Consider the following 144,179-nt stretch of genomic DNA (forward strand, 5'->3'; position numbering starts at 1 on the left):
CCAATTTCAACGGCAACATAAAGAACCAATTTGGAACTGCAAGTTTTTTTTTGTGGGGTTTCGAACTCGGTTCTTCTCGACTATATATAAAGTTTTGAAAAAAAGAAACTTCTGCAACATATATTTTTATAACACATGAATGAACAAAAAAAACATGTGATCCAATATGAAATTTACGAGTTCTAACGGGTCTTAAAAAAATGGTTCTTCAAAATAAAGGTCCCCTATATTTTATTATAAATCTCTAAGAGAATTGTTATTTTACTAATTCAATATAATCTAGTCATATTATTTTTACTACAACATTTTATTTTTTGAATGTTTTTGAAAAATATAGCCAATGGGGTTGGTGGCCCATTGAAAAATATAGCCAATGGAGTTGGTGGCCCATTGATAAGGTTTTTAACCTTGAGGGATCTACCTGAGTTCGAATCCTACTTTCCACATTTATGAGAGTGGATTAATAGGAATTTTTTGAGAGTTTTGGGTTCATCCCAGACATGTGTGTAATTTAGGACTAGACGTAGATTATAATGTTGTTCTAAAAAAAATAAAAAGAAACTAAAAAAAACACTGTATTATAAAAAAAATTAAAATTAAAAGCAAATAATAATCAATAAATGTCAAATACTGATGACTAATGTTTCACTAATGGGCCCATAAAGATGCTATTGAGCTATTGGGCCTTTTACCGCATAATGGTCATTTACTAGTTTATAAAAACCCAGATAAGACCATGGTCCATGACTCCATGGCACCATGTCAACTTCAAAACTAAATTTGTGTTGCACATTTCGTTAAACCAATTCAACAACTTCGAATTGGAATACTAAATTAGTGAAAGGATAAATGATAAATCAACCTAAGAAATTTTTAATACGCATTTTGATTTTTGTTACGCATATATATGGTTGTTGTGTATGATTTAATGAAAAAATGTGGCTATTTTACCTATTGATACTTCGTTAATTAAGAACGTTGATCATCATTATTTGGTTCTTATTGTTCAATTAGTACTTGAGTTGTTGTTAAGGTTCTTTACACAACAAGCATATATATGCGTAAACAAAAATCAAAATGCGTATTAAAAATTTCTTTATACACACACGTAATTATCAAATATGCAACATCTAATTGTAGCCTTGAAGATTATCTTATTCTCAACACCTTCATTGGTTTCAACTTTTCTATATAAAAAACCCCGACAATTTTCATTTTCTAAATCTGCCAATCAAATCATTGAGATGAAACACACATGGGTGTGTTCCTTGCAATTGCAAGATACAATGGAGTACTTGGGTTTTGATGCTCTTTGCTAAAATTATTGAACTCAAGTAGGCATGAATCTATACACAGTAACATAGCCCCATGTACCTACATATATAGATATATAGATGCCAAAATAGTCTAGTATCGTATCATTCAATTTGTGGGTTGGAATGGAACCAATGAGTGACAATTATGGAGCAACTTATAAAGACAAACCCAATTGGATATGACTTGGATCTCCACCCATTTAAACCCCACAACATCAAGGTCAATCCTATAATATATTGTCAAAGTGGAGACATAATCTTACACATCTTCATAAGGTCTCACTTCAACATATACCACATTTTTAGTTAATCAATATAAGTTTAAAACCTATATTCAACGTTTAAAGTTTAAGAATCTTAACAACTCAAATTTGAACATAACTACTAGTAAAAGTTACGAATATAATCTACTTTCTTAGTAATATAAGTCTTCAAATGCTGACTTTTTTTTTTAAAAAAAAGTCTTTTAACACCGTTGAACTATTCAAAAAGCTAACAACTTAATTAGGGCTATAGAGAGTTTGATTAAGAAGTCCCCTCCCTGGGAATCGGATGCTACTTGAATTTTTCTTTTTCTAATATGTGAATTCCTCAGGAATGGTGGGAGCATACACTGTCCTAATAGAGTCCGCGTTAGAAAGCACTTACAGAATAGCTACTCAATTTAAATCTCTCAGAAACCCTAATTATTAAGAGATCTAGAGGAAAAACTCACTCAATTCCACCATAGGTGAACTCAAGTACATGTGGTCATCAACCCTTAATATGCTTATGATAGGAATAACACCTGAAACCTGTGAGAACACATGCGTCGATGTGAAGAAGGACATTATAGTGAATATTAATTCGATGTGAAGAAGGACATCATAGTGAATGTTTTGTGTGTAGAATAAACATATTAATTGAACACAAAAATAGTTCAACGAACATGTTTTTGTACTTACATAAACCTTACAAAAGTTAAATCCAAATTGAAAATTTTTGTGAAAAAATAAAGTAAGAAAGAAACAAGAAGAGTGTCTTATATAATTTGTATGACCCACATAAGTGCTTAACCCTAATGAATCCTAGCCAATATATATGATGGTACATTGGTGCCAAGTGTCATACTAACTAATAAATCCTAGTTTACCATTCAATATGTTCCACCATTTGAGCTCGATAGCTACATGAAGCAAAATTCAAGGGGAAATTGATCGAGGAGGGAAAATAGTTAGATAGCACACCAAGTTACAACAATGACATTTTAATCGAAATACAGTCGCTTAGTGATTTTAATTCAATATATAATGTGCAGTGTTACCATAAGAATTAGATATTATAACAAGTCTATCTAGTTAGAGGGAACATGGATCGGGGTCAAGGTCTTTATCTTGAATATCAATATGGGTATTCGATTGCTAACATCGGTTAATTTTAAAAAAACACTCTATATAGAAAAGTACTCCGTATGATAGATAGAAGTAGAAGAAGAAAGAAACACTCCAACTATACACTACCGTTTGTAAATAATTAATAGTATGTATGTACAAAAATATAAAGCTAAAGCATGTATAAACAAAAATATTGTATCACCAGAAGATTAAAGCTAGCTAGCTAGCTAGCTTGCTATATTACACTTGTCACTCGGCCCATGACATGAGATAGCTAGATTGATACGTAAAAAGCAACCAAATCGATTGGTAGCTTTTATCCATTTTGTTTTTCTCTTTCAAATATAATGCAAATCTAAGATACGACCACTTTTGGGACCATTATATTATATTGAAGAAGACCGATGACACTAAAACGACAAGGATTCACTGTAAATGTTTGATTTAATTTGTGATTACATATATAGATCATATACTTTACATATACTACAATACAAGAGAAAACCCATGGGCGTTGAGGGGACACTCACAAACTCACTAGTCAATTTTTAGCTTTTTCATTGGTTTTGTTTTATTTCTATTGTAATGTAATGGTCCTTAATTTCATCTTTAAATCAGAACATAAATTGTAAAGAGTAACGATATGTTTTCTATATTTCATGATAGGTGTTAATCAGGCATGGTCATCTCGTCATTTCAATTTTTTGTCTTATGTTAGAATCACATGAAAATGAGGATATGTAGACACCAATTGTAGGATTAAACAATATATAAAGGTTGATTTATATGTCAAAATAATATATATGATAAATTGTATGATATAGGGTATTGAAAGATTTTTATTCATAGAATCGAATTTATTGTGATAAATTTAGAACAATTATGAAATATCTACAACCAATGTATTATTTACTTGTATATTGTATAACTGTAATAAATATTTATTGTTATGTATGAATATATGAATAGCTAAAATTATGCTATTACATATTTATACGTCACTATCCACAAATATATGAATCAATAAAAGCAAAAGCTTATGAATCTACTCTACTTTTTGTTCCATTATGAAAACATGGTTTTTGATATACATTTATCGAAAGGCCGCTAGGGAGAAGAAGGGTTGATTGTTTTGGTGCTGAATCCCACGGATTTTTTTACTTTGAAAAAGAATGTGCAACAAAATAAGAAGTAATTAAAATAATACTAAACTATCAATAAATGAATAGGTATTTGTAGAAATTTAATTGTTCATTTAGTTCATAAAATGTTTTTGTAAGAAATTAAATATGTCAAATGATTTAGATTTTGAAAAAATAAAATTTGATGAAATGTTTTTTGTCTTTTAAAAATTCTAGAGAGAAGAAATGAAATTTCATCCAACAACTCCAAGAAATGAAGATTATTCTATCAAATAACAAATGATGTATACATTCCAATAGATTGAAATTACATCATTTTTTTTGACATTACATCATTTTTTTTGACAATCACGTCCTGCGAAATGAAATTAAATTTTAATTATATCATATTTCATCAAAATTTGTGAACCAAATACGACCAAAGACTTTTAAAATTTTGGGTTTTAAATGCAAGGGTGAGCGAAATACTCACCGGGTCGGAGACATGTGTTTTATGGAAATTACAAACTTCTATCTGGAATTGGAATAGATACATGAATAGACAATATTGTTAGGCTAGAAACTTACCGTTAAAAAAGAGATAATGATCCACAACTGACAACATAATGGGAAATTTATATATAATTCCATGAAATATAACATATCGATTTTATGACTATATATTTAGAGATGGGTTTTATAAGTTTGACATATCGTATCTATTGTCTTCTATATATTTGTTATGCATGTCTAACTTTTATAAATGCATCTGGCATAAAGATAAATTAATGCCTAATCCAGCGAACAAATGAACAATGTTGATATGTGTCAGATTCATTTATATGGTGTCCGAACCTTTCAAATGCATTTGGGCAAAATTTAGATAGTTTGGTGTAAACCTGAATTTGATAAATATCATAAAAACCATCTATCATTGTGTGATGTGCCGATATGATTGTAATACTAGTAAACAATAATTGATTGATTTTATGCCCCCGCCATATTTTACCACAAATATATTTTCAAACTTTTTCATCCATTTGTTTCCCTTTCTCTTTTTAAAAGAAGTAAAGAAGCAAAGGAGGAGATGCTTTCAAGCTCTTCTTTTATATGTTTTTTATGTATACTTTAAAAAACTAATAGTACTGTTTTCTTTTTCCTTTTCCTTTTAGATTAAAACTTATTCATGCATTTAAGAATGTTGACAAAAAAACATAAACACTTCCTAATATCTAATGTGAAGATAATGAGATGAACAAGAAGTATATATATTTGTTTTTTATAAATCACTTAGACATAAGAGACATGTTGCATAATGAATATTGAGCTTGTAGTTAACAATAGAAGCAAAACAACTCGTGTTTTACCATGAAACTTAAAGGCCACCCACCTTCAAGGAACTACGGAAGATGTTTAAAACAATTGGTACAAATTTTTTTCATTTACACATTCATATATCCTTAGAAGACGTCTTATAAAGTTATTCCATTAAAAAACCTTTTAGTACACTAAGAGATGTCATGATACAAATTCGTATTACAAACATATATATATATATATTGAAAAGTTATATATATATATACTAGTTCTAATACATTAAATATATATATATATATTTATATTATAAAATAAATATTCTTATATGAAAAAACAATTAGACGAATAACATAAATTAATCGAATTAGATGTAAATAACATAAATTACATATCATTCAATTAAAATTTGCTTTATTGTTAATAGTCATTAGTTAACATCTAATATATATAATATGGATATGAATTACATTGAATATATATATATTTATATTATAAAATAAATATTCTTATATGAAAAAACAATTAGACGAATAACATAAATTAATCGAATTAGATGTAAATAACATAAATTACATATCATTCAATTAAAATTTGCTTTATTGTTAATAGTCATTAGTTAACATCTAATATAAATAATATGGATATGAATTTGAATAATTAGTTAATAGTTTATATAAAAAAAAGTTAATCGTTGTTATATATTGTATTGATTAATTATTATTTGCTCTATTATACTCGTATTATTAAAATGGTCATTAATTGAAAACCTATGAATTCACATATCCTAAAACAAAAGTAACGAAAGTTATGTTATGTAATTATGATAAGTGTTATATTTGGATTATATAACTATAATATTATACGAGCATGGTACCCGCGCGTTGCGGCGGATACCATTGATAGGGCATCCAATGTCGTGATTACCGAAAATGGTATAAATGGGCAATCAATAAAGTACGGCCAAACAATGCAGAAATAAATGTATTTTAACACGTTAAACAAAAATTACTATCTGTACAAATAAATGCAGAAGCTTATCAAACCAATGTTGATGCATCAACAAATTATTAACACTAAAACCACAAAATGATGAGGAATAAATCTGAAAATAGTTTTTGAAATTAAAATCTTGAAGATCTGATGATAGATTTAAATTTGAAAGCATAAGAAATGGAAATCATTTCAATTTTGAAGAGTGAGCAGGAGGTCGTGTTTACCCCAAGAAATATTTATTAGGAGATGAAAGATATTGGATAATATTTATTATTAATGGGTAATTATTTATTGGGAGATTAGAGATTCAGATTGTTGGAGAAAGAGATGGAGATTAGAGACAAAGAGAAGGAGTGAAGCAAGAGCAAAAAAGTAATATCGCATGTCTCAAATAGTGTAAACTTTCAACAAAGAGTAAGATAATTTTTAATAGGGAGTATAGATGGTATGATCTAACTAATAATAATAATAATACTTTAATAACTTATATGGTAACTATAAATAAATTAAGAATTCCAATTTTCTTAAATCAAGAATGACACATGTCTTTTAAATATCACGACACATGTCGATAAAGAAATATCACAAGTCTGTTTTATTATATTGGTAGATATATAGTCGAATTATGATTTTAATTTGTAAACAAGATAACACAATTCAAAAAAAAAAATATCCGGTGTTACTACACAAAAATGCATCAACAACACTATCATCTAGTAATTTTTTTATGTAATTTAATTCTCTTTATACCTTTTCATAATCTAGATGTAGCAAAAAATTCTTTCATCTTCTTCAACACCATCAAATCAAATCAAATCAAATCAAATCAAAGCATATATATATATATAATTAATGTTCTCTAATTATCTTAATAAAATTGTCTCCGTTCAGAAAATTGGGAAATTAGATATTTTGAAGTACAAATTCAACTCGGGGTTTGCCTTAGAGTAAAGCATGATAGAGTTTTACTCAGTCTTGACAAGGCAATTCGTTCTTTCTAAAGCGTTAAAATAGGACACTACTCGTTGGCGTTGTTTTGTACGTAGTACGAACACGGTTAAAAAATATTGTATTTAATCTCTCTACATTGTTACCTTTAAAAAAAATATATATTCTAAAGTCAGAAAATTTATGAAAGATATGAAATGAATGAAATGAAATGTTGTTGGAGATGCTTTGACTTTGGAAGTAGAATGAAGCCCATTAATTATGTAGGTACGTTGTTTACTATCTGGACATAAATATGGGACGAAGCCAGCGACAGTGACCCTTCAAAAGGGACCCCTCCCCACACCCCTGAAACATGAATAGGGACACCTCTAATCCCAAGATGCATAATCACTCCTCTTACCCCACACCCACCCATCGGTAGCTTCTTAATTAATTCAATTAAGCCTCATTTTGCAAAAGATTAATGTTAGTTCCCTAGCTAACGATAATCCCATACTTTTATTATCGTGAAAATGAAAATGATTAATAAACCTAATAACATTGTGATAACATTTGACATAATTAAAGGGAAAGATTTTGAAAAAAGAATAAATAAATTATAAATGTTAAATGATAAAGCTATTTAGGCTGATTTTTAGGTTGATTATTAACCCTCTTTCTTTTCTTATCGTGAAAAAAGCTATATACTCTTTCATTATATACTTCTTTTAGACATATGGAATAAGATGCCAAATACATAAAACTATTTTATGTATTAAAAAGTGAAGTGTAGTGTAGTGGTTTTTTTTTTTTTTTTAACATCAAGTGAAGTGTGCATGAAAGCGTAGACAAGACAGATCATACAATGAAAGCAAGAAAATAAAGAAGAGTTTGGAGGTTCAAATCAATACAAGAGCACGCTTTTCCATGCATGGCTTTTACGAAGTTCTCTTTTCTCATAGTCATGGGCTTCTACCCTACAATTAAAATTCCTGCTTTTCTCAAAATCGTATTTTCTACTTCTTTTTAAACTTATTTCATGGTATTCACTATAAGGTTCTTTTTTTTTTTCTAAACTTTTTTATTTTTAAAAGAGCTTGTTAATCCATGATTATGAGGTCCTAATATAACTTAACCTTTATTGCTTACATAGGACTATAGGAGTGGTCCAAGTTTTCAGTTAATGATCACATCCGATCAATCATTCCTTAAACTATATGCCTATATATCATTCATTTGACAGCTCTAGTGAGTCAAATACATAATGTGTTCTATAAGAAAAACTTCCTTGCAAAATTCTTCAAAAGTATAAATGTTAAATCTTGTAAACTTTGAGTGATTAATTATGTGTATTTTATTTCAATTTCACATAAACTAATTATTGTACAAACACTATTTGATTATTTTTTTAAAAAGTATAAAAGATAACTGGCTAATAGCTTAACACCCTTTATTTTGGTGTGATCACCTCAAGTTCGATTCCTTGATGGCTACATCCTATAAAGTTTGTTCTACTAAAGTTTGTTCTCCCAGTCTTAGTAGGTATAACGTAACTAATGCCTCTTACCAAATTTGCATGTTGTGATAGAATTCAAACTCTCATTCCCAAAAAAAAAAAAAAACACTAATTAATAATTAGTAAAAAACTTTATGACCACCGGACTATTAATTACTAATATAGAAACTGATTAAATGATACTGTAATTAATAAGATTTGTATAATAAGCATAAATACAAGAGCACTCTTTTCCATGTGAAAAAGAGTGGATGGGAGGTTTTCTTTTCCTTTTTCTTTTAGTAAGTGGAAGATGAAATCTTTCTTTTGCTTTTCAGTCCTCTCTTTTAGACTATTCCATCATCTTCCAAATAAACAACGTACACCCTTGGTCCCGTCCACAGCCACACTCACACTCTCACCAATGTGTGTATGTTTTCACTCAAAGAGGAAGACATATATGGATAGAGAAAGAAAGAAAAAGAAAGAGGAAAGGGTTGCTTGATTCCATGCAGTTGATCTTTTGCAGAGCATGAAATGAAGGTGGAAAAAAAACATTGTAATGATAAATGAATTATAATCATCTTTTTTCACTTCTTACACACACTTCCACTGTCACCACATCATTCCAAGCCCCAACAATCTTTCTTTTCTACAATCGTATAAAATTACTACATACAAATAACTTTAAACAATATAATATATAGTATATGTACGTTTTCTTTTTCCAAATGGCTAACAATATACTAGATTATTGCATCGATTTCAATTTCCTTGGAAAGATCGATATGGTGATTTATTAATACTTGTAGTTACGAATATGGATGTATGATGTATTTGCATGTCAAATTAATTCATGAAAAAAAAAAATAACAAACGTTAAGTTACAAATAAATCAAGATGTGAGAAAAATGTTGTTGATATATATGCTTGCGAATTTTACAAGAGCGGCATTGTGAATTGAAGTATTAAACTGAGTCGCGTTTGATAAAGAGTCTCGTTTCACTTACACCCCTAAGTTTATCGATCACCATATGTTGTGATAGTACTTAATCAGTCAAATTTTACATTGTTTAAAAGAAGAAAGATATAAGGCTTAGTTAAAGATATTAACGCAATTTTTCTTTTTATCTATCCGTAAATGGCCTACATGTTATAGTGACTTAACCAATACAAAATAAAAAAATGTTAAATGAACCCCTTAATTAAGCTTCAGTTAACACGTATAAAAAGTTATATATTTTCAAATTAAAAGTCGATACTTAAATTTTATAATAAATATTTAACTATTTAATGCATTTTAATGAAGGTGTCTAATGCTTATTTTAGCACAACATTTTAAAATAATTATGCCGTAACTGATTTTTATAAAAATATAGATTTCAGAAAAGATTACCAAATCTATTTAAAAAGTAACACCCATTAATATATTCAGGTTCTTCTATACATTAAAAAAACTATCACATATAAATTCCCAAATTTCTGTCTCTATAGCCAATTAATTAGTTGGGTTACATGTGCAATGTATAAACAAACATCAAAACATGCTTCGAGGTTGTACTTTGCTTTTTTAGGCCATGCAACAATTCTTTAGGACTAAATGTATATATAAACTTTTATTTCTATGATCGTACTTCAAAATTTATTTGGGACAGGCGGAATATATATACTTAAAAGAAAATGGAATATCATTGTCGTTCATAATTAGTTAGGGCTCACACAAAGGTACATCAAGAAAATGGAAAAGAGATCGCCCTTCATAATTGCTCGAGGACTCGAATACTCGATAAAGATACTTAAATAAGTTTGGAATAACGTCGTTTTAATGATTAGTTGAGCGCTAAAGAGAAAGATGCGTTGACAAAAATAAAGAGTAAGATCGTTTTTAATAATTAAAAGGATCTTAAAAAGATACGTTGCGCACTTTGCGTAATATGACAATATCATAATCGTTTAAAAGATACTATGGTATCTAATGCAACCGATTCAAGGTTCTCTGGCCATATGATCTACTCGACTATGTGACTAAAGTTTATAAATAAAACATCTGAATTGTTTATTCAGAAGTATTTATCTGCATAAAAATAAAGAAATTTATATATATCAATATATGTTTATTTATTAAAATCAAGTGTTTATTATGTTTAACATACCTAAAAAAAACATTTCACACAAAGTATCCTAATACCCTTAAAAAAAATACAAATGTCTAATCTTATCAAAGCTAACCTTATAGCTTAAACTTTATATTATAGTGTATCTATATAAAAAAGCTTTAGAATAAAAAAACTATAGGGATTTGAACAAGCCTAGCTAAGAAGACATCAGTGATGCTAAATCTTAATATTATTGTAACAAAAAGTTGTTTAATTTAGGAACTAGTATGTTGAAATGATTAGTTGAGACAAACATGGCCAAATGACACATATTTCATACGAGCCATCATCATTGGTGATCAAACCTTGAAATACACTTTTACATTATGTATATTATCTATGTGAGTCACTAGATATGAATACATGATCATCATCATCAATCATGACATAAAAAGTGATTATTCATCCATTCTACATGACACAAAGTGCATGTTTCATCACCTCTTCTCTAGCCTACTCTCATTCAAAGTAAAGATGGGTACCATTTGATTAAAGCTAAAGGGTATTTTTGTCACTTTAAAGTGTAAAGATATAGTGAACCAACTTTATCTTTTCTCCTAATCTCAAAATCTCATATCTCTCTAGTGCCAAACCTACCAAAATCCAAACAAGTGTACAACTTTTGATACATCATATACTACTAATATAGAATAATGTACTAGTTGTATATGGATATTATATATATGCTCTTGGATAAACAAGTTAGAATTACCTCTAAAATCACTTTAGATTTCTGTTATTCAACGGTTGTTTTATTTCCCTTTCCTCTCTCTTAATTCACCTTTGTCTAAAGAAGGTAGTGATAGACACAGGAATTACCAATTCCATTCCTTTATTTTTCATTTCTCACCACTTTTGGCTAGAAAAGAAATAAAGAGAGAAAAAGCAAGGGTTTAGCTTCTTCCTTGAATTTCAAGACTCTCTTTGAAGATGTTTGATTCTTTGAGTCCTCAAGTTTTTCAGATTCCTTTCACTTTTCCAATCTTTTTCAAGAATCCCATTTCTACTCCAACTCATAAATCCTTTTGTTTCTTCTACAAATCCATCCAAACTGATTCCCCTTAAAAAAATCAAACCAACAAAAAACAAAAACCAACCAAAAATGTTGTCTTTGTTTGTCATAATCACAACACTATGTTTCTCAATTCCTTCCTCTATTTCCACTGATTTTCATGCCTTAGTCACTCTCAAACAAGGCTTTGATTCCATTCCTTTTGCTTTAAACACTTGGAATTCTTCAAACCCTACTTCTGTTTGTTCATGGGCTGGAATTAAATGCTTTCAAAACCGAGTTATTTCACTAAACTTGTCAAATATGAGAATCCATGGCTCTGTTTCCCCTGTTTTTTCGTCTCTAGACCGTCTCACCGAGCTGTCCCTAGACGGAAACAACTTCACAGGAGAATTCAGTCTCTCCAACTTAACATCTCTCCGGTTTTTAAACATATCAAATAACGCATTTAGTGGTGGGCTAGATTGGCATTACTTAACCTTGCCAAATTTAGAAGTTCTTGATGTTTACAACAATAATTTTTCATTTCCCCTGCCTATGGGAATCACAAGCCTCAAGAAACTCAAATACTTGGATTTGGGTGGGAATTACTTTTATGGTAAAATCCCGGAAAGCTATGGAAAAATGGTAACATTGGAATACTTGTCACTTGCTGGAAATGATCTACATGGAAGGATTCCGGCGGAATTGGGTAATCTAACAAATTTGAAAGAGATTTACATGGGCTATTACAATGTGTTTGAAGGTGGGATTCCAAAAGAGTTCGGAAAACTGGTCAATCTAGTTCACATGGATCTTTCTTCATGTGAGCTAGATGGGCCAATTCCTCCGGAACTCGGAAACTTACATTCCATTGACACTATATATCTTCATATCAATCTCCTTTCAGGACCAATTCCAAAACAACTTGGGAATCTAACAAGCTTAATATACCTAGACCTCTCTGCCAATGCACTTTCGGGCCAAATCCCAAATGAGATAGAAAATCTTAAAAGTCTTAAACTTTTGAATCTTTTCATGAACAGGTTACATGGGTCGATTCCGGATTTTGTTGCCGAGTTTCCGGATTTGGAAACTCTTGGTCTTTGGAGTAACAACTTCACTGGTGTGATTCCAGAGAATCTTGGTAGGAATAAGAATCTTCGTGAGCTCGATTTGTCGTCTAATAAGCTCACTGGTACGATTCCTAGTGATCTTTGTGCTTCTAATCAGTTAAGAATCTTGATTCTTTTGAAAAACTTTTTGTTTGGGTCTATTCCAGAAGATTTGGGTTCGTGTTCGAGTCTTGTTAGAGTGAGATTAGGGGAGAATTACTTAAATGGTAGCATTCCTGATGGAATGATCTACATGCCCGAATTGAATTTACTCGAGCTGCAAAACAACTATCTTTCGGGTAACATTTCTGATAATAGAAATCCTTCTTCAAGACCGGTCAAGTTAACTCAGCTTAACTTATCAAATAATCAGCTTTCGGGTTCTTTACCCTCATCCATTTCAAACTTTTCTTCCCTCCAAATACTTTTAGTCGCCGGAAATAGATTTTCTGGTCCAATTCCGACAACTATTGGTGAGCTTCACGAAGTATTAAAGCTCGACTTAAGTGGGAATTCCCTGTCTGGGGAAATCCCACCTGATATTGGAAACTGTGTCCATCTCACCTACCTTGACTTGAGCCAGAATAATCTTTCTGGCTCAATCCCTCTTGAAATTTCAGATGCACGAATTTTAAACTACTTGAATGTTTCAAGAAATCATTTAAACAATTCCATCCCTAAGTCCATCGGAACCATGAAGAGTCTCACAATTGCTGATTTTTCGTTCAATGATCTCTCGGGTAAACTACCCGAATCTGGTCAATTTTCGTTCTTTAACGCGTCTTCCTTTGCGGGTAACCCTCAACTTTGTGGCCAAATACTGAACAATCCATGTAATGTTAGCAATATCATTGATTCTGCTAACAAAAAGCCAGCAAAGTTTAAGTTACTATTCGCTTTGGGCCTTCTAATTTGTTCTCTAGTATTCGCGGCTGCAGCTATGTTTAAGGCCAAGACATTTAGGAAATCTAGTTCAGATAGATGGAAGATGACATCTTTTCAAAAGCTCGATTTTACAATATCCGACGTTCTTGAATGCATCAAAGACGGTAACGTGATAGGACGAGGTGGAGCTGGAATTGTTTACCATGGTAAAATGCCAAATGGGACCGAAATTGCAGTTAAAAAGCTACTTGGTTTTGGCAACACAAGCCATGACCATGGATTTAGAGCCGAAATCAGAACACTAGGAAACATTCGACACAGAAACATCGTTAGACTTTTAGCATTTTGCTCAAACAAAGACACGAACCTTCTCGTGTACGAGTACATGAGAAATGGTAGCTTAGGAGAGGCCTTACACGCGAAACTTAAAAGCGGAATCCTTGGATGGAATTTAAGGTACAAAATATCGATAGAGGCTGCTCGCGGCTTATGTTACCTTCATCATGATTGTTCACCTTTAATAGTCCATCGAGACGTAAAATCTAACAACATTTTACTTAACTCGAGCTACGAAGCGCACGTAGCAGATTTCGGGCTCGCAAAGTACCTAATGGATGGTGGTGCATCCGAATGCATGTCCGCAATCGCGGGCTCATATGGTTACATTGCTCCTGGTACGTTACATATTTCATTTCTTAACTAGTACACTTATATACTTTGAATCAATTAATTAGTCTTTGAAATTACATTTTCAATGAATTATCTGATTATCGTGTATGCATACAAGAAAAGAAAAGAAAAAAATTTCTATGTTTAACTAGAGAAAAAACGGGTAATTTTGAAAAAGCTGGTGTTTTTACAAGACCCATGTTTAAAAGAAAGTAGAATCTGATTTTTAAATGTAATTTCAAACACTAAATGATTTAAGTACATTTTATATTTGTATAGAAGAGTTTTAAGGTTGTAGTGATTGTATAGGACATACTTGTCTGAAAAATGAAAATGATGTGTCATATGATAAACAACACCCGTGATTTAAGCTACAGAAATGAAAGAAAGAAAGAAAGAAATAGAGAGACGTAGGATTATTTGTAGCTAGGTAGTACATGGGAAGAGAATTTTATGGGTAACCACACCGAAGCACGCACTGGCAGAGAGTAAAAAAAAATAAAAATGGACGGTGGGATCCCACCGTGGTCAAAATCTGACACAGACCGCAACTCAACACAACAAAATCTGATAACAGATCCATGTTTCTATTCATATATAGTTTCGTTTGTTGTGAAAGCTGACTTATATCCACATCATATTCCACGTATTTTACATGTTTTTTTGGTCTTTTTATATGTTGTGTTACTACTTTGATATATGCTTTTGCAACTTTTTTTTTGTATCTATTGGTTTGTCATTTTTAACATATGTGTTTGGTAAGTTTTGGTATTTATCAATTTTTGTGGATGGTTTTGCAGAATATGCTTATACGTTACGAGTGGACGAAAAGAGTGACGTGTACAGCTTTGGAGTCGTGCTTCTTGAGTTGATAACGGGGAGACGTCCAGTGGGTGGATTTGGTGATGGTGTAGATATTGTACAGTGGGCTAGGGCGTCGACTAGGTGTCGTAAAGAGGAAGTGAGTTGCATTATCGACCCAAGGCTCGTTAATGTTCCTCAAGATGAAGCGACACATTTGTTGTTCATTGCTATGTTGTGTATTCAAGAAAATAGCGTTGAAAGACCGACGATGAGAGAGGTTGTTCAAATGCTTTCAGAGTTCCCACGAGAGTTGCCAGAGAATCAAACGTAGTCGTCTAATGTTGTTTTTCTTCAGCCGAAAAAACTTGAAAAAGATATAACTTACCCAAAGCTTGGACAAGATCTTTTGGTTTAGTAAGTTGCAGTTTTGTTGGTTTTTGTTTTTAACTTTCCAAAATTGGCTTGGGTTTTTTGTTTAAAAAACATGATATGTGCACAAAGTCATCAAGTTTCTCTGATGTGCTCCTTCATGAATTAGAACATAAAAGTTGAGGGTAATTTAGTAAATGTAGTTGGTTATAGAGGGTGTACTTTGGGTAGATATAAGAGAAAACCTTGCAATCTTGATGTGTATTCTTTTTGTTTATATGCATGCCAATGTATTTATTCCTAATTTATATGCTTTAAATGAGACTAATGCACAATTGCACATCAGTACTAGTAGTATGTTCTATTATAATAGATGTTATAAAAACAGTTATTGTGATTGATATATTGTAAGAGATTGGAATTAGTTGACCACTTGAATTGTTAAGTTTTTTTACCTACCATTATATACACTACAGGGGTGTCATATGGGTCATGGTCTTGGCCTACACAGTCAAAGGCCAAACAAATACAATGCAAATAATATATAGATTAGTGTCTACTGTGTTTGGCGCGGGAGGTCTCAGTATCTCCTCCAGTCAATCACCTATCAGCCTCGCCCCTCATGATTAGCTGAAAACTTTGGGGATGGTCTAGGAAATGTTTATGGCTTTCAGGCCTGATGTGTCGGGCCAGTCATTTATTACTCGACTAAGTGTGAAAGTATTTTCATGAAATACTTTTGGCATGGTTTGGGATGAAAATTTACATGGTAGTGCCTCTTATTTGGTGGACATGTTATTTTGCTCGGTTAGTTTCTTGTAATCATATATAGCTTGCCTTTTACATATTAGCTAGATTTTAGACCCGTGTACAACACTGAACACGGGTTTACGATATTATTAATATTAGATCTTCATACATTTAAGTTATTAAATCTTATAATTTTGAAAATATACGGTTCTAAGTGTTATACTTTGCAAGTTGTAGTACAATAATCACAGGTTCGACACTGTCATAATTAGCTGAGACATATTAATGAAATTGTTTGTCGTAGTCATTCCACAAGACACATGCTATAATAATTTCTCTTCAATAGAATTTTTTGAAACCAGTTGTACTCGTAATGTGATATTATTATGAAAGATAGTTAAGAATTAAAATATAAACATACTTGTGATCTTGTACTTGACATTCAAGTATATTTACTTGATCATGATGCGAACCCATAACACGCATATGTTTATTTTTAATCACTTGTCCTATGATAATTAGATAACAATTATGATTGTTTTCATATTCTTTGATAACAGGTAGGACTCTTGATTTGAATGACAATTGTAACTTCAAACATTAATACGCAAAACTAATATATAAAAAAGGAGAAAAATATGTATCTTTTTGATTGAGAGATAGAATGAATCTTGAATGGAGTTCATATTGATTTGGATTTAGTATTCAGGTAACCTTCTGTTGTAAATTGTGATTTCTTCTGTGATCGTCCCATGTTCAGTGATTCCTATTGTGTTTAGGATAAGGATGTTGTATATCGTCATCTGTTATTATGTTTGAGATATGTATCTAGAGTTCAAATTGTGTTTAGATTAAATATTAAAGTAGATATTAATATTTATAATTTATAAAAATCTAATCAAATATTTGTTAATAAGTCATTAGGTTTGAAAATTTTTTTGTAAACAATATTTCAGGGTTAAAAATAAATATAAATTAATGAGACTTTTTCTACAACTTAATATAAATATAAATTAAGTATTCAGAGTTAAAAAGTGTAAATTATTGATGGAAAACAAAAAAAATGTAAATTAATGAGACTTTTTCTACAACTTAATATAAATACTAATATATATATATATATAAGCGAGAGTCAATTTGATGAAATTGAGCAATTAGATTAGTTAATAAGTTATTAGTTCAACTATCTTATAGTATATAACTATATATATAATATATATCTATAACTCTTATAAAAAAGTAGTTAACCAAGCTTTTTAAAGCTCTCTTGAAATCTAAAACTATATTGAAAAAATGCCACATAGGATTTTATCCTATGTGTCAACTCCATATTTTTTTCAAAAATAAACTATATATTTTTAAAAAAAAATGAACTTATATATATATATATACTTATTAAAACAGTAGGAATCCGAATGATCCTAGAGGTCCTACAACTCAAACCTATTTTATAATATCGACACATAAGCCTTAATCCTATGTGGCATTTTTATAATTTTTTGCCAATAATTTAATTATGTAAAAAAATGAAATAAAACTAAAAATCCAAGATATTATTTAACGTGAGATATTTGTTTTCTTTGGCAAATATTTTGTTTCCCTCCTCTAATTATTTTAGTATTAATCTAATATTAATCATATATCTATGAATGTGATATTAGCTACTCAAAGAAACACACTTTTGAAGTTTCGTATGAAATATGCAAATTCCGTTTTTATTTATTTTTGATTCTTTTTCTATACCTTATTCATCATCCTCATCATCATCTAAGTTGGTTTTTTCTCCTATCAACATCTGTATGATTTTTTTATTTCTCATTTCAGCTTTGTAATAACGCTTCTATTTGTGAACTCGAGTTTTACCTTTCTAGATGTCATGTATTTGGTTATTTTTATCTCAATATGAACAATTTCTTTTTTAGATAAATGTTGTTGTGTTAGCATTCTGATTTAATCTTGATTGACATAAACTTTCTATACCCATGTCACCATTTTTATACTATTTGCTTTTGCAAGTGATTTTGAGTTTTAAATTACTATAAGGTGATTTTACTTTTTTGAAAAAATAAACATAAAGACATTTTGAATTTAACCTAAATTTGAATAATAGATTTGTTTTTTATAATCTAATTGTAATTTTAATTTGGTTTGTCTTTAAAGCTTTTCATCTTTTACGAATTTCATTATTTGATGACTTAAATTCTACTAAAGTATTTTATTTTGAATGAATGTGATAAAATTCTAATGGATTACATATCAGTTTGCAAAAATAATACGAGTAGTTGTTATGGTCTTACCTTACATTACACTTAATTTAATTTAATGTTTATTAACATTGCATGAAGTATAATATGTGGTATTAAATATGAATATTTGATGATAACACATTAGTGTCCTAAAAGGCTGGTATAACTTATAATCGACCAATTAATAGTTAAATAATAACAGTTATATTTTGGATTTATATATTTCATTATATATAAATATTTCCATTACCGATAAATATAGATTTGTATATGCCTGCTTAAAATACAAGTTATAATTGTTACAAATTGTTATTTATACTCATATAACTAAAGAACATGAACAACTTTTTTAAACAGCCGCACATCGTGCGGGTAAAAGACCTAGTGTGTGTATATATATATATAAGATTGTGAAAATTTTGAGGATTTAAGATATGTGATTCTAAAGACATCGATAGATGTTGATATATGGGGAAGTTTGAGACTGAGAATAATTGGGTTCATATTAGCAAAAATACTTTTAGAAATTTCCTATAAAATTATGAAAAGACTCCTGTTAAGCTCAAATGTGCCGTTAATAAAACGCAAAAAACATTCACACTTCACACTTATTATAAGCTTCATAAACAATGGACCATAACTAATATGGTCCAAGATCTCTATTAATCTTAAACTTGGCCCATTATTTCACTAGTCCAACCCTTTCACATAATACGGGTACACCAAATTAAATCATAAGTTTGTCAAAAGTTGTAAATTTTTTCTTTTTTAGCACCACTTTCAACTTTGTTTTTTTCTTTTTTGCATTATCAGCTAACTAGACGTTATAATGAGCTCTATAACTCTTTTTATGATGGATTTGATATATTTTAATGTTTGATGTGATTCATACAGGGTTATAAAAAAGGGGTGATATTAATTTATAAAACACAATTTGTCGATAAATACCAACGGAAGTATCTAAATGATGGGTATGGTTTTTAAGACATCTTTTGCAACATCGAAAGGCCATAATAATGTAGTAAAACTACATAACATACATTAAATTGTTGCCAAACGGATAATGCCATTTGTTGATAGTTAATGAACAATTGATGATTTGACAAACGGATGTTTGATGATGTGTTTGTCTCCAACTTCAATCATGCTCATTTGTATAGTAAATGGATGAACAAGGTTATTTTTAAGTTAAACTAGACGAGTATCCGCAATATTTAATGAGGGTGGTGGCGGGTGACGGCGATGAAAGTGACAGAAAAATTAATTGATGTAAATGAGGGTAGTGTAGTATTTTTAAGGACCGATATATATATATATATATATATATATATGTTGCAAAGAATTTTATAAAAGGTATTTTAGGTATATCAAGTATAAATATTTAATTAGTGAAAAAATAAAGACTGAAAGTTGAAAAAAAAAAGAAAAGGAGAGATAGTTTGTTACATAATTCAAGATAAGAATTGTGAATTTGTGATTATCTTATTTATAAATAGTCAAATAAAATATTATCTTAAGCTATTAAAAGAAAATTAAAAGAAGCAAAGATAACTTGTCAAATAGGATCAAAAAATATTAGCCCATAAATATGGTCTAGTAAAGTCCGGGGACCTCTCTTAGCCCATTTTTTCTCATATTAAAACTTTTTCATTCAACCCCTTCCATTCGTATCCTTTTTATCCTCCTCCACAAAATATACAAAAAAAATAAAAAGAAATAGTAGAAAAATTAAAAAAAAAAAACTAAAAATCAAATTCATTGTTTCGCCTTCAGAATTCAAATTCAAAAACAGATATAAGTTTAACGTCACTTACCCGCTCACACTCTTCTCACAGGTGATATTTTCTTCCAGTTAGCTGTCTAATTGTTTATATCTGTTTCTAGGGTTTCTGTTTTTCTTGATTTTGGTTGTGTTTTATTATATGATTTGTTTTAAAGTTTTGATCTTTTTATAAAATCTTGAAGACCCATTTTGGGTTTTTTGTGTTTTTGATATTAGAATTATTTAGACTGCAACAACAATACCTAATCCGAGGGTGGAGAGACCGATTCGGGCTGAAATTTGTTTATAATATGATTTAAACATGATACATGTATAAAATTGTGTATGTATATGTATATATTTATATACATGATGATATTAATAAATTGGTTGGTTCGATTTTTGGGAAGTTTTAGTATGTCAAATGGATAATTGGGTTGTATTGTTATACTTTGATTAATCGGTTTTGTTGGGGTTCAGTGAACTGATTGTCCAAACTCGGAAGCCATGTTTTTTATGCTCGTATCGCATAAAGGTTCCGCCTTTTATGTGTAGAAATGGGTTATAGTGTTTTATTTTATGATAATGACCTTTTTTACACCCAGAAAAGCATATGATTCAGTACTGTGGCCAATACCCGAATAGAAAAATACATGCTTTTACCGTGATGAAGTAAGTACTTAAGGCAATATGAGCACCGTAGTGTTGATATATTGAGCATATATGTAGAGATAATTGGTTGGTTTAAAGTTTTGGAAAGTTTTGATTCTGTTTAGTGTTTAACAAGGTTGTAAATATCGCTTTTCGATATCGTCTCGGTCGACCACCGATAAGCGATATATCGGGGATATATCGGCCGAGATAACTGAGATTTACAACCATGGTGTTTAATGAAGAACATTATTGGGAAGAAGAGCAAGAATCTTTATGTGATGTAGGAATGAAAGTATGACCAATTGGTGATTCACTTGTTTTGTTTTACCTTTCGTTAATCGGTTTTGTTGCGGTTGTATGACACTGATTATCCAAAGCGGATTATTTTAGGCCGATATCACATAATGATTCTTGCTTTTAAGCTGAAAATGGGTATTGGAGAAAATTCTTTTGTTTTGTTTTGTTTTGGCTGTATTGAATGTCAAAAACCATCCAGAAAGCCCATTGATTTATGTTTCGCCCTCTTTCAAAAACATACTATGAACTATGAAGAATAAAGTACTAATTAAAGAATAGAAGTGTAAAAGAATATGGATGTCTTATGTATGGTCATCATATGCATCATATGTTCCTGACATAAGCTACACTACCTGTCATGGGAAATCTGTAAAATATTACCCAAGCTAAGAAAGGAAACCAGTAACAATAAGCAGTATATATTTATAAACTAATCGGTATTATCCTCCATGAATTGCTATTTTGATTTAAGGCAACCCAATGGTCTTGGATTTTTAACTTCAAAGGAAGTCATATTAAGTATTAGCTAACATTTTATTAAAAAAAGAGACTTACTTTATATAACATTTTGTGGTATCCTATGTAACAGTTCAACACTTATTGAGTACTCAGTTTTAGAAGCAGTAAACATGAAGCGTAAACGTGGAAGGAAGGGAAAATCTCAAAATACCTCTAACGTGGGAATATCAGATGCCGATCCAAGCATTGATAATATAAGTGACGATGATGTATCCAGTGAAGGTGATGTTGAGAAAGATGAGAATGTGACAAACTCGAAAATGAGTATCGAAACCCCATCAACAGAAACTGCTCAACCTGAAAAACCTGCAGCTGTCACTTCAACTGAGGTTACCATTAAGCCTTTAGGAAAAGTTTACAATAGGCTTAAAGTCAAGATCAAATCTTCAAAACCAGTAGAACCTCAGGTCACTTCATCAGATGCAATTACACATAGTGATGCTGATAAAAGTAGCCAACATATTAGTCAAGAGAAACAAGTAGCTGTTGCGAAAGTAGAAGATATTGCCAACTCGGTACCGGTTGGCAACGAAGGTGCTTCAACAACACAACCGAAAAAGACTGGAAGCATAAAAATCAAATCATCGAAGGGTTTTGGTTCAACCTTGAGTCCTTGTAATAATGTTGGGGTGCCTCCGGTTGAGGAAACCCATCAGAAAGAGCCCGAGTCACTTTCTCGAGATTCTGTATACAACAAGCAAGAACTTAATGCTTCTCTTGAGGTACTTTTATATAGATATCTTCAATTACCTGTTTGCAGTATACACGGATGTAATTTCTCACTATGGTATCGTAATGTTCATGTTGTAGGTGATTACAAGGATCATGAAAACGGATGCAGCGGAGCCTTTTAATAATCCAGTGAACCCTGTCGCTCTTGGCATCCCGGTCTGTATTGACTTTTCCGTTGATGTATTTAGATACTGAAATTTTCATTAGTAGATTGAAATTCATATTCTCCTTTTTGGCACAGGATTATTTTGATGTCATTAAAACACCTATGGATTTTGGGACCATTCGTAGTAACCTTGAAAGTGGTGTTAAGTATAAGAATTCAGAGGATGTGTATAAAGATGTGCAGTATATATGGGATAATTGCTACAAGTACAATAATAAAGGTGATTACATTCTTGAGCTTATGAAACGTGTGAAGAAGAATTTTATGAAAAACTGGGCTGCTGCAGGACTGTATACACAGCAAGGTAACATTTTGTATGGGTTGTTTTACTTTCACTTTTATGATGTGTTATCTCGAGATTAGTTTGTAACTTTTATCACATTGACACGGGGTTCCTCCAAATCATGTAATTTGTCAACCACATATAGACCTTCAATAAGTAATCATTGGTGTTCGGTTTCTTTTGTGGCAGGTGACTTGAAGGATGTATCTAGTCAAGGGAAATCGTCCAGCAAGAGTGGGCATCTAAAACACAAGTCGAAGAAACGTCATGGGTATACTTCGCTTTTGCGAAAATTATGTTTGGTTGTGATTTGCGTCTGTATCTCAACGGTTATTAACCTAGTAAAGCTTTGTTCACTTGTAAGTATATGATGCATATATATAAAACAAAATCAATGATCTTCTTTCTTAATTTTCCACAGATTCAAGCGCCACAAGGATGATTGTTTATGTGCTATATGTATCATGGTGCGGCGCAGGCAGGAGCGAGAGAAAATTATGAATCCTGCTGATGACCGGACTGAAACAAGTGATGGTCTGGGCCAAGAGGTCAAGTTTGAGGTAATCAAGTTAGTTACTGAACAAGTGAACAGTTAAGGTTATAGACATGGTAATATGCGAAATGCACTTCTATTACATTAGTAGTGTACTCTATTCTAACTTTAAAAAGTGATTTAGGAGATTTATGCCTTATGAAGACGCTTTAGGCGACTTTTGATACAGATGACTGCTTTTCTTGTTTGGAAAATTCTTTACCTGCTTGACTCATTAGAGTTAAAATATTACTAGATTTTAGTCTGTGTATGGCCGGGTAAGAGGATTATTAATCAACTATTAAAGAACTACTTATTGGATCCGCCCTTTAATGCTATCTGTATTTTAGTGTTGATGTCAGGATAAGTTTTTTTGGTGTGAGTAAATAACTGAAGTTGAAGGTTCTTAGTCTCATGGTTTTGAATTTCTATTAGGGAACATCAGCGGCGGAAAGTCCTAACGGTGATGATACATCATCCAGTTCAGACAATTCACGAAATGAAGATGCAGATACTGAAATGGAAGATAAGCGAGAGGAAGTGAAGCTGGAAAAGGAGCTACAAAGCACTTCACAAAGTAAGCAACAAGAAACAGAGAAACCATTTGAGACCAACAAAGAAAATTCTATAGCTGAACAGTCTCAGATAGATGATAAATCTGGGACAGAGAAAAACAAAGACATACAGATGATGGAAGCAGGCAATGCAACCAAAAACGATGTGAATAATGGCGGTGAAAAGATTCAGCGCGAAAATATAATTGCCATAGTTGAAAATCAGAAGCCCAAGGTAATTGTTTTTCTTAGGGCAGTTATATTGGGCACTTGGTTCACACTCTTTATATGAATAGCTTGGGTGCTTTAAAATAGTTTTCTAGAATAACCTGGTGGTGGCAGCCTATATATGCTCCTTGCCCTTGTTTTCCCTTTTGATCTAGACAGGAGTGTTTATTCTAGAGGTGGATAAATGAGTGACTTGGGCAATGGATTTGGGTTAGAGAATTTGATTTTTTTTTTTTGTTAACCTAGGTATCTGACCCACTTTTTTTTTTTTGCGACGAGAGTAATATTTTTTTGCTCCTAGGATTCGAATTTGGGACCTCTAGGTATTTTCACTCTTAGAAACTACACCATTACCAGGCAATCACCCTTGTGGTTTAAGTGGGAATTTCTCTCAATATGAGTTGAAAGCGGTTGGGTCAGATTGACCTGCCAAGAGGCCAAGACTATTATTAACAGTTAGTGTGTTTAGTTGGAAAAAAACATGTCATTAAGATACTAATTTGATATTGTAGACTAATTCGATATAAATTCAGTTCCGACCACGCCCACCCATTTGATCCATATAAACTATTACAAAATTTATGGAGTTCATAGAGTGAATACGTCAACCCATTTTACCTTTTTGTAAATCTGTTAAATTGCCGTCACTAGAGTTTTCCTTATCTTGAAGGACAAAGGCACAGTGGAGAGTGGTTCATTACATAGTGTGTTTTTGGTGAATTTCTTGCCGGCTTCTCAAACTAAGAAATTTGAAATTTATACAATTGATGATATGTTCATGTTAGCTAACAACTATTTGTGTTGTGTATACAGGAGCTGTTAGATGCAGGTGCGAAAGCCAAATTGTTGAAAACCCTCCATGAGCGTTATGATAACCCAATTGTTATGGATTTATGCGCCTCTTTATTTCCAGAGAATCCAAAGTCGTTATGGAACAGGCCTCATTCATTGGCTCACCATCATGATTCTTCTCGCAAGAGCTCCATCGGTGCTGCTATCGCAACATTCCTCAAGTATTAGACTGAATCACTTAATCCGGTGATTCAGAGGAAGTCAAATTCTTATCATCTGTCAAATATTCTTGACAGCAATTGATTGCAGATTCATGATAGTACGAGAACGAACTATAGATTTGGCTTCTGAAGTAGCAAGTTTCAATTTTTAGATGAATGTTTGAAATCCTAAAAATATGTGAACTCGGAAAATATGTTTGTAAAATGATGTAGTTTAGCAAGGGAGATTACGCTTTAAGGTGTGTAACAGAAACTATTTTTAAAATATAACTAGTTTTAAACAAAAAAAATTAGGAAATGTATAATTTTCACTCGGATATATTTATTTTACAATTTACATACTAATTTAAGTAGTTGAAGCAATTATCTTGTATGATTGATGATAGAAAATTGGCATTATTTTTGTCACCAATTGAAACAAGCTAAGCATCTAACTACTAGGGAAAAAAAACATGTTTTCGAGTTTTTTGTTTAAAAATTCTAGGAAATGATAGAAAATTGGCATTTTTTCTGCTTCAAGATGATCTAATTCGTTGCGTTTGGTTGTAAAAGATGCTTTCTTTTTTTTATTTTTTTTATTTTTTTTTTTATGTAACGCTGGGACTAGTTCTTCTACACGCATAAGGTATAGTGTTTTGCATTAGCTTCATTCTTTTGGTTGTAGTGTTTAATAATGACAACAGAGCAAACACTAACTCAATGCATTACAATTTGTATATTGGTGCAGTGTTGAGAATTGAATTCAAGAGGTGATTTTTAAATAATACGAGTAATGTATTAATTTTTAAACATATAATTCAATATATAAATAAAAAGTCACTTATAATTTGCAGTAGTACAAAACATTAGGATATTTCAAATATTGTAAGCAGCGTAATCATATATTATATGTGATTCATCAAATTTGATTTAAATTAAACAAAACAATATATAGTCTTTTTTATATCCATCAAACTAGGTTTTCAAAGTATAATACTGAATTGATGTCTTTAAGCTCAATCACAAAGAATAACAGACCTACAAATATAATGAAAAACAAAATTGGAAATAGAAAATAATATAAAACCTCCATATATCTAAACAATCTGCAAAATAAAAAACGTACACCCAACTTACTTGTATCTTAAGAAGTTTTCTTTGTGTTTTTATGGCTTGGGTTCTCATCTACCTTTTGCTACTGACATTGTAATGGGTTCCTTTCAATAAAGCACTCAAGTGATCATACATGCTCTATATGCCCACTAAGACTAAGAAGAGTGGTGTCGGGGGAAGGAGGGGGCGACTTGTGCCATGTGGCATGTGGGATAAAAAGAGTTGTCCCTCAAAAAAGGTGAAAATGAGTGGGTTTTTAAGGGGTGGACGACTTATGCCATGTGGCATGTGGGGTAGGGGGTGTTGTATGTAAAAAAGGTAAAAATAAGTGGATTTAGGAGAAGTCGGGCAAGGGGGGTGGTGTGGGGGGCAACTTTGGCTGACTTTGGAGCACAAAGGGGCGAGCTTTGTGCGTCGGGCAAAAGGGAAGTCGGCGAAGGGGGGTGGTGTGGGGGGCGACGTCGGGCGAGAGAGGGCGAGGGTCGGCCAATTTTTGGTCCACTCCCTTTAGTCTAATAATGCGTGTTGTGATATATATTTTCACTATTATATATCATTCTTATACAGATGTTGTGTCGTTTCGATCATGACCCAAGTTTTATTCCATATGATGCAATGACACCATAGAGATGGCACCATGTATACGTAGTAGCTTGTAATCATCATCAGAGACTTTGTACAACCCTAGTGATATTTATGTATTAAATGATCATGATGTCGGTATATATAGAGTTTTATAATTCTCTAATTGAGCAGCTAATTAATTAGATAATTCTCTTGCCCTTGTTTATAATTCTCAAATTCGAGTTTTATCCTCAATTTGATCGCTGGTAAAATATGAAAGTATAAACTTTCAGCAGCTAGCTAATTAATTAGTTTATCATGTCCAACGTAATACGAGTAGAATTTTTTCAAATTATATATCGTCTGTATCACTACCTAGCAACTCATATTTAGTTATAGTGGTTAATTTAAAGACCACATCGATCGATCATGTACGTGTAAATGTAACAAAATTTTCACAAATAAAAGACCATATGTAACAATAAAACTATTTATAGCTATAGAAATCTCTCCAAATTAAATGGTAGAGTTGCCGAGCCTCTTGGAACAGCTAATTTGATCAGCTAATTAAATGTAATAAAGAAATGTACAACCCAAGGCACTTGGTACTTTCACCTTGTTTATATATATGCTCAATTGAGTATAATAGATCGATCATGTGTAGTGTGTAGTTTAATGATTAGATTAGGCATGAGCACGGGCATAAGACCGGACCAGACTGAACCGGACCGGCTTGACCCGAAGACCGACATGGCAAGAAAAGCTGAACCGAAGATCGGCCCGAAACCCTCTCGGGCGGTTCGGTTCGGTCCCGGGTTAGACCGACATGGCAAGAAAAGCTGAACCCAGGAAGGTGAGTGCAATCATCCCCCCTTTCACCGCATGAGTCCTTTTGAACACACTGAAGATATTGCCAAAGCCCAATAGTAGCACAGCCACCCAATGCAGAAGATGCATCCGTGTTTTACTAGTTGTTTTAAATTCTCATATAAAAAACGCATATTATCATCCATCATTACAACTTCTGTCGACCTGACTACTTCTTCTTCACTACTTATCCCCCTTACTATCTCCAAAATGTTGACATCCTCATTAGAAGTAGTCCTCCTTGTGGTCAATTCAACTTCATGTGATCTTCTTTGTGTTATCGGCAATAGGGGCTGCTGAGGTGCTAAATTCATTATAACAGAAAGTATAAAACAATATTAATGATAAGGAAAGCATGCTTTAATAATGTTTAGTTTGTAACTTAAATACAAACCTTTCTCTAAGACGTTCTCCAAGAAACGGCTAATCCCGTTGATCAATGGATCGGGTTTTATCTCTTTAAGATGAAAAAACTTCCAAGTGGTTATGCCACCAGTTATCATGCTAGAGACCGGGATAGTCACCCCATAAAATATTTCAGTGTTTTTGGTCTTCATGATAACACTTCAAAAGTATCAAAAACTTAGACCACGTTCCCCAAAACAAGCAGCACTGAAATAGAATCCCTCTCATTAACACCTTAGCAAGAAACACAAATACATAGCCACTAGTGGCATAAAATGCCACGAGTCTAAATCTGCCTTGTTTCCAGTCAACCTCTTTCATTTTTGGATCAGCCCCTTTTGGAGTAATGTCATTGTTTGCTGTCGCATAAAGATCCTTAACCTCTGGAACCCCCGCCCATATTCCCATTATAATGGGCACCATAATGACTAGAAAACAATAATTGGATGCAACTCTTTTCAATTGGAGAACACTAACATTGTGTTCGATTCTAATAGACTGTATTCAATAATAGAAAGCGAAATTTCACTATTTTTAACAAAAGTATTATTCGGATTGAATAAGCAAAATGGTGGCTTGAAACAAAACTCACATTTTGTCTAGAGAAGCTCCTCCCAGATACGCCCGGCTCTGGCGTAGTCTTCCTCTCAGCAATCTGTCTCTTGGTTGACTTATAATAAACTCCATAGAGGAACAACTGGGCATTAAACTGTTCCAAGCCCATTTGGTACCTGAAAGGCGAAGGGAGGGAAGTTCGGAAAAGCCTAAAATTTGATCATCTGATCATTAAACTACACACTACACATGATAAAAAAAAATGTAATACGATTCAATAGGTACCAAATGGCATCGATTAAATAGATAATTATCCCCTTGTTTCCTTATCATGTTTCCCTCTTTTCGTATTTCTTTTTTTTTTCTTTTCAGTGAATGAGACATCGATTCAAATGCAATATTTTACCAGAAAAACCAAGATAAAAAAATGATTGTAACAAATTTATATCTCTATCTCTACTACATTGATTTTATCTAAATTTTTTCAACTTTTCAAATTTTCAACTCTTTCTTAAAATCTCTATCACTTATTTTTTTTTCTCTTATCCATAAATATTTTATTCCTCTAATTTATTCAAAATATTTTATCTCGAAAACCATACATCGATAAACTATAAGAATTATATGGATGTTTTTAAAATTTCATGCTCTTTCATTAGAGTGGTTATTCGATATACTTTCGACAAATTTTTAAACCCGAGGACGGAAAACGTACGGCTAAGATCTTTGGCTATCACTAGTAAAGGCTAGCAAATCGTGTCTTAACAGGTTCAATGCGCTCAAAATTCTCAGCTCTAAAACTTAAAAACGACTCATTTAACATTTGCCTTTAATGATTTGATCTTGACAGTTATTCGTTTTATGTATTAAAAAAGTTAAACGTTGAACTTTAAAAATATTGAAAATTTATTTTAAAAAATAGAAAAAGTTGGATCGATAATATATTTTTTGCTTAACAATTACTTTAACAGGTACCCAATTACAACTTTTCTTATGACCTATCACCCTATTATCTCATCGCCGCTACAGGAACTTTTTCTCGTCGTTTTAAAACAAGTTTGATGAATCTCAGATAAATATGATTATGTTGCTTTCAATATGTTGATTTTTACTAACATTAGTACTGCTGCAAATTATCATGGATGTTTTATCTATATATTTTGGATATGCTTGGAAAAAAAAAAACTTTGAGTAAAGATTGTCTGGCCAGAGCTTGAAAATAGCCTAAGGCTGGGGGAGTGTCTCGCCACTCCTCCCCTCCCCTCCCTGGTTTTTTAATAGGTACCTGTCCGCTCCCTATTGCAAAGAATACCTCGCCACCCTTCGCTTCCCCACCTCTCCCCACCCTTTTCTATTATATTTAAACATATAAAAAATAAAAAAATAAAAAAGAAAGAAAAAAAAAAGAAAAGACAAAAGAAGCAAAAAGAAAAGACAAAAGACAATAGGTAGGGAAATCGGCACCACACTCCACAAAACCCTCCCCACCCTACCAGTACCGGTTAGACGGGACGGTGTTCAAACCGACTCGCTGCCTATGCGCTCCGTCCAGCCTAAGAGTTGGGCTTCAATTTAACCATATGCACAAGCTTTCATTTTAAAATCTTTTCGGGCTTTTAGGAATTTTTTGTGTTGAGAATTTTGATCTCAAATATTACATATTTTAAACAACGTTATCATTTTAAAAGACTTAATTATAAAATCTTGGGACTTTTAACTCCTAAAAGTCTACAAAATCACCTTACCAAACAATTCTTATTAGTAAAATACAATAATACACTACAGAAAAGAGAAGCTACTTTGTCGCCATGGTTTTGGGTTTTGTGATTAAATACTTGAACCATATCCTAGTAAAAATTTATTATTGCAAGAAAATTAAAAAAAAAACAACTTTATAATAATAATAATAATAATAATAATAATAATAATAATAATAATAATAATAATAATAATAATAAAAGTTGTTTTTAATTTAAAAAATAATAATAATAATAATAATAATAATAATAATAATAATAATAATAATAATAATAATAAAAATATTTCAATTATCAGTTAAATTTAGCAGAATCAATCCCATAATCATAATTACAAACCGATTGATAAATAATTATGTACATATGTGGGTGTTAATAATGGTTTAGAAACCGAATTAAAATTAATATCACAATATGGGTTATACAGCTTAAACAAAAATACTCGTAAAAGAAGATTGACGAGGAGATCTAAATATTGATAGAGAAATAGTCGGCTACAAATCTACAATGTTACAATACCCTAAGACATGTTAGTATGTACTATATATAGGCATATGAGTAGTTGCCCTACTATCTGAGGCAAATGGACCCTCCAAAGTCCATATTCTAAGAGATAAGTTTAGCCCAAGTCCATCCATCTTGCAAGCCCATTATCAATCAATTCAAGTGTACCTGAGAACCTGAAAACAAAGATTACAATAATACATTATGTCAACCCAAGAAACCAAAACTTAAACCCTTAATTATGATTCATCTTCAAGCGTTATAACTTAAAAGCACAAGTCTAAATCACAAGTAACCTACATAGCAATGTATCCGATAAACCTATCTAGAAAATGGCTCGCTACTAATTGTCAATTTCATAATCCACTTAATAATCATAGAAAAAGATACTCAGCCAAAATTTTTGCTTTCTATACACCATTTAATATTCATGACAATAAACGTATAAATGAATTTAATTAACTTAATTAAATAAACTATATGCCTAAGTACATATATTTGTTAGGTACATACAAGACTACAAGTCCCACACGTACACTATGAATATTAGTAGCAACCTTAATTTTTAGACTATATATATATATATGCTTCTCTAGCTAGACCACCTTCATATAGTCAATTAATCGTTTCTTATGCCGTCAAATGAAGGTAACATGTCTTTAACAGCTAAACAACCGGGAACTACCACGAACAACGACGACAACACCACTACCGAACCAATACTGCCCAGCCCACAACAACTGCCATCCAAGCTCTCCAAGACACTAACGAGCTCAGACAATGTAGCCAAACTCCTCCCAACAGGCACCCTCATGCTCTTCCAACTCCTTACACCCATCTTCACTAATAAAGGTTCATGTAACTCCACAAATACTTCATTAACCGCCATCCTTCTTGTCCTTTTGGTGGTCTCATGCTTTCTTATTTGCTTTACCGACAGTTTTAAGTCTAACGATGGTCGGATTTACTATGGATTTGCAACTTTCGAAGGGATGTGGATCTTTGAAGACTATGATCCAAAAAACACGTACATGCCTGATTTGAGAAAGTACCGGTTAAAGTTTATTGATTGGGCGCACGCGGTGCTTTCTGTTTTTGTATTTGGAGCAGTGGCATTGAGGGATAGAAATGTGGTGAGTTGTTTTTACCCGGCCCCGGGGCGTGAAACTCATGAGCTTTTGGATATTGTTCCTATTGGTGTCGGTCTCATTTCAAGTGCCCTATTTGTTGTTTTTCCGACTAGAAGACATGGTATTAGCCATCCTATTACACAGGATGATTCCAATATATATTAACGTTAAGTATTAATTCTCCTATATGGATATGGATGATTACTTACTTCCATGTAAAAGATTATTGTAAATATATGTATGTTAATTAGGAAATAATATGGATGAATGGTCCATACAAAAGCATACTACTCATGTTGTAACTTTTTCACATAGAATGTAATAATCATGTTCTGTTCATGAGCACTTTCTCTTAAATGAGTTGTCCATGACGGATCCTCACGCACATTAGTTACCTGTGCTTATCGTTGTTGCACGTATAAATCTATTTAGAGACTCACCGTCGCCACTACTGCCTCTACTCGATCAGATCATCTTTTCTTTATTGTTGTGTCATGTTCCCTAGCTAACATTAGCTATTTGTTTTCATCCTTTAAATTGAATTGCATTAAGAATAAACCTATATATCAGAAAGTTGCCCAAACCTCTCTGTTCTTACCCTTTGTTCTTGTGGAAATTAACCATCTCAAAACGGTCTTAATAATTGGTGCTTTAAGTAGTTGAAGCAATTATCTTGTGTGATTGATGAAAGAAATTTGGCATTATTTTTGTCACCTAGTGAAACAATCAACTCCGTCGTTAATAAAAAACAAATTAAATAAGTGGATGGTTGATCACTAGATTTCCAGTACCACAAGAGGCTTTATGGATAACTGGCTTGGTTCCCAGTTCAATGGCTGCTGAGCTGTTGCTAGATGGAACCCAACCTTCTTAAAATCCCTTAATAATTCATATCCACAAAATTGTAAAGTGAAATTTAAACCCAAATAAGTATAATAAGGTTAAAAACCTTACTAATGAGTTAATGATATTGACTATTCTAACTATACTATAAATTTTAACGTGTGCAAAATATGTTTTTGTTTTTCTAGTCAATAACGTATCACTTAGATATTTAGTCGTTATATTTGCTTTATGGAACACGTTTTTTATATAACAAAAGTTTCAATACAAAAAATATATAACAATATTAGTATAATACAAATACATTTATTTAAAATTTTCGCACCCAAATTTTAAGAAAACGCAACAAAACAGTAATAGAACTAAAAATAACGTATAAAAACAATACGTTGTATATGATGTATAAATGCATTGAACAAAACCAATAACTATATTAATGCAATAATGATAATTTGATGACGGTGATGTTATTTATTATGCTTTAAATATTATATGAATGTAAAATGTAACGATGATGAAATTATTATATATTAGAAAACATTTTATATAGCGAACTTGATAAAAATAATGAAAAGCAAATGTTTAAAGATAAACATGTAAACGTATGAAATTTGTTTAATAGAAACATTAAAACCCAAAAGTTTAGTGTCAAAAAACTAAAAACGAAAACTTTGATAAAGGACAGTAGTTAAAAGATATAAAATCAAAGGTAAAAATGAATAAAGGCAAAAGTCAAAAGGTGTTGTACTTCATGCACATACAATTATATTATGATGAGAGTAAAAGTTATAAAAATAAAAAATTTAGGAGGTAAAGAAAAAACTAACAAAAGATTTTGTTGTATTTTATGCATGAGTAACTTGTACACTTTATATTGTTTTTATGCATAACTAACTTGTACCTTTTTATGCATAGTTTACTTGTAATATATTGTTGTGCATAAATAACTTGTACTATATACATTTCTTTTTGGTATATATATAATATAATTAATTTGTTCATAACTGTTTATATTCAAATAACCTATATATTTTAAGGATTATGATTTTTGTGACATTCACAACCAAACCTACCAACACTATTCATAAAAAATAATTGTTCTCTCTAATACCAATTTTTACAATTCCATTAACAACCCACTCAAACTATTTTTTTAATATATAATAATGCTTTAATACTTAACATTCATTTTACTTTAGATATCTAATAAAAATTGAAATACATTTTACACAACAATAAGTTAAGTCATTTATCTAAAAATGTAAACAAATAAAAGAATAAAAAAAATAGGGTAAATTGTTTCTCAATATGTCTATGTCGATACTTAACATATAAAAAACTATCAGAACAATAATGTAAATTGTTTCTTAATATGTAGTGTATTAAAATATAAATGTGTTAAATGTAAAATAATGTTATTACATAAAGTTAACATGTTAATAGTTATATAAATTTACTCGCGTATTATGCAGGAAAATAATCTAGTTTCTTCATAAAACTAAAAAAAAAAAAAAAAACAGCCATCATTTGCCGCATTTCTTAATAATTGCTTTTATTACATCATTTATTCATTAAAAAAAACGTATAATACATTAGTTGAGTATATGCACTTTTATTAGTTAGGTACATACAAGTCCCACACGCCAATATAATCTATCGATCCCCTTGACAACCAACTTTATAAAACTTCTCTATATATATTTGCATTTCCACCATCTTATATATAGCGTATTATATCATATATGTATTTTCACCATTTTAGACATGTCTTTAAGAGCTAGACAACCCGCTACGAGCATCGTCACTGACACGACCACCCCCGAAGAACCAACGTCTCGACCACAACCATCGTCATCGGCCCTTTCCCAAACGCTAGCAAGCACTGCAAACCTAGCCAAACTCCTCCCAACAGGAACCCTTTTAGCCTTCCAAGTCCTCACACCAATTTTCACAAATAACGGTTCGTGTGACTCCACTACTCGTTCATTAACAGCCATTCTTCTTGTCCTCTTAGCAATCTCGTGTTTTCTTGCTTGTTTTACCGATAGTTTCAAAACAAACGATGGCCAGATTTTCTATGGCTTTGCAACTTCTCAAGGGATGTGGATTTTAGACTATTGTGAACAAAAGAATTTGCCCGATTTGAGAAAGTACCGGTTGAGGGTTATTGATTGGGTGCACGCTCTTCTTTCGGTTTTGGTATTTGGGGCAGTGGCATTACGCGATAGGAATGTGGTAAATTGCTTTTATCCAACCCCAGGGCATGAAGCTCAAGAGGTTTTGGATATCGTTCCTATTGGTGTTGGTCTCATTTCAAGTGCATTGTTTGTTGTTTTTCCGACTAGAAGACATGGCATTGGTTATCCTGTTACCCATGATAATGCTGAATGATCGATATCGAAATTATACACATGTATATGTTACGTTTATAGCATTATATTGTATGGAGTTTTTTTGTATTATTGCTTTGTACAAACTAATGTTATGTACATACAAGCACGAAAAATCGTTATGAAAAGGCATTAAAGATTAATTGAAAAGAAAACTGTTACAAGGAATTGAGGGCAGTAGTAGAGTGTAAGAAAGCAGAACTCAATACTTTGAAGCAAAGTAAAATACCAAATTAACACAAGTTTCATATGCTTTGTCACACTCTAGCTATTGTATGACATTTAAAACATATCTTTGATATATAGTATAGAACTAGTCATTTGTATCCGCACGTCGCTGCAGAACACACTTTTTAAACGATACATTTTTGGATATGAACGTGATAAAGTCATTGACAAACATTTATTTGTAATTGTTTCTATAAGTCTAACTTTCAAGGAAGAGAAAATTAGTTTTAACAAATACAACAGATTTGTATATCTATAACTATATAATGACACTTTTACAACGTACAGTGATAAAATATATAATTTTTGGGGTGAGAAACAAAAGCAAACAAAATTTAAAAAGTAGTCATAAAACTATAAATATGTGAAAGTTTTTACACGAACGTAAGACCTAACAGTGATAAAAATTACGTATATTCAAAGGAAGAGTTGAGAATAATAAAACAGAATCTTAAAGTAATAAAGTTCGAAGCCTAAAAAAACAAACAAACTAATAAAAGTTTTCAGGAACCATAAATATATTAAAATTTTGTGGTAAAAAACATAAGATTAGAAAGTTTGTTGTTAATGGAAAAAAGAACTTGAGTGAGGTTAAAAGTCAAATGGTAAAAACTTTAGGGGTAAATCAGAAAGGAAAAAAAAAGAAGAAATTTGTACAAGATATATAACATTGTAGCTAAGTTGTATTTTATGCAAGTTCACTTGTAAAATCTAAGTTGGTTTTTAGAATATAGTTAAACTACCCGGGTTAACTAATAAATGCTTTGCAAATAAACCGAATGATACCCGGTAGTTTTAAAATATGTTGTCATATTAAAATTTTTAATAACCGCATTAATTAAATAAGTTAAAAAGTTGTGATAAATTATTATTTTAAAAACGAAACTAAACAGAAACAAAAGTTATGTAGTTGTGGACACACGTTAAAACACATTTGGTGGGGAAAAAAAAAGGTTACTGGAAAAAAAACACCATAGGTTTCGGCCTATTATAACTAAAAAATAAGGTGCTTAAAATCTTACATAATAATATGGACATTTAAAAAAAAATCTTTATTAATTATACATATTTAAAAAAAATATTTTGAATTTTAAAGAGAAAAGTATAATGATGTCATAATTAAGTTAAAAGGATTTGTGGTAATATAAATTTTAAAAATTCTTATGTAATCACAATTTTTCTTTATTAATACTAGCACGTTATCTACGCGATGCGGCGGTGTTCGTGACGGCGACAGTGAGGTGGTAGGGAACGACTGTTTGTGGTATAGGCGGCATCGATTGGTGTAGATAATTGATGTAAAGATTTATTAGAGATATTTTAAAAGATAAAGTTTTGATTAAATAATATTATATAATCGTTAATGGCATTTTGGACATAATCTTTCATATAACTTTCAACATGAGATTATTTTTTTTATAATATAGTATAGAAATATGGATAATAGATATATAGCAGAAGTGGTTTATGTAATAACATGAACTTTTTTTTATTCTAACCTCTTTTGATACGAATTTCCTTGCTTCATACATCAAAACTCTTCGTATCGTTATTGTGTTAATAATGCTTTATTGATGGTGCACTTTGATGTTAAAAAGTAAATATATTGGTATAAAAGATTGCAAAAAGATTTTTATTTTTTTTCCTTTTTCTTTTGAGTCCTTGATGAAATTGCACGAAAAAAGAACTCTATATTTTCTTAACATTATTTATCCCATTTCATAGTGACAAAGAATTATATTTTTTCACATGATATTTCAAATTTGAATTTTGGTCCAGGTAAATACCTTGTCAGGAAATAGTTGACAACCGGTCACAAGCATTAAAAAACGCATTTAGCTAGGTTGCTACGTTTAAGTTAAAATAGCCCGTTATTCCTAGATAATCCGATATAATATATCCAGATAATGGTTAATTGTTTTCTATGCATGAGAGAAAACAGTAGAATCTTAAAAGGATCTTAATTGTCGAGTCCTTTTTTGTGCTAAGGTTCGAATCTGTTATTGCTTGCATGTGCAACGTCAGGAACACATGACTACACGATTTTGCCACGTTCGATTAGTCCCACTTTTGGTATAATTTTCTCTTCCTAGTAAACCATGTGTATTAAAGTTTAATTTGCTTTAACTTTATACGATTTTTAATCAACTCAATTACGAGTATTAATTTATCACCTGATGATTAACAAACGACTTTTTGATGTAGGCAAATTTAAAATCCTAAAGATATGGTATGGCCGAACTACATGGGTAGTAACGAAGAGGGAATTGGCCCAAAAATTGGATCGATAGTTTTTTGTTATTCAGTTATCTTAAGTTATCAGCTTTACTTATCGTCTCTTTAAAAAGGAAATGATATTAAGACTATTAGGAGTGAAGCTCTTTTGGGGAGTCCCACTTAGGGCGACTTCCGCCATGTTGCGCGGGGCTCTCCCTAAGAGATGTCCCTCTTTTTTTTTGGAGTGAGACATCTCTTTGTGGGAGCCCTTTTTAATTATTTTTGTTAATTTGTTTTTGATTTTATTAATATAAGATATATATATATATATATTATAATAAAAGACATACATATATTATACTAATTTATATATAAAAAAATACAGCTTTTATTCAAAACATCACACGACACAACACAACTAAGAATTATTCCAAACATTATAAACGGTTGAACATCATATTCCAAACAATTATTCATTTAATTTTTAGTTTTTTTAAACTTCGGATTCCTTCATATTAATTCTCACTTCTCCACGTGATGAAAACTGTTTTGAGATTCCTTCCTGTACTCAGCCATAGTTCTTTAAACCAATGCACCGTGTTCATCGTCGTGACCTTGGTTCAAACGGTTGAACATCATATCAAATACGTGAATGTTTGTTCTCATGCGGTGCCATTTAGCGACCATTGCCTCTGAATTTCGATAGGTCGATGGTTAGTTTTTATAAGTGAGGAAAAGATGGGTCACTTTCGACCAAAATGTATGTTCCCTTTTGTAGTTACCGCATAACGGGTCGTCTGACACCTCGACTCAAGCTTGTCAAACTAATTTCTTCGGACCAAATCCAAGCCATTTGATTATATAGATGAAAATTGAAAGAATTTGTAAAATATAGAGAGAAAAGATGGAAGACATAGTATAATAATGAGAAAGTAGTGAAGAGTATGTATAAGGAGGTAAATTAAAAAAAAAAAATATATATATATATATATATAATAGAAAACTAGCCGTTTGCTAGTGGTAACGGTCTTCTTTTTTGAGAAACAACAAACAATGTGGGCGACGAATTACTTCCGCTACGGTCTTTTCTTCACGCTTGCCGCCCCTCGGGGCATGGGGCGGCGTCAGACTTAAAAGAGTTTACTTCGATCAGTTTAATAATCCTTCTAAACATCTTAAAATATGAAGTACAATTCAATCATTTCTCTTTTTTATCATTTGATTATACCAAAGTCACTGTTAGAAAGTTTTTTACAAAGATTATTTAAAAAGATATGTCATTTTTTTTTTTTTAAATTGTAAAAAAGCTAAAAAGATTACAATCTCTGATTCGGGGATAAAACCCCACTAACTAATTTCCATGTCACATGTGTGTCCGAAACACAAAAAAAACACACCCAAATAACTGACAGATACTCACAGATTCATTCCAGTAATAATTAACACAAAAAACCATGTCAACCCAAACCAGCAAACTTGACCCACCACCATCACCTGCTGACATTCCACCACCATCCACCACTGAACGCCGTCCACTTTTAAAAAAGTCAAGAACCATCTCCACCGATCCCACAACTCACTTCCCCGGTCCACTCTTCCCCACCGTCCGCCACCGCCTCTCCGATGACTTCCCACCACTACCACCTATCACACTTCCATCTCCTTCGTCATCATCATTCACTTGGTCTCCCCGTCGATCATTTGACTCATCTGACACCTCTAGCACAACAACAACCAATAGTGACACTTTCCCAGGTCAAACATTTGGGTTTGCTGACCGTGATTATGTTTATCCATCTTTTTTGGGTCCGAATACTACTAGGAACCGGGTCACTGTTGTTAAAAGTAGTTCTGTTGCTAAGTCTTTGAGAAAACAACCGCCTGTTTCGGATACGGGTCTGGTTCGGGTGAGTAAAAATGATCTTGGTTCGGTTAGTGGAAGTCAAACGGGGAAAGATTCAGGTCGTTTGGATTCGGGTAATGTGAATAGTTCATTGGTAGCTGAATCGGAGAGACTAGTTAATAAAGCTCCAGCTCAAGTTCAAGTTTCTTCAACAACGCCTATTCGGAAAATGGCTAAGATCAAGAACTCAGTGATGTTTAACATGGTAAATATTTTTAATCCAGTACAATATATAATATATAATGTTTCCGCGAAAAAAAAAAAAAAAAAGTTCTTGAAATAAAGAAAGTCTCTCTCTCTCTCTCTCTCTCTATATATATATATATATATACAATTAATCTACATTGTCTAATAGTTAATGTTTTGATAAATGTAGGTGGTGGTTATATGTGTAGTAGTAGTGTCTTATGCAATTGCATTGCGGAATGAAGTTACAAAGCTTCAGGTATTATGTTCTTGATTACATTGATAATATAGGTGTCGAAAATGTGATTATTAATTAGGGAAATGTTATAGAATAGCTAGATAACGAGTAGTACTCGGTGCACCTCATCATCCAAGGGTGAGGCTCTGGGTACATCCATCTCAAGAGAGACAGGATGAGGCCAAGAAAAATCTCCTGAGGCATGTCAGTTCAGAGAGTCGAACATTTCACCATGGGAGATATGACATCGTTGAACTAGATTATATATATCTGAGCTTTTAGTTACTTGATGATGAGACACATGATAGATGATATTTCTAGTTTATTTCTTTTCTATATATAGAAAGTTTCAGAATATGATCACACATATGATCTGTAGTTCAAAAGAAAAAGAGAGGGACAAAATAAAAGTAATTAAAATTTTATATACCAAATTAAGCAATTCCATAAATTATACCAAAATTTTTAAAAGATAAATTTGGTTTACAAATTACAACAATTTGCTTCCATTTGAAAGTGAAATGTTCTTTTTTGACATTTGGCTATGATTCAAATTCTTCTATTACCAAGTGTTAACATGATGGTTTTGTTAATTAGAGACTTCTTAATGATGTGGGTTACCTTAATTGCAGGAAGAGAATAACAATCTTCATAGAATTTGTAAGAATAAGGACATTCTTGATGGTGAAAGTATTGACATGAATAATGAGAATGAAGATTCCTTTGTGTATATTGCCAATACTGACAGTCGAACAATTGCCCTTTACGCTGTTTTGGTCACCCTTGTTACACCTTTTGTAATGTATAAATATCTCGATGATCTGCCTCGGATTAAGAATATATCAAAACGGACTAAGAACAACGTAGAAGAGGTTCCACTAAAGAAGAGAATTGCATATATGGTGGATGTGTGCTTTTCTATCTATCCTTATGCAAAGTTGCTTGCACTTTTATTTGCAACTATATTTCTCATAGCATTTGGTGGTTTGGCTCTATATGCTGTCAATGATGGTAGCCTAGCCGAAGCCCTTTGGCTTTCGTGGACATTTGTGGCAGATTCAGGAAACCATGCAGATAGCGTTGGAACTGGACCAAGAATTGTGTCGGTGTCTATAAGTGCAGGAGGTATGCTGATATTTGCAATGATGCTAGGACTTGTTTCAGATGCTATTTCAGAGAAGGTAGATTCATTGCGGAAAGGGAAAAGTGAAGTGATTGAAAGCAACCATATACTCGTTCTTGGATGGAGTGACAAATTGGTACGTCTTAGTTACTTTGGGCATTTCATGCTCTTTCTGATTACTAGTTTAGATTTTAACCCTGTTAGGATATATGTTTCGAAAGTGGTCGATTAAGTGACATTGAACAGTTAGAATGATAACCAGTTGTCATAAAACAGGCTATAGACGATATTGTTTGGATGTGTGTCAACTAAGTGGTGACTGGGCGGTTCTTTGATTGCAGGGTTCACTTTTAAAGCAACTGGCAATAGCAAATAAGAGCATTGGTGGCGGGGTGGTTGTTGTTTTGGCAGAAAGAGATAAAGAGGAAATGGAGATGGATATAGCAAAGCTTGAATTCAGCTTCATGGGCACTTCAGTTATATGCCGAAGTGGCAGTCCTCTTATACTTGCAGACTTGAAAAAGGTTTCGGTTTCAAAGGCACGTGCTATTATTGTACTGGCAGCAGATGAAAATGCAGATCAGGTATGTCTTACTTAATGGTCACATTCTTTTTTTTTTAGAACGTCAAATGGTCACATTCTATTTGTGCTTCTCATGCTTTAAACATCAGAAAGGTTTCTTATTTCTATACTTGTTGAAATTATCAGAGTGATGCACGTGCCTTGCGGGTTGTTCTTAGTCTTACTGGAGTAAAAGAGGGGCTGAGGGGTCATGTTGTTGTGGAGATGAGTGATCTTGACAACGAGCCTTTAGTGAAGCTTGTCGGTGGAGAGCTAATCGAGACAGTGGTTGCACATGATGTGATTGGACGGTTGATGATCCAGTGTGCTCTGCAGCCTGGCCTTGCACAGGTAGTTGAATTAACTTGTTTTCTTTTAGAGTTTTTAACCAAAATAGTGTATTTGATAAACATATTTACCAAAATGGTGTATTTTAAAAACTATTTACTAAGTTGGTGTATTTATGTATTTAGTTCTTTATAAAACCTTTTCATTTACCATCATAATCAACTCTTTCATTAGGAAATTAGATTGACCTGCTTCAATACTTCTTGGCACTTTAATGCATGATAAACAAAACCCAGTTGTTTTTATAACCAAAAGGTTCGAAATTTCACATGATAAACAAAAGAGTATTGTGATTTTACTTGTTCCTTTGCAAACCTTTGTAGATAATGAACAAATTCAAGATTTTCTATCACCACTTTTATAAAGTAAAAAAACTAATGAAAGATCATAAATTTTATAGCTAGGACTTGAGATATGGGCTAAAAAAGAGAGAGCCTTATAGATAAAAATAAATATAAAATATATATGATAACGAAATGTTGAGTAGGAACTTCATAAAATTTTAAAGACAAATGTGAGATTTCAAGTTTTCTTGAAACTTAAAGATTAAAATTTTAGAGAAGATGATGTAATGATTTTTTTAATGATTTACTCTCTATTAAAAATGAATGATGATTTAATAAACTTTCACCATATGGATCGATATTGATAAAAGAGAAGAAAAAGACGGGTGTTTAATGTTTTCAATGAATTACCTTCATAAAAATGATGATTAAATAAAAATGATCAAATGAAGTAATTTTTACATGAAAGGTAATAAAATATGTTATTTGAGGTAACAATTCAGATTGCTGGAGAGTAAGTGTATGCGAAACTAGTTGATTATGATGGTAAATGAAGAGTTTTTCTAAATTTGTTTATAAAATAATTGGGTGTATTGATGTTAGTAAATGATATAAAAACAATTAATGAAAAGAATCGAAAAACATAAACACACTATTTTAGTAAATATTTTTTAGAATACACCATTTTGGTTATAAACTCTCTGGGTTGTCTAGAATTTCGAGTAAATGATAGCTCTGTAAACTATGAAATTGTTATATTGCAGATATGGGAAGATATCTTGGGGTTTGAAAATGCAGAGTTCTATATTAAAAGGTGGCCACAATTGGATGGATTGAAATTTGAAGACATACTCGTTTCCTTTCCTGACGCAATTCCTTGCGGAGTAAAGGTTGCTTCAGATGGAGGAAAGATAAATATAAATCCTAATGATGACTATTTATTGAAAGAAGGCGATGAAATTCTTGTCATAGCTGAGGATGATGACACATATTCCCCTGGCCCTTTACCAGAGGTCAGTATAACCCTGTCAAAATTTTTGGAGGCATCGTCTGAAATTTAATTGCTCAAACGTTAAGACAGTTAAAAACTGAACTTTTATATATATCAGCTAACTTTATGCCGGTCTTCTATATAAGATGTACAAGTGTTGCAGTTTCTTAGGTGTTCACTTACTTTTTTTTACTTGGTCTTGTAGTTGGTCCATATAAGTTTTATAATGTTAAATAACGGATTGGATTGTCCTCTTTGCTATTCCGTCATTTGCAGGTACGCAGGGGTCTCTTCCCCAAAAAGGTAGACCCTCCTAAATTTCCAGAAAAGATACTATTTTGTGGTTGGCGACGTGATATTGATGATATGATTATGGTAATTCACTAGTATCTATCAATCCTTTGTAATTTGGTTTTTCTTACTTACAAGTTTTTCTTACGATTTCTCCTGTTTGTCATCTACCAGGTTTTGGAGGCATTCTTGGCACCTGGTTCAGAGTTATGGATGTTTAATGAGGTGGTGGAAAAGGAAAGAGAAAGAAAGTTAGTGGATGGAGGGCTTGATATTTCAGGTCTGGTTAACATTAAGCTTGTCCACCGTGTTGGGAATGCAGTCATCAAAAAACATTTGGAGACTTTACCTTTGGAGACATTTGATTCTGTAAGTTCCATTGTCACTACATCAAAATAGCAAACCGTTTCACCAAAATCAGTTCAGTCGCATGTTAATCTAATAAATTGGGTTGGAAAATTGGAATTCACTCAAGTAACAGTATGTATGGGCAGGTGGGTTATATTAACCAAACGACTAACTCTGAAAAGACAGATTCTAATTCTTGCAGATGAATCTGTAGAAGACTCAATTGTGCATTCTGACTCGAGATCTCTAGCCACCCTCCTCCTTATCCGAGACATTCAGGTGACTTCTGTTCTTTTGAAAGTGAATACAACTAAATATTTGAAGATACTAATAAAGTTTCTACTCCACACTTTTGCAGTCAAAACGTCTGCCGTCTAAAGACACAAGCTCAACACCTCTTCGTGTTTCTGGTTTCTCTCATAGCTCTTGGATTCGTGAGATGCAGCAGGCTTCCAACAAATCAATCATAATAAGTGAAATTTTGGATTCTAGGACTAGGAACCTTGTTTCAGTAACCAAGATAAGTGATTACGTGCTATCAAATGAGCTTGTGAGCATGGCTTTAGCGATGGTAGCTGAAGATAAACAGATAAATCGTGTTCTTGAAGAACTTTTTGCAGAAGAGGTACCCTTTATTATTCAGTAGTAAACTTGAGGTGTCAAATTAGATGCATTAACTTATGAGAATGTGTCGATTTTGTTATGTTCCATCTATGAACGGTCAAAATGTGATATAAAAAATATAAGTAGCTACAAAGAAAACGGGTGAAAGACAAGCGGAATATGACTTTTAGCATTATTTGAACCAAAATGCAACACACTTCACCTATTTTCGGATGTATGTCAAGTACTTTTATTTTTACCAATTAAAATAACATGATCACACGTCGTTACCACTTACCAGTTATGTATGTAAGATAGGGTGGAAGTATATTGAGTTTTGGTACATTTATGTTACATACAGTGGTAACAAAATGTAAAACATTTACACTAACACACATGAATAGGTGAAAGTAAGTTATATTTTGGTTCATTTCCCAGGTAAATTTTTCAACAGTACTTGACTTTTGACTCGTCACTATTTGCAGGGAAACGAGATGTGTATTAAACCTGCAGAATTTTATCTTTATGATCAAGAAGAACTCTGCTTTTATGATATTATGGTCAGGGGTCGAGAAAGGAATGAAATTGTCATAGGGTATAGGTTGGCAACTGCAGAGCGTGCTATAATCAATCCTGTAGACAAGAGTAAGCTTGTTAAGTGGTCTCTTGATGACGTTTTTGTTGTCATTGCATTGGGTGAATGAGAACTCGCATCAACTAATGTGATTCACATAGCATAGTAAATACTCATCAGAAAGACAGAAAGCATCAGAAAATGACAATACTTTATGCGATTAGCCATGTTTTGAGTTGCTAATTCAAGTAATTACTAATGTGCAATTGACTTGGCATCAGAAAGTGCCACAATCACTCAAAACGAATTGTTAGCAGTTAAAAGGAGCAGATGTAAATTTGAGCAAATTCATATGCTACTAATGTGGTGTATGTTGTACAGATGTGAGTGTTCATTGCAGGTGAAGAAATAGTACATTCAAATGTTTATTATTTTGTTTTTCATAGTATGGTGTTGTTCAAATGTTGTCCAACATGAGCTACAAATTGGTCTTGTATAGAGCTAATGTAACATTCTCAAACTAGTTTCGTGTCGCTGGTATTAATCGAGTCTCTTGATACTTCTGGTGGTTTTATCTCATACTATAAAGGCGTGTGTATATGTTATAGGGTTGAGCCATAACATTTCAACTTGTTCTTTGGTAAATATTCACGGATGTGATGAGAAATACACCACATGGTTAACACTAACGCGGAAACGGCCTTAGTTTGCAACACTTTCCCTAATCTGTATGAACAACAAAATCAGGTATACCAAACACAATCCACACAGGATTAGGATTCTCTAAAGTAACTTCAACTTCATAGGTGAAGTTACTCCAACTTCACCTATCAAGTTGGAGTAACTTTAGAGATCTCAATCCATCAACACAGGAACGAAACAGTGAAGTGACAAGATTAGCATAACAAGCTAGAAAAATACAACAATCATCATACACTTGATTTAAAACCTCTAAGACGTATGAAATCAAACTAAAGACAAAAGAAAGAAATACATCACTAAAATTTGGACATCCAAAATGTTGGTCTAAATGCTGTGAAACTACTATCCAAACATGAGGATGATCCGGCGGTTCAATTTCCGGGGATCAATATCTCTCTATTATTGCTGCACTTAACTGTTAACATGGTACTGAACTACTTTTGGATTTGGGCCAAAAAAGGTTTCTGCTAATGGGCTAAGGAAAACAAAATTCAACAAGATGCACATGTACTAGATTTATTTCGCAGAAACTTGCCACACTTTCAAAATGATGTTCCAATTCATATGCACCACTTACTTTTCAGTTTTCATGTACACAATACTCTGAAGGTAACTTCAACATCTTCTGCTCATTTTCAAATTGACATACAAAGTAGCAACCACATCATCGAACTTTTTTACATAATTATGGAACACCTAAATAAGTTCATGTCCAATTTACATACATTCTGTAAAATTAAGTAACTAAACATTCCATTTAACTCCGTCTCAATTCTCATCATGGCCGGTCCATGAGATATATCTACCAATAAACTAAAACAAGATTGTAGCTTATTTTAATCGACATGTGACATAATATTAAAACGACAAGTGTCTTTTGAATTTTACACATTAAAAAATCTGTTTAATATATTCATTATTTAATCAAATTCGTATTCAAACTAAGATATTACATCTATTAGTTTCCTAATTGTTAATGCATCTACAAATATTTAAACTAGGATCCGTATGATAATTTGATCTATCAGTTTCCTAAGGTTTTAAATATTTTTTTTTATTTTCTTTTTAGAACGACATCAAGGTTTTAACTTCTACAAATTCAATGATATATATAAATACAAGGTTTTTTTACCCGCACGATGTGCGACTATTTAAAATATCAATTAATAAAGTTTTGACTAATATTCTTTATCTACCAATAAACTAATACATTATTAAGATGTTCTTGAAACGGCATGTGCCGTAATCCTTGATCGATACGTATCCTTTTAATTTATTTATTTTATTATATTAGAATTTTTAATTGTATATAGATTCAATTTACTTATTAGACATAGAGTTAATATCTAACTCTTTGACTTATATATACAAAACACATTATAACCTTATTTGATTAATTATTTTATTGATAAAATTGGTTCCGTTTTTTTTTCAATTCTTCAACTCCTATTACTTATATTACTAATAATAAGTTATTAACATGAAGACTTCAAAATTTTGAGTTTACAAGCCGAAATAACATGGCTATTTGCCATCATCCACTATGCTTACAAGTTCCGGTGATGTGATTGTAATTTTTCAGGTAAATCCAAAACTTTAACTAAACATATATTATATTGATCATTACTATTTATTATAACTTAGTTTTATCATCAGTTTACTTTAACTATAAATTATTATATTCTCACAAATCATATATGAGGTATATTCAAATTTCTTTATGATACAATTTATATAGCTACAGTACGGTATTAAAACTAGTTATATATATTTAATTGTGCGTGATGCACGTTTTGGCTAAAATAAATTTTTTTATATTCTATTCATGTTGCTTGTTGATTCACTTTAACAAAGTTTCAGTGTAAACTATTAAACTAATCACATCGTCTTTGGTCTTATCTAGTTATCTTGGCAAATCGGGACATTGATTGTGATATATTTGTTTCATAACCTCACACTAAAATATACCACGTACAATTAAAATATGTCTCGGTTGGGTCAAGCTGGATGACCCTTTTATTTTTATTTTTTGTCTTTGTAGACTCGAGGAAAATCATTGAATACAATTGTAAAAGTTATTTTGTAAAGACAATTTTAATGACTTTCGACATGTTTGACAGGTTTAAGTTTACGCTTAAGATCCGATTTATATTACTTGCTCTATTATTACTCTTTATATTAAAAGTTTTAGGACTCAAAATTAAGTACAATATCTCAAAATTTCAACTATGATTGTAAAGTTCAGGTGATACACGAATAACCCGCTAAGTCGTACCAAATAATTGTCCTATACAGGGAGTGTTCTCCGGAATCGGAGTATTAAGATTGGAATCGGAGTATAGATTTTAAGCCCGTGTCAAATACTGAAATACACGGGCTTACAATTTTATCAATATTAGATATTAGTTTATTATGATTTAAAATTTAGTTTACAATTTTTAGTAATAAAAAATTAATCTATATTATAAAACTTTGAGTTTTATAGGTAAATATATTTTATAATTATGATATATAATAGTTATTATTCTATTGAATATATATTATATATTATTCTATTGGATATGTATTAGCTATTATACTATACCTATTATATTGGAATTAATGTTTAAAAAATGTATATATTATATTGGAATTAATGTTTAAAAAGTGTATATTTGTAATTGAAAACAACAAAGTGTAAATTAAAGTTAAAATTGAAAACAAAAGTCAACTTTAAGGAATAGAGAGTTGAGATTGGTGAATAAGCTTTTAGAACAACTGTCTTTTAGTATATTAAAAGAAAAGATTTTATGGAAGAAAAAAAATTAGAAACAAAATGTTGAATTACAAGTTGTAATAATTATTAACTAAGTATTTAGTGAGGGTAAAAAATATAAATTATTGATGAAAAACAAAAAAGTGTAAATTAGTGAAATTTTTTCAACAAATATTGTTATAAAATATAATATATTATAATATTTGTATAATGATTATTATAAATTTTGATTTATTATCAAATTAATAATGACATCATTAGTTTTGAATTTGATTTATTGACATTGATTAATAAACTATTAGTTCAGCTGTTTTTTATTATATATAAAGATTATATATGACATGCTAATGGAATTGATGACCTATTGTTAAGATCTTTGACTTTGGGAAGATCCACTCGGGCTCGAGTCTCACTTCTCACATTTGTGATGGTGGATTAATAAGGGGTTTTCGAGGTCCTAGTTTTCAAGCATATGTATAATTTAGGAGTAAAAATAGAATAGAATGCCGTCCAAAAAAAAAATACTATATATGACATGTTCTATTTAGAAATATTGAAACAATTCTCCAAATATGTCAACCCAATTTTAGACTGGATTAAATGGTTAACATTGAGATTAAGTCGAGTTTTTGCCGAGTTTGAATGAGTCATAAAAATAATGAATATTTTATATGATTAGGCGGTACTCGAGCGGACACTTTTGTAATGAGTACGAGATAACGGAATGCTTATTAATGTCAAGTGATTAATATAAAAAGATGTAATATAGTTATTTTAAAAATTGGGGAATGTAATAGGTGATGAATCCGGCTTGGCCGTGTGGGTCCAAAAAATTAACCGGGAGGTGAACGGCTTGTAAAGAGCACGTGAGCATTGTTAGATGGTGATGTACCAACTCGACAATAGATAGTCGATAGCTTAATCTAGATCTAGTGGCGGATCCAAACTTTTTAACTAGTAACAGCTAATTATTTTTTTTAACTTTGAGGTTTTTTTCCTCTTTTAAGGTATGAGTTCTTTCTTTAATTTTAGTCAAGAACAAGTATAAAATATATATCCAAATTCAATTACCAGACTATAAGTTGGTGCGGTCGGTCTCCTCTGCATCTAGTGCATTGGATCCGTCAATGCCCGGGTCACGTTACCACGAGCAAAGCAACAATGCGAAAAGTAAAACACCACAACCTCCTCTTCCCCACACAACTTACTAGTAAATTTACACTTTGACATCATTCGAACTTCTACCTTACAGGAAAAACTCGAGTACCTAACCACCGTCTGCATTTATAAATTGTGCACTGGTTTAAAAACTTTAGATTTTGATAATGAATACAATTCTACAAACATTTTATAGTACTCTAATAATGAAAGGTCCTCAAAAGTTGGGACCCGTAAAACTCAGTGGCTAAGTGATCGTTATCATTGCATATGTCCAAATCTTCCATGATGATTATTTTACTTATTTCATGTACAACACGCATAATTTATACATTATTTTCAATAAAAGATCGCAAATGCAATGAGTTTGTGTTTAAAGGATTATTAGTTTTAGTTTCAAAAGTAAAAGATCCCACCAGTGATTTAGATAAAACCACAAGGGCGACAACAAAAACTTGTTACAAACATATAGACTATCTTCAATAGGGTGCTTTGGGTGCCTTAGGCAGTTAGGTGTCTTTAGTTATCCATGAATATCTTTTGCTATTGAAATTTGTCCAAAACTAAAGATTTTTTTGATATATGTATTTACCTAAAGGTTCAATGCTATTTTTTGTTTGTATATAGATGTAAAGATGTTTGTATGGTTGGAAGTAAAACTAAATGATTTCAAGGATGTATAAACTATAAAGATTTGTAAGGATATAATATGACAGCTCAAACACACTTAAGAACGTCCTTAGCATTGCTTAAAATTAAAGATTTTTTTGATGTATGTACTTATCTAAGGGTATGCCTTTAGGCTATCTCCAATATATATATATATACATATATATATATATATATATATTTGTATATAGATTTAAGGATATGTAAGGATGTTTGTATGGTTAGACTATTCGTAACCGTTCACCTTTTCACCTACACTTTTCCCTGCCATAAGTATCATCTTCTCATTTCTTTCACCTTCTACTTTTCTCCTTAACCATTCACCTTCAAATTACTACCCCACTATACTCATAATCTAACCAATCAAAATAAAGTGAAGCTAAATAATAAGATAAAGACAATTATTAGGGACCACAAAACCATAGATGAACATAATCACTTTTTTCTCATCACCTACCAATTTAACCTATACCCCTTAACCATTAACCTACTTCACCTTTTTATTTCACCTTCCTTCTTCACTCACCTTTAAGAATGGTCTTAGAGGTAAAACTAAAAGATTTTAAATATGTGTAATGATTTTAATGATTTGTAAAAATATGATGGGACAGCTCAAAGACGTCTAAAAATAAAAAATTATTATATTTTAATTTTATAAATAGATATTTGTAAACTGTATATAAATGCATCATTCTTCAGATGACATATATTAGGCCTTCTTTTCACACAAAAATAAAACAATCTTTCATTATGATTACTATAAATCTATACTATATATTATAATAATTATCATTTTCTCTCTTATAAAATTATTAAATACAAAATTACCATTTTACTCTTAATAAATTAATTTACATCATCAAACTCTTATCTTCTAAAATATCTCCACTACCCTTTCATATCAATTACATTAAATCAATTACTTACACCGACCACCAATAACAGTTCGTCACCACCACGACCACCGTCACCAACACCAGTCGTCGGCACCACTAAGCCGCCACCACATCGCGCGGATACAATGCTAGTAAAGTTAGTAACTCAACATAAATCAAGTAAATTAGAAAACGGTAAGTTTCCAAACACTTAAAAACACATATGTTGTTTGATAATAAAAGAAAGATATGCAATTTCTATTACACTTCGGAATTTTTTTTGTTGGACAATTATTAATTCTACGTAATGATGATCTACTTCCCCGATAAACTTATCCACTTCGATAGATACATTTTCGATCTTGTTTAATATGAAAACTACATATGAAAAGTAAGGAATTGATATTGCCGACAACTTTTGCATCCAAAGGGAATACGACGAAGACAACTTCACATTCTTCATTAATTGGAAGCTAACCCCTCATCAACAAAACTTAAATTTAAATATATTGTGTGTCAATATCAATAAAGTCATAACATATAAATTAACATGATCAACGGAACTCGAAAATAATGTGTTGATATTTATATATTAGGGGGAGAGGTGTAGTCGGCTAGTTTTATCGGCAAAAACTATCGGCAAGCATCAGCTAATCGGCTATACTATAGCATCTCCATCGGCTTGTATCGGCAAGTTTAATCGGTTACTATTAGCTATATATATCGGCTAGTTTTGGCCGATCCTTGTGAACGTTGGGAGCGTGTACTTTGTGACCGTTTTTTTTTTGGGTTCTTGTGCTCGCCGGAAACCTAAAATTTTTTTTGGGGGTTTTCGATTTTGAGGCTCGATTTATGTTTTTCTTGGCTTCTATTGCCGGAATACATGCCGATAAAACTTGCCGATGCTCCTAACGTGATATATCACCCCTCCGGTGAGATCCGAAACCCCCTTTTTGGGGTTTCCGGTCGTCGCCAGCCAAAAACGTTCACTTTTACGGTCAAAACTTTGTTTGGCTTTGACAAGGGTGTAGTTGGCTATGTTACTACTTGTTCATTCGGTTTTCCGACGATCCCTTTTTGGGGTTTCTGGTTTGCCGATGTGCTTCCTGTTGCTTCTTCCTGTGGTCTTGCATGTTGCATCGGTTCTCCAGCAAGCCCTTTCTTGGGTTTTTCCGGTGAGCCCTTTGCTGTTGCTGCTGTTGCTACGGCGGCTTGTGGTTTTCCGGCGATCCCTTTCTGGGTTCTTGGTTAACTGTTGCTGCTCTACTACGGTGGGATGTTTTCCGGCGACCCCTTTTTGGGTTTCCGATTAGACTTCCTGCTTATATATGTATATTTATGTATATTTATATATTTACATTGCCAGATTTTTCCTTGGTAGTGTTACGGTAGCGATGCCGGATTTTCCCTTGGCGGCGTTGTCGGATTTAGTTCCATGAAAGCAATAGGTAGCCGGAAAAAGTAGCTCGTAGCCGATGATGATATCGTTGAACAGTTTTTTAGGTTGCCGGAAAAAATGGGCGATGATGATACAAATGTTCGTAAAAATGAGACTCGGATGATCCGGGGCGTATCTTGGCGTGGTAAACCCTTCAGGTTAGCAGCCATGGCGTCTCCGACTTCCAAAATTCCCGACCCCCAAATTCTGAGCCCAAGTTTTATTTTTTACAAAAAACGGTCACTTTTTTTAGTTTTCCGGCAACTATTTCCGGTTACATTTATTTAGTTTTGAAATTGGCAAATTGGTTACTTTTCGTATACTATACCGCATGTTTTGGCTAGTTTTTGGCAACGACACGTGGCGATATATGATTCGCCGATAGCTTGCCAAACTTGCTAATTAGCCAATTTAGTGGCACTACACCTCTCCCCCTTACAAGAAAAAAAAATCAATAAAGCTTTAAAAATTAAATAAGTATTAATTTTGAAAGATATATTAAATAAAACTATATTATTTTCTCGCGTAATACGCGAGATAAACATATTAAATTTTATAAATATAATCAGAAGTTATAGATAAGATATTAAATATTAGTGTTCGAAAAATATTTTATATCAAAAATGGTTATAAGTATAAAATATATACAAGTTATGTCTAACTATGAGCCTTATGATTTGAGAATCTGGGTGGTTGGTGCTTTTCATCGTGTCATACTCATACGGGAAGTTGTTACACATAACTACGTCAGTTTGGTGGTGGTATATTTAGAAGCACAATAATCAAGTGACGTTTAGTGATAACAACTTGGATATTTTTACATATTTTGTATTAACCTTTGAGTTTCACATCGATGTAAATAAGTATGCATTTTTCTTTTGCCGAGTTGCTTTTGGCTTTTCTAGGTGTTTATAAACACAAGAATTGCTAAATCATGAAATACTAAAAGTTTACAAAGTTGTATTTTTTTCCCTAATAGAATAAAAACAAAAAGATTTTGACAGACTAAAAATAAAGATAAAACTTTTTCAGTTGTTTTGATTGCATAAGGTTTTTATTATTGGCGGACATGTACATAGTTAAGAAGGATATATTTTTAAGATTGAGTTGATAAGCCTTTTTTATATATCAAACAACCCTTGAAAATTTGATTTATGACCATTATATCAAAGCTTTCATTTATGCATATTCAAAAGTGTTGTTTTAACATTTATGTTATTTTAAAACTTATAAATAACTAACTATCACAGTAGCACGTATCATTATGTATTTCGCAACCACTATAAAGAGTTATAATAACGTATTCCATATTTAATTTATAAAAAATAAATAAATATATCTTTTCTATTTATATAGCAACATAACTCTTGTGTATTTAATTGTTTTGAAAGACGTGAATTCGGTAGGTTTGACATATGCTATCTAAATTGCATGCTTAATTATCTTAATTAGATAGAAAAAGTACACTACTATAATTATCAAAGTTATATATAGTTATTAATATGAATATAAATTAATAAACGTTAACAAATAAACCTAGAATATTAGAAGTAAACTTTTCATAAATTACGTCCCAATATTGTTATGAAATAATACATGCATCCGAACGTGAGTACATCTTTTATGAATTATTTTTTAAGTTTATACCTATCCATTTAAGAACCAATATAAATCTGAAATAAAATAACTATGAACTAAATCCGTATTTATATCAAAAATAAAACATTGAAATAGAATTTAACATATATCAAACCATAAATAAAAAGTAGCGCAGTATATTTTGTTCAGGAAAACATGAGGAAAAAAAAATATAAGTTAACCAACTATTAATGAAAAATGAAAATATAAAAATTAAAATGAATTAATATATACTCAAATTATGTAAAATTTGAAAACTGATCAACTAAAACAAACAAACAAAACATAAAAAACTCTGAAATATCAAATATAGTTTATCATAAATTTAAAAAGTGATAATAATAAGTCTTAAGAAAGAAATAAAAATAAAAAAGACGTATATATTCTTATAAGTCCACATTTGCTATTTATGTTTGATTGAGAATAGATAATAGTATTAAATTACTTAATCACTTAAAGTATAATTGATTAATTATAATATGATGATTTAGTAGTATAGTAAAAATTTAAAAAAGGAAGATGTGGTAAGAAAACAATCCAAAGGTTACAATTAAATTTTGTTTTTCATCCAAAGGTTGTGGATTTTTTTAAAAAGAGTTTAGGGGGCTCTTTTATAGAGATGGTGAAGATATGTTAGTTAGGAAATCAAATAAACTTTTATATACGCATGAAAAATTGTCATTATTAGTTGTTTGAAAACAAAACGTTAATGTATTTTTTTTATTATTATTTTTTTTTGATATTAGGAAGGCTTAATCGATTAAAATGGTTTTTCTTTTTTAAAAAAGAAACTTTTATACATACAAACATGTGTGTTCCTTTTTTCTTTATTTTGTTAAAAACGGTTGAAAAAAATTAATCGTAAAGTGTACAATTACATAATTAGAAGTTTTTCTCACCGAATAAACTTCTTCTTATTTAGCTAAATTAGTTGAAAAAGGTTAGAATTTTTTTTTTTTGAAAAAATGCTAAAGGAAGCTTTTAGGTCTTCATTTAAATTCCATAACTTTTTTTAACTTCTCATCAAAAAATTTACCTTGAATTATGATAAGTCTACAACTATTTACTGCATCTTAACAATCATTTATCAAAGCTCTTTTTTCTCATGTCTTGTTAATTTATATACTCCGTACATAAAATATCTTAAGATATCAAGAGTATAAGTTTTTTCTTTGAACAAGGTGATTGGACTCAGCGACATGCCTTTTCATCGTCCGATAGAAATCGACCACGTCACTAGCACAGTCAATCCGAGGGCATGATTGCCGGTGGAAGTCTCACTATCGTTCTGGAGGAAACTAGCTAAATACTAGAAAAAACCCCAATGCTCCACCTCATTGGCAAAGACTTCCTTATATGTCTTTCAAAAAGTTTTGAACCCGTAACTAACATTTGACTGAAAGACATAAAGGACATTAAATGTCCTGTTAAAAGAACTTCTAAGCGCTAGGTGAATAATGTCCTGTTAAAAGGACTTCTAAGCGCTAGGTGAATAAATGATGTTACATAACAAATAAATTATAAACTATAAAGTTAGATAAAATGTATTGGTATTGGTAAAGGTGGGTTAGGTGATATACTGATATTATGATACATTGCACCTAATGAAGTCACTTTTCTTTGTTTTCTTTTTTTTTTTATGTGGGAAACCAAAGGATTAGGGGGAAGCATGAAAATGATATCTCTTCAACTTTAACGTATATTGTGTATATAATTAAACATTAAATAAATAGTATAAAGGAAAATATAAAATACTATTAACGTTATTCCTGAACCTCTCACAAACACCTCCCTCTGAATTTCCCACATGATACATAAATAATCATCCTCCTGAATGTGAGGATAACAACAGCCAACTAAATGCTGTTAACAGCATATTAGTTAACCTCATATTATAATATCCAAATAATCGGAGAATGATTAATGGAGAAAGTAAAAAAAAAATGAAAGATATGAGAATGTGATTTTGATATGACAGAAAAGAATAAAATTGAAAAAAACAGATAAAGATTGTCTAAAACAAAAGTCACCACAAGTCTACAATGTCCTACAAAATAAAATAAAAATCCATAAAAAAAAAAAAAAGTTGAAGCTTTATTTTTTCTCGGAACAATGAATTGGCTCAACCATTACACTGATAATTTGTGTCTACAATTTGTAGTATGATAAAGCAATCAAATTTTACAGAAGGGTTCTTATCTTTCACATATTATACAAATAGATACACAAGGTTCCTCTCCATTAAAAAGAATTAAACACTATGAAAATTCACTCGAGCCATAGCAGGGCTAAAGAAGCACCAATTTAACTCACTACATTTTACTCTTAGAAGGATATACCCATCATATCTATCACCAAATTCTCCATCATTAACACCTCATCTTCTCCACAAAAGTAATTCTTGGAACTTATCTTATCTGCATTTTCAATAACATTAACAAAATTTAAGCATTTTCTTATCACATTAATTAATACATAATATGTTAAATAGTATTTTTGTGGTGACAAACATACCATAAAAGGAGGATTCTTCTTGTTCATTAATTTGTTGAGTCAATGTGTGTTTCTTGAGGGGGCATGAGACAATAGGAAGGACAGGGAGAACATGACAATTGCAGATTTCGATCATGTAGCCATCTGGATCATGGAAAAAGAGTTGGTTCACCTCCACACCGCCTTCTGTTACTATTGCGGTCACGTACTTGATGTCTAGCTCCTCGAGTTTATTGATTATTAGGTCCATATTCGTGCATTGGAACGAAATATGGTTGTCTTTTGGATTTATCAATCCTGTCTTACTTGGAGTTGTCTCCACTTCTAATAAATGTATTCCAATTCCGTGATTGAACAACCTAAATTCAAACAATCAACAAATTAAACTTCTTAATGTGGCATATTTAGGAAAATCTTTGATGCATATAACTGCGGGGAAGTTTGGTGCAGCAATAGGTAAAAATGGGACTTTTGTGTTGATGTATATAACTTCAAGTGGGGGAAAATGTAAGTCTTTTAAAATCCTTTTAGGATAGCGCATCCACGAATTGTGCAATTAACTAGTGTGATCTAATAAAAAGTAGTGATAAATCTACGATATATTTTAGCCACACATAATAAATGTACATATTATACTGTACAATGCACAATGTACTCATGTATTGTTATAGATGGTTTATAGATTTATCTCTCCTTAATAGAGTCTAGCTATGTTAAGCCCAACATATAATTGTACAAAGTTTGTGATTTTTTTTACTGCAATTAGCCTTTTTTATATAAGTATTTTTTTTATAAGTATTTACAATGTTGTAAATATATAAATTCAACAAAAATACAAAATCAATAAGCTTTTAGGCCGCGCCCAAACCAATTAAAATCGATTATAACACTATATAATTCATATAGATACAACATATAGCCCCAAAAGAAAAATGAACACTTGATAATCAATACCTATATATCTAAAAAATCGTTAAAATTAAATGATATGAAAGCTTACCAAGCGCCTTCAAAGTCGAAGGAGGAGGGACGTCGAATTAGAACAAACCCAAGAACATCAGTGTAAAACTTAACAGACGTCTGAACGGATCTACATCGAAATGAGACGTGATTTAGGGATAGAAGAGGCATTGAAGACGATGAATCGAACAATGCATTATCTTGCTTAGCCATAAGTCAATAAACAATTTAAGAAGCAATTAAGAAACGGTTTTAGATAATTCGATTAGCTAGAGGGATAGTATAAGTAGAAGTGAGTATATATGAATATGATGAAAAGCTCACTCTTATATAGAATAAGAAAAATTCTTTATAATAAATTAAAAGGTGTTGATAAAATTAAGAAAATGGTCATATTCAATCCTATGTGGCAATGAGTCATTCATTCATTCAATGATACTGTATTAATTTACACGATGTACTAAAGGGAAAAAAAATACGAGTATGAAAACGCGCTAGTCAAATTGGTTTTAACCCACGTGCCTTTCATGTGCATTTATTACAACGAGTTGTTTTAGATATTTTTATTTTGAATTAGATATTTAAAAAAAAAAAAGAAATATACGAGTATTGACTTATCAACGTATTTCATCACTTAATGTTCTGTTCATACCCATTTCAAACAATAAATTGCTAAAAATCAGTGTATATTTTTTTTAAAAGTGAATTTCGTTGGAAACTTTATGTCACGATTTAACAGCGAGAGGTCTAGCATACGTTGTCTTAACTGAGTCCGCAATAGAGAGCTCCCTCAAAGTAGAATGCCTATTTCAAATACCCGATGAGTGAAAACTCCTTATTAATCCGCCTGAAGGCACGATTAATAGGGATAAACCATGTCCTCTCAGACTTAAACCTGAGTATACCTAAGTCAAACCCTCATAAAGAAACTTAATTCATATGTAATCCTCAAGGCTTAAACACACGACCTCATGCAAGAAGGGATGATCTTTCAACCATTGAGCCAAAACTAAAGGATAAAAAAATCAGTGTATATTTAGTTTTAAAATATTGAACTTTCACCCATGAAAGTATATATTAATGAAGTTTTGAAAAAATTAAAAATGAAAAATACATGAAACATAAAAGACATAGTTATACTAATCATCAAAATTGTATATTCTTTTTGGTCTTTATTATGCTTGGTAGAAGTATTTGTGTTTTCTTTTTTTAATTTAGGTATTCTTATTCGTTTTTAGAAGGGGAAAAAAAACGAAAATGAATGTATGTTGTATCATATCAATGACATCTTATAATGTTAGTGGTGTCATGAGGTTCGGATCGTTAAGTCAATGAAGGATATAAAGTATTTTGTGATAATATAAATATAATTCTGATTAAATACATAAAAACGATAAGAAGTCTATTTAGTTTATATTCAAGTAAAATAAGTACAGTGACGAAGTCAGGATTTTAGGTCAGGGTGTGCCAAATTATCAATCAAACACAAACAAATGCCAACAAGGTCGGTCCTGAAAACCCACATGCCTTGGGCGAGATGGTCAAAAATATATTTATATCAAACGGTTTAATTAACGATATGGTATTCATAAGAATTTGGAACCGGGTAAAAAACAAAAACACTATAAGAATTCATTAACTTTAAATGTAATAGTATCGACATATTTCAAAGATCACTAATTAAAAAGCTTAATAAAGTAAACATTGAAAGCTCTATTTAATTCTAAATTGTAAATAGTTTCATTAAAAGTTTTATGACCTATAACTAAGTATTAAACGCTTAAAAAGTACGTAGTAAATTGATTTTCATAAACAAAATAGATTTTTGATTACCCAAAAAAAAAATACTGAACCATGTCAACAAAAAGTTATAAGAGCAATGGTAATTCAAATCATATTTTTGTAAGGATTAAACATACATCATTACATCAACACAGTTTATGATTCAAAATGAATATGGTTATAAAAGTGCTTTTTGTAAAACTTACCAAGATTTCATTTAGAAGTCACAATAGCTAATTGATTACTATTATTAGTGCTTCTGTGTTTGAGATAGTTACTTTTTAGTTTTTGCCTTTTTCTCCTTTAAGAGTTTTGTTAATCAGGATGGGCCATAGTCATTTCCCATTTACTACATAGATACATTTAAAAGGTAAAACACACTGGTATGAAAATTTTCAGGGTGGGCCTTGGCCCATCTAAGTCTCAACGTGGCTCCGCCACTGAGTAAGTAAGCACTCAATGCCGTCTTTTACAAGATTTTACTTTCATTATCTCGACAGTGTATACAGAAGGTTAAGATATAAACAGCCTTAGGCTTATCCTGATGGTGTAAAAAAGTTGTTTCAAGGTTCTATCTAAAATTAAAAAATAACATCTAACCTTACAAGATATACAAAGATGTTAACCATTATCCAAGTTTGCTCAATTTTTATTTTTTATTATAACTATTTATCTAGCCTTGCAGGGGTGTTAAGTGTTAACCTCCAGTTTCAATCAACTATTTGTGGCTTTAGTTGAAAAAAAGTTACCATTTGTGGCAAGGATTATTTGTGGCTTTAGTTGAAAAAAATGTTATGGTATTAAATTACAATTTTAGATTAAAAAAAATTCTCTACAAAAATAAGGCGGGATATCATTTTAAAATAAATAAATAAGTGTAGTGACTCAATATTATAGCCGAATACATAAACATTTCTAATGGTCGGTTAACAAAAAACATCATGGAACACTATAATATATAAAGATAAGACACTTTAATTTATTTCACTTTTTTCCACAAGGTTTATAGATGAAAGATTTTTAAAGAAAAATCTCACAAACTTGTATGTTAACACAATTTGTAGGTAAGACAGAAATGCATTAACTAGTTGAACACTTGAACCGGCATCATTTGCTTCACGTACATATTTTATTATGTCATAATTTTTCTTTAAATAACGACAAACTAATTACTTTCCTATTTAAGTATCGGGGTCTATACAGTAGCTGATCTATGAGGTGTTTCTTAATGTTATTAACATGGATTTTTAAATTGCAAGTGTATTAGCTGTATGTTTCTTTGAAGAGAGTAGGCCAGTTTCCACTTGTTTAATTAGTAGCAACAACCATTAATTGAAGATCATAAAGAAGGAGTAACTGCACCCATAGTACGTGAAGCTTAATTAGTTTCACTTTTGAATAAAATATCAACCATTCAATTGATAACTATTGCTTACAATTTGATTTATTATGATGGTGATAATGAAACATACAAAATGTAATTTTTACAAATAGATTTTCCTCTTCTAGCTACTAGATATATATTAGTATACAATTGCATACACTTGAAGCTATCATAGGCTAAATAAATGAGTATGAAGCATCATTTCAACAAGCATTATTATACTTCGCTTTTAGAAGGAGATACCCATCATGTCTATCACCAAATTCTCCATCATCATCTCATCTTCTCCACAAAAGTAATTTTTGGAACTCAAATTATCTGCATTATCAATAACATCTACAAATTAGATACATTTTCTTATAATGAAACATATATATCACATTATGACAAGTTTTTGTGGTCATTAACAATATACCGTAAAAGGGGGATTCTACTTCGTTAACTTGTGGAATCGCCGTGTGCTTTTTGACGGGGCAAGAGGTGAGGGGAAGCATTGGAAGAACATGACAATTGCAAATTTCGATCATGTAGCCATCGGGATCATGGAAAAAGAGTTGGTTCACTTCTACACCGCCTTCTGTTACTACTGCGGTCACATATTTAATGTCCATTTCTTCAAGTTTCTGAATTATGAGATCCATATTGGTGCATTGAAACGAAATGTGGTTGTCTTTTGGATTGATTACTCCTGTTTTGGTTGGAGTCGTCTCTACTTCTAACAAATGTATACCAATTCCATGGTTGAACAACCTATATATTAATTACAAATCTTTAATAACATTCGAGCATTCAACTAATTAGTCTAGCAAATTTCGTAAGACAATAATTATGTATAACTCTAATGAAACTACTAAGCAAAAAGAACTGTTGTAAAACTGGTTTCTATATATAGCCTTTATAACCGGTCTCTATAATTTTTTTTTTTTACTAGTATTCGTTTTACTAGTATTGTAATAACAATGATAAAAATACCCAAATGAAACGAAATACGAGTGTATTTTTAGTCAATCCGCATTTCAAAAATGTGATACTCTCATTTTCTTTTAAAGCTAAAAATTCAAACACCATATAGATTCTACCGAAAGCTAGCTAAAATTGGAACGACAAATCAATGGATTAATGAGAAAACTTACCAAGCACCTTCAAAATCGAAAGAGGAGGGACGTCTGATTAGAACGAATTCTAGAACGTCGGTATAAAACTTGGCAGAAGTACTAACAGATTTACATCTAAATGAGACATGATTTAGAGATAATAAAGGCAATGAAGTTGAAGAACCCGGCAATAATGCATTTCCATCTTTCGTTACTCCTTGTCCGGCCATTTATAAGATTTTTATATATATAAAAAAAAGAGATTAAATGGGAATAAATGATATCGTAAGTGAGAAGTAGGAAAAGTGAGTATATTTGAAAAGGTCACTTGCTTATATAGAAGAGAAAAAAAAGAAATGATAAGAGCCAGAGTACTTCAATTCCATGTGGATAAAGATGGAAATGTTATCACTTGCTTATGTGTCAACACGTCTTCTACTTCCTACAATATTTGCAAAATTGTAAGACCAGTTGGTTATTGTCAAGTTGATCCCCAGTTTGGTGATTGTTATTATCGGCTTTGGTGATGAGTGCTTTCGATCTTGACTTTTCCCTTAACCTTTTTTTTTCTTAAATATTTTTTTACCGTTTTACATTAGGTAAATTGGAAATTTTTAAAAGTTGCTAAACGGCTATAAATGGTTTTTACTCTTAAAACACTATAAATACGCTATCAATTATTCTTATCATAACTTATACTTACCTTAAACCACCACAAAATGAATAATCAACAATATAACTTTTTAGCCAATTCATTATCTTTCTTCCTATATATCTTTAATCACCGAACGATTTTCAATGATTGGAACAAATTACCACCACTGTCGCCTTATTAAACAGGTACGGGTCTAATAGATTTTAAATATTCACATTTTTAAGCCAATTTTTTTCCCCATACTTCAAGTACTGTTATAGTTTAAGTATACACTTTAGTTCTCGAAACGTATATAAATAGATATTATGAAGCCATAATATTCTCATAATATTTTTTTGGATAATAATAAATTAACATAACTTGTATACTGACGTTCAATATTTTATACCATTTCTCACGTGACTTTAGAACCAGTTATTCGTTATTTTTATAATTTTATATCCAACTTTCGATACTTTGAGGTTGTGTTAAGTGTTTTCAGGTTGGAATATGATTAGACGAATGAATTGGTTGATTTTGATGACATATGGAAGAAACGGGAGAAGGATTCGGTAGAAATCAAGTGAAAGACGAAGAAAACGAATTCTGGAGTGTGTAACTCCCGTTACAAAACTAATGGTTGTTACAATGGAAAATTCTGAAATCCCTGTAACGGGCAGTTAAGAAAATAACGGTCGTGAGAAGTATGAAGGCGTGTAACGCCCGTTAGCCCATTAATGTTCGTGACACGGGAAGAAGCCAGGTAACGCCCGTTAGTCAACTAACGGCCGTTACACGCTGTTTTGATATATATACACGATTAGGGTTCTGTTATTAGGGACGAATCTTTGGCTTATTTTTCTTTAGTTTCTCGTTGTTATTAGCACTTTGGAGCAAACGAGTTGTTAGGGTTTTTTTTTATCTTTTCAGCTTTGGATTGTAATCATTATTGCTACCGGATATTCTTTAATTTTTTGGTATAATATGATTTCTTCTCTATTTGTTTGTTCTTGTGTTTTAATTATTAGTAGCTAAATCTCTTGCACCCACTTGGGTAGTAAGCATGTCATAGGGTCGTTTTAATGTTACTTGCAAGTGTTGAACATGATTTTTATGTTTAATCGTAGATCCACATTTATTTGGGTTTAAACATTGTTTTCATCTTTTATATTAATTAATTGATATTTGTAGTTAGAAATTCGGGAGAAATCTATGTCATTGTCAATTGGTTTATAAAACGATTAATCGGTCTATAATTAACCTAAAGTCGTTGGAGTTCGGGAAAAGCTAGCGATAAAGATTTTAAACAATTAAATTCATTTTTAGTGTGTAAACGCTTATGATAGAGGGATCTGATTAGGCAAATAAGCAGTTCGGGAGAAAGCTTTCAAAAGATTAAATCATAAAATCAACTTAGGTTCTTAATGCTTAACTGTTTAGAGTAGAAATTGAGTGCGGGAGCAATAATTATATTTGAGCAGTTAAAGTTTCAAGTATAACGGGAGTTCATTTTGTCTACCTTTTAAGTTGTTCAACAAATGCAAGTAATGTTTAGACCCGATGATTGGTATGTGAGTTGATCCAACTGGGTGTCCTTTTAATTATTATTGTCATATAAAATCATTTTTACTATCGTTTGAGGACGATCCCTGCCCCAGTTACACCGGATTTAATTATTTTCTTCTAGTTTAATTTTGCAACATGGCAATTCGGCCACAAAACCCCCTTTAATTTGGATCGCTTTATTGTTAACAATTACTTAATAAGTCCTTGTGTTCGACCTCGGTTTACCAAGTCAATTATATTGCATACAAACGGGTCCACTACCCGCAAGTGTGTAGTAGTCAGTAGCTAGGTATTTCGTGTTTATAAATTTAAGACTAGAAAATACACATCGTATACCTAAAAATCAACATAATCATAGGATGATAACATGTGAAAAAATCAGGGGCAAGATTAGAAAAGAGAATTAATGGAATCCACATGTCAAATTTTAAAGGTTTTAGGTTGATTTTTAGGTATGCGGGTTAGGTTGATTAAACATATTCCTATTTTTTTTATATACTATCTAATAAAAATGAACTCTTAGTTAAATATGCTTTTACATAATTATAATATTGGTGAAATCTTATTATTTTTATAGATTTGTTAACTGTTAAAAGCGGATGACTCTGACCTCTTTCTCATTTTCTATCATTATTACATCATCATTATATTAGGTGGTTTCATCCAATAACTTTTTTTTATATTAAAAACTACCTACTAACAACCATATGTTTTTCTTCTTTTTTTTTATTCCTCTTTCTTCATTCTTTATTGGTTATATTATTTATTTTACAAGAATTTATAAAATACTTCTAGCTACTTATAAAACGTTAAAGACATGTTTGAGAAGGAAAACATGACATGTACTCAATCAGAAAACATCACTTATTCTCTTTCTCGTGTTTTCTATAAACTTTAATAAAGAAAATAAGGTTTAAGACTTTAAGCACTTTTTACAACATCCTTAAATTACCCATAACCCTAAAATAAAGCAACACACGTTCACTTCACACCACTTATTTGTCTCCCTTTATTTCATACTAATATACTATCACTATCTAGTGTGATAGTGTCCATCATCACCAACACCCCGACCATCGTCTTCCGTATCCATCATCACCACACTTAACTATCGTTTTTTAAATGGTACCCTTCGAGTCTCCATAGATACAATCAATCTTAAAGTTAAAAACGCTTGAGAAAGTTTCTTGCCAACGGTATCATCCAAAAAATGCTCAAAAAACTTTAAAATAAAGCCTTAAGGCTATTTCCAATGTTAAGGAAGCCCTTAAGCATTCTTGATTTGTCACATCATATCCTTAGAAATCCTTAAAATTCTTAAGTTTTACTTCCAACCATATAAACATCCTTACATATCCTTTACATCTATATACAAACATAAAATAGTATTAGGACACTTAGCCCAGTCAGAATATGTATAAACATTTAGCTTAAAACTGTTTTTTATCAAACTGAATACCAGCACCAGGAGCACCTTTCAGAAATCTAAGGACTCTAAGTTCAGCTTTAAAATGTGATTGTAAAGGAGCATGCATATGTTGACTTAAACAATGAACAACATAAGAGATATCTGGTCTTGTATGAGTCAAATATATGAGTTTTCCAACAAGTTGTTGGTACTTAGAGATATTCACAAGAAATTTATCATGTTCAGTTTCCTTAGAACTTAGAACAACATTAGCAGCTATCCGAGTATCAATAGGTTTAGCAGCAAGCAAACCATATTCATGTAAAACTTCTAAACTATACTTTCTTTGTGTCATACAAACTCCTTTATCATTTTGAAGTATTTCTATACCCAAAAAATATTTCAAAAACCCCAAATCCTTTATTGAAAATTTTTTACTTAAAAAATCTTTTACTTTATTCACTTCAGAAATATTATCACCAGCTACAACTATATCATCCACATACACAAGAAGAGCAACAAAGCCTTGATCAGACTGTTTAGTATACAGAGAATAGTCAAATTTGTTTTGAACAAACCCATGTTCAACTAAAGCATTGGTTAATTTAGTATTCCACCGTCTAGGGGCTTGCTTAAGACCATATAAAGACTTGTTTAATTTACAAACTTGATTACGTTTATTAGTAAAGCACCCTGGAAGAACAATCATGTAAACATCTTCTTCTAAATCACCATGGAGAAAAGCATTGTTTACATCTAATTGGAACAATGACCAACCTTTTTTAACTGCTATACTAATAAGACATCTTACGGTAGTCATCTTAACAACTGGACTAAAAGTCTCTTCATAATCTAAAGAGCTTTTAAGAGTTTCAAACTTTAAGCTTTTATGAAAAAGCTCCTATCCTATAAAAAGCTTCGTTTGGTTAAAGAGCTTCAAGCTTTTAAGTTTAATGAAAAAGCTCTTTTGTACAACGCTACTTACACTAACGTTTAGAAATGGCTGGAAGCTTTTTATATACCAAATTACTTACATACCCTTTAATTCTTTATGAGGCCTACACTTTTTGCTACAATTTCCAATTCCTTTTTTCCATTTCTATTAGTCTATTACGGATAAAAATAAACAAAGGATTTTACTTTGGTTGTGAGAAGAAAAGAATCTTTTTATATAAATATATATGTTTAATCGTATATCTTTAATTTTTCATCTATTAAAATGAATAAATAAATTATATCAATTGTTTTCGAAAAACAATAATATTCTTATATTTGACCATAATAATTTAGCATATATGAAGGCTTCCTTCTTCAAAAATCAAACGTTTCCTCGCCAAATACAAGTAAACCATTATGTTCATTTTTGTCATTTTATACATACATTTTATTAAAAGATACAATCACTTTGCCAAACATTTAAATATATCTAAAAGCTTATGCTACTAAATTCTAGCTACAGCTACCAGCTTACAGTTTTTAGCTATCAACTTGCAGCTATCAGCTACTAGCTGCCAACTAGTTTTGTCAAACATACCCCTAATCTCTGACTAAACCCTTTAGCTACTAACCTAGCTTTATTTACTTATTTAATTTAATATGAATACTTTTCCCTTTCTTTTTTTATTCCTTAAGTCTCATAGGTTTGATCCTTTAGAATTGGACTCATTTTCTCATTGAGCGAAGAGTATGAAATAAATCAGATTGATTAAAAGCACTATGTGAAATATTCGGTTTTTTCCTCTCTATCTCACCTGAAGCCTTATACTTAGATTTTATATATCCATTTGCACCCTATAGCCTCTTTATCCTTAGGTAAAGTGGTTAAATTCCATGTATTATTTATGTGAAGAGCTTCAATTTCACAATTCATAGATTCAACCCACTTAGGATCTTTAACAGCCTCATCATAAAAAGAAGGTTCAAAACTTTTATTAAGAGTAGTAAAAAACAGTAATTCACACTGTTAAGAAGACTATAGTTCACATATTTTTTAAGACCATACATTAAATTTGAATCAACCGTTAGGTCCAGATTTACTGGACTCGCTCCAGACGAGACTACTGGAGCCCTCTGAAGATTTGTCCAGAAACTATGAGAAGACTAGGGAATCATTTACTTGTATAGGAATCTGGATTCCACCAGATTGGCTCACTGGACTTCACTCCAGTCAAGATCATCCAACTAAAGAACATTCTTACTGAAGTCAAAGACTGAAGTATGAAGAAAGAAGACTGACAAATGGCATAGCCCACTGATAGTCTTATCAGATCTCCTGACTGGAGTCCTTGTCAGTGTTCTAGACCTTACAAGTCTGAACACTGATTACGAGGAATTGACTTGCTTACCTTTACACGCTTTTATCCGGATAATATATTTGTCCCTTGTTAAAAGTCTTACACGCGTGTAAAGGTGGTTGGTTAAAGTATGAAAGGTCACATCAATGTGACTTTATCTTTATACTTTAATCAATACATTTAAGGTATAAATATTATATCCTTAAATGTATGAAACTTTATTTGTACGACAAAAAAATTAAATATATTAATTCTTTTTTCCTATAAATACCAAGTCATTTCCCTTGTCCAAATCACTTTTTGCAATTTGGTGTGTTTGCCTAAATACTCTCGATCTTAACAGTTATACTTCACAACTTTAAGTATTTCGATCAAGGAGTTTATTTAGCAAATATAGATCACTTGTAGTTCATAAGGTTGTTTAGATACTTACTTTGTAATATCTTGGTTCCGCAACAACCTTGTATTTTATTTAACATCAATAAATAAAATACACTTGAAAATTACATTTGTGTTCCACCATTTACATACTTGTTTACTTATTTATTGCTTAAGTCTTTATTGCTTTATTTATATACTTGCATTTATAATTTAAGCAATACTATTCCTATCTAGTGCATACTTGACCTTGTTATTCTACACTTGTAGGTTAAACCATCGAGTAAGGGACTTTACATCAACAACATAATCATTCAACCAGACAGGAAGTTTAGTAGCCTTATCAGACCTTCTAACACCCATATTACCCTTATTATTTTCAACAACATTTTGCTTACCAGATTGCACAATCAAAGGATTTCCCTCAAGTTGGTTTTCATCACTTATTGATGTTGTAGGTGCTCTACCAGAATCCTGGGAGCTATTGCCATCATCATTAAGTGTACATCTCCTTTCATCATTGGGATCAGTAGTCAAGTTATTTTGGATGTCATACTCAAAATTATCAAAAAAATTAACAAGATCATTTTCAGAAGAACTTTTAATATTACCAGAACTTTTCATTTTAAAAGGATAAATGGTCTCATAAAATTTAACATCTCTGGAATAAAAAATATTATTATTTTCAAGACTTAAGAGCTTATAAGCTTTCTTAATAGATGAAAAACCAATTAAAACACACTTTTCAGACCTATGAGCAAATTTATCAGAATTATTTAAAATTGTTGAATAACATAAACATCCAAAACTTCTTAAGTGGGAAAGGTTTGGTTTTCTTTTATAAATCATTTCAAAAGGAGATTTTCCACTTAAAATAGAAGAGGGTAACCTGTTAATAAGATAAACAACAGTCAGAATACACTCAGTCCAATACCTAAGAGGAATTCCCCCCCCCCCCCCCCCCCTGAAATATTAAACTTCTAGCCACATTTAATAAATGTCTATGTTTTCTCTCAGCTACGCCATTTTGTTGAGGAGTATTACTACAAGAAGTTTGATGTATCATTACATTTCATTAAAAAACTCATTCATATTAGAATTAACGAACTTGGTACCATAACCAGACCTAACAATCTTAATTTTGACTTTAAATTGATTTTGAAGTAAAACAAAGAAGGACTTAAACAAATTAAACACCTCATCTTTGGTTTTTAACAAATATACCCACATTGTTCTAGAAAAGTCATCAACAATTGTATGAAAATACATATATCTTTTTCTGCTAACAACTCTGTAAGGCCCCACAAATCAAGATGTATCAATTCACCAATTTTATAAGTTTTATGCTCACTTAAAGGAAAAGGCTCTCTTGTTTGTTTAGCTTTATGAAAAACATCACAAACTGTTGTGTGTACATTATTATCAAGATTTAAATCAGTTTAAGACAGTTAAAACTTGCTCAGCTCGGTGACCTAGTCTACAATGTCACAAAGACTTAGAAACATGAAAGCACGCATACTAACAATATTATTAGACTTACCAATCACATTATTTTGCAAGTCAAACAGATAAAGACCATTACTCTCACTACCAGTCTCCAGAACATTCTCCCTTCTCAAATCCTGAATGTAACATTTACTTTCATCAAAACCACCAAATAATTTGCTATCATTGATCATTTTATGTACAGACATAAGACTGACACAGTAATAAGCACATCATAGAGAATCACATTATTAGTTAATTTCAGATTTCCAACTTTGGTAACTTTAGCCAAAGTACCATTAGGATGACCAACAATTAATTAAGACTAGAAATATCAATGACATCAAACATACTTTCATCAGAAATAGTTATGTGTTGATTAGCACCTGAATCTGTTATCCACCCTAACTAAATTATAATATTCCTAATTGTATTTGCACATAAAAACTTATGAAAATTTGTGTTAAAAAACAAATTATTGTTCATGAAAGGAGTACCTGCCATATTATACTGCACAGCTGCAGGCTGCTTATCACTTTTTAAAGAAATCAACCTCTGCACTTGTTCATTAGTGAAAGACATAGAAGCAGGAACATAATGCACATAATTCACATTACCATTCACATTTGAATTATGCACAACGTTCATTTTAACATAACAATTTGCATTGAAGCCTTGTTTATACCCATGATTTTGTCTTATAAGATTAGGATGTTTTTTAAAACCAGGTGGGTAACCAACAATCTCATAACACCTATCCATAGTATGACCTATCATATTACAATTCTTGCATACCAAATTAGGATTAGGTCCTCTACAGAACTTTTATGATTAAACCTATGAGATTCCTCCCTAGACAAGATAGCATAAGCACTTTTAGCATCAGGTAAAGGATCCTTAGTTAACAAGGTACTTATAACAGGTTGATACATATCATCTAATCCCATTAAAATTTGCATAAGTTTACTCAATTTATCATGTGTAGCAGTTTCAGTTCTAGCATCACAAGTACAGTTTGGCAGTTTAGTAAGAGAATCAAATTCTCTCCACATAGAGTTCATTTTATCATAGTATTTAGACAAAGGAGATCTTTCTTGTTTAAAAGTATTAATCTTATTTAACAGGTTGTATATAACCGAACCATCTACTTTATCATAGGTTTCATGCAATTCAGTCCAAACTTCAGAAGCATTTTCAGAAAAAACTTGTCTAAAATAAACATCTTGAGAAATAGAGCCAACCATGAGAGAACAACAACATTGCACCTTTTCCATTGCTGGGACTGAACAGGACTAGAAGCATAAACAGTTTTCACCACAGTACCATCAATAAATCCCATTTTATTTTTTGTTTGCAATGCAAGTTTAATGGCACTAGCCCATATTCTATACTTTTCAGTTCCAACAAGTTTAATAGACACAATAGGCACACCAGTAGTATCATTAACATGAAGATACAAAGGACTTCCAATATCAAGACCACTAATAGTAGTAACACTAGTATCACCCATTTTAAGCAACAATCACAAAACAAATATAGACAATAAAACAAAAAACAATACAAATCACACAATTAAAACTTAAGCAAAGAAAAAATGGATGGCACAAATAAGCAAATAAGAAATTATCTGGAGTTTAATAGATCACACAAGATTCAATATAGTTTGCAGGTATAACTACTACCAGGATTCCACACTTCTTCAAGGAAGAGGGTAAAGGCAGCCATACATACCCTGTATACCAACTCAAGGCAATCCACCAGATAATGGAAAGAGGACTTATAGTGCTATCGGAATCAGAAGGAGTTGAAGAAGAAGAGAGCAAACAATGATCAACACACGAATAAAATTAGGGTTTATTAGATGAAAACCCTAATTTTCAAAGCCTAGATATCGAATAACACAAAACCCCCAAATAATATCAAACCCTAATTTTTTCTTCAAACCCTAGATCTTCAATAATCAGAAAACCCGCTCTGTGTGGGTAGATAGGTGTTCTGGTTTTTGGAAAATATTGGTAGATGATTGTCTAGATTGATTTTTCTTTTTCTATCTTCTTTTTCGTAATTCCTTATATGATTAGGATATAGAAGTAATTGAAGAAAAGTATATTTCGTAATTTTTAGTATTATAATCGGTTTAAATTCATTGAGCTAGATCTAAAATCCACAAGCAAAAACGAGTAGTCCTTTTAGGATATGATAGAACTGCTTTATCATCACGGAAAAATTTGAGTCACCGGAAGTTGGTTGGAAGTTCGCTAGGGACGATGACTAGAGATTGGTGGAGGGAAAGGAGAAAAGCATGGTGGAGGGAAATAATATAAGGGGTGAGAAATAATAAGCTGGAGATTTGCATGTGGTTGAAAATAGGAAGGAAATTGCCTACATGGCAGCTGACATGGATCCGGTCTTAAGTAACCGGTCATTTTGTATAGCTTAGTCGGTTACATACATGACATAGACACAAATACATTTTTTGTTGCATTGGATAGACGGTTTTCTAGATCGTTACATTACATAGACATGTTGGCTTAGTTAGCTACACTCACAGGTCATTATCTAAAAAAATACCATGGCACTTATTTTTTTTCATTCTTAAAAAACTGCGTATTACATTAGCATTTTTCAAAGCATCGCAAATAATATAACTAAAAGAGGGGGTTGGGGTACACTTGGCACCCCTAATCTCCCTCCTTTAGCCTAATACTCTCTTCTTATTAATTCTCTATTTTTTAAATATGTATTTAATAAATGGCCCGCCTTTAATTAAAAAATATTATAAAAAAATACCATAGCATTCTATTTTTTTCCATTCTTAAAATAATTCGTATTGCATTAGCATTTTTCAAAGCATCGCAATTATTAAATCTTAGATAAAAATTATTATTATTATTATTGTTATTTTTATTATATATCACATAAAAACCCCTCACATATTTTTAACAAAGCAAAAAAAACTTACGACAAAAAAAAAACCTACGATCGATTACCAAAAAGATTTTTTATTTATATAGTTTGTTCATATTTAATCATTATTATTTAACATTAAATTCAAATTATATACTGCACACTTTTTGTTATCCTTTTTGTTGAGCTTAACTCTAAACCGTTTAGTCAAAAATTGTTATTTGTGTTTGTAGCAAGTTTAGATTTAACAAACTGTAAATTTTTTACTCAACTAAAGTTTTAAAAAAAGGATAAATTAGAATCAATATTTATATGGAGTTAAATTTCATATGTTTCTTCTTTAGCTTTCATATTGATTACGTTGTGATATTTGATTAATATATTTTGAGATTACCCGTCTATTGAACGGACCTGAGCACTGGTAATAATATATGTATAGGATCTCTCTTTTAGTATTTTTTTTAAATTCTCTATTCAAGTCATTTAATGATCATATTAGTAAATACATACGAAATTTATGAATTTTTACATAAATGTTTCAAAAAAGTTGGTCGAAACATCGCCAAAAAGATGCAATTGTTTATATCATATAATTTTCTCAAGACTACTTACTATAAATATGTTTTACTTTATTATATAAAAAAAATAGTATGAATTTGTCAACACTCAGTTTGGATGAAAACATCCTTACCTGTTAGGTTTTTTAATATAGTCTCATTTTATTTTATTTTTATGCAAAATATATTTAAAACATTAAATATGAGAGATTGATATCAATATAATATAACTTCTTAAATTATATTTTAATAATACGAACATAATGCCCGCGCAATATGGTGATGAGATGGTGAGGGTGATAAGTCAATGAGGTGATAAGTCATAGAGTGTAATATCCAAATGTCTTAGCCGTACAGGCTCCGTACTCGAATTTAAAAATTCGTCGAAAGTATGTCGAATGACATCTCTAATGAAAGAGTATAAAATTTTAATGACACCCATACAACTTTTATAATTTATCGATATACGGTTTTTGAGATAAAAGATTTTGAATGAATTAAAGGAATAAAATGATTTACGGGGGAGAGAAAAAAAATGAGTGGTTGAGATTTGAGGAGAGAGAAAAAAATGAGTGATTGAGATTTAAGGGTAGTATAGGTATATTAGGCAGAGATGTTTAAATTGATGAATAAAGAATGGGGTAATTTAGGTAGTTCAAATCATCTTTTGAGATTTTAAAAAAGGACAAAATGCTTTATAAGATAGTATAAATATAGATATAGATAGATAGATGTAAAAGAAAAAGTGATTTACGGATCGTCATCGATCAAGAAATGTTTAGTTATTTCACCCATGTGAATATGTGATGATATGATAGGAACATTTAGTTATCCACCCATGTGATTATATGACGTGTTTTCGAACATGTTAAACGCGAATTTATAATTCTTTCAAAATAATAAAATTTTTTGGCCTACATATATTTCCACCTGCCCCTTTCGTGTGTAAATGACCAATTTGGTACTAAAGCATTAATTGGTACTTAGATTTTTTCCAAAGAGACATATGTTACTTATAATCCCACCAATATGTGATGGTAATTTTTTTCACGGCGAATGAAAATAACTAGCCAAGAAAAAAAGGAAAAACAAAGATGTGACCCTGATATAAAGAAGCACAGCACATGTTAATAACTTAATTATCAACATGTCATGATGCAACTTTTCTTTTCCCAGTAAAACAACACATGTTTTTAAACAAATTTTCATGATTGAGCGGTATGTAAATGATTGATATATAGATGATGATCTCTTCAAATAAGTCAATGATGCCGCTTAAAAATGATTAGACATCAATGTTTTATCAATGAGATGGCAATTTAATTTTTAGTTTTTTGTAGCAGTTTTTTTTTTTTTACTAAAGTGGACCTAAAAGGGTAGCCATGCTTAAAAATGAGTTTTTTAAGAAGATATTTATAAATAATACTCTGTATCGTTATTTTCATCGGTTTTGTCAAATCAAAATTACATGAACATTTTTAAACTGACACATGCAACAACTGGTACCTATGATTCATTTTGATTACCAATTATTAATTTACTTTTTAGTTTATTTTCATAAAAAGAAACAGTAAAATAGATTAAAGAACTCACCCCATTGTGTCACCCGCTTATCTCTTAACTGACACATGACATGGCCATGCCAATAGTTCGCTTTAATGACGAGCGTGTCGTGTTCACACGATCGTCGGTAAGCATCAAAGAAGAATATTATGTAATTGATTTGGAAAAATAAAGTAATGAAGGATTAATCTCATCATTACACCACGAGAAACAAAAACATAATCGTAATACGAGTAGTGTATAGTGTGACCGTGTATGAGTAGAATTAGGATGCATTTTTTTTTTAATTTTTTTAACGGCTTGTATTTCTATTTCAATGGGGTTAATCTATTTAGTAATAACCATACCAAAAATGTTCACACGTTAGACCAAAAAATTTAACATAATTATTCCAAAATCATTTTGTAAAAACCATACTTGATAATCCATTATCTGTATCCATAAAAGAATTACATTTGGCCAAAATGAACCCATCAAAATACACCTTTCAATGCATAAAACGTGATAAAAACATTCATTTTTCCAAACTTGATTTCCATCTTGACTTCTCTTGCCTTTTCCCTTGCAAAATTTTGATCTCGTGTTCCCTTGCTTCAATTCCTTGCAATCTTGTTTAGCCAGTGTCAAAAGCAAAACACGTAGTCTACGTAACTACATACATAGATAGGCCGAAAAAGTGTTTAGATTGTTGATTTTAAATAAAAGTAATACAGCTGATTGGATACATAGCTTTTTTTTTTTTTCTTTTTCTTTTTCTTTTTTTTAATATTTATGAATTCAATTGGAAATAAAAGACAAACGGACATCAAATTGTGCGATGGTGTAACTGGTGGGTGTCAAATGATTAGATAAATTAATTTTAAAATTAATCCCGATGCACCAATGAAGGTCAACCCAGCTAGTTAGAGGTACTCCCGGTTTTACCCAAGGTCTTGAGTTCGATTCTTAGGGATGACAAAACCTTGGGGTTTTCCCTCTGAATACTTGTAACGGCCCATGGTGAACATCTCGTTGTCTAGAGTACGTGTAAGGCTTCACTATTATACGATAAGGTTTCCCCGATGTCGTATATTGACTTAATATTCGGAAAAAAAAAACCAATGCATCACCCTGATTGTAAGTTGATGTACCATAGAGTTAAAAAAAATCGGTAGATTGATGGAACCACTTGATCCCATGTACCGAATTGGTACCAAAATAACCCCTAGCAGGGATAGTGTCAAGGTAATTCAACCAATTAAATTCAATTCTGCCTTTAGCAAGATTCGAACCCAGGTTATTTAATTTTAGGATAAAATGAGATGCAGGGAGATTAAATTACATACACTTCAATGACTGCTATTTCCTAACAAGTCCTTGTTAGTATATGATCACGTAAAATAAACGTATGTCCGGAAATGATTTAAGCCTACGGGGTCACACAAAATGACTTGGTAACTCTATATTATCAATTAATATATTAAAGTAGTATATTAATTAGTTTGATCGCTAAATGATTAATTTAAATAAGTTAAAGGGTTAATTGTATTTGAATTAATTAGAAGGAGGTTTAATTGTAAAATAAGTTAATTAGGGTTGGACTTTAATTGGACTTAAGGGGGCCGGTTTTTACAAGGCTTTTAGGGCCTTGATTAACTTGGTCACCAAGTCATTAAACCCTAAATATATCCCTATATATATAGAGGGCTTAATTTAAGGGTTTTTTATTCAATTACACAAACAATTCTCCTCTCTCTCTCTATATATATATATATAGGGAAAAATGAGTATGGGGTTGTTCCCCATCTAAGCTTAGATGAGGAACCCCTCACATACAAATATTTTATTATTTGTTTGAATTTAAAACAAATACATGGCCCCCCATGATTTTCATGATTATAAAAACCAAATGTGAGAGGTTTCCTATCTAAGCTTAGATGGGGGACAACCCCATACTCACTTTTCCATATATATATATATATATATATATATATATATATTAATACGTTGCATTAATTGCTTAGTATAATGATATTTAGTTATATATTCTAACAATTCTCGCATTAGAATGATTTGATTGTATGAGTTCGGATATGATATTTTTTATTTCCGAGGAATGATATTTGTTAGTAGTTATTTCAATAAGTTACTAATTAAACTCTAATGCCGGATTAGAACCTCTGAACTCCAAAGAGGCAATTTTTTTCGTTTTCTTTGGACCACCTTACCAAGAGCTTATTGATGAGACATATAAAGTTTATATAAGTCCAAACATTCGTAATAGTTCGAGACATATAATTTTATGAAGTTAAAATATTGAAAACATTATAATAAATTCGATTAACATCACGGACTGCTTTATGCAAAAGAAAAATGATTAAAAAAAGGGATATCCAAGTGCTCCTAAACCTGCGACAAGTGAAAAAGGTAAATAATATGGATTTGCTGTTTATTCTTAAAAAGGAGATGCCCATCATGTCTATTAACAGGTTGTCCGTCATCAATGCCTCAGCTTCCCCACACAAATAAATCTTTAGCTCATCTCATCTGCATTTTGATCAACTTGCCGAAGTACTTTCTATATATAATTATTTAGATCAACTTGCCAAATTTAATAGCAATAAGCACTTCCTATAGATAATAATTTAATAGCAAACATGCACTTTTTATAGATAATGATATCTCCTACAACAGAAGTTAAATACTACGTTGCATTAATTTTTTTTTTTTTAATGGGAACGTAACCCTTAAGCCCATGCATTTTTTTGTACCCACATAACCCGTCAAGTTAATTCAACCACAATTTAATCTTGTCTTTGATAAGATTCGAACCTAAGTTTCCCTACTTTGCATTATGATAGATAATGTCGTAAACGAGCTAAAGAAAAAAAAGACCCATGTCTCGTAGGGAAAAGTTTAGTGCCTAAAAAATTGGGTACAGCCGTACAGGACGAGGAATGGGTTTCAGTACAAATCAACCCGCCCATTTCTAATTATACCGCAAATAGTGAATTGATTTTGATTAATTTCTGGAGTAGAGCGTCTTGAGAGCGTATCGATGTGATCGGAAGCACGGGGAAAATGTGAATTAAATACTATTTTTTAATCATTTAATAAATATCAAACTTTTTAATGAATCCTCTTTAGAAAAACAATGAAGAAAAAGAACGAAGAAAAAATATATAGATAAGAAAATATAATAAAATAATTACTACATTAGTTTGTACCCAAAACAAAATAATAAAGTCGCGTTTGATTCACAAAACTTGATGAAAACTGAATGAAATTCTTAAATTTCATTTGTTGGTGTGTTTTAATTGGGTTAGACCATGCGGTACAAGGCGTCTTCCACCCCTACTCCGCCCCAAAACGCCACCCCTACTCCGCCCCAACACGCCTGGAGGACGCCGTCTACATCACCCCTGTAGGCGTTCCAACCCATTTTTTTTGTTCTTCACGGTTATGCCCAAGCGTTGACCAACTCCTTGCTCTCTCTCCCCTTTTCCTTTTTCCCATAAAACATTCTATCATTCCACCATTAATATTTTGCCACTTGTTGATAAACCCGCCACCAACAAGAGTTGCCTCACCCCTACATTTTTACAAGATGTCTAGTTTGATGACATGGCTCCACATGTCGAAAGACGCCTCTTCTTTAGAATGCCTCATACCACATAGTCTTAGAGCGTACTATTTTGTCGCACTAGCAATAATAAATGATCATCAGGTAATATTACGATACCCTGCTTTTTTTTTTTTTTTTGATGTAATTCATACTTCTTTTATTGCTGAAATGCCAACTGTACAAACATTATTTTCATACGATTAAGACCATATTATTGTTACAAAAACAATTTGTAGACAAAATTGCTCTCTTCTTGAAAAGGAAAAAAAAAAAAAAAGCCCAAGGCTATCATGGGCCGAGAAGACACATATATGGTCCATCATGTGTTCGCTAGCTGTTTGATGCTATTTTGCCCTCGATTTCAAAAGGAAATGCCCATCATATCAACTAACAAATTGTCCATCAACAATGCTTCCTCCTCTCCACAAAAGTGATTTTTTGACTTCATCTTCTCTGCATTTTAACATAGATAAGACGTGAAAAATTATAAATTAACGAGAAGAATAACCTCTTTTACCCCCAAAAACATAAAAATAATAACATATGACAAGTTAAATACGCTATACATACACATTATAGGCTAATTGCATCCAATTGGAGCAATCAATATTTTTTGATATATTTGAAAATTAAATATGTGGGTGTTAGATACTTAAATGTTTGGTAGGGAAACGGAAACCATAATATTTATTGCATAATGGGTAATTGATTGGGCTACATGTTTTTTATGAATTAAAAAATAAAGATGTGATGGATTACATACGCAAATTTAGGTATCTACCAGTGATATATTTCCGGACCTCATAATATATATCAAAGATGAAAGAGTTTTAGACTATGTACCATAGAAAGAGGAATCGGCATTATTGCTGATTTTTGAGATTTTTGGGAGGTTCTTGAGGGGGCATGAGGTGATGGGAAGGACAGGAAGAACATGGCAATTGCATATCTCGATCATATAACCGTCCGGATCGTGGAAGAAAAGTTGGTTCACCTCCACACCGCCTTCTTTCACCAACGCGGTCACGTACTTGATGTCTAGCTCCTCAAGTTTCTTGACAATGAGATCCATATCGGAGCATTGAAATGAAATGTGATTGTCTTTTGGATTGATCACTGTTTTTTTGGTTGGAGTTGTGTCCATTTCTAGTAAATGTATTCCTATCCCATGGTTGAACAACCTGTTTCACATTATCCACTATTTTAGTTAGTAGGCATCACACGTATCAAGTTGTACAAATGATACACATTGTAAGAAATTGAATTGTGTATATACTTTTTCTTATATATATATATATATATAGGGTGACTATCAAATGAGAATTAAAAAGAACACTTAAAAAAATCATTTTGATGCATTAAAAGTCCATAAAATAACATAGTTCTTAACTAATTATCATTATTTAAGGGTTTAACAACACATTATCCGTTAAAATCGAAAAAATCACGTTTTTTGTTTATGCATCCAACAAAAAACGTGATTTTTTCGATTTTGACGAATCAATGTGTTGTTAAACACTCAAATAATGATAATTAGTTAAACACTATGTTATTTTATGAACTTTTAATGCATCAAAATAATGTTTTTAAGTGTTTTTACCATTCTTATTTTAAAAGTGTTCTCACCGAGATGTTATATATAAATATATATATACTATATCTTTAAATGTGATGGTAACTTATATCTTTAAATGTGATGGTAACTTAATGCAATAAAGATCAATAAACACGTACACCGACACTATATCAATTTCATTAGCAACGCATATTGTATGACCATCTGTCCTCTACCCTACCAAATTACTAATGTAAAATGTCCCTTAAAATTCACTAGTGTCATAAAGGTCTTTCTTTATGTATAAAAAAAAAATGTAAAAGGATGGTTTTTGATGTAGAAATTACAATTTTTTCTCTTAAGCTATAGTTAAAAAAAAAAAATTAAAAAAATTTACATCATGACTTAAAACACACATATTATAACCCATAAATTAAAACTAGCGTATCGATCACACACAAACAAACATAAGAAAAAAAGAAATTAACAGAGAAAACAGAGAGAGAGAATGACGTACCAAGCACCTTCGAAATCAAAGGAAGAAGGACGTCGAATGAGAACGAAGCCCAAAACATCTTCATAAAACTTAACAGATCGACTTACGGATTTGCATTTAAACGAAACATGATTTAGAGACAAAAGTGGCAATTGTTGATGATGAGACGACTTTTTTAAATATGTTTTTGTTGATGGAAATGAGCTTTTTTCTTCCATGATTTCTTGCATCTCATTTTTCATTTTATCTATGCAAAATAAAGCTTTGTTAGTTTAGAGTAACGAATTAATATTATAGTGTTGAATTATGTGCGGATAATGAGATATTATGAAATTATAAGGTCAGTCTCACTCCTATATATAAGTAGAGAGAGTTGGAAAGTTCTGGAGAAAAGAAGAGAGTATTTACTCATAACCACGTACGTGTCGTATTGTTAAAATATCAAATTCGTTATTACACGAATAATCCAAATACCCAATTGTTTTCAAGATTTTCACTTTATGATTTTTTTACGAGATTTAAAGTTCGCAATGTTGTTATAATATGTGTATCAAACTTGTGACCAATTACTATTATATGAAAAAACTTTAATCGGTTCATTGTATATAAGTAACCTGCTAAACTGAGTGAATCGTGTAAAAATGCTGATGTGGATGTCAATCATTGGGCTACGTATTAGCAGTCAGATGGTGGCACGTTAGTGTCCGACCACCCTATAAGACGTTGTCACGATTCAAACCTGACGTAAAAAACACAAATTGAAAATGTTAACCATTTATCCGTTCTGTTTATTAAAAATTTGTAAAGTAATTCGTGAATAATTAAGTGGATGTATCCAAGTTTTACTTTTAACATTATGAGTTTGGTTTTCAGAGGTACATTTTTTTCAAGAAATATTTTCTCATTGCTACGTAAAATTTTGTTTGTGAGCTTCTAATAGTAATCGCACGATTATTGCAATTTGCAAGTCAATCAAAATATTAAGCTATATTTTTACTTTATATAATATGACTTAGGTAATTTAATTTAATGATAAATAAAATAAAAACCTTTTAGTTTGAAAGTTGAGACCAGTTTTAGAAAATGGAAAATACATTTTGAAAACAGAAAGCCACTTTGAAAACAGAAAATGATTCTATTTTAAAGTGTCATAAGCCCAAGATCATTGGTATACGGACTATATTATTTGTACTTATTTCAAGTGCCATGTTTTCGTGTACGAGATGAAGTACACAAAGCCACTTTCTTCGAAGTTTCGTATGATTTGGTCCATTCATTTACCGCATGTTGTTTGTATTCACACTTTAACGTCTTCTTATCAAATTTGATAACAAGTCTATTTCTACTTATTCTTATTTTGACATCATTTCCCACATGTTGTTTGTATTCACTTTTTAAAGTCTTCTTATCTATTTGATAACTATCTTATTTTGTCATTGAAAGCTTCAGCGATTCCCTACATTTACTACGTCTTATATCTTTAAAAACATATAATCACTCTCAATACAATTGTTATATCTATCTATCTAGCTACTATATATAATGGGCGAAAGATTTTTCTTTTTCTAAAGATATTGACTCTTTGACTTAAAGAACAAGAAGATATTTTTAACGGTTAATGTGGAGGTGGAAAAATGTGTAGTTGGTAAGGCCTGAGGGGTAAATAAAGAAGATTGAAATTATAAAATTAGAAAATAGATAGAAAACAGAAGTATACTCTCTTGTCCCAATGTAAACGTCCTACTTTGACTTTTAAAGTTTTTTCTCCACAACTTTGACTGTAATTGTTTTTTTTGTTAACCGTTGCATTGTGTGGTATTTTTTTATTTAACTCATAACATAAATAATTTTAAATTTTTAGTGCATGTTATCATAAATCACCAAAAGGTAGGATTAGAGGTGTACAAAAAAACCGGGTTGGAACCCGAACCTGAAAACGAAAACGAACCCGAAACTAGTCAACAACCGGGTTTGACCCAACCCGGCGGTTACAAACCGGTTTGAGTTTTCGGGTCTTATTTTCGGTTAGAAACCGGGTTGACTTCGGGCCGGGTTTGGTTTTTCGTCAAAAAAACCAAGTCAAATCCGGTCAATAACCAGTCAAAGTTTGACCCCAAACCGGTTTCAAACCGGGTCGGGTTGGGTCAAACCCGGTTTTGGTTCCGTTGACCGAAAAACCAGTTCTGTTTCGGGTCGGGTACAAATCGATTTTTGTTCACCTCTAGGTAGGATTAAGGAAAGGTGATGTTTTAGTTGTGATTTTTACGGTATTGTCTTATGAAAAATTTAACTTAACCAACACTTTGTCAAAAGTGAAGACAGATCATTATAAGTGTATAACATTGAGATCAAGTATAGATAAATCTATGTTCTTTTTCTGGACTACTGATTTGTTCAAAGCTCACAACGTTGAGGGACTTGGGATTAAGGAGAAAAGTGTGCTGAAGGGGATCGTTTTTATCACTTGTTGGTGCATTTGGAAAGCTCGTAACGACGTACGGTTTGCCAATATCACTATAAATGTTGACAGGATTTTTAATGACATTAGATCGATTGGTTTCTTATGATATAGGAATAGAGGTAAACACCGATCGATTATGTGGAATGATTGGTGTGGTTTTAATTTGAAGTAATTGTTAGTTGTATATGTTTTGGCCTTACCACTAATTGGTGGTAATGGTTATGTGAATAATAGTAAACTTAAAAAAAAAAAAAGTATAGATAAATATAGTTGAAATATTGAAATCAACTATGGACGCAATGGTGGGGTTATCGCCAAACAATATTTGTGATCATGGCAGCGTTGATGACAGATCCAGCTTCCAATAACACCGAGTTTACAAAACTTTTAGACTAATTTCAGATGCCTCTTAGGACCCAATGCATGTTAATAAAATACGAGTATAAAATAGCATATATATGAAATATACACTATGAAAAAAGAGGGTGGAGATCACTATGTTTGGCCACAATATATATTAGCCTCAAAACAACCAAAATAGTCAAATGTCAAGTTTGTTAAAGCTATATTGTAGTCGATCAGTGCACTTTCCATGGTTAAACTCTAATCCATCTGATGAAGTTTACAATATCTAACTTGGCATTGTGTTTTAAGCAAGAGTTTTAGTAATATTCAAACAACATAGATACAGAAATACCTGAATTTATAAACATCTATAGTTATGTGCTGACGATGACAACGGACAAGTAGCTAAAATCCTTTCCACAAAAGGGAATGCGATCTTCAAAACACATCCCAAAAGGAATTAATGCATTAAGTATATATGTTGGACATCATTCAACCTCTTTGACCCGTTTCATATTATAAATACTTTCTGATTTACCTGTATGAACCATTACTAAACACAACCCAACTCAGCTCATTCACAAATAGAAGGGTTACAACTCCTGCATATAAGCTTCCTTGTCATACGAAATTGATGTTAAGGATTTCAGAATGTGGATTATCCATCAATCCAGGATTCCAACTATGTTGCCCTTACACATATCACCTACATTTCCATGTCTACGTTTCCAGCAATGTTTCACAGTTAGCATTATCAAACTCGCATTTAGAACTTCTTGTTAAGCTCCCTTGATAAAAGAACCCATGCGTTGGTTACCGCAACTAACTAGAAGTCCATATTTTCTCTTTACATTGATACTCTGGTTCATAAGATGCAGATACCGATACCTCATTCCCATTAACAAATGTCTTTGAGCCAAGAGATCCTTCTTATAAGCTTCCCGTAAAACCACAGTTTGTGTCCTGATCTTGTTTGAAACATAAAAGATTCCTGGATGGTGCACCAACCCCTTTTTAAACCTCGGCCCAAATCCCAAATAATCCCCTAAAGCCAATAAGTTTTCCTTCTCTGTCTTCTTCGATACAAAAAGATGCAGCAACTCGTGTAATACAGCCACTGTCCACTTCTCGGCTTGATCACTGTTGGGTGACAAGAAGAATGCATCTTCATATGGTGATATATAAGGCAGATTCTGCCATTCGTGCACCCAGATTCTTACTTTCTTTTCTAAATCAAACCCTTTTGGTAAATTTATTGGAAACTTAATGGGGATTTGCCTTTTAACACCATAAGATTCCTCCATTGTTTTTCTCTGCAACACTGAGGTTGCCAGATTATCTCTCCACGAGACCAATTCTAGACCGAACACTACAGAGCCCGTTGAATTATTATCCATATTACAAATCTGAAAATATTCAGGAAATTCGGGAAGAAGTGTGAGGATAAAATCATGAGGCAAGCCAAGATCAAAACGCATCAAATTAATAATATCTAAAGGAAGCTTTTTTGCTCGTGTGAGCATTAACAGTCTTGTTAATCTCTCAGCCACGTCTTTACGGTAACTGGAAGAGTTCAAAATCTTTGATTCTTCATTGTGTACAGTTAAAGCTTGTGGAGTGAGTTTAACGTGAGGGTGGGAAAATGGTTTGGAGGGTTGGAAGATTTCAAATACAGAAGGGTACTTTTGGAAGAAATTTGTAGCGGTAATGGGGAGATCGAATATGGTTTTGTAAAAGGACGCAGTAGAAAGAGGGATGGCTTTAGAGGGTTGGGAGATGATTAAATTCTTGAGAGAAAGTATTGGTTTGAGGTTTTTCTCCTTTTCAACAGCAAAGTCAAGGTAGGCATCTCGGACCCATTTAACTCTTGCATCGACAAAGGTACGAACTGGTTGCAGGTAAAAATGATGGTGAAGGTGGTTGTTTCGGATGGCATATCGATTAAGAAGTGTCATTGGGACTACATTTACCAGAATCTGCCAACAAGTTCAATGGCTTATATGAAATCTTCAAGACTACATGATCTACCTTCAAAATTCAAGAATTTTTCTGCAAATGTTAAGACATCCTTAGTATAGTTGGCATGCTAATACATAAAACAAAAAATCTGAACAAAGTTAAGCTAAAATGAAAGCCACACGGCAGAATTATTTGGAAATAGGTGAGATACATATTAAATATAAACATAAATTAATAACTATAAAAAACCTACACTATTGGATACCACAAACCAACAGACATAAAAGAAATCTTATAATAGGCACACAAGCGGTAACCATGCTACAAAAACCTACACTATTGTAGCAATAAGTCCGTAAGCCAGTCAATCATAGATTCGAGTCTGAAGTGGGGGCAAAGGGAAGAATAGTAAATAAGATCCGAGACAGTTTCAGGGTTAAGCAAAAAAAGAGTATTATTAGAGGTTACAATATAGAATGGTTGGGTCGTATTCAACGATTGCTTAATATGTCAACTTTGAAAAACAGGTCAGAATAGGTCACGTGTCAAATGATATGGGTCAACCCATACAGCCAAACACTATTTCGTCATCCTGTTTTTATCTAAATCAAAAAGGTAACATTGAATGGAGTATGATGTATATACGAGTTACATACCTGAGATAAACTCAATGCAGATATTTACAAATATTCATGACTCAAATAAACACATATATTGTTCCTGAAAGTTTAGACGCTAAATTCAGGTCTTACATAACTTTGGAAGACCGAATCCAGCATTAGCAATGCAACCCAGTTAATTATTACAACCACATATCACAATGCTTATGTTTCAAAGAGCCAAATTTCTGAGCATATATTAGTAATTGCTTCCTACTCTCTACTAAAAGAAACAGCTTGTTAAAATCTCAAAATACCCCATTGACAAGCAAACTTATGCTCAACATAACACAAATGAACGAACATAAAAACAAATTTATCACAGCCTGTAACGGTTCTTTAAGTTAACATGAACAACTCTCCTTCTTGTTCGTTTACGGCCCAAAATCTGTCCACGTAAAGGAAGATTTCAACCAACCTGTTAAGCCACATGTATGCATCCAAACTATATGCCAAATCCTATATCTAATCAGGGTAATGCTACAACATTGGGTCTTATTCAAATATATAAACAGGCTTCACATACATTTCATCAAACAGATGGTGGGCATACAAACACACACACACACAAAATTTAATAAAATGGAAAAAAATTGAATTGAAAGTATGAAAGTTTGATACTTTGATAGTTTCCCACTGAAAGAATCAAAAACCCATTTTAAACATCATTCTGGAGTTGTGTTATGAACAAATAATTATTTAATTTACAATACTTACCTTGATTAAGGAGACGTTCTCAAGATAATATGGGAAATCTTTAATCTTCTCTTATATTAAGGAAACGTTCTCAAGATAATAGCGGTGGAGCTCAGTTGTTAAGTGGGAAATTGGTTAGTTACATGTTGTTATTAAGGCTTTGAGAAGATGATCCGTGTATGAGCCTCATTATCTCGTTTTGTGTGCGACTGATTGTATTAGAAGAAGACGATAACAACGATGATGATGTCGCATGAGATTTTCAAAAAATATTATAGGATTGGAGATTTTCAATTGATGGGTGGGAAAGTTATCTTCATCTAATCTAAAAAATAATATCAATTGAGAGCTTGAGATGATTGGAAGTATAGAAGATGCTCCATGGATAGGAAAAGGAGACCCGGATTTACATTTTAGACGGTAATCATTTTTGAATTTATTGGCCTTGGCTAGTTGGGAAAGTATAATAATTGACTAAATAATTACTCTCTGCTTTCGATTTTTGTTATCATTATTCACTTTCAAAGTCTTTTTTTCTCGACTTTAAACGCAAATATACTTGTTTATATTTTATAACACTTATATAATATATATAAATAAATTTAATTTTAAATGAACTTTTTAATGATATAACTTTCACTAAATATTATTTATGGTTAAAGTTAAACTAAAAAGACTTTAAAAATTAATAGTGTACAAACTGACGGAGAAAATATCTTCATGTCCATTCTATCTACTTTGAATATCCAAACTTAAAAAATTATGACTTGAACATTTATACTAGTAGTATGTTAAAAGGAAAAGTTCCCATGACATACAAAAAGATGAGGTTCTAATAGCAATCACGCGATTATTGCAATTTGCAAGTCAATCAAAATATAAGGTTATATTTTTACTTTATATAACTAGCACGGTACCCGCCCTATATGGCGGTGGTCGTGGCGGCAACGGTGTGATGGTTGGACTACTGTTGGTGGTGGAGCGACGGTGAGTTGTGTATATAATTGATGTAAAAGGTTAATAGACATATTTTAAATGATAAAGGACTGACAGTGTAATTTAATTATTAATGTTAAGAGGATAGTGTATATGAAAGTATTTTAAGGGGTGTTAAGTGAAAATATTACATATTTTCAACATTACCAAAAATAAAAAAGGATATTCTTTTTATAATATAGTATAGATAATATAATTTAGGTAATTTAATTTAATGATAAATAAACTAAAAAGCTTTTAGGGGGTGCATGGTTAGGAGGTTTTGAGGATGAGAAATAAATAAGATAATGAATAATAATGCTTGGTTGGAAAAAAAGTGGTTAATCAATCATAAAAATGGGTAATGCCCCATTATAGGATAATTTGGGGGAATAGTTATCAATACCTCGCTCTTTTTCCCGCACTATTAGTCATCCACGTTCTCTTCTTTTATTTTTATATTATTATCTCTCATCCTCTTGCTTGCTGCTTCCCATCTTCCCCCATCAAAAATTTCACCCTCACGATTGAAGCAAATCACTCAACATCACTCAAGGTATTTTTTATAATTTCATAAATTATCTTTGCCTCATTTGTTTTTATGACCGTACCAAACTACGAGTATTATATTATTTTTTTGTCCATACTGTATTATCATTAAAAGCTTTCAATCGACTATAATGACTTGATATAATCTCTTTGATTATTAAAAAAAACACACACACACATATATATAAGTATATAGTATAATAGATTTTTAATTTTAATGATTTACTTTTTGTGTTTACATGATTAAGGTTATTTATGTATCTTCTTTCTTGATATACACACACACATACACACATATATATATATATATATAGTGTAATTGGATGTGGACATGTTGCAATTAAAGGCTAAATCATACACTCTACTTGTAGTATATTGCAGATTAAAATACCTGTAATGTGCTTTCTGCATACTGTGAATCTGTTTTTTTAATCATACTGTTGAATCGTTTAATTGCACTTGTGTAGATAAAAATGTCTCGTCTTCCTATAAACAGAAGACAACGCAAACTAAGGAAACTTTTTTTGATTCAACAAATAGCGGCTACTATGATGGTGTTAACATTTTCATTCTACTATTTTATTATTTATTCGTTATTTCGAGCTAAAATTTGTGGATTTAAGACTAAGGAGAAAAAAAAGGATGGAACGGATGAATTTTATGTTAAGCTTAACTCTAGAAAGTGATTCTGTCTGCATTAGTAAGCTCCGTATGGATAGAGCAACTTTTAGGGTGCTATGCGATATGGTAAGGGACATCGGTGGTTTAAAACCTACTAGAAACACATCCATAGAAGAGGTAGTACCAATGTTCTTGTATACTTTGGCTCACCACAAAAAGAGTAGGACAATTGGATATCTTTTTTTACGCAGTAGAGAGACAGTGAGTCGGCAATTTCATCAAGTTCTTTTTATCAATATTGAGATTACATCATATATTGCTAAAGAAACCCGCCCCTATTACCCAAAATTGTCAAGATGCAAAATGGAAATGTTATCAGGTATTATAATTCAATAGCTCATTTACCAGGTTAATACACGGGTCGAACTTAGCTTAAGATAAGAAATAATGCTTACATACTATTTTAACATGTAGGGTTGTTTAGGAGCTTTGGATGGAACTTTAATTAAAGTGACACCTCCTAGTGACGAGAAGCCTCGATACCGCACAAGAAAGGGTTGCATCTCAACTAATGTTTTAGGTGTTTGTTGTCCGAACATGCAATTTATATATGTTTTGCCTGGTTGGGAAGGTTATGGTCGTGTGCTTTGAGATGCAATCTCAAGGAACCAAGGTCTACGAGTCCCTCGCGATTGTTATTATTTAGTTGATTATGGTTATTGCAATGCAAATGGTTTTCTTGCTCCATATCGAGGACAACGATATCATTTAAAGGAGTTTGATGGTCATCGACCTGAGACTCCTCGGGAATATTTCAACATGAAACATGCTAAAGCTAGGAATGTGATTGAGAGATGTTTTGGATTGTTAAAAGGAAGATGGAAGATCCTTTCATCCCCTTCAGTCTTCTCGATCCAAACTCAAGTTCGAATCATTATGGCATGCTGTTTGTTACATAACTTGATTTGTAAATATATGAGCCATGATCCTCAAGAAGATGAAGAGGAAGAAGAAGAAGAAGAACCAGAAAGTGAGGACGAAAGTGAAGATGGGGAATATGTTACCAACATTTGTCCAAGTGATGAATGGTCGGAATTTAGAAATAATATGTCATCCAATATGTTCAATGAATGGAGAAATAGATAGATTTGTCTAAACCGATATAGTTTTGTTTTAGTTATTGTACTCAAGTTCTTGAAATGGTTTCTTGTATGTTTCTAAATTACAAGTATGTGATAGGGCAACGGGGCTACAAGCTGAAGATATATCACAAGCATGTGACGACACCAATAACAAAACTGATGTAATGTTATGCTCTTCCTCTGATAGTGAAGATGAAGTTGTCAAAGAAACAAATACACCAATCATTCCAAGCTTAAAGAAGCGGAAAAGGGTATCACCTCCAACGAAAAGTTCTCACAAGAGAAAGAAACCAATGACACTTCAAGAGACCATGGATACAAAGTTAGATTCATTTGCTTCTGATTTTAAGTCTGTTTGTGGTGAAATGGTTGAAAAGATTGGTCTTGCTGCTAATGCTTTGATTGTGGATGGTAATAAATCTGAATCGGTGAGTGAAGAAAAGATGCAAGAGGTAATGAACGAACTTCTTAACATCGGTATTTCCCACTTGGATGTTGGCAAGGTTGTTGAGACTTGCTACAATGATCCCATTAAAGTGAAGACCTTGTTTACCTTGCCATCATATATGAGGAAAGCTTATGTTATGGGGTTTTTACATCCTCAAGTTTAGTTCATGAGTTTGGTTTTATTTATGTTGTTCTGGTTCTGTTGGTTTTCGTAGTTAAACTAATGTTATGACATTGGTATTTTATGTTCGTCCATATTTTGAGGTCTTGAATAATGGTCGTTTTTATTTCTTGTTTAACTTTGTCTTCAGTACATGAGGTGCTTTGAATAATGAATTTGCATTTGGATTTTTTTTTCTTATTTCATTTACATGGGTAAGAATGATGCTAGCTGATGTAGATATTCCAACTGATATAAAGACGTTGCGTTGTTGCTGCTACAAACTAAACGAGGCCACTACTATGTCAATTATGATCAGGTGCTAATAACTATTTCTTATTTTTCTCATACTTGTTCTTTATATCTGAACTTTAACTTGTGATTTTGAAACTGCAGTTGGGAAAAAGTGCAATACTCTTTAGGCCAAAAGTGTAGTTGCTGGTACAAGTGCTTAAATATATACAACGATTTTGGTTAAGAGCATACAAATTTACAAGCAAAGGCTGTTCTAGTCAAGTTGTTTACATACCACATGTATTGAAATAATGGCTAACCCATTAAATTTCTTCTATTTTACTTCTATAATAATAATAATAATAATAATAATAATAATAATAATAATAATAATAATAATAATAATACTTGTATGAATGATATGAAATCGTGTTTTTTTATGGAGTTAAAAAAAAAATAAGCTTATGTTTTATTATAGTGTATTTACTAGAACCAAGCAATATCAAAGATAATGATAATGATTACTTTGTGTCAACCAAGCAACATCAATGCAATGCTAGTATTCCTTGATATTTCATTGCATTCCCCTTCCCATTCCCTTTCCCATTCCTCACTTTGAACCAAGCACACCCTTAGTTTGAAAGTTAGACCAGTTTTAGAAAATGTAAAATACATTTTGAAAACAAAACCTAAACACCCTTAATTATTTTAAAGTGTCATAACCCCAAGGCCGTTGGTATACGGAGTATATTATTCATTTATTTGTACTTATTTAAAGTGCCATGATTTCGTGTACGAGATGAAATACACAAAGCCACTTTCTTCGAAGTTTCGTATGATTTGGTCCATTCATTTACCGCATGTTGTTTGTATTCACATTTAACGTCTTCTTATCAAATTTGATAACAAGTCTGTTCGTGTATGTCACCCTTCGTGACGGAACACGACCTTCGTGATAGAGCCGACCCTGCGTAACGAAGGTATCCGCTGTAAGCCTTATCTAAATGTGGAAGAGATTATCTCAATCTCTTCCTCCTAAATATTCTTTAAAACTATAAACTTATTCTCCAAGATTTCTATCCCTATATATATGGATGAACCTAAACCTAAATTCTCATTCTTCTCCTCTCCAGAAAACACACACACATATCTGGACGTCCCCTTCTCTCTATAAGAGATGCTCTAGCAACCTACAATAATATCCTTACATATCAGCAACATGCGGCGGGATGATGACTCTCCGTCCCGAAGCCTTCCATAGCCTACAATGATTAAGCAAAAGCATCCTTGGATATCGGATATGATAATATCCTTCCATGAGCATTCTAAACACAATCAACCAGATCCATAATCATTGGCACGATCTCAATTGGCCATATATCAATCATATTCGATTGACGTAAAGAGATTCACTTTACCTTCGGGGAATCGCCAACAAACAACCAAAAACACCCATTATCCCCTCTTCAAAGCCTAATCTCGGTTTGGTGTACAATCATTTGGCGCCATCCGTGGGACCTTTTCTTTCAGATCCCATATCCACTTTCTCAAAATAACTATGATAACGTGCGTCGAACCAGACTTATTAAAGATGGGAGATGTACCTAAACAATACATGTCACATGCCTCCATGTGACTTAGCACAACCTCTAGATCTGAAGATCTCCCCCCTGTTTGGAGATCCCCTTTTAAAATATATATATATATAACCGCTGCGTTACGCCGCCTCTCTGTTTCGAGGCCCCTATGTTCTCAAAAGATTTATCTGCTATGTCACGCAGCCATCAGATCTGAAGATCTTTTCCCAATTTGGAGATCATTTTCTTAAAGCAATATCTTCGCTGCGACATGCAACCATCAGATATGAACATTTCCTTTAAGTTTGGAGATCTCTTTCTTAATAAATATCTTTGCTGCGACACATAGCCATCAGATCTAAAGATCTCTTTCCAGTTTGAAGATTCTTTTCTTAAGAAACATCTCTGTTGCGACTCGAAGCCTCCAGATTTGAAGATCATCTCGATGTTAAGGACCTGGTTGTTAAAGGACCTATCATAGTAGGTCGCTATGACACGAAGGTTTCTCCGTAACGACGACGCTCCGTAGCGAAGGCTATATCTAATGATTTGATTCAAAAATATTATACTACTATTTGGACACCCCCATTTGGTTGATAGATCTATTGCCCCACGTGGCCTCCAGATTTGAAGAGCTTTTTTGGGACATCTCATCGATGCCCTCATGCAACCCCGAGTTAAGAAAATATTCCAAGCTATGCTTAGCACTCCACATGATTAAACCTCTAAACCAAGCATTCACGACCTTGATACTTCTTATGACATTCGGGTCATGGTGATATATCCCTACGATAGATAAAGGTCCTACACTATGCATCGTCACGAACCGGTTACGCCACAAAGCGCGTGGGTCACGAAGACTCACATCATTATTACACGGCCTTATTGACGAGCTATGTTACAGAGGGTAATCAATTGGAACTACGTCTCTTATAAAGGCTAGCCGAAATAAGGTCCGAATATTCATATCAAGATCTGACTTTCCCCACAAAAGAAGAGGCTACATCTCCATAGGTAGAGTATAAGAACATCACGACTAAGGAGGAATGTTTGCTACGCATCTTGAAGATCTTTCTACTGCCATATACAGCCTCTAGATTGAAAGACCACTTTAAATGCTATATAATAGCCTCAGACCCGAAGGCCTATCCACAGGCCTTCCGAAGCTCAAACCCGACGGCCCATCCGCAGACCTTTTGAAGCTCAGATCCGAAGGATCCCGCATGCCTTATATAGACTCAGATCCGAAGACCCATCCAAAGACATTATATAGCCTCGTGTTCGAAGGACCATTCGCAGACCTTGCGAAGAAGACCCCACATATCTTACAAAGCTCAGATCCGAAGGTCGAGCCGTAAATTAGGTCCCGCAGACCTTGCATAGCCTCAGGTCCGACGACCCATCCCTTACATAGAATTATGTCTGAAGGCCCATTCGCAGCTCAGATCCCGCAGATCCTCCAAAACTCGGATCCGAAGGTCCAGAAACAGCTCAGACCCTGCAAAGCTTTCGAAGCTCAGATCCCGAAGGCCAATCCGCATGCCTTCCGTAACTCAAGGTCTAAAGGTTCCCTAAAACCTTCAGACACCCCTTAAAGATTTTCACCAGCTTAGAGCTCGAAAATCGAATGTATTTCACAAATCCGACTACATAACTCCGATTTTCAATCGTACAAAGGAGATCCGAATCTATGGATAACCTCCAGCACTAGGAACCGTTATCCACACTACCCAAAAGAAGAAAACGCTTGTACTAGCCTTTCCAAAGAAGGTGCAAATATTCGGGAGAACCGCAAGGATTAATCTTGGCATACCAAGGAAACACCTCAGTTTTAGCCATAAAAAACCACGAGGAAAAGATGCTCAAAGGTGCGAAACTTTCATCACATAATTATACACATACCACCTATGGTACATAGTCTCTAAACAAGCCGTATTACGAAGAGGTGAGTAGACGAACTCCCCTTGGTCCTCTGAGCAAACAAAATAACTCTGAAACGAAGCATCACCGTTCGGACAAGCCTTCGGTACCAAAGTCATGGTACTAGCAGAATTCCAAATATCGACACATAGAATGTTAAATACTGAAGGAAACTTGGAGGAACCCAGAGTTGACCTGGAATTATCAGAAGAATGAAGAGAAAATGCACTCATTGGAGAAACAATGTTCGAAAAGAAAGCTGAAGGAGGCTACAACAAAAGAATCAATCCTACTTCATTCAAAACCGGCGACTATGTACTTTGGCTAAAGAGCACCAGCATTACGTAATATCAATGAAAGCTGGGACCGACATGGGAAGGCCCACACATACTCAGAAACCGCATACAGCAATGGAGCGTACAAGTTAAAAATCCCCGAAGGGGTCCGGTTGATAAAGACCTGGAATCAATCTTTTATAAAGGATTGAATTTGCGGAAGTTCCATAAAAACTCTATGATGATATACCCTCCTAGCGGTATGCAGGCCCTGTCACACGAAAGCATAGTAGGACGCTACGACATGAAGGCTGTCTGTAACGCAGGATTCCGCAGAAGATGAAGGAGGTAAGAATTGTTCCCCTATAAACTCGAGATTTGATCTTATCACTTAAATCTAGTAAGAAGAAAAGAATCCTCATGGACTCTTATAGCCTAAGACTTAGGGAAACTCTAAAAAGGCTTAACGTTTCCTCCAAAATAAATTCTCTCTATAAGAGAGAATCCTAAAGACCTCTCAAGGCATTCATAAAGGCTATTTGCCTCAGTTATTCAATATAAGCAAAAAGTCCCACGGGGACAATGCATTATTCAAAAGACTAATTGTCTCAATATAAATAGAGGGTTGCCACCTCAATAAATAAAGGGAACAAGCTGACAGGGACGCTTGAACAGACACCCTAATGTACGCGCAAACGTCCGTAAAAAGACAGCTCCTAAGCTGCAATATTTCAAAACATTCGACATATAAAAGATTGAATGTATAGTAAAAAAGCTGAAGAACAAAGTATCAAGATTTCACACGCAATAATGCGAAGGCCCAGGATCAGGTATACCATTAACAAATTTACTATGATAGACAACTAATTTCAAGATAGCATACTCTGGAGACCCTTCGAGACGAAGCAGGTTCAGGAGCGCAGAGCACAGAGCAATTAACTTCACAATCCCGGGATCGCTGGCAAGAGTCTCACAAACATATGACACAAGTCTAGTATAAATGAGCAATTATGAGTCCTTAAGACTGCGTGACAGAAGTATGCCACGCCAAAGGCTTTGCAACGAGGAGTATTCCACCCCCAAGGGCTTCACAACGAAAAGTATGCCATTGCAAAATGCTTCGCATCGAAGAGTGCATCAGCGCCAAAGACTATGTAACAAAGACCGTGCTTCAAAGCATCATCGAGGGAGGAAAACAGCTGACCCTCAGAGCCTTTGGAATGGTGCACAATGATCATACTACATAGATATTTTGGCACAAACCCTGTAATGTAAAAAAAGGAAATGGCGGTGGAAGATGTGTGTTTATTTCACTAATATGAACAAAGCATGCCCCAAAGATCGTTATCCCTGGCCGGAGATATATCGAAAAGTAAAATCCTCGACAGAACACCAGTTGAAATGATTTCTAAGTGCATATCAAGATCAGAAGTAAAGGGATCTATTGTTAACGAAAGATGTTGTCCAGGCTAAAAAGGATCTGCGTATCGGTGCCTGGTCGACAAAGCATTTGCCACACAGATTGGCAGAAACTTGGAGATCTACTTGAATGACATTGTAGGGATTAAATAATTGGGAGACCTTCGGAAACCTCCGAACAATAAACCCAATCCGAATAAATGCTCATTCGGAGTAAAGGAAGGAAAATTCCTCGTGCCCCCAACAGTATAGGGTATTATAATAACAACAAAGAGATATGCTCTAATCCCTCGAGGATTGACAAATTAAAACAGGACTCCCCATCAAAGATAACAAAAGAAGTCCATAGCTTAAATGGAGAAGGTAAGTTATTTCGAAGAAAGAAGACTTACAAAACATTAAAAATCGAAGACAGCGGCAGTTAGAGCAGATTAAATAAAAGAAAGAAGCAACAATGTGATAGAAGAGTTAATGTGGCCAACAAAAGCCCAATGCAGTGATTTACAAAAATCACCTTGTACCGGAAGGCTTGATGATATACCCTCCCAGCGGTACGAAGCACTCGTCGTACGAAGGAAGCATTAATTTGATTTTTCAGAGTTTAATATAACGACCTTTGCAGCTCCTCATATTAAACTAGGGGGCTTGTTGGTGTATGTCACCCTTCGTGACGGAACACGACCTTCGTGACAGAGCCGGCCCTGCGTGACGAAGGTATCCGCTGTAAGACTTATCTAAATATGAGAGAGATTATCTCAATCTCTTCCTCCTAAATTAAAGAGATTTGCTCTTATCCCGTTCTAAATACCAGATCTGGCATATTATTAAGAATATTCTCTAAAACCCTAAACTTATTCTCCAAGATTTCTATCCCTATATATATATGGATGAACCTAAACCTAAATTCTCATTCTTCTCCTCTCCAGAAAACACATACACATATCTGGACGTCCTCTTCTCTCTATAAGAGATGCTCCAGCAACCTACAATAATATCCTCACATATCAGCAACATGCGGCGGGACGATGACTCTCCGTCCCGAAGCCTCCCACAGCCTACAATGATTAAGCAAAAGCATCCTTGGATATCGGATATGATAATATCCTTCCATGAGCATTCTAAACACAATCAACCAGATCCATAATCATTGGCACGATTTCAATTGGCCATATATCAATCATATTCGATTGGCGTAAAGAGATTCACTCTACCTTCGGTGAATCGCCAACAAACAAACAAAAACACCTATTATCCCCTCTTCAAAACCTAATCTCGGTTTGGTTTACAATCAGTAAGGTCTAAGGGGTAAATTAAGAAGATTGAAATTATAAAATGGATAGAAAACAGAAGTATACTCTCTCGTCCCAATGTAAACGTCCTACTTTGACTTTTAAAATTTTTTCTCTACAACTTTGACTGTAATTGTTTTTTTTTTAACAATTGTATTTTGTGGTATTTTTTTTATTTAACTCATAATATAAATAATTTTAAATTTTTAGTGCATGTTATCATAAATCACCAAAAAGTAGGATTAAAGAAAGGTGATGTTTTAGTTGTGATTTTTACGGTATTTTGTCTTATGAAAAATTTAACTGAACCAACACTTTGTCAAAAGTGAAGACAGATCATTATAAGTGTATAACATTGAGATCAAGTATAGATAAATATAGTTGAAATATTGAAATCAACTATGGACGCAATGGTGGGGTTAGTGCCAAACAATATTTGTGATCATGGCAGCGTTGATGACGGATCCAGCTTCCAATAACACCGAGTTTACAAAACTTTGACTAATTTCAGATGCCTCTTAGGACCCAATGCATCTTAGGACCCAATGCATGGTAATAAAATACGAGTATAAAATAGTAGATATATGAAATATACACTATGAAAAAAGAGGGTGGAGATCACTATGTTTGGCCACAATATATATTAGCCTCAAAACAACCAAAATAGTCAAATGTCAAGTTTGTTAAAGCTATATTGTAGTCGATCACTCTGTCTGTGCACTTTCCATGGTTAAACTCTAATCCATCTGATGAAGTCTACAATATCTAACTTGGCATTGTGTTTTAAGCCAGAGTTTTAGTAATATTCAAACAACATAGATACAGAAATACCTGAATTTATAAACATCTATAGTTATGTGCTGACGATGACAACGGACAAGTAGCTAAAATCCTTTCCAAAAAAGGGAATGCGATCTTCAAAACACATCCCAAAAGGAATTAATGTCTTCTAAACCCTGCCCGAGGTTACTGTGATCTGTTCCCTGCACAACTTTATCACTAAACATCGCTTCATTAGTTGTGTTTCTACACTTTTGTCTACACTAGTAGATGAAAAGCGGGCTGGTAAACTGACAGGTTAGGACGTATAAGTTTTGCTAGGGGTCAGCTTAGGTCACGCATCTTGAATTTTTGTAAATACTCCGATCGATATAAGAAATGTTTGTCAAATATGATTTCAAAATAATATTACGAGTAGTTGATTAATAATCTAAATATTTTGAAAGTATATAGGAAGATATATGCATTAAAAATACATGTTGGACATCTTTCAACCTATTTGATCCGTTTCATATTATCTATATATATACATTTATGAACAACCTTAGCGGTGAAATTCCATTTGCCCTTTTCCGTTTATATGCTACATAATTACATTTTTGTCCTTTTTAGCGCATATCCGCTTAAGCTAACATATGCTAAACTTTCCGCTGTCGAATCGCGACACGAAGTTTCAAGCAAAATTCAACTTTAAAAAAAAAAATCTACAATAACATTTATATATATATACATTTTAAGCCGTCTTTAGTAATAGTGAAGATTAGTAGTATAGTAATTTTTAATCATTTTTATAAAGGGTTTTTCTAAAAAAAAAACATTTTTATCCTTTTTAGGGCGGAATCGGTTAAGCCCACGTATGCTAAACTTTCCGTTGTCGAATCGCGACACGAAATTTTAAGCAAAATTCAACTTTCAAAAAAAATCTACAATAATTATGTATGGGAAAAGTGAGTGTGTGGTTGTCATGTACCTAAGTTGGGTATAGAACCACTCACATACCAATAATTTAATATTTTGAATAAATGATGGGCCCCATGTATTTTATGCATATATATATATACATACATTTTAAGCCGTCCTTAGTAATAGTGAAGATTAGTAGTATATTAATTTATAATCATTTTTATAAAGGGTTGTTCTAACAAAAAAAAAACTAATATCTTCCCAGTCAACGTTTAGGTAATCTCCGGCTAACGGCTATAACGTATACCTTTTATTTGTTCTTTATTCATTAATATTATATTAGTTTGTACGGACATTTCAAGGGTTTTTTAATGATAAAATAGTTGATATTTCCATGGTCAACAATTAAATAACCACATAACACTATGATGCAGTATTCTTTTTAAAGTCTTTTGTACTACTTTTTATTACATGTTTTTTTTTTAGATTTATGATACGCTTTTGTAATGTGCTCTTATTTTTCCGTATGTATCACCGATCTTATAAATGTTGCAAGATTTACGTATCGTTATGTCTCTCGTGGCAACGCCCATAGTTAAAAAACTAGTTATAAATATTGTCTGATTTATATGTTTGAACCATTACTAGATCAACCTGTTCACAAATAAAAGGGTCAACAATGCCACTTCTGCATATAAGCTTCCCTATCCTAAGACCAGAAGCAGTACCAGAAAAAAATTCCAAAGGGGGCAAAATAAAAAAATCTGTGAAAAATAATAAAAGGGGCCAAAATATTAAAAATCTATAGGAAATTTTTAAAAATCGATGAAAACTTATAAATACATGAAAAATCTAAATTTCGAGGGGGCATTTGCCCCCTTTTCGCCCCATGTGGTACCGCCACTGCCTAAGACATCGATGTTAAGGCTTTGAGAATGTGAATTATCCATCAATTCAGAATTCCAACAATGTTGCAGTTACACCTTACACCTACACTTCCAGGTCTAAGCTTCGGAAGATAATATGGGAAATCTTTGATCTTCTCTAGTATATATCTATAAATCTGTATATCTATATGGGCTTTATTTATATAGATTATAGAGGTGCCCAGGAACTCAATCGCGAAGTTCAAATAAAAACATAGTACTTGACTTTCTATTTTTTATAAAATAAAAAAAATGTTTGTCATAAAATCCAATATGAACCCGGCTAAGTTCCTAATCAAACAGAACCGGTTCGTTTTGCCCTGCTCAAACTGGTTCTTTCACAGTTTCACCCATGAACTGGTTTCGAGTAAAATTGGATTTTCCAAAAACCGATTTTGGGTAGAAAAAAATATACGAAAATAAATTCCACCGGATACAAACAAATGCGTTACATACATACATAAATGTACAAGCCATGAATGCTCATCAGGAAGATTCTATAACCTTCCAGCTATCTCTTGACCTTAAGATGTTTCAATTGTGAAATGCTCTCTGGAAGATTCTTTAACCTATCATCTATCCCCATGACTTTTAACAGTTCCAAACTTTGTAAACGTCTAAACTCATCAGGCAGTTTCTCAAGCTTAAAGCACCAGGAGAGATCCAATCTTTTCAAACGAGTCATGTTACAGATGCATTCAGGAATACTCCGTAAAGATTTACAACCCATTAGGAGTAACTCCTCTAAACACTCCAATCTATCCAGATCCTCGGGTAACTTCTCTAGGCCCCTACAAAATCCAAGGTCAAGTACTCTGAGATGATGCTTCAACATATAAATGCTATCATGTACAGGAAGACGATTCATGTTTGGAAACGACAAACACAACTTCTCCAGGGTATTCTTAAACTTCTCCAGTAGATATGAAAACTGCCCATAATAATGTTCAACCTGATTATGATTGGAAACGACGGAGAGGTCTCTAAGCCTTGGAAGTTCTACAGGCACAAAGATTTTTTGACAGCTACTCAGTGATAACACTTCCAGATTAGGGGTCAGCCCAAGGTTGAAGCTACGTAACTTATAAATACCAATGAGGGAGAGCTCTCTGAGCATTGGATATTCAACAGGCATGACGAGTTCCTCCAAGTCTTCACAATTCATAACTGATAACGCCTCCAGATTAGGGGTCAGCCCAAGGTTGAAGCTACGTAACTTATTGATACGAAAGAGGGAGAGTTTAGTGAGCATTGGACATTCAACAGGCATGACGAGTTCCTCCAAGTCTTCACAATTCATAACGGATAACGCCTCCAGATTAGGGGTCAGCCCAAGATTGAAGCTACGTAACTTACTGATATCTTTGAGGCAGAGTTCAGTGAGCATTCGACATTCAACAGGCATGACGAGTTCCTCCAAGTCTTCACAAAATTCAACTGATAACACCTCCAGATTAGGGGTCAGCCCAAGGTTCAAGCTATGTAACTTAGTATCGTAAAGGTTGAGGGACTTCAGACGTGAAAGACATTCTTTGGAAATGGTGAGTTTTTCTAAGGCTTTACATCCGTATAGGTCTAGCTTCTTGAGATGCGAACATTCATCAGAAATGTTGACTTCTACCAACTTTTTACATTCACGAAGAACCAATTCTTCAAGATTTGGAAGCATCCCACCAGAATCTAAGGTTTCTAATTTAGAAAAACGAAGGTCAAGGAGCCTGAGTTTGGGAAGAACCTATCAAAAGAAGAAATAAAAATAGATTAATATAAATAGATAAAATATTATATAACACCATACGGATAAAGTTAAACAAATTAACAAGTATTCTACCTTTTTTTCTCCCCCTTTCCAGAGTTGACGGATAGAGCTATTGGGCATTTCCATCCCAACAAGCTTATCTCCTAGAAATGTTTTAGGTAAATACCTATAAGGGTATCCTTCCCAATGTAGAAATTGTAAACTGTTTGGAAGGTGGTATTTGGAAGTAAAATATTCATATACCCGCCTGCTATAATTAGATCGAGATGTTTCATAACTTGACCACTCTACGCGAAGGAAACATAGTCCACTCATCTTTCTAAGACTATGCAAAACTTTAGCTGGAGGGAGTCTCGAATAAGACAATTTTATACCTCTTATTACTTCGGTACCCTGTTATATAAAAAGTTTATCATAAAAAATATAAACATGATGGTATCTCCCATATTACAAAATAAACATGAACCTTACCATGTCATTTTTCACTATATCTTCAATTTCATCTCTAATCCATAGTAGCTTACGTTGCTGAGGCTTATCAGGATGCATACTACGAACAATATGCATTCCCATTTCTTCTATATGATCATGCATGTCCAACACCTTACTACCATAATCATAACGATCATAACCATCACAAAGAGTAATTAAGGATTGCTGCTCGAGAATCCCTAAACCAAATTCAGCACGAAATCCTAAACTTTCTAGTATTCTGATAGCTCTCTTCTTCACCTGCCCTTTCAATAGGCAAGTAACATATAGGAATATCTCTTTCTGATCCTCCTCTAGAAAATCAAAGCTTATTTTCAATTTATTCAAGGTATCACCCCATGGAATCGTTTCTAGTCTTTTGATGGCATCTTCCCATACATTCGTTGGACAATCACAAAGATACGAACTTAAAGTTTTGATGGTTAAGGGAAGACCAGCAGCATAGCTTACAACCTTTTTAGATAGCTCTTCATAACCGTGAGCTGGACTCTCTGTTTTAAAAGCATACCTACTAAGGAGATGAATTGCATCCGCATCCGATAACGTACTAACATCATGAATATTGTGACTCTGAACTCCATGGGCAACCAATACTTGCCTATCTCTTGATGTAATGATGATTCTACTTCCTGGCCTAAACCAACTTGGTTCTGCTAATGCCTCAAGTTGCTTTACATCATTCACATCATCTAGAACTACAAGAACTTTGATATTAGGCATCCTCCTTTTCATCATATTACGCCCCTCAAAATCACTTGGCACAGCAATGCTTCGATCGCCGAACACAGAAGTAAGGACCTGTTGTTGCATATCATGCAAACCCTTAGGATCTTTTGAGCGTTCTCGAACATTCTCAACAAAGCTTTTACCATCAAACTGATTGGCTATCCGATTAAAAACTACACTTGCCAAAGTTGTCTTCCCCACACCACCCAGACCGGTGATTCCTAACATCCGAATGTCATCAAAGCCAACCTGTAAACTTAAAAGTAATTTCTCCACCCGAGTCGTCATGCCCACTAAGTTTTTATTAACACTGAAATTGGCGAAATATGGCTTTTGTGAAATGTTGTGAATAATTTTCTCGATGAATTGAACTTCATGCCTGTGTGTTGAAGAAGATTCAATAACCAGTTAAATTCAATTGTATGACCTATGTAAGCATACACTTAGAGTATGAAGCACTAGTTGAACTTGATTTGTAAAGATAGTGAAATGATTAAATGGGCCAAAATTGCCAAAAGGGTTGAACCCGGCCGAACTGGGTTGATGATGGTCAAACCTCATCAGACCTATCCGGACCGTCAGTTAACATACATTCGACTATGAGTCGAACAAGTCGACCAATGGTGGGCACTTTTGAACTCAACAACGTAAAGGGGAAGGGGAGAGAAAAAGTATGACTTATTCTCACCACATTGGTGGATATAAGAAACTTTCACCTTAGACAAGGGAAGTTAGTGGAGTGATGGATCATAACGGGTGATTGATTATAGAAGGTAACCCGTGATGGGGTGATTTGTCTGACGGGTTTCACACTTAGCTGCCCTAGTTCCGCAGTGTACAGATGGATCCGCCCTTAGCTATACGAGATACGCCATTCGAATTTATTTATTATTATATTATTTTTTGGAATGGGTTTTATTTATAAAAAAAAAAGAAATAAGAAAAATAAAAAAATAGAAGATGAGAGGTAAATAATAGAGATATTTTAAAAGATAAATGATTAATAGTGTAATTTAATCATTAATGTTAAGGGAATAGTGTATGTGAAAATATTTAAAAGAGTGTTAGGTGAAGATACAACACTTCCAAAAATAAAGTATTGTTTTTTTAGAAGATAGTATAGATATATCTCTATCTCTATCTATATAAATATTAAAATAATAGTTATCCTAGCATTTTAAAGCATTCTATAATTTAAAGCTATTTTTAAAAATTGCCACATAGGTCTTTATCCTATGTGGCATCTCTATATTTTTTTATAATATATAAATCTACAAAATTATATTATCTAAAACTATTAAATTAAATAAAAATAAAATCTATATATAAACAAAATCTTACAAAAATAAAAGTAAAAAATTACATTCTATATCATAATAGAAACCGTATGAATTTAAAATCTATTTTTAAAATTAGAAAATATTTGGTTTTCAAATTATTTATTTCTTAATTTTACTATCTAATATAACCAATATTATATATCACATTGTAATATAGTTTTTTATCCTTTTCGTGGTGGTGATTTTACGTTTTATAAAAACTATTATCAATTACTAGGTGAATTAAACATAATTTGAATCATAGGTTTGTTCTTTGTAATCTAATTATAATTTGAATTTGGTTTCTAACTATATCTAATTAAAGCTTTTCAACTTTTATGAATTTTATTATTTGATGAAGTAAGTTTTATGAAACTATTTTCTTTGAAAGAGTGTGATGAAATTCTAATAAGTCACATATCACTTTGCAAAAAATAAAAGATCGTTATGATTTTACATTATATTTATATTTTAACTTTATTTTATGTTCATTAGTATTGCATGAAGTATAATATGTGATAGTTAATATGAATATTTGATAACGTATATTTTTATATAAATGCAAAGATTTTCATAAATAATAAGAGTTATATTTTGAATTTTTCTATTTCAATAAATGTAAAAATTTCCATTTAATGATAACATAGATTTATATGTACATGCCTAAATAATGTATAGTTGTTAAAAGTTATTATAAATATTCATATAACTAAAACAATATTTTTAAATAACCGCACATGTGCGGGTAAAAGACCTAGTTTATAATATATCTATAATACTATTAATGAAAACAACATACATCTCTTAATCCTTAAAATAACTACATTACCCTCATTCATATCAAAAAATTTTACATTTATAACCATACATACCCTCACTTTCACCACCACCCGCCACCTCTAATATCATGGTCACCCGCCATCACCACGCGACATATTATCATTAACTAGAAAGTAGAAACTAAGACTTGAAAAGGTGAAAGTATATATAGAACATGAGATGAGATAGAAGAGAATACCCGTCAGCAGTTTTGGTCAACTCCCATCCTTCCAGATTCGCTGCTTTTTCCATAGCTTCCCTCCATCTCCCAGCAGCCTCATTCTCTGAGTGTACCGAAAATGCCTCTCCAACCGGCCCCTTTTGTTCACGGACTTCGCTAGGTTTCACATCATAGAAGACTGGGTAAAAAGCTCGTTTTTCCTCCTCCTCCGGGTTCTGGCATATTTTTAGGATCTCCACAAGCTCGTTTAAGCACCAATAAGAATCTGCAAATTTCTTGGAGAAAATAACCATGTAAAACTTGGACTCTTTGATGGCTTTGGGGAGCTCGTCACTGATCTTTTCTCCGACCTCGATGTCTTTATCATCTTTGAACACAATAATGCCTTTTTTCCGAAAAGCTTCGAAAAGGTGATCAACAAAACCTGTACGTAAGTCTTTACCCCTGAAACTTATAAAAACGTCATATGTGTAACGCTTTTCAACCGATGAAGTTGAAGGCGATGCCATTTTTATTTGTGTGAATAAAAAAAGGATAGATAACCTCAATTCTCTTAAATAATCAGTATAATGGGAATTTTTTGTTTGGAGTGTACGTGAATGGTTGTTTAGTACTATACTGAGAGGCTGAAACAATTGCTATAAGACCAACCAAAAAGAGAATAGGTAATTTCAGTTCAAAAATCTAGGATCAAATAATAATAAAAATAATAAAAGCTATAAGACGACCGAGATGACTTTGAATAGTCTTTTTCATTACGCGTTATTATTATTACTCAATTATTATGTTTTTGGTCCCATTAAATTCAGACCTCTTTTCCAGGGAACCTACAAAGAAATTCTCATGTGGAAACACGTCAATGATCATCATTATGGTGTGTTTGGTCAGGGAAAAGACCTCTTTTTTTCCATTTTTGTTTTTTAAGAAAACACGGAAAACAAAAAACGCTTTTAAATTATAGTTTTCCAAAAATGTTTTCAATAAAAGCAGAAAGCACCGTTTTCCACTTTTATATGGAAATTTAGAAACACTTTTTTAATTGTTTTCTACTTTTCATTTTTCATTTTCTAAAATTTGAAAGTCTCAAGTTGTTTTCCATTATTTAGTTTTGTAAGCGTTTTTAAAACTATCATTTATTTTTTAGAGATGGAAAACCCCTTCCATTTTCTAAAAAATTAAGAATAGAAACTAGAAAACATTTTTCACAACTAAACAAACTAACGAGTATTCTACCTTTTTTTCCTCCCCCTTTCCAGAGTTTATGGCTCTTGGGCATTTCCATCTCAACAAGCTTATCTCCTTGAAATATTTTAGGTAAGTACCTATAAGGATATCCTTTCCAATGTAGAAATTGTAAATGGTTTGGAAGGTGGTATTTGGAAGTAAAATATTCATATACCCGCCTGGTATAAGATCTGAGATGTTTCAAATGGCCACCCAACGTAAAGAAAACATAGGTTCCTCATCTTTCTAAGACTTTGTGAAATTATAGCTGCATAGACACGCATATACGGCAGTTTTATACCTCTTATTGCTTCGGTACCCTATTATATAAAAAGAAAAATGACATGAAAAGTTTATCATAGCAATCATAAACATGGTATCTCCCATATAAAAAAATAAATTTGAACCTTACCATGTCTTCTTTTTAATATATGTTCAATTTCATCTTTAATCCATAGTAGCTTATGTCGCTCTGGCTCATCGGGATCCAACCTACGAACAGTATGCACTCCCATTTCTTCAATATGATCATGCATGTCCAACACCTTATCATCATCGTCATAATGATCATCACCGAAAGTTATCAAGGATTTCTGCGAACACTTAAACCAATCTGAGCATGAAATCCTAAACTTTCTAGTATTCTGATTGCTTTCTTCTCCGTTTCACCTTTCAATAGGCAACAAACACGTAGGAATATGTCTTTCTGATCCTCCTCTAGAGCATCATAGCTTATTTTCAATATTTTTAAGGTATCACCCCATGGAATATCTTTTAGTCTTTTTATGCCATCTTCCCATACAACTGTGGAACGAGCACGTAGGGATGAACTTAAAGTTTTGATGGTTAAAGGAAGACCAGCAGCATAGCGCAAAACCTCTTTAGATAGCTCTTCATAACCTTGAGCTGGATTCTCTGCTTTAAAAGCATACCTACTAAGGAGACGAATTGCATCCTCATCTGATAACGTACTAACATCATGAATATTGTGAACTCCATGAGCTTCCAATACTTGCTTATCTCTTGATGTAATGATGATTCTACTTCCTGGCCCAAACCAACTTGGTTCTGCTAACGCCTCAAGTTTCTTTACATCATTCACATCATTTACAACTACGACTTTTATACTAGGCATCCTCCTTTTCATCATACTACGCCCCTCAAAATCACTTGGCACGTCAATGCTTTGATCCCCAAACACAGAAGTAAGGATCAGTTTTTGCATATCCTGGAAACCCCTGGAGTCTTGTAAGCATTCTCTAACATTCTGAACAAAACTTTTACCATCAAATTGATTGGCTATCTGATCAAAAACTACACTTGCAAGAGTCGTCTTCCCCACACCACCCAGACCCGTGATTCCTATCATCCGAACGTCATCAACGCCAACTTGTGAAGTCAATTCTAAAGTCTAGTATCAAATAATAATAATAGAAAAAAACTTTAAGACGACCAAGTTGAGTTTAAATAATCTTTTTTCATAACGCGTTATAATTACTATATTAGTATGTTTTTAGCCCCATTCAGACCTCTTTTCCATGGAATCTGCCATATGATACGACCTACAAATAATTCTTAAGTTAAAACATCACTACCAGTCAAAAATTACCTTAGTTAACAAAAATAATTACTAGTACCAATGATATTCGGTCAATATCGATTTGCTACCGGTATAAGCATACCAGGAGGACTCAATATAATTAAAGTTTTCGCTTGACACACTGGCCATTGACAAAGGCTGCCCGTAGTTCCATGTTTTAGAGGCGATAAGGAGGGGCAAAATTTGGACTTTGCAGTTATATAGGCATTGTTTGGTGGTGTAAAACACCCTTTAATTTCAAGAAAAATTTTCCAAAAAAATACTAAAAAAATGATCGTATTGGAGTTCTAAGTTTTCTAATAAAATGAAAAACACCATTCTTCATTTTATAACATGAAATTGGAAAACAACATTTTGATGTTTTCCATTTTTCATATCCACAAAAGGGAATGCAATCTTCACAACACATCCCAAAAAGAATGAATGTCTTCCAAATCCTGCTCGAGATTACTGTGATCTGTTCCCTGCACAACTTTATCGCCAAACATGCTTCATTAGATGTGTTTCTTCATAGTTCTCTACTCCACATTAAAACTTTGGAAGTTGTAAAACGGGCTGGTAAAGTAACAGGTTAGGATACAAAGGTTTTAGTTGGGGTCAAGATAGGTCAGGCATCCAAAATTAACAGTAGTAGTTAATTAATGATTAAAAAATATATGTTGGACATCTTTCAACCTCTTTGACCCGTTTCATATTAAATACTTTCTGATTTACCTGTATGAACCATCAATCCAGGTGGATTATCCATCAATCTAGGATTCCAGCAATGTTGCCCTTACACATATCACCTACCCTTCCAGGTCTAAGTTTCACAGTCAGTAGTATCAAATCCACATTTAGAACTTCTTGTTAAGCTGTTTTGATAAAAGAAACCATCCGTTTGTCACTGTAACTAACTTGGAGTCCATATTTTCTCTTTACATTCATACTCGATGCAGATACTGATACCTTATTCCCATTAACAAATGTCTTTGAGTCAAGAGATCCTTTTTATAAGCTTCCCGTAAAACCACAGTTTGTGTCCTGATCTTGTTTGAAACATAAAAGATTCCCGGATGGTGCACCAACGCCTTATATATGGTGATATATATAAGGCAGGTACTGCCATTCTTGCACCTAAATTCTTACTTTCTTTTCTAAATCAAACCCTTTTGGTAAATTTGTTGGAAACTTAATGGGCATTTGCCTTTTAACACCATAACTTTCCTCCATTGTTTTTCTCTGCAACACTGAGGTTGCCAGATTATCTCTCCATGAGACCAATTCTAGACCGAACACTACAGAGCCCATTGAATTATTAGAACCCATTGAATTATTATCCATATTACAAATCTGAAAATACTCAGGAAATTCGGGAAGAAGTGTGAGGATAAAATCATGAGGCAAGCCAAGATCAAAACGCATCAGATTAATAATATCTAAAGGAAGCTTTTTTGCTCGTGTGAGCATTAAAAGTCAAACTAAAATGACAGCCACACGACAAAATTTTTAGGAAACAGGTGAGATATATATTAAACTTAACATATAATGAGTAAGTAGTAAACAATCCACACTATTGGATACCACAAATCAACAGACATAAAAGAAATCTTATTATAGGCAGAAGGGCAGTAACCATGCTACAACAAGCCCTAAGACTTTTACGAATTCTGGATTAATGAAAGATGAATACGAGAAACAATGGAAAGCCAGTAAATCAAAGACTCAAAGATTTGAGTCTGAAGTGAGGTCAAAGGGCAGAATAGTATTTAAAATTCGAGACAGAGTTTAGCAAAAAATTAAATTATTATTAGAGGTGGAAATTAGAATGGTTGGGTCCTTTCCAAACAGAAAACTTTGAAATATAGGTCACATGTGAAATGATTTAGGTCAACCCGTACAGCCAAACACCATTTTGTCAGGCAATTGTATCTAAACTAAAAAGGTAACAATGAAGTTAACTAAACACATAAATTGTTCCTGAAAATGTTTATGCTAAATTCAGGTCTACGTAACTTTGAAAGCCTGAATTCTGCATAAGCAGTGCTACCCGGTTAACTATTACAATTACATATCACAATGCTTATGTTTCAAAGAGCCAACTTTCTGAGCAAATATTAGTGATTCCTATTCACTACTAAAAAATAAAAAGTTGTTTAAAATCTCAAAATACCCCAATGACAAGCAAACTTATGGTAACATAAACACAAATTTATCTCTGGCTAAAACCGTTCTTTAAGTTCAATGAACCAACATGAACAAGTCGCGTTCTAGTTCGTTACAGCCCAAAATGGCAATATCTGACTACGTATAGGAAGATTCCAACTGCCCTGTTAAGCCACATTTATGCATCCAAACTTTTACAGAAATGGAAATATCTAAACAAATAAATAAGCTTCACAGACATTTTATCAAACAGTTGGTGGGCAAACATACACACAAAATTTTATAGAATTGGAAATATCTAATTGAAAGCATGCAAGTTTAATTCTTTGATGGTTTCCCACTTAAATAATCAAAAACCCATTTCAAATAAAGTAGCAACCAGCATCCTGGAGTTGTGTTGTGAACAAAATTTATAAATTACGAGTACAATATTTACCTTGACTAGGGAGACGTTCTGAATTTAGTACGGGAAATCCTTAATCTTCTCATACATATCTAAGTTTATGAAACGATATGGACCTGGCCCAGTTCCAAACCAAACATATCAGGTTCGTAAATAACAGTAATGGTTTTGATTCAAATTGGTTTTTTCAGAAACCGATTTTGGGAAGAAAAAGAAAAAAAGATATGTATAGCTCTATACAAGCGCATATTCAAATTGTATATTTCAAATATTATGAATGGAAATATGATGATTATACAATATTCCATTCGGATACAAACTTGTGACATACATACAGGACTTACCTTCGTTTATATTATCATGAAATATAATATTTCACCTCAGATAAGGTGTACTTGCAACTAATAATTCATAGTTTTACAAAGATATTTATTAAACTTCCTAGAGGATTTGATTGACAAACCTGCACAAGGTATAACCAGAAATAATAAAATACATACCTACATCATACATGTTAAGATCGATCGTAGTCAAAAGAGTAACAAAAATCAAATTTATATCAGCGAGAAATGTACAAGCGAAGAATGCTCGATCATCGGGAAGATTCTATATAACCTTCCAGCTATTTCTTAATAACCACAAGATCTTCCAATGGGAAATGCATTCTGGAAGATTATTTAACCTATCAGCTATATCTCTTACTTGTAACACTTGCAAACTTTGTAAACGTCGAAACTCATCAGGCAACTTCTCAAGCTGAAGGCAACTTCTCAAGCTGAAGGCAACGGGAGAGATTCAATATTTTCAAATGAGTCATGTTACAGATGCAGTCAGGAATATTCTGTAAGGATTTACAGTCCTTTAGGCTTAACTCCTCTAAACACTCCAATCTATCAAGGTCCTCGGGTAACTGCTTCAGGTTCCAACACCTTTCAAGGTAAAGTACTCTCAGATGATTCAACATCAAAATGCTATCTGGAAGTTGATTCATATATATAAATGACAAATGCAACTCCTCTAGATTCTTTAACTTCTCCAGCCAAGATTCATCGTTACTCCTCTTAAAACTGGTGATTGAAAGGACTCTAAGCGTTGCTAGCCGTTCAACAGGAACATAGAGTTCTTCAAAGTATTCACAAAGTTCAAGTCGCAACTGTTCCAAATTAGGGGTCAGCCCAAGGTTGAAGCTACGTAACTTATCGATACCACAGAGGGAGAGTTTAGTGAGTTTTTGACATTCAACAGGCATGACGAGTTCCTCTAAGTCTTCACATTTTTCAAGTTTCATATCTTCCAGATGCGCCCTGGGTTGAAGCTACGTAATTTCTTGATACCACAGAGGGTGAGGGCAGTGAGCTTTTGGCATTCAACAGGCATGACGAGTTCCTCTAAATCTTCACATTGTTCAACTGATAACACCTCCAGATTAGCGGCCAACCCAAGTTTCAAGCTACGCAACTTAGTATCAGAAAGGTAGAGGGACTCCAGACGTGATGGACATTCCCCATGCAATTGAAGTTCTCTTAAGGATATGCATCCGCCCAGCTCCAGCTTGTCAAGATTCTGACATTCATTGGAAATGGTGACTTTTTCTAAGGCTGTACAATTGGATAGGTCTAGCTTCTTTACATACAAACATTCATCAGAAATGTTGACTTCTACCAACTTTTCACATCCACGAAGAACTAATTTTTCAAGATTTGGAGTCATCCCAGCAGAGTCAAAGGTTTCTAGTTTAGAACCAGTAAGGTCAAGGAGCCTGAGTTTTGGAAGAACCTATCGAATGTAGAAAAAAAAAAGGTTAGTATAAAGTAATATATATATATATATATTGGGGGAAGGGAATATGAGGCTATTAGGCACCTAAGTTGGGTGAAAAACCCTTCCCATACCTTTTTTTAAACCATAAAAATCATAGGGGGCAAACATTTATTCAAAATATTAAAATATTGGTATGTGAAGGGTTTTTCACCCAAGTTGGGTGCGTAACAGCCTCATACTCACTTTTCTCATATATATATATATATATGAAGGGCTATTTAAGAACTCACAAATAAAAAAGAACGCGATAACAATTTTGGGCCACATATTTTCTCTATTTTTCTCTCTTTTCAATTAAATAAGAAAATTCTTCCAAATCATTCAAAATTCTTTCTCACAAATTGTAAATCGTTAGATCAAGAAAAAAGTATAGGTATTCTTAAAATTTCGTCATCTTTCATTAGAGATGCAATTCGATATATTTTTGACGACTTTTTAATTTTCGTCTTTCTTCCTTGTGCACCTACACATGTGTAAGATCTTTGTTTTCACATTTAAATTAGTAAATAACCATCTCTACACAACAATGAAGGTTAAAGGCGGAGCCTGCCAATCCATGGTGAAGCCATGGTGGCCAAGGGCAGAGCCCGTCAGTCCATGGCGGAGCCATAGCGGCTAAGGGCAGAGCCCGTTAGGTAGATCACCCATCACCGATCACCCCCTATGACCTATCACCCCTATGACCTATCACCCCCTATGACCTATCACCCCCTATGACCTATCACCCTCTATGACCTATCACACTATGACCTCTCACCCTCAATGACCTAACACCACCACCAGCTACCCTTTATGAATATCTTTAAAGGCAAAGCCCGTTCCGAATCACAATTTTCGTTCAACTTACACATGTGTAGGTTATGTGTAAGTATCAAAAAGAAAACAAAAAATAAAAAGTCGTCAAAAATATATCAAATTGCATCTCTAATGAAAGAGGACGAAATTTTAAGACTAGCCATACTGTTTGTTTCATCTAACGATTTACGATTTGTGAGATAAAACAATTTGAATGATTTAGATGAATTTTCTTATTTAATTAAAGAGAGAAAAAGGTATGGGAAATATGTGGCCCAAAATTGTTCTCGCGTTCTTTTTTAATAGTGAGTTCTCAAAATAACTCACCTCTATATATATATATATATATATAGCACCATGCAAATTAAACTAAACAAACTAACGAGTATTCTACCTTTTTTTCTCCCCCTTTCCAGAGTTGATGAATATGGCTAGAGGGCATTTCCATCTCAACAAGCTTATCTCCATGAAATGTTTTAGGTAAGTACCTAAAAGGATATCTTTTCCAATGTAGAAATTGTAAACTATTTGGAAGGTGGTATTTGGAAGTAAAATATTCATATACTCGCCTGCTATAAGATTGAGATTTTTCATAATATAGTATCCACCCCACCTGAAGAAAACATAGTCTACTCATCTTTCTAAGACTATGCAAAATTTTAGCTGGAGGGAGATCCGTTTCCAGCAGTTTTATACCTTTTATTGCTTCAGTACCCTGTTATAATTTACAAGAACTGACATGAACAGTTTATCATAACAAATATAAACATGCTATCTCTGGTATTATAAAATAAACTTGAACCTTACCATGTCTTTTTCTATTATATCTTCAATTTCATCTCTAATCCATAGTAGCTTATGTTGCTGAGGCTCAACAGGATGCAGATTACGAACAATATGCATTCCCATTTCTTCTATATGATCATGCATGTCCAGCTTCTTATCATCATCATAATCACAATCACAATCGTCACAGCGATGAGTAACATCACGGAGAGTAATTAAGGATTTCTTCTCTAGAACTCCTAAACCAAATTTAGCACGAAATCCTAAACTTTCTAGTATTCTAATTGCTCTCTTCTTCCTTTCGTCTTTCAATAGGCAAGCAACATGTAAAAATATCTCTTTCTGATCCTCTTCTAAAGCATCATAGCTTATTTTCAATATTTTCAAGGTATCACCCCATGGAACTGTTTCTAGTCTTGTGATACCATCTTCCCATTCTTGCACAGGACAACCATGAAGAGATGAACTTAAAGTTTTGATGGTTAAAGGAAGACCAGCAGCATATTTTACAACCTTTTTAGATAGCTCTTCATAACCCTCAGCTGGACACTCTGTTTTAAAAGCATACCTGCTAAGGAGACGAATTGCATCCTCATCTGATAACGTGCCAACATCATGAATATTGTGACTCTGAACTCCATGGGCTACCAATACTTGTCTATCCCTTGATGTAATGATGATTCTACTTCCTGGCCTAAACCAACTTGGTTCTGCTAACGCCTCAAGTTGCTTTGAATCATTCACGTCATCTAGAACTATAAGAACTTTTATACTAGGCATCCTCCTTTGCATCATACTACGCCCTTCAAAATCACTTGGCACATCAATGCTTTGATCGCCAAACATAGAAGTAAGGAGCCGTTGTTGCATATCCTGCAAACCCTTAGGGTCTTTTGAGCGTTCTCTAACATTCTGAACAAAGCTTTTGACATCAAACTGATTGGCTATCCGATTAAAAACTACACTTGCCAGAGTTGTCTTCCCCACCCCACCAAGACCCGTGATTCCTATCATCCGAACATCATCAAAGCCAACTTGTAAACTTAAAAGTAATTTCTCCACCCGGGTCATCATGCCCACTAAGTTTTCATTAATACTGAAATTGGCGAAATATGGCTTTTGTGATATGGCTTGAACAATTTTTTCGATGAACTGAACTTCATGCCTGTGTGTTGAAGAAGATTCAATAATGTTACTTACAATCTCTCATGACTCGTTAATTTTAATTGTATATAACTCCCCCATAACCCCCGTTACGCCGCCCCTAGGGGCGTTATGGGCCTAAGAAATTTCCTCCCTATCCAATTTTTAACGCCTTCATTTCACATGTCCCCATGCTCTTTCCTTCCTCCAAGTGTTCTTTCCTTCTCTTTCCGTTTCTTTATTTCTCGCTCTCTTTCTTAGGCTTTATGGGAAGGCCTCACTGCAAGGGGAAAGCCCCTTGAGTGACTAGACTCCACATATCAATATGCCATGAGTTTGGGGGGTTATGGACACCCCCACTCCCTTTAGCCTAACTATCAATAATATATAGTGATATATTATTAATATATATAGATTAAGAACCAACCATCAATAGATAGATTTGGTTTGGTCTTAGGTTCATATCCTAAGGGAAAATTTATTCTAAGGAAACGGTGTCTTTAGTCCTAAGAGCATTAAACTCAAATTTTCCGTAGATTAAGAATTGAAACATAAAATTAGAATATGAGACATAAGAGAATACCCATCACCGGTCTTGTCCAACTCCCACCCTTCCAGGGTCGCTGCTTCTGCCATAGCAGCCCTCCATCTCCCAGCAGCCTCGTTCTCTGAGTGTTTTGCGAATGCTTTTTCAACTGGCCCCTTTTGTTCGCGGACTTCGCTGGGTTTGACATGATAAAAGATCGGGAAAAAAGTTCCCTCCTCCGGGTTCTGGCATATTTCTAGGATCTCTACGAACTCGTTTAAGCACCAATAAGAATCTGCATATCTTTTGGAGAAAATAACGATGTGAAACTTGGAATCTTTGATGGCTTTGGGGAGCTCGTCACCGATCTTTTGCCCGACCTCGATGTCCTTATCATCTTTGAAAACAATAATGCCACTTTTCCGAAGAGCATGGTAAAGGTGATCAACAAAACTCGTACGCAAGTCTTTACCCCTGAAACTTATAAAAACGTCGTAAATGTAACCCTTTTCAACCGATGAAGTTGATGCCGATGCCATTGAGTTTAAGATGAGTCACCATATTTTTCTACATAATGGACTGATATGAGTGTGAAACGAGTGTGACGGCTGTTAAAAATAAAAAGGAAACCTAATTACAACTACCAGTGTTTTATTACTTGACACCTCCTACTTCTGTTTTTTACACATCATGTCCATCACTTTATCTTTTTGAAAATTAATCAATAATAATCCTCCAACTTTTTAAATTGACTAATGTTTATTTACATAATTAAAATTAAAATTATATATATGGAAGTAGTCTTCAAAGTTCACAAGAATATATGATTTACAGATTTCATTTTAATATGTTTTGAATTTTTGTTACAAATTTAAAAAATTTATCTAACTAAATGAAACAAGCCTTACATTAAGCAAGAATGAACAAGAAGTCTCATATGTGCGATTACCAATTCATTTAACTAATACTTTGATGTTAAGAATAAAACAAAAATTATACACAATATAATAATATACATTTCATCAAACAATGTATGTATATCAAAAAATAGAAAAATCAACTATAAAACATAATTTTGATTAAAATACAAACGTTAGATCAAAGTCACAATGAATAGCTAAAATATCGTTCTTTTTATATCATATAAACAAATCAGATCTACTAAATATTGAAAAAAACCTCATATCAAAAAAAAATATATATATATATATATATACAATTTTACGTATAAATGGTTACTTTTAAACATTTAGTACATTTTATTAGAAAAATGATACAATACAATCAAAATATATAAAAATAACCCTTATCTGAATTAAAATTCTATTTTTTTTATAGTCAATTTTTATTTTTTTTATATATTTTATAAGATTTTTTTTTATAACAAAAACAAATGATTTAAAGAAATTAAAATATTAAGATAGTAAATAGTTACCAATAATTTTTAAAAAACTATATATTAAAAGAATAAAGATGTCAAAAATTAACTGACTATGACCAATAGGTTATAGTAAAAACCAACTACGTTTTTGTATTATATTTGTTGATAACTTGATACTTTATCCAAATCATAATTTGTTATAGTACTTGTACAAATCAAGGGTACCTGGTAAAAAAGAAAATATTTATTTAAAATGTTATGTAGTTTGATGAGATGGATTTAAATGCATATAAAAAACAAAGAGCTAAATCTACCAAAAATCATGTTATGGTCATAATCATGTTTTTAGATACGTAATTTTGGCCAAATTGGTATAAAATTACACAGGGGAAAAGCCATAATTTACTCTAATTTTTTAACCAACAACATATGATATGACCTTTTTATTATCACCAAAAGAAGTCATCACGATACACAATTATGAACATAAGATAATTACACCATACTATATTACGACAAATCTATCTATTAAATTAAATGAAGCCGAAGTTGAAAACCACTCAAGACTCCCATTGCACCCTGCTGATTTTGGACTTCTACACTATTTTCAAACACTATATCGTCCATGTTTTTCCAGAGTTTCCAAAATGTCGCCACACAAAAAAAGATTGGGGGTGTTTGGCCTAGCTTTTTTTAGGAAGCTTTTAGCTTTTTTGCTTATTTTGAAAGAAAAAAGTCATTTTAAATATTTGTGTAGGCTTTTGAGTTTATGCCTTTTAGCTTTTATAAGCCACTTTTTGATAAACTAGAAATCAAAGTTTTTTAGCTTTTCTTCCTATTTTCTTTTCTTTTTCCTTTCAAAAGCCAAAAAGCTAATCCAAACACTACATAAAAGCTTATAAACTTAAAGCAAAAAAGCCAAAAGTCACTTATATTTTATAAGCATAAGCCAAAAAATATAAACCGGCGCAAACACCCCCTTAGAATTAAAAGGATCCAAGTTTGAACTTTTTTTAGTAGGGAAGAAACTAACGAATAAGAGATTACCCCATAAGTTCTAAAACATTGGGCCTTCCACATAATGTATTTTCTGGTTCTTGTGATTGACTCGTTGTTCTCCAAGAACAATTATACATCCTCTCCATTTCACACTAAAATCCTGGTCAAAAACCTGGTTCAATAACCCGAATTTCTGCTCATTCAATCAGACCTCTACTCTACGAAACCTGCCATATGATACGACCTCCAAGTAAATTCTTATGTGAAAAGTGAAAACACAATTACCGGCTCAAGTTACTCAATAAAGGGTTCGAAAATCAAGCTATGCTCTCTTCAAAACTTTATCGCCAAACATGGATTCATTAGTTATCTTTCTTCATATTGGCACGCTAATGGGTAAGTTTTGGCAGGGCACAGGCTTAACCGGTTAGGTCAGGCATCCAAAATTTGTAAATTTTCCCCAAATATGATATGTAACTGTCAAATATGATTCCAATATAATATTAGTTGATTAACAATCTAAATATTTTGTTAACGTGTATAAGGCGGTTCATGCATTAAAAATACATCTTCGTCATCTTTCAATTCATTTGACCCATTTCATATTAAGCATGGGTCTTGCTTTGGACTAATTTTTAAAAAATGACCAATTTGGTCAAAATATCCTTGGTAAATAGTTAAAAGTCACACGGATTTTGTTACTCCAATGGGGAATCGACACATGGACCATATAATCTCTTCACTATCTCTCTTTCTCCCAGTCTTTTTTCTTTTTCTCATTTTTTCTTATTCTTTTCTTTATCTCCCTTAACAAAACCTTGGATCTACCGTGGCCTTAAGTCGGTTATAACTTTTCTACAATATGCGGAAGTCCAAGATCTACCATCTGAGCTCCAAACTCCACTTTGAAAGCAAGTTTTTGAAGTCAACACTACCAATCGTTGGTGGTTGGTGGTCCCTATAGTTATATCACTATGATGTAGCATTTTATGTAACTATTTGGTTGAACCTATGACAATCTCCAACAACCATGACAGGGCTCTAAATATAGCCAAGTACACTCAATTGCTTGCTCCTAGTAGAACTGAAAATACTAAAAAATAGTTAGATTTTTAGGGTGTTTTTTTTTTGTTAAGGGAGATGAAGAGAAGAAAAAGGAGGGGGGATAAAGGAAGTTCATAAACAGAAATTGAAATAGGAGAGAGAAGGAGCGGCCACGTGTCATGTCATTATTGGTCTATTTTGTTTCCGTGTTATTATGTACGGTCTGCCACGGCTTTTTTTTTACTAAATTGGGAATTTTTGTAAAACATGTCCAAAGCAAGAACTCATGCTTCCAATATGACCAGATAAGTAAATATCCCTTCATATGTAGTTTCTAATTACATATTTGAACAACAATAATAATTTTTTAACTTTTGAATGTGAAAAATAATAGTAGGGGGGGTGTAATATGTACATGGGTTCTTATAGCATGACCTTAAAATAAAGGGATAATGGCACGTGAATGTAACCAACTATGACCAAAAGGTTATGTAATGTAACCAACTACTCGACTAGCTATGTAGTGTAACCAATTTTGTTCTTTGGGTTATGCAATATAAGCAACCGGATACAAAACAAGTTGCCGGTTACCACCTTTATTTTTATGGGATAATGGCACCGGAGTGTAACCAACTATGACCAAAAGGTTATGTAATGTAACCAACTACTCGACTAGCTATATAGTGTAACCACCTTTGTTTGTTGGGTTATGTAATGTAAGCAACCGGATGGGAAACAGGTTTTCGGTTACCACTTTCATTTTTATTCTTTTTTAATTAAAAAAAGGGGTCACGTGTCACATATATTAAGAATATATATTTACTAAATATTTATATATAAAAAATTATATTTAATGTGTGTATATATATACACCTCTTTTCTCTACAAAGTGTTAGAATATGAACACATAAATAACCATATAATCACGAGTAAGCGCAACGGAAGAAATCGAATCAAATATGCAATCAAATTAATTAACAAAGAATAAAATTGAGTCATGTACCTTATGCAAAGCTCCAATAAGATAATAATAATAATAATGATATTATTATTGCTTAGGGTTTAAAGCAAAACCCCTCTACGATCACACACTAGACACCCCGAATAACGTATGTTAGTACTCGATCACAAACCAAACAAACCTTTTGCTTGAACCTTAAACTTCAAAGTTGAAACCCCTCTTAGAAGAAGGAATTTCGGCCACTTCAAAGAAAGGAAGAAAAAAGAGAGAATTTGCTTATGTGAAAAAGTATATGAAAAACCAAGAATTAAGCCTCTATTTATAGGGCTTAATTAGGGTTAACATATCTTGGAAAATAAGCAACATAAAGGCTTAAATGAGCCTCTAATGTGTCGTCCCCCTACATGGGCTTTAGGTCCAAGTCCATTTTTCGATTTTCACATTTTAATCCTCCTCTTTAATCAATTAAATATAACTAACCCTTTAATTATGTGTAATTAATCATTTCGTGATCAAACTAATCAATATATTACTTTAATATATCAATTAATATTACCGAGTTACCGTGTTATTTCGTGTGACCCCGTAGGCTTAAATTATTCCCGAACATGCGATTTATAATAAAATGATCACACTCCAACACAAAGTACACCACATTGATCATGGTGGCGACGGTTTTGATTTTGAAGATTACGGCAACAAGCGACCTCTCTAGCTTTTCTACGAATCGACATGGTGAAACCATTTGTCTACGACGGTGAAGGAGAAAGTTATATAGATATAGATATATAGTGATAGATAGAAGAAGATATATTGATTGATGATGATATGGTGAATCGGGTAGGTTAATATATTTGGGTTTAAATTCTCATTGGGTTGTGTTCCATAGTTCGTGTGATAAAATGAAGAAGATAAACGAAGCAAAAGAAATGAATAATTCTATAACTTTATTTTTGTTAGTGGAATTACAAAGTTGGTTACACTACATAGCTAGTTGAGTAGTTGGTTACATCACATAACCTTTTGTTCATAGTTGGTTACACTACATAACCTTTTAGTCATAGTTGGTTACACTCCGGTGTCATTATCCTTAAGTTTATTTTTGGCTTAACCGGATGGAAACTTGAAGTAGCCGGTAGCTTACATGACATAACCCAAAAAACAAAGGTGGTTACACTACATAACTTGTCGAGTAGTTGATTACATTACATAACCTTTTGGTCATAGTTAGTTACACTCTGGTGCCGTTATCCCTAAAATAAAAAACCAAGTTTACATCAGTGAGAAATATAAACTATAGTAAAACAGCTAGTAGAGGTAATAATGCACAAATAACATAAATGTACTACAAGCCATAACGCACTCCAATCTATCCAGATCCTCGGGTAACTGCTTTAGGTTGCTACAATATCCAAGGTCAAGCTAAGTACTCTCAGTTTAGTAAGCTTTTAACATTCGACAGGCACATAGAGTCCTTCAAATTCTTCACAATCTTCAACTAATAACACCTCCAAATTAGGGGTCAGAGTTGAAGCTACATAGCTTTGTCTTGGAAAGGTAGAGGAACTTCAGACGTGATTGACATTCCCCATGCAATTGAAGTTCTACAAAAGATATGCATCCGCACAGATTCAGCTCGTCAAGATTCCGACATTCATTGGGAATGGTGAGTTTTTCTAAGGCTGTAGATTTGGATAGGTCTAGCTTCTTGAGATGCGAACATTATTCATCAGAAATGTTGACTTCCACCAACTTTTCACATCCACGAAGAACTAGTTCTTCAATATTTGTAGTCATCCCAGCTGAATCAAAGGTTTCTAGTTCAGAACGACTAAAGTCAAGGAGCCTGAGTTTGGGAAGAACCTACCAACAGAAGACATAAGAACAGATGAATATAAATAGAATATATATATATATACGAGAACGGTCCCCACACATTGCGGCGGCCGTAGAGTTAGCGGCGGTGAGATGGTAGAGATGATAGGTCATAGAGTGTAATAGGTCATAGGAGGTGATAGGTCATAGAGTGTGGCAATTTGATAAATAAATCAAACTTTTGTGAAGCTTGGTTAGCTTGGGGTTAGGTTGGATTAGCTTGGGGTTTAGGTCAAGTTGGGTCAGCTTGGGGTTGGCTGACCAAGCTGACCCAGAACCCAAGATGACCCGAGCTGACCAAGTTTCACAAAAGTTTGATTTATTTACCAAATTGCCACCGTGGTTTTTTTTTAAAGCCACATGTCACGTTCTGATTGGTTCATATAACCTTCTCTCCTTTCTCTCGTTAACACACCTTCTTATTTGATTTCTCTCCTATATATATATATATATATATCACCATAATACACATTAAACTAAACAAACTAACGAGTATTCTACCTTTTATTCTCCCCGTTTCCAGAGTTGATGAATATGGCTCTTAGGCATTTCCATCTCAACAAGCTTATCTCGATTTCCTTGAAATGTTTTAGGTAAGTACCTAAAAGGATATCCTTTCCAATGTAGAAATTGTAAACTGTTTGGAAGGTGGTATTTACAAGTAAAATACTCATATATCCTGCTATAAGATCGAGATGTTTCATAATTTGGCCGCCCCACGTGAAGAAAACATAGTCTACTCATCTTATTGCTTGGAATGTGGTATTTGTGAAATTATAGCTTCATGGACATGCGTATACGGCAGTTTCATACCTCTTATTGCTTTGGTACCCTGTTATGTAAAAAGAAAACTGACATGAAAAGTTTATCATAACAATCATAAACTTGGTATCTCCCATATAAAAAAATAAACTTGAACCTTACCATGTAATCTTTTACTATATGTTCAATTTCATCTTTAATCCATAGTAACTTATGTCGCTCTGGCTCATCAGGATCCAACCTACGAAGAATATGCATTCCCGTTTCTTCTATATGATCATGCATGTCCAACACCTTATCATCATCATCATAATGATCATCACGGAAAATTATCAAGGATTTCTGCTCGAGAACACTTAAACCAATCTGAGCATGAAATCCTAAACTTTTTTTGTATTCTGATTGCTTTCTTCTTCGTTTCACCTTTCAATAGGCAAGAAACATGTAGGAATATGTCTTTCTGATCCTCCTCTAGAGCATCATAACTTATTTTCAATATTTTCAAGGTATCACCCCATGGAATTGTTTCTAGTCTTTTAATGGCATCTTCCCATACAACTGTGGAAGGAGCACGGATGGATGAACTTAAAGTTTTGATGGTTAAAGGAAGACCAGCAGCATAGCGCAAAACCTCTTTAGATAGCTCTTCATAACCTTGAGATGGACTCTATTTTAAAAGCATACATACTAAGGAGACGAATTGCATCCTCATTGATATTGTACTAACATCATGAATATTGTGAACTCCATGCATGGGGGCTTCCAATACTTGCTTATCTCTTAATGTAATGATGATTCCACTTCCTGGCCTAAACCAACTTGGTTCTGCTAACAACTTTGGATCATTCACATCATCTAGAACTACAACTTTTTTTATACTAGGCATCCTCCTTTTCATCATACTATTCCCCTCAAAATCACTTGGCACCTCAATGCTTTGATCCCCAAACACAGAAGTAAGGATCAGTTTTTGCATATCCTACAAACCCCTAGAGTCTTGTGAGCGTTCTCTAACATTCTGAACAAAACTTTTACCATCAAATTGATTGGCTATCCGATCAAAAACTACACATACAAGAGTCGTCTTCCCCACACCACCCACACCCGTGATTCCTATCATCCGAAGGTCATCAAAGTTAACTTGTAAACTTAAAAGTAATTTCTTGTGTATATACTTTTATATATATATATATATGGTAACACTCCGGTGAGAACACTTTTAAAATAAGAACGGTGAGAACACCTTAAAAACATCATTTTGATGCATTAAAAGTCCATAAAACTAACATAGTGCATAACTAATTATCATTATTTAAGTGTTTAACAACACATTCATCCGTCAAAATCGAAATAATCATGTTTTTTTTTTGTGCATCCATCTTGGATGCATATTTATCAAAATGATGCATCCAACAAAAAACGTGATTTTTTCGATTTTGATGAATCAATGTGTTGTTAAACACTTAAATAATGATAATTAGTTATGCACTATGTCAGTTTTATGGACTTTTAATGCATCAAAATGATAATTTTAAGGTGTTCTCACCATTCTTATTTTAAATCTGTTCTTATTTGATTGTCCCCCTATACTTTTATATATATATATATATATATAGAAGAGTGAGTACTCGCACGTTGCAGCGGTGAGATGGTGGGGTGATAGGTCATAGAGTGTGATAGCCAAATGCCTTAGCCGTACGGGCTCCGCCCTTAGATTTAAAAATTCGTCGAAAGTATATCGAATTACATCTCTAATGAAAAAACATGAAACTAGTAAAGATATTGCTAGGTAACCAATACGATAATAAAGGAGATAAATCAGGAGATAATTGTGGAAGATATACGACTTCTTTTCCAAGCCAATAAAGTACACTATGAAAAAAGAAGGTGGAGATCACTATGTTTGGCCACAATATATATTAGACTCAAAACAGCCAAACTAGTCAAATGTCAAGTTTGTTGAAGCTATATTGTAGTCGATCACTATATCTGTGCACTTTCCATGATTAAACTCTAATCCATCTAATGAAATTTACAATCTTAATAATATATACTATAAGACAGTTGAACTAATGGCTTATTAACCAATCAAATTGCTCAATTTCATCAAATTGACTTTCGCTTATGTCATCATTTGGATTAACTATAAATTAAAAATCCTAATAATCATTATCCAAATATATTATTATATTAGGACAGTTGAACTAATGACTTATTAACCAATCAAATCGCTCAATTTCATCAAATTGACTTTCGCTTATGTCATCATTTAGATTAACTATAAGTTAAAAATCATCATAATCATTATCCAAATATATTGTTATATTAGTATTTATATTATATTGTAGAAAAAGTCTCATTAATTTATACTTTTTTGTTTTTCATCAATAATTTACACTTTTTAACTCTGAATACTTAATTTATATCTACTTTTAGCCATCAACTTGAAGAATTTTTTAAAATCTACAATCATTTAATTAGTTAAAAAAAATTCAATATATTAAATATTGAGTCTCATTAATTTACACTTTTTTTGTTTTCCATCAATAACTTACACTTTTTAGCCCTGAATATTTAATTTATATCTACTTTTAGCCATCAACTTGAAAGAAAATTTTTTAAAAATTACAATCATTTTAATAGTTAAAAAAATTTCAATATATTAAATATTGTCTACAAAAGTTTATTTCAAAGCATAATGACTTATTAACAAATATTAGATTAGATTTTTATAAGATATAAATATATTAATTTAATATAAACACAATTTGAACTCTAGATACATATCTCAAACATAATAACAGATGATGATAAACAACATCCTTATCCTAAACACAATAGGAATCACAAAACATGAAACAATCACAGAATAAATCACGATTTACAACAAAAGGTTACTTGGATATTAAATCAAAATCAATATGAATTTCATTTAAGGTTCATTATATATCTCAATAAAAAAGGTACATAATTTTCTCTTTTTTTATATATTAGGTTTGTGTATTAATGTTTAAAGTTACAATTGTCACTCAAATCAAGAGTCCTAATTGTTATCAAAGAGAATTGTTTGGGGAAGAATTTTTACTACTAGGATCTTCAATACATTTTTCAGATTAAGTCCTTTTATGGTTACTCCGTGGTCCTGTATGAATTTAAAGGGTCCTTGATCCTATATTGATAAATATAGTTGTTAAACTCGTATTGTCTTGTTGTATAAGGATCTTCATATCTTCAAGATCTAAGATCGAACTAACGAATATACGTCTAGTGTATTAAGTCTTATTTGCAGGAATCAAGTCAAAGACATGTTTTATGTTAAAAACGTGTTACAACGGCTAGTCTACCACTTCATCCACAAGAATCGGGATTGATAACGGAATTACTTGAAGAGGAATGATTCACAACGGTCATGTAAAGTCAATTCAGCGAATAAGAGTGATTCAAGGAAGATCCCGGATATTTCGGAATTATAGTTCAACGTCTAGCTCTATAAATAGAAGGAAAGATCGATCTGCACTGAGGACGAACAACACTCTCACTTCAACAAAATTCATTCAGCAATCATCAAGAACAACAACACTTTAGTTTACTAGCATCTTTATTTATTCATTCATTCATATCATTGTAAACACTTGTTCATCGAATTGCTATCATAATAAAAGAATAACTGGAGGGTCGATTGCATCCTCCCGGGGTTTTATTCCCTAAGATCACTTAACTGGATCAAGGGTTTTTCCTCGTCAACAAAATTCTGGTGTCTTTACTCTTATTTGCATTTCATTAAGATCTTTACTTTTATTCGTATTTAGTTAAGATTTATACTTTATTTTGCATTATTTTACATTATCTTCAACCATTTTTTTATTTACTCAAAGTATTTCGATCTCAAAGATCTTTAAAAACTCGTTTTTAGAACAAACTCTTAGTTTATTTATTTTTGATAAGAAAACTTTCTTTTTTATTTGAAGATCCTTGAACACCAAACCACACTTACAAATCTTCGGTTCATTAGTTGTCTAAAATCCTTTCTAAAATTATCTTAGGTAAATTTTGACCGAAACAATTTGGCGCCCACCGTTGGGCAAAAAGGTGTTTTTGCTGAAAAAGATTTGGATTTATCAAACATTTTGCTTTCGAAAGTCTCTTTTTGCATCATCTTTGAAAAATTATTTTTTGCATCTTCTTTGAAAATTATTTTCCAAAATCGTGTCTGATCAATCTCAAAATTCTTTTTCTTTTGATTCAATGTACGATTATCCTTACGTAAAAGAAAATTTAAGAAATCCTCCTGAGAATGCAAGGTTTCTAGCTGAACAAACTTTGAAAGGGAATACTGAAGGCATACCATCTGTAGATCCTTATTTATCCCTGATATGGAAGAGATATTTCGATCGAATTGATGAACAAATGTCTGGAATAAGAATCAACAAGCAAATTCAAGAATCACATGAATCGGTGATGAATTATGCAGTGAAGCCCAAAATCAAAAAGGAATCAGTACTGAAGGTCAAGAAGAGTATCCTGAAGATTAAGCCACTTAACAAAATCCAGAAAGATTCAGGTTAAACAATGAAGGTAAGAATGTAAGAAAATATTTGCAACTTTCTGATTATCATTTTACGGCCGATTTATCTGGCCTTATAACTATAATGAAAGGTCTGGGGGACAAAGTTAATTGGCCAAAAGCAATACCCAGAAATTTACATGTTGAAAGGAATAAATGGTGTGTTTTTCATGGAATTTTTGGTCATGAAACTGAAAAATATATAGCATTTATATATAAATTATGGAGATTAATACATAAAGGTTTGTTAGACGAGATACTTCCTAATAAAAAATTGGAGGTTAACCCAAGATTAATTTCTAAGTAGTTATTTCTTATTACTAATGTGAGACTATGAGTCGTGATTAGCCATTGAGGCTAACATGAATCATTAGTGTGTATATTTGTTTGGGAACGCAATTGCGGGAATATCAAAATGAAGATCATGAGTTGTTACACAAGGTATAAAGTTGAAACGGTTTCTTACAAAAGTTTGAATTCCGTAAAACGAATAAAGGGTTGAAGGGAAACACCTTCTCAAAACGACTGAGGTTTAACAGTACACCTCTTTTCGTCTGGGACGCATGTTAAAAAAAAAAAGTTTTGATTGTGGGTAGACCCTCACAATTGAAACTAAAATAAATGGTTGTTGATTTTTTCAATCAATGGAAAGAAGGGTTCATGATCTTTACGATCATACAAAAAAGAATAGAGATAATACCTCTAGTAAAGGAAAAAATGATTAATGAACAAAGGATTAACAATTAATGAACAAAGGATTAACAATTAAATTGCTTAATTCTTGTGTATTATGGTCATTGCTTTTTCACAGGAAAACAGGAAGAAGTCAAACAAATAAAGATCCATGTAAGTGTCAATCGACAAAGAAAGGTATGAAATCCATGATATTTATTAATATTAAAATAATTACAATAATAATTAAGAAAAAGGCCTCCTATTATGGTGATTATGAGAAGGTGCTTTAACGTCAATTCCCAGTTTGCTTTCTTCAGTTGCTTCACTTTCACCAAAAATTTGAGGATATTTGCTTTTAAGCCACCCCAAAAAGCTTTTTAAATTTCTAACCTCCGTCTTAGTATGTCAAGCTCTTTCCTCAAACTTGCCATTTCTTTTAACGTCTTGTTTCTGGTGTCCATAACTGAGTTTAGGAGTCGATTTGCATTATTAATCGTTTCATCCTTGTATGAGATTTCTGCTTCATAAGCATTTGATAATTTTTCGATAAGCTGCGAAAGAAAGATAAAAGTTTTTAGAAAAATGAAAGAAGATCAGAATATGTGATTAAGAAAAATACTTACTGAAGTTGATTGATCCCTAAGTCTCTTAGGAGTTTTGCGTCTAGATGATGATTCACTTTCCATGCTATAGTTGTAAATGTTAATAGAAAAAGAGAAGATAATCTTTATGTGTTCTCTAGGCATAAAGTTGTGTGTTAGGATTTTATTATCTTAGATATAAATAGAGCAAACAGGAAATATCAACTGGTGCATTAAGTGTCAATAGTCAAATCAAAGCGCATGAGAAGTGTGAACATAAGTACATTGGGAAGTAAATAACATTGAATAGATATTTCTTGAAAGATATGTCATAAATGCAGGTTCATAAAGTGGAGATACGAAAGTCTTGACTTATGAAAGACGGATTCCCTTATGGACAATTAACAAAGCCAAGGTACATTATTTAAAATAATTGCAATGATTTCTTATGTTGGTCTAATTTACTAGCAAATCCCTCCTTAGCAAACGACTCTTCTAATTTAGATAATGTACTACTCCATTTGTTGACATCCCAATTAGGTTTTTTTTAAACCCATAGTATTAGCCTCTGCTGCCATTAATAACTTAGCCTCTAGGACTTGGATGGCTGCGTCCATATGAAATGCCTTTAGTAATGCTTCATGATCTGCGTAATGCCATGCTATGTTTTCGTGTAGTTTAGATCTAGCTTTAGATGTTTCAGCAACTGCATCATCTAATGCTTCCCTTTGTAGGATAGAAACTTTACTTAGACGAGCAATGCTTAGGTTCTTCACTTGTATTTGATGCTCATAACAATCAATCAATTGTTTTAATTTCTAAGATAAAAACAGAACTTGTTAGAACATAAAGAAATTGAAAACCAGAAATAGGAAAGTATATGTTTACCGAATCGAATTCTTCCTTGACTTCGTTGAGCTTTTGATGAAAGTTTTCATCCTCATAGCTTTTGAGGTTAGAGGATTCAGATTTGATATTCGAAATATTAGTAGTTTTAGAATGATTCATGATTAAAAGTAAATAATGAGCAACAAAGAAAATATAGATATAAGTAGGCTGAGATCCCTAAATTATCTCAACCATATTTTAAAAGTAATGCCTAAATTAATGGGGATAGTTAGTTAAACTAAGAAAGTACGATAGATAGTATAGCATAAGTTTAAAATGGCCCACATAAACCATTTTTAATACACCACCATGACTAACCATTCCAGGTTAGCCACTCCCCGTCAGAATTGTTTTAAAGTACACACCACTCTCCTAGGAAATAAACGAGTTGTCCATAATACTTAAAAACATGGAATTAAGCTTCATCCATGTGTTATTCGACATGCTCCACATCTTGTTCCTTCGCGACCCCCTCTTCCTTTATCTCTTCATCTTCAGAAACTTCCACTGGTTTGTTTGAATCATCTCCTTTGGTTGAAACTGTAGCATTAGCAGAATCCTCACCTTTAGACTTGGATGAATCAGAGTTCTTCTCCAACCATTCCACCTTGTCCTTCCATTCTGTCACTGTCCATTTCTCACTTTGGAACCTTCTTGTTCTGCTTCGGCAGCCATTGCGATCTTAGCCTGAAGAACAACACGAGTAGTGACATCCTTGTATGCCAGAGCCTGACGATCTAGAGCTTCCTTCACTTTTTCTTTGACATTCTCTTCAGCTATTTTTGTCCTTTCCCTATAGTACTCACGACTTTTGACTTCATTGGCATAATTTTGTTTGCCCTTTGACAATTCACTTTTTAGAGCTTTGATTTCCTTAACCATTAACTTCTTTTCCTCAGATATGGTAGCAATCTTTTGATTTTCCTCAATAACCTTTTCTTGGACGGTTTTCAATAGCTAGAAGTGAAAAATAATTAAATTATGTTTTCAAACCAAAAGGATAAAAAATGTATGAGAATAAAATTTTACCATAGCAGCTTGCTCTAGGGCAGTGCTGATACTTATGTTAGCAGGAATCTGAGCAATAGGAGTAGGTTGGGTAGAATGGGCCAAATTGCTAGCCTCGGGGTCTGGTGCTGAACGAGTAGCTCTAGCACGTTTAGATGATTTGGTAGTATTATTTGCAGAAGTAGTCTTGCCTTTGTTAGCAGATTCAGGATTGATTGCCCCAATGTTCCCAAGAATTTCATCATACCCAAAAAGCTTATTTTCTGTATAAAAGAGGAATGTGTTAGAACCATGACTAAACTACATTATAGGGAATTTGTTTAAAAGTATTTACCAGCCATAGGAACGATTTGGTTAGAACTGGAATTTCTAGGAGAGTCTGGTAAAGCCCGAAAAGTCCTAAGCCCTGTTGGAAGGTTCAATATTGCCTCAACTTTGTCTTTCCCGAAAACCTCGCTGGTTGGGAATTCTTCAAGACTTGTTGTAGTACAACTAATTAGGTAAAATAATTACTGAATTAAAGTAAATAAATGAAGAGAAAAAATGAATCCCTACCCTTTTCAGTCCAAGCAGTAGGCAGATAGAATCCTTTAGGAAGAGACTTTTTTGAAACAAAGAAAAATCTACTTTTCCATGATGGGTCATTCTGAGTAACCCCCAAAGCTAATCTCTCATCTTTGTTAGGATCTTTAAGTATATAGTAACCCGGACCAAATCTTTGTAGATTATATGCTAGAGGAAGGTCTGAAATCTTAAATTCGATTTTCTTTTGTTTAACCAAATGGTCCAAAACATAAAGGGTTCTCCATAGCATAGGCATGGCTTGTGGGTATGCTAACTTAGAAAGCCTAAAAAACTGGTCATACAATCCGGGGAAAGGGAATGATAGTTTGAGGTTTTCAAAAGGAAATCCAGGGAAACAAACCCATAGATCTGACTGCATGTCTGAAGTAAGAGTGGGATCAAAAGCCCTAAATTTAGTATCTTTGGGAAAATAACCCTTAATCTTCTCAATATCGCTGTTAGTGAATAGACATTTTCTAGGGTTTTTAGCGATATATATAGGATTGAACTCTTTACTTATTTTAATTGACGAACGGGAAGAAGATAACCGAGGCATAATTCGTTGAGTAAAATAAAAACGAAAGAAAGTTTGAAGATTGAAAGAAAACTAACCTTTAGGGTTTGAAGATAATGGCCCGAGATAGAATGAGAGAAGTAAACCGTCAAAACATGTGTAAGTGGGAGATAAAAGAGGGTAGTTGTAGATGTCCCATCAATACACGTTTTACCCCTCATCTTTTTATGAACTGTCAAAACTTAACTGTAAAATAAAAAACTTATCTTTATTTTCAATGAAACATAAGTTTTGGGGACAATTGTGTGGGGAAAATTTTTTACTACTAGGATCTTGAATACAATTTTCAGATTAAGTCCTTTTATGGTTACTCCGTGGTCCTGTATGAAATTAAAGGATCCTTGATCCTATATTGATAAATATTGTTGTTAAACTCGTATTGTCTTGTTGTATGTGGATCTTGATATCTTCAAGATCTAAGATCGAACTAACGAATATACGTCTAGTGTATTAAGTCTTATTTGCAGGAATCAAGTCAAAGATGTGTTTTATGTTAAAAACGTGTTACAACGGCTAGTCTACCACTTCATCCACAAGAATTGGGATTGATAACGGAATTACTTGAAGAGGAATGATTCACAACGGTCATGTAAAGTCAATTCATCAAAGAAGAGTGATTCAAGGAAGATCCCGGATATTTCGGAATTATAGTTCAACGTCTAGCTCTATAAATAGAAGGAAAGATCGATCTGCACTGAGGACGAACACACACATCAACACTCTCACTTCAACAACATTCATTCAGCAATCATCAAGAACAACAACACTTTAGTTTACTAGCATCTTTATTTATTCATTCATTCATATCATTTTAAACACTTGTTCATCGAATTGCTATCATAATAAAAGAATAACTGGAGGGTCGATTGCATCCTCCCGGGGTTTTTTTTACCTAAGATCACTTAACTGGATCAAGGGTTTTTCCTCATCAACAAATTTCTGGTGTCTTTACTCTTATTTGCATTTCATTAAGATCTTTACTTTTATTCGTATTTAGTTAAGATTTATACTTTATTTTGCATTATTTTACATTATCTTCAACCATTTTTTTATTTACTCAAAGTATTTCGATCTCAAAGATCTTTACAAACTCGTTTTTAGAACAAACTCTTAGTTTATTTATTTTTAATAAGAAAACTTTCTTTTTTATCTGAAGATCCTTGAACACCAAACTCCACTTACAAATCTTCGGTTCATTAGTTGTCTAAAATCCTTTCTAAAATTATCTTAGGTAATTTTTGACCGAAACAAGTATGAACACAATCCTAATTGTTATCAAATTATCATAGGACATGTGATTGAAAATAAACCTATGCGTGTTATGGGTACGCATTATGATCAAATACATATATTTAAATGTCAAATATAGGATCAAAATTATGTTTATATTTTAATTCTTAATTATTTTTCATAATAATATCACATTATGAATACAACTGATTTCAAAAAGTTATATAATATAGAAATTATTATAACATGTGCCTTGTGGAACGAATATGACAAACAATTCCATCAATATGTCTCAACTAATAATGACAGTGACGAACATATGATTATTGTATTACAACTTGCAAAGTATAACACTTAGAACCCTATATCTTCAAAATTATAAGCTTTTATGACTTAATATATGAATATCTAATATTGATAATATCGTAAACCCCGTGTCCAGTGTTGGACACGGGTCTAAAATCTAGTATCTAACTATGTGCTGACGATGATATATAACGGGGAGGTAGCTTAAATCCTTTCCAAAAAAGGGAATGCAATCTTTAAAACACATTCCAAAAGGAATGAATGTCTTCCAAACCCTGCCCAGGTTATTGTGATCTGTTCACTGCACAACTTTATCGCCAAACATCGCTTCATTAGTTGTGTCTCTACACATTTATCAACACTAGTAGTTGAAAAACGGGCTGATAGACTGACAGGTCAGGACGTGTAAGTTTTGCTAGGGGTCAGGTTAGGTCACGCATCCTAAATTTGTAAAGAGTTAATAACATGAGTACCCAATTTTTTTTTAAAAAAAATACCCAACAAAATCGCAATAAAATGTGAAAATCGCAATAAGATTTTGAAAATCGCATAGAGATTTTTAAAATCGCATAGAGATTTTTAAAATCGCATAGAAATTTGGCAAAATCGCATAGAGATTTTGGAAAATCGCATAGAGATTTTGTAAAATCGTATAAAGATTTTGAAAATCTCATAGAGATTTTATAATTTCGTTATGAGATTTTAAAATCGCATAAAGATTTTGAAAATCTCTATGAGATTTTGACTTGTTTTTTATTTTGACTTTTTTTTTTTTTAATTTTGACTTTTTATTTAAATTTTGATTTTTGCATTGTGTTTTTTGAATCTCAAAAAAAGTCAAAATCTAAAAAAAAAGGTCAAAAAACGTAATGTGGAAGTCAAAATTTCAAAAAAAAAAAAATTAAAATTAGAAAAAGTCAAAATCTCATAAAGATTTTGAAAAAATCTATGAGATTTTAAAATCTCATAGTGATTTTACAACATCTTTATTAGATTTTTAAAATCCTTATGGGATTTTATAAAATCTCTATGAGATTTTACAAAATCTCTATGCAATTTTGTAAAATCTCATAGCGATTTTCTAAATCTCATAAAGATTTTCAAAATCTCATTGCGATTTTCATTTTTTATTGTGATTTTGTTAGGTATTTTGTGAAAGTCTAAAAAAAAATTAGTTAAATTGATTCATTTTTATAATAAATTGGTTACTCAAGCTATTTTTTCTCATTTGTAAAATCTTCCAAATATGATTTCAAAATAATATTAGTTGATTAATAATCTAAATATTTTCATTAAAGTATATAGGACGAGATATGCTTTAAAAAATACATGTTGGACATCTTTAAAGTTTCAACCCATTTGATCCGTTTCATATTATAAATATTTTCTGATTTACATGTTTGAACCATTAGTAATGGTTCATTACCGAACATAATCCAGATCAGCCCATTCACAACTTAAGGAGTCGAAATTACCACTTCAACATATAAGTGTCCTTGTCCCAAGAAATTGATGTTAAGGCTTTGATAATGGAATTATCCATCAATCCAGAATTCCAGCAATGTTGCCGTTACACATCACACCTACACTTCCAGGTCTACGCTTCACTCTCTGGTTCATAAGTTGCAGATACAGATACCGATACCTCACTCCCAACAACAAATGTCATTGAGCCAAGAGATTCTTTTAATAATTTTCCCGTAAAACCACAGTTTGTGTCCTAATCTTGTTTGAAACATAAAAGATTCTCAGATGGTTTTTTTCCAAGCCTTTGTAAACCTCCGCCCAAATCCCAAACAATCCAAAAAGCCAATCAGTTTTCCTTCTCAATCTTCTTTGCTACAAAAAGCTGCAACAACTGGTGTAATACAGCCACTATCCACTTCTCTGCTTAATCACTGTTTTTCTCAAATTCTTACTTTTTTTTTTTTTTAGCGGCAGAAAGCTGCTAGTAGCATATAAGTTGCTAGTAGCATATAAGTACAGGTACAAGTCTAAAAATAAACAAATTTACCCTTCCTATACTCATACAAGCCCCGAGGACATGATCCAAAACTCGCAACTAATAACAAGTAAAGCAACATTAGTTACAACCAATATCTCAAGACGAACCATAAAGAAGAGGACTTTGAAGCCATTCTTCCCATTTGATATTGCTCTTCCAGTTCCTGTTCTTGTACCAGACAAAAGAAAGAGTAACAATCGAATCGAATATAATGTCGCTGCTTTTGTTTTTGTTGGAGAGAAAACAAGGCATTTGCCTTTGAACACCATAACATTCCTCCATTGCTTTTCTCTACAACACTGAGGTTACAAGATTATCTCTCCGCGAGACCAATTCTAGACCGAACACTACAAAACCCGTTGAATTGTTATCCATATTACAAATATGAAAATATTCCCGAAATTCAGGAAGAAGAATGAGGATAAAATCATGAGGCAAGCCAAGATCAAATTGTAACAAATCAATTATATCTAAAGGAAGCTTTATCTCTTGTGTGAACATTAACAGTTTTGTAAATCTCTCAGCCACGTCTTCACGGTAGCTGGAAGGGTTAAAGATCTTGGATTCTTCATTGGGTATAGTTAGAGCTTGTAGAGTGAGTTTAACGTGAGGGTGGGAAAATGGTTTGGAGGGTTGGAAGATCTTAAATAGAAAAGGGTACTTTTGGAAGAAATTTGCAGCGGTGATGGGAAGATCGAATATGGTTTTGTAAACGGCTGCAGAAGAAAGAGAGATGGTTTTAGAGGACAGGGGGATGATTAGGTTCTTGAGAGAAAGTATTCGTTTGAGGGTTTCCTCCTTTTCAATAGGAAATTTAAAGTAGGTATCTACTCGGACCCATTTAACTCTGGCATCAAAAAAGGTAAAAGGTATGGTGATGGTGCTTGTTTCGGATGAAAAATCGATTAAGAAGTGCCATTCAGAGTACATTGACCAGTATCGTCCGACAACTTCAGTGGCTATCATGAAATCTTCAAAACTACATGATCTACCTCGAAATATTAGCATGCTAATACATAAGCTAAAATGACAGCCACACCGCAAAATATAAGGAGAAAAGTTGAGATACATATTAATCTAAACATAAAATGAGTAACTATTAAACAGTCCACACTATTGGATACCACAAACCAACAGACATATAAGAAACCTTATTATAGGCACACGGGCAGTAACCATGCTACAACAAGCCCTAAGACTTCCACAAATTCTGGATTAATCGAAGATGAAAACGAGAGACAATGGAAAGTCAGTCAACCAAAGATTTAAAGGTTCGAGTATGAAGTGGGAGCAAAGGGCATAATAGTAAAATAAGATTCGAGACACATTTTAGCAAAAAAAAAATACATTATTATTAGAGGCCGCAATGTAGAATGGTTGGGTCGGATTGGTTGATTACGTAAGAGGTAAAAATGGATTGGGTCCTGTCCAAAGAGGCAACTTTGAAGATTAGGTCAGAATAGGTTACGTGTCAAATGATTCAGGTCAACCCGTACAGCCAAGTACCATTTTTTCATCCTGCTTTTATCTAAACTAAAAAGGTAAAATTGAATGAAGTATGATGTATATAGAAGTTACATACATAAGATAAACTCAATGCAGATACTTATTAATATTCATGACTTAACTAAACACACAAATTGTTCCTGAAAATGTTTAAATGCTAAATTCAGGTCACGTGTAACTTTGCAAGCCTGAATCCTGCATATGCAGTGCTATCCGGTTGATTATTACGATTACGTATTAGTGTATTACAATGCCCTAACATCTGAGCAAAAATTAGTGATTCCTACTCACCACTAAAAAATAAACAGTTGTTTAAAATCTCAAAATACCCCACTGACAAGCAAATTTAGGCTAACATAAACACAAATTTATCTCCAGCTATAACCGTTCTTTAAGTTCAATGAACCAACATGCACAAGTCTCGTTCTTGTTCGTTACAGCCGAAAATCTGACTACGCATAAGAAAATTTCAAGTTTTCAACCACCCTCTTAAGCCAAATGTATGCATATCTGATCATGGTAATGCAAATAATTGGGTGTTATTCAAATAAATAAATAGGCTTGACAGTCATTTCATTAAACAGTTGGTGGGCAAACAAACATAGACAAACACAAAATTATACAAAAACTGAAATTTATCTAATTAAAAGCATGCAAGTTTAATACTTTGATGGTTCCCCACTTAAATAATCAAAAACCTATTTCAAATAAAGTAGCAAACAGCGTCCTGGAGTTGTTTTGTAAACAAAATTAATAGAACTACAATATATGACGTTTGGAAAAAAAATACTCTCTCTCTCTCCTCTCTCTCTAGAAAGCCGTTGAGAGGTCTCTCCGGCTTCTCTTTGAGATCGAGAGTAGATCTGAGATCGAGATTACTCCCGCTTCGGCTCGCCGTCGAGAATTTTTACAAGGGTTAAAGCCCTATGCCGGAGGTCCTTCGGAAGCGCCTCTCTACCGGTAAGGCGGTCTACATCTTACCTCCCTCAAACCCGGCTGTTTTGCCGGATTGAGTACCGTTATTGTTGTTGTTGTAGGGAGACATTTGATATCCTTAATTATACAATATTCCACCGGATACGATTACATGTGACAGAGCAGCTTGAATTTGTACTGTTCCCGAATGAATGGTTGAAACGGAAACAAACAAATGCGTTACATACATATATACATACATAAATGTACAAGCCATGAATGTTAATCAGGGAGATTCTCTAACCTAGCCACTTCTTAAGGGCACGTTTAATAGGGATAAATTAAGAGAAATGAAATGTATGAAATTGGCTGAGAAATTCAATAAATTCCCTTGTTTGGTATTCACAAAAAAATTAACCTGAGAAATCTAAAAGAAATGAAATTCATTGTTTGCTAGATTAAAAATAGAGAAATGAAAATTGAGTTTTAATTTCAAAAATACAATCAATTTAACATCTCAGGAGTAAATAAATCCTCTGTACACTCAACATTCTGCAAGAACTAAACAATAGAACTACTACTACAATTTGACCATACTTTGCTAGATGAAATCATAGCTTCTTTCTGTGTATAAATTTGTGCAACACCTATAACTCACATTACTACTCAAACAAAACTAGTAAATCATGCCAAACATTATAACAAATAAGATATGGTGAAAGTGTAAGAAATGTATAACTTTAAACATAATACATTCATACGCTTTCACATGTAAGTGACAAACTGTAGCTACATGCCTACATGTTCCGGTAACGTTTTATTGCTTCCTCCAAAATGATGCCCAGTAAATCGTCTATCTCGCCCTAAACCACCTTCAAGAGATCAATCTCGTTTTGACTTTGAGCTTTTCCATTTAAACATCTATTAACTTTTCATCTTCATCAACAATATCCAAGTAGTTCCTTTTTTTTCTTACATGAATCAAATTTGCAATGCCTGTATACAACAATGATTTACGCAGTAGAAGAATCCACAACCTATTACTTTTTCTCAATTGAATACTTGGTAAACAACTCATCTTGTTAGATTATAAAATCTAATTCAAATAAGTACAACAATTTATGCCACACAATTACCTCTTTAGATAACAACTAAATGGAAAAAAAAAAAAAAAAGAGTATAGCAATTCATTAAATTTCTTTTTATACAGAATAGAAAACATATACATATCATAATCTCTTTCGCATTTGAAAAATCCATTTGGTATTTCAACTATGTCCCCCACATGTTTACTTACAAATATTATTAAACATACATCTCTTTCTATATAGTAGTTAAGAAAATCCCATATTATATATAGGGGTTGAGTATTGTAAAACAAGTATTAAAGTAAAATAAATAAGACAAGATCTTGATCCTTAGATCATGGTTATATTGATGCACGAAGATTCACAAACCAATTGATGTACGATGATTTTCATGATGCACGGTGATTATCACCGAATAAAAACCTATTGATTTATTTGTTTTACTTTAATAGTTATTTTATTTTACCTAAAACCTATATATATATATATACACACACAGAATAAAAGTGAAGGGAGAAAGGAGAAGATGAAATGGCTCACTTTACCAGCGAATAGATGCCGAAGAGATGGAGTTGTCATCGTCGGAGAAAATTGACTTGTCAGAGGGTCACCTGAATTGGGGGTTAGGGTTTCAAGTTGTATGTGTAGATTTTGTATGAAATGTGATTTGCACGTGATATGAAAATAAATAACCGCTATTCTTTAACTTTACTAATTTCTCCACCAAAAGGACACGGAGAAATGGTTAGTTAAAAACCCAATTCTTCCAAAATAGCATGGAAATGAAAATGTAAAGAAGAGGATTTCTCAGGAAATCAATTTCTCCGTGTTTTGTATTTCATTTCCCTACCAAACAAAGAAATATATTCATTTCCATTTTTTTGGCCTTAACTCCTCCTACGAAACATACCCTCAATAACCTCAAGATTTTTCAATTGTGAAATGCTCTCTGGAAGATTCTTTAACCTATCATCTATCCCTATGACTTTTAACAGTTCCAAACTTTGTAAACGTCTAAACTCATCAGGCAGTTTCTCAAGCTTAAAGCACCAGGAGAGATCCAATCTTTTCAAACGAGTCATGTTACAGATGCATTCAGGAATATTCTCTAAGGATCTACAATATGCAAGGCTTAACTCCTCTAAGCACTCCAATCTATCCAGATCCTCAGGTAACTGATCTAGGTTTCTACAATCCGAAAGGTCACGTACTCTCAGATGATGCTTCAACATATAAATGCTATCATCTGGAAGACACATCATGCTTCCAGACACCAAACGCATCATGCTTCCACACATCATGCAATTGAAGTTCTCTTAAAAATTCGCATCCATAGAGCTCCAGCTCGTCAAGATTAGACATTCGTTGGAAATGGTGAGTTTTTCTAAGGCTTTACATCCGTATACGTCTAGCTTCTTGAGATGCGAACATTCATCAGAAATGTTGACTTCTACCAACTTAAAACATTCACGAAGAAGTAATTCTTCAAGATTTGGAGTCATCCCTGCAGAGTCATAGGTTTTTAGTTTAGAACCACGAAGGTCAAGGAACCTGAGTTTGGGAAGAACCTATCAAGAAGGAACAGAAAAAAAAAGATTAATATAAATAAATAAGATATATATATATATAGCACCATACAGATCAGATTAAACAAATTAAGGAGTATTCTACCTTTTTTTCTCCCCCTTTCCAGAGTTGATGGATATGGCTCTGGGGCATTTCCATCCCAACAAGGTTATCTCCTAGAAATGTATTAGGTAAATACCTACAAGGGTATCTATGCCAATGTAGAAATTGTAAACTATTTGGAAGATGGTATTTGGAAGTAAAATATTCAGATACCCGCCTGCTATAAGATTGAAATGGTGTGTTACAATATGGCCACTCCACGTGAAGAAAACATAGTCCACTCATCTTTCTAAGACTATTCAAAACTTTAGCGGGAGGGAGTCTCGAATAAGACAATTTTATACCTCTTATTGCTTCGGTACCCTCTTATATAAAAAGAAAACTGACATTAAAAGTTTATTATAACAGATCTATACTTATATATTACGAGTATAAAACAAAACTCCTTTTAAGTTTCAAAATTAAACTTAAATTTCAATATTGATTTTAAGTTTCAACAATTCATCAAAACTACATTACATCAATAACCTACACTATTCGCCACTGCCACCACCATCACCCGTGCTCACCACCGCCGTCACCACCACCCGTCCTCACCACCGCCAGCGCCACCGCCGCCACCTCTGCGCATCACCACAACCCGTCACCGTCATCAGCGCTTTCATTACACCGCCGCATCGCGCGCACATAACTCTAGTTAAACATGGTACGTATCTCCCATATTACAAAATAAGCTTGAATCTTACCATGTCTTCTTTTATTATATTTTCAATCTCATCTTTAATCCATTGTAGCTTACGTTGCTCAGGCTCAGGATGCATACTACGAACAATATGCATTCCCATTTCTTCTATATGATCATGCATGTCCAACACCTTCTTATCATAAGGATGATAATTATAAGGATCATCACGGAGAGTAATTAAGGATTTCTGCTCGAGAACTCCTATACCAAATTCAGCATGAAATCCTAAACTTTCTAGTATTCTGATAGCTCTCTTCTTCCTCCGGCCTTTCAATAGGCAAGCAACATGTAGGAATATCTCTTTCAGATCCTTCTCTAGAGCATCATAGCTTATTTTCAATTTATTCAAGGTATCATCCCATGGAATTGTTTCTAGTCTTTTGATGGCATCTTCCCATTCATTCGTAGGACGAGCACGGAGAGATGAACTTAAAGTTTCGATGGTTAAAGGAAGACCAGCAGCATAGCGTATAACTGCTTTAGATAGCTCTTCATAACCCTGAGCTGGACACTCTGTATTAAAAGCATACCTACTAAGGAGACGAATTGCATCCTCATCTGATAACGTACTAACATCATGAATATTGTGACTCTCAACTCCATGGGCTACCAATACTTGTCTATCTCTTGATGTAATGATGATTCTACTTCCTGGCCTAAACCAACTTGGTTCTGCTAACGCCTTAAGTTGCCTTACATCATTCACATCATCTAGAACTACAAGAACATTTATGCTAGGCATCCTCCTTTTCATCAAAATACGCCCCTCAACATCACTTGGCACGTCAATGCTTTGATCGCAAAACACAGAAGTAAGGACCTGTTTTTGCATATCCTGCAAACCCCTAGGGTGTTCTGAGCGTTCTCTAACATTCTGAACAAAGCTTTTACCATCAAACTGATTGGCTATCCGATTAAAAACTACACTTGCCAGAGTCGTCTTCCCCACACCACCCAGACCGGTGATTCCTATCATCCGAACGTCATCAAAGCCAACTTGTAAACTTAAAAGTAATTTCTCCACCCGGGCCGTCATGCCTACTAAGTTTTCATTAACACTGAAATTGGCAAAATATGGCTTTTGTGCAATGGCGTGAACAATTTTCTCGATGAACTGAACTTCATGCCTGTGTGTTGAAGGAGATTCAATAAAGTTACTCAGAATCTCACATGACAGGTTAATTTCAATTGTATATATGACTTATATATAATCATACATGAATTAGTAAACTAACCATTGATAACATAATGATATATTGTTAGTAACTACAGATTAAGAACCAACCATCAATAGATGGATTTGTACTTGGGAAACTCGAGATTTATAGGTCTTGGTTCAAATCCTAATGTGAGCAAAATGCTCTCGAGACTAAAGACATGGTTTTCCTAGAACGGGTTCCCTGACATTTGAGTTGCGTATATGAAAAGGGAATTGCAATGAACCCAAACTTTCCATTCAAATAAAACTATAGATTTAAAATTGAGAAACATAAAAATATATAGAACATGTACTGAGAAAAGAGAGAATACCCATCACCAGTCTTGGTCAACTCCCACCCTTCCAGAGTCGCTGCTTTTTCCATAGCAGCTCTCCATCTCCCAGCAGCCTCATTCTCTAAGTGTTTTGCGAATGCTTTTTCAACTGGCCCCTTTTGTTCGCGGACTTCGCTGGGTGCCACGTGATAGAAGATCGGGTAAAAAGTTGGGTCCCCCGGTTTCTGGCACTTTAGGATCTCTACGAGCTCGTTTAAGCACCAATAAGAATCTGCATATCTCTGGGAGAAAATAACGATGTGAAACTTGGAAGCTTTAATGGCTTTGGGGAGCTCGTCACCGATCTTTTGTCCGACCTCGATGTCTTTATCATCTTTAAAAACAATAATGCCTCTTTTCCGAAGAGCATGGTAAAGATGATCAACAAAACTGGTACGTAAGTCTTTACCCCTAAAACTTATAAAAACGTCATATGTGTAACTCTTTTCAACCGATGTCATACTTGTTGAAGCCGATGCCATTGGAAATTTCTGTTTGTGTGAATCTTTCAGTACTACTGAGAGGCTGAATCAGGACAAAGGAAAAAGAGGATAATCTCAATTTAAAATCTAGTATCAAATAATACTAATAATAAAAGCTTTAAGACAACCAAGTTGAGTTTAAATAATCTTTTTCCAAAACGCGTTATTATTACTATATTAGTGTGTTTTTGGCCCCATTCAGACCTTTTTCCATGGAATCTGTCATATGATACGACCTCCAAAGAAATTCTTAATTAAGTCAAAAATTAATAAAAGTTCGGTCAATACCGATTTGCTACCGCTATGAGAATACCAGGAGTACTCAATATAATAAAAGTTCTCGCTTGCCAATAACTTGCCATTGACAAAGGCTGCCGTATTTCCATGTTTTAGAGGCGATAAGGAGGGGCAAAATTTGGACTTGCAATTATTTAGGCATTGTTTGGTTGTGTAAAACACCCTTTGATCTCTAGAAAAAATTTCCAATAAAAATACTACGAGTAAAAAAAATGAACAAATTGGAGTTCCAAATTTTCCAATAAAATGAAAAACACCATTCTTCATTTTATAAAATGAAATTGGAAAACGATATTTTGATGTTTTCCATTTTCCATATCCATAAAAGGGAATGTAATCTTCACAACACACCCAGAAGGAATAAACGTCTTCCAAACCCAGCCCAAGGTTACTTTAATCTGTTCTCTGCACAACTTTATCACCAAACATGGCTTCATTACTTATGTTTCTTCAGAGTTCTCTACACTGGAACTCTAGAAGTTGTAAAACGGGCTGGTAAAGTAACAAGGTTTAGGATAAGAAAGTTTTAGTTGGGGTCAAGATAGGTCAGGCATCCAAATATTGTGAATTTTCCCATATAAAATATGTTTGTCCAATATGATCCAAAATTAATAGTATTAGTTAATTAATGCATTAAAAATACTTTCTGATTTACCTGTATGAACCATTACTAAACATAACCCACATCAGCCCATTCACAAATAGAAGGTTTACAACTCCTACATTTAAGCTTCCATGTCGTAGATAATTGATGTTAAGGCTTTGACAATGTGAATTATCCAATAATCCAGAATTCCAGCAGTGTTGCCCTTACATATATCTA

General features: G+C 32.8%; 14 protein-coding genes, 1 long non-coding RNA gene and 1 pseudogene across 17 annotated transcripts in view; 5 read left to right on the forward strand and 11 right to left on the reverse strand.

Moving 5' to 3' along the window:
• Positions 1-11,585: 11,585 nt before the first annotated feature.
• Positions 11,586-15,838, forward strand: LOC122590744 (leucine-rich repeat receptor-like serine/threonine-protein kinase BAM3). The gene is made up of 2 exons (XM_043762920.1): positions 11,586-14,366; positions 15,162-15,838. Exons 1-2 carry the CDS (start codon positions 11,804-11,806, stop codon positions 15,494-15,496), a joined length of 2,898 nt encoding a protein of 965 aa, XP_043618855.1. The 5' UTR covers positions 11,586-11,803; the 3' UTR covers positions 15,497-15,838.
• A 4,407-nt stretch (positions 15,839-20,245) lies between these two features.
• Positions 20,246-25,535, forward strand: LOC122592586 (bromodomain testis-specific protein). 2 transcript variants are annotated; one of them, XM_043764852.1, is made up of 8 exons: positions 20,246-20,365; positions 21,833-22,484; positions 22,573-22,650; positions 22,736-22,964; positions 23,133-23,214; positions 23,365-23,503; positions 23,911-24,264; positions 25,071-25,535. In XM_043764852.1, the coding sequence occupies exons 2-8, from the start codon at positions 21,873-21,875 to the stop codon at positions 25,275-25,277; spliced, it is 1,701 nt and encodes a 566-aa protein (XP_043620787.1). In that variant the 5' UTR covers positions 20,246-20,365; positions 21,833-21,872; the 3' UTR covers positions 25,278-25,535. The 2 variants fall into 2 exon arrangements, with proteins under 2 accessions (XP_043620787.1, XP_043620788.1); XM_043764853.1 differs by having other exon boundaries at positions 21,856-22,484.
• A 6,132-nt stretch (positions 25,536-31,667) lies between these two features.
• LOC122591783 (protein DMP3-like) lies at positions 31,668-32,309 on the forward strand. The gene has a single exon (XM_043764022.1). It carries the CDS (start codon positions 31,668-31,670, stop codon positions 32,307-32,309), a length of 642 nt encoding a protein of 213 aa, XP_043619957.1.
• Positions 32,310-34,710: 2,401 nt separating this feature from the next.
• Positions 34,711-35,504, forward strand: LOC122594623 (protein DMP3-like). Its single transcript, XM_043767056.1, has one exon. It carries the CDS (start codon positions 34,752-34,754, stop codon positions 35,376-35,378), a length of 627 nt encoding a protein of 208 aa, XP_043622991.1. The 5' UTR covers positions 34,711-34,751; the 3' UTR covers positions 35,379-35,504.
• Positions 35,505-39,205: 3,701 nt separating this feature from the next.
• On the forward strand, positions 39,206-45,847 carry LOC122592830 (ion channel DMI1). Of its 2 annotated transcripts, XM_043765146.1 has the most exons (11): positions 39,206-39,930; positions 40,102-40,170; positions 40,782-41,408; positions 41,614-41,856; positions 41,982-42,185; positions 43,231-43,479; positions 43,734-43,832; positions 43,923-44,117; positions 44,283-44,375; positions 44,455-44,721; positions 45,185-45,847. In XM_043765146.1, the coding sequence occupies exons 1-11, from the start codon at positions 39,277-39,279 to the stop codon at positions 45,401-45,403; spliced, it is 2,919 nt and encodes a 972-aa protein (XP_043621081.1). In that variant the 5' UTR covers positions 39,206-39,276; the 3' UTR covers positions 45,404-45,847. The 2 variants fall into 2 exon arrangements, with proteins under 2 accessions (XP_043621081.1, XP_043621082.1); XM_043765147.1 differs by lacking the exons at positions 44,455-44,721; positions 45,185-45,847 and having other exon boundaries at positions 44,299-44,376.
• A 10,731-nt stretch (positions 45,848-56,578) lies between these two features.
• LOC122592360 lies at positions 56,579-58,266 on the reverse strand. Its single transcript, XM_043764568.1, has 3 exons — positions 58,002-58,266; positions 57,023-57,360; positions 56,579-56,925 (listed from the first exon to the last, which is right to left on the reverse strand). The coding sequence occupies exons 1-3, from the start codon at positions 58,172-58,174 to the stop codon at positions 56,834-56,836; spliced, it is 603 nt and encodes a 200-aa protein (XP_043620503.1). The 5' UTR covers positions 58,175-58,266; the 3' UTR covers positions 56,579-56,833.
• Positions 58,267-61,135: 2,869 nt separating this feature from the next.
• Positions 61,136-62,525, reverse strand: LOC122593523. Its single transcript, XM_043765944.1, has 3 exons — positions 62,261-62,525; positions 61,543-61,877; positions 61,136-61,445 (listed from the first exon to the last, which is right to left on the reverse strand). Exons 1-3 carry the CDS (start codon positions 62,449-62,451, stop codon positions 61,357-61,359), a joined length of 615 nt encoding a protein of 204 aa, XP_043621879.1. The 5' UTR covers positions 62,452-62,525; the 3' UTR covers positions 61,136-61,356.
• Positions 62,526-78,793: 16,268 nt separating this feature from the next.
• On the reverse strand, positions 78,794-80,972 carry LOC122593482 (metallothiol transferase FosB-like). Its single transcript, XM_043765898.1, has 3 exons — positions 80,690-80,972; positions 79,461-79,798; positions 78,794-79,070 (listed from the first exon to the last, which is right to left on the reverse strand). The coding sequence occupies exons 1-3, from the start codon at positions 80,908-80,910 to the stop codon at positions 78,979-78,981; spliced, it is 651 nt and encodes a 216-aa protein (XP_043621833.1). The 5' UTR covers positions 80,911-80,972; the 3' UTR covers positions 78,794-78,978.
• Positions 80,973-83,776: 2,804 nt separating this feature from the next.
• Positions 83,777-87,220, reverse strand: LOC122592735 (protein WHAT'S THIS FACTOR 9, mitochondrial-like). The gene is made up of 2 exons (XM_043765029.1): positions 86,810-87,220; positions 83,777-85,523 (listed from the first exon to the last, which is right to left on the reverse strand). Exon 2 carries the CDS (start codon positions 85,427-85,429, stop codon positions 84,254-84,256), a length of 1,176 nt encoding a protein of 391 aa, XP_043620964.1. The 5' UTR covers positions 85,430-85,523; positions 86,810-87,220; the 3' UTR covers positions 83,777-84,253.
• Positions 87,221-100,516: 13,296 nt separating this feature from the next.
• LOC122591784 (disease resistance protein RPV1-like) lies at positions 100,517-105,810 on the reverse strand. Its single transcript, XM_043764023.1, has 5 exons — positions 105,320-105,810; positions 102,236-103,361; positions 101,837-102,157; positions 101,420-101,740; positions 100,517-101,284 (listed from the first exon to the last, which is right to left on the reverse strand). Exons 1-5 carry the CDS (start codon positions 105,808-105,810, stop codon positions 100,517-100,519), a joined length of 3,027 nt encoding a protein of 1,008 aa, XP_043619958.1.
• Positions 105,811-107,108: 1,298 nt separating this feature from the next.
• Positions 107,109-109,529, reverse strand: LOC122591785 (TMV resistance protein N-like). Its single transcript, XM_043764024.1, has 2 exons — positions 109,254-109,529; positions 107,109-107,936 (listed from the first exon to the last, which is right to left on the reverse strand). The coding sequence occupies exons 1-2, from the start codon at positions 109,527-109,529 to the stop codon at positions 107,109-107,111; spliced, it is 1,104 nt and encodes a 367-aa protein (XP_043619959.1).
• A 2,428-nt stretch (positions 109,530-111,957) lies between these two features.
• LOC122591786 (disease resistance protein RPV1-like) lies at positions 111,958-116,307 on the reverse strand. Its single transcript, XM_043764026.1, has 4 exons — positions 115,802-116,307; positions 114,097-115,240; positions 113,684-114,004; positions 111,958-112,449 (listed from the first exon to the last, which is right to left on the reverse strand). The coding sequence occupies exons 1-4, from the start codon at positions 116,281-116,283 to the stop codon at positions 111,958-111,960; spliced, it is 2,439 nt and encodes an 812-aa protein (XP_043619961.1). The 5' UTR covers positions 116,284-116,307.
• Positions 116,308-121,851: 5,544 nt separating this feature from the next.
• LOC122591787 (disease resistance protein RUN1-like) lies at positions 121,852-123,742 on the reverse strand. Its single transcript, XM_043764027.1, has 4 exons — positions 123,536-123,742; positions 123,209-123,433; positions 122,929-123,108; positions 121,852-121,992 (listed from the first exon to the last, which is right to left on the reverse strand). The coding sequence occupies exons 1-4, from the start codon at positions 123,740-123,742 to the stop codon at positions 121,852-121,854; spliced, it is 753 nt and encodes a 250-aa protein (XP_043619962.1).
• Positions 123,743-135,257: 11,515 nt separating this feature from the next.
• LOC122591788 lies at positions 135,258-136,169 on the reverse strand (annotated as a pseudogene).
• A 1,878-nt stretch (positions 136,170-138,047) lies between these two features.
• On the reverse strand, positions 138,048-139,946 carry LOC122592560. The gene is made up of 2 exons (XR_006322730.1): positions 139,216-139,946; positions 138,048-138,578 (listed from the first exon to the last, which is right to left on the reverse strand). It is a non-coding gene; the product is annotated as an uncharacterized LOC122592560 (long non-coding RNA).
• Positions 139,947-140,951: 1,005 nt separating this feature from the next.
• The window catches only part of LOC122592559 (disease resistance protein RPV1-like), a 3,456-nt gene continuing 228 nt past the window's right edge, over positions 140,952-144,179 (reverse strand). Inside the window, exons 1-3 of the mRNA XM_043764819.1 lie at positions 144,012-144,179; positions 142,575-143,102; positions 140,952-142,171 (exon numbers count right to left, since the gene is read on the reverse strand). The exon at positions 144,012-144,179 is cut by the window's right edge and continues 228 nt beyond it. Of these exons, the coding sequence (XP_043620754.1) occupies positions 141,022-142,171; positions 142,575-143,102; positions 144,012-144,043 (1,710 nt within the window). The 5' untranslated portion in view covers positions 144,044-144,179 and the 3' untranslated portion in view covers positions 140,952-141,021. The remainder of the gene's footprint in view (positions 142,172-142,574; positions 143,103-144,011) is intronic.

Source organism: Erigeron canadensis, chromosome 3, assembly GCF_010389155.1.
Source record: "Erigeron canadensis isolate Cc75 chromosome 3, C_canadensis_v1, whole genome shotgun sequence".
In the NCBI taxonomy this organism is placed as follows: domain Eukaryota; kingdom Viridiplantae; phylum Streptophyta; class Magnoliopsida; order Asterales; family Asteraceae; genus Erigeron; species Erigeron canadensis.

Excerpts from the sequence above, each read along its gene's own strand:
- LOC122591787 (XM_043764027.1), bottom strand. The coding sequence starts at position 123,742 with ATGCAAAAACTGATCCTTACTTCTGTGTTTGGGGATCAAAGCATTGAG. Across the intron at positions 123,109-123,208 it reads AGAAAGACATATTCCTACAT|AAATCCTTGATAATTTTCCG; the intron begins GTTTCTTGCCTA and ends GTTCTCGAGCAG. Across the intron at positions 121,993-122,928 it reads ATATAGTAAAAGATTACATG|GTTCTTCCCAAACTCAGGCT; the intron begins GTAAGGTTCAAG and ends TTCTGTTGGTAG.
- LOC122592586 (XM_043764852.1), top strand. The coding sequence starts at position 21,873 with ATGAAGCGTAAACGTGGAAGGAAGGGAAAATCTCAAAATACCTCTAAC. Across the intron at positions 23,215-23,364 it reads AAGTCGAAGAAACGTCATGG|ATTCAAGCGCCACAAGGATG; the intron begins GTATACTTCGCT and ends AATTTTCCACAG. Across the intron at positions 24,265-25,070 it reads TTGAAAATCAGAAGCCCAAG|GAGCTGTTAGATGCAGGTGC; the intron begins GTAATTGTTTTT and ends TTGTGTATACAG.
- LOC122592735 (XM_043765029.1), bottom strand. The coding sequence starts at position 85,429 with ATGACACTTCTTAATCGATATGCCATCCGAAACAACCACCTTCACCAT.
- LOC122592830 (XM_043765146.1), top strand. The coding sequence starts at position 39,277 with ATGTCAACCCAAACCAGCAAACTTGACCCACCACCATCACCTGCTGAC. Across the intron at positions 41,857-41,981 it reads CAGATGAAAATGCAGATCAG|AGTGATGCACGTGCCTTGCG; the intron begins GTATGTCTTACT and ends TGAAATTATCAG. Across the intron at positions 42,186-43,230 it reads TGCAGCCTGGCCTTGCACAG|ATATGGGAAGATATCTTGGG; the intron begins GTAGTTGAATTA and ends GTTATATTGCAG.
- LOC122593523 (XM_043765944.1), bottom strand. The coding sequence starts at position 62,451 with ATGGCCGGACAAGGAGTAACGAAAGATGGAAATGCATTATTGCCGGGT. Across the intron at positions 61,878-62,260 it reads TTCGATTTTGAAGGTGCTTG|GTTGTTCAACCATGGAATTG; the intron begins GTAAGTTTTCTC and ends ATTAATATATAG. Across the intron at positions 61,446-61,542 it reads AGTAGAATCCCCCTTTTACG|ATAATTTGAGTTCCAAAAAT; the intron begins GTATATTGTTAA and ends TTGATAATGCAG.
- LOC122591783 (XM_043764022.1), top strand. The coding sequence starts at position 31,668 with ATGTCTTTAACAGCTAAACAACCGGGAACTACCACGAACAACGACGAC.
- LOC122591785 (XM_043764024.1), bottom strand. The coding sequence starts at position 109,529 with ATGCGTTTTGATCTTGGCTTGCCTCATGATTTTATCCTCACACTTCTT. Across the intron at positions 107,937-109,253 it reads GGTTTGATTTAGAAAAGAAA|ACTTTAGAATTGACTTCACA; the intron begins GTAAGAATTTAG and ends ATTTGATACTAG.
- LOC122591786 (XM_043764026.1), bottom strand. The coding sequence starts at position 116,283 with ATGGCATCGGCATCAACTTCATCGGTTGAAAAGGGTTACATTTACGAC. Across the intron at positions 114,005-114,096 it reads ATATAATAGAAAAAGACATG|GGTACTGAAGCAATAAAAGG; the intron begins GTAAGGTTCAAG and ends AAATTATAACAG. Across the intron at positions 112,450-113,683 it reads GGAAAGGGGGAGAAAAAAAG|GTTCTTCCAAAACTCAGGCT; the intron begins GTAGAATACTCG and ends TACATTCGATAG.
- LOC122594623 (XM_043767056.1), top strand. The coding sequence starts at position 34,752 with ATGTCTTTAAGAGCTAGACAACCCGCTACGAGCATCGTCACTGACACG.
- LOC122593482 (XM_043765898.1), bottom strand. The coding sequence starts at position 80,910 with ATGAAAAATGAGATGCAAGAAATCATGGAAGAAAAAAGCTCATTTCCA. Across the intron at positions 79,799-80,689 it reads TTTGATTTCGAAGGTGCTTG|GTTGTTCAACCATGGGATAG; the intron begins GTACGTCATTCT and ends AATGTGAAACAG. Across the intron at positions 79,071-79,460 it reads TGCCGATTCCTCTTTCTATG|AGAAGATGAAGTCAAAAAAT; the intron begins GTACATAGTCTA and ends GTTAAAATGCAG.
- LOC122591784 (XM_043764023.1), bottom strand. The coding sequence starts at position 105,810 with ATGGCATCGCCTTCAACTTCATCGGTTGAAAAGCGTTACACATATGAC. Across the intron at positions 101,741-101,836 it reads GGAAAGGGGGAGAAAAAAAG|GTTCTTCCCAAACTCAGGCT; the intron begins GTAGAATACTTG and ends TTCTTTTGATAG. Across the intron at positions 101,285-101,419 it reads AATTTTGTGAAGACTTGGAG|GAACTCGTCATGCCTGTTGA; the intron begins GAACTCGTCATG and ends GAAGACTTGGAG.
- LOC122592360 (XM_043764568.1), bottom strand. The coding sequence starts at position 58,174 with ATGGCTAAGCAAGATAATGCATTGTTCGATTCATCGTCTTCAATGCCT. Across the intron at positions 57,361-58,001 it reads TTCGACTTTGAAGGCGCTTG|GTTGTTCAATCACGGAATTG; the intron begins GTAAGCTTTCAT and ends GTTTGAATTTAG. Across the intron at positions 56,926-57,022 it reads AGAAGAATCCTCCTTTTATG|ATAAGATAAGTTCCAAGAAT; the intron begins GTATGTTTGTCA and ends TTGAAAATGCAG.
- LOC122590744 (XM_043762920.1), top strand. The coding sequence starts at position 11,804 with ATGTTGTCTTTGTTTGTCATAATCACAACACTATGTTTCTCAATTCCT. Across the intron at positions 14,367-15,161 it reads ATATGGTTACATTGCTCCTG|AATATGCTTATACGTTACGA; the intron begins GTACGTTACATA and ends ATGGTTTTGCAG.